This window comes from Cervus elaphus, chromosome 7 (assembly GCF_910594005.1).
Source record: "Cervus elaphus chromosome 7, mCerEla1.1, whole genome shotgun sequence".
Classification (NCBI taxonomy): Eukaryota; Metazoa; Chordata; class Mammalia; order Artiodactyla; family Cervidae; genus Cervus; species Cervus elaphus.
The window spans coordinates 11,921,953-12,063,088 of record NC_057821.1 but is presented as its reverse complement, the minus strand read 5'-3'; the positions used below and the strand labels follow the sequence as shown (position 1 = coordinate 12,063,088).

The 141,136-nt window shown below is 51.0% G+C and overlaps 2 protein-coding genes and 1 long non-coding RNA gene across 6 annotated transcripts; 2 read left to right on the top strand and 1 right to left on the bottom strand.

The window, feature by feature from the left end:
• Window positions 1-176: 176 nt before the first annotated feature.
• On the top strand, window positions 177-20,431 carry PPIL1 (peptidylprolyl isomerase like 1). 2 transcript variants are annotated; one of them, XM_043907326.1, is made up of 4 exons: window positions 177-478; window positions 3,590-3,744; window positions 18,432-18,500; window positions 19,259-20,431. In XM_043907326.1, exons 1-4 carry the CDS (start codon window positions 423-425, stop codon window positions 19,477-19,479), a joined length of 501 nt encoding a protein of 166 aa, XP_043763261.1. In that variant the 5' UTR covers window positions 177-422; the 3' UTR covers window positions 19,480-20,431. The 2 variants fall into 2 exon arrangements, with proteins under 2 accessions (XP_043763261.1, XP_043763259.1); XM_043907324.1 differs by lacking the exon at window positions 3,590-3,744 and having other exon boundaries at window positions 178-478.
• A 14,655-nt stretch (window positions 20,432-35,086) lies between these two features.
• CPNE5 (copine 5) lies at window positions 35,087-138,818 on the top strand. Of its 3 annotated transcripts, none has more exons than XM_043907318.1 (22): window positions 35,208-35,584; window positions 50,823-50,863; window positions 52,621-52,667; window positions 79,391-79,494; window positions 80,930-80,969; window positions 81,626-81,702; window positions 83,452-83,511; window positions 85,562-85,612; window positions 85,893-85,956; window positions 99,965-100,068; window positions 104,682-104,786; window positions 114,626-114,667; window positions 117,393-117,468; window positions 122,435-122,488; window positions 126,458-126,519; window positions 131,394-131,440; window positions 133,437-133,618; window positions 134,165-134,292; window positions 134,539-134,641; window positions 135,394-135,451; window positions 135,864-135,937; window positions 136,265-137,141. In XM_043907318.1, the coding sequence occupies exons 1-22, from the start codon at window positions 35,490-35,492 to the stop codon at window positions 136,466-136,468; spliced, it is 1,818 nt and encodes a 605-aa protein (XP_043763253.1). In that variant the 5' UTR covers window positions 35,208-35,489; the 3' UTR covers window positions 136,469-137,141. The 3 variants fall into 3 exon arrangements, with proteins under 3 accessions (XP_043763254.1, XP_043763253.1, XP_043763252.1); XM_043907317.1 differs by lacking the exon at window positions 136,265-137,141 and adding an exon at window positions 137,150-138,818 and having other exon boundaries at window positions 35,284-35,584; XM_043907319.1 differs by lacking the exons at window positions 85,562-85,612; window positions 136,265-137,141 and adding an exon at window positions 137,150-138,818 and having other exon boundaries at window positions 35,087-35,584.
• Window positions 108,450-122,532, bottom strand: LOC122697009. The gene is made up of 3 exons (XR_006341980.1): window positions 122,395-122,532; window positions 121,479-121,809; window positions 108,450-108,656 (listed from the first exon to the last, which is right to left on the bottom strand). It is a non-coding gene; the product is annotated as an uncharacterized LOC122697009 (long non-coding RNA).
• Window positions 138,819-141,136: the final 2,318 nt, after the last annotated feature.

Genomic DNA, 141,136 nt, shown 5'->3' with positions numbered 1-141,136 from the left:
CTCAGCACTATTGTGGGACTAAGAGTCTTCCAAACGGAAGGTCAGGCTTTCACTCCAATAGAAGTGCAGATTTGCTGGTCGCTCACGCCTCCCCATGTCTAAACGAACCAATCAGAGCGTCTATAGAATGGCGCGGTCTCTCTCTTTCTCTCTCTCTCCACTTGGAGATCACCTCCGATGGAGCTTGGCACTTTTCTTCGTCCTAGCAGACAGCTTGCTTTAGCTTCACGCTCTAGATTCTCGGCCTTGGAGGTGGGGGTGAGGGCCGGGGGTCTTTCCTCCGCCTTGTCTCAAATCGCCCCGATTTTGGCATCTCTGGAGTTGAACCGCGGGAACCGGAAGTGTCTTGCAGCAGCCGCGGGGCCCCGGCGAATCGACGCCGGAAGTAGCGATCGCCTCGGGAGTTTTCAGCCAGCCTCGCCATGGCGGCGATTCCTCCAGACTCTTGGCAGCCGCCCAACGTGTACCTGGAGACCAGGTGAGGGTCCGGCCTCCGGGGCTGGGCTGGTGGAGGCCACGTGGAGTTTCAGGCTTAGCCGCGGGGCTGGGTTCCGGGCTTGCGCCTTCGGAAGGCCAACCTCCTCGTAGAGGGGCGGTCGCGAGGGCCGCCTTGGGGCTGAGTGGGGACCGCCACTGCCCGCGTCCGTGCTCCTCACCCACTTGCGCTGTTAGCGACAGCGACCCGAGTGCCCTCCTCCTACCCATCCGTTCATTCATCCTTTCGTTCAGCCAGCGCGCATTCAGTCTACAGACCGGGGACGTGGGATCGGAGGGTCAGAGGTGGATGAAATACAACCTTGCCTTTAGTATAGTGAAGGAGACAGACATGTAAATATTAAGGGTTGTAAGTAGCTCAGATATTTACACAGATTTTTAGGAGAACACGGGAAGAAGCGCATTCATTCCCTCCTGTCAAGGAGTGATAGTATTGAGCACCAAACAGCTAGTGCCATATCCCCTATGTGTAGCGTCACATTTAGTTTAATCCTCTTAGCAACTCAGATCATGTAGGTACTGTTCCACCTTCTCTCCAGTTTTAGCAGAGGAAATGTCAAAATTTACAGAGTACATTGTTTGATTAAAGTCTTGTAGCTAGTAAGTAGGGGAATCTCATTTGGAGCCTGGTCTGTCTGCCTACCTAGCTAGGTTCTTTAGCCCCATTCATTCCATTGCCTCTTTGGAAAAAGTTAAAAGTGATGTTTCCGAAGTAGGACAAATAACCTTAAGTAATTTCTTACTGCTCCAGCAATATAAAATTGAAATTTTGTGGTCTCACCTTCAAAGGTGATTTTTTTCACCAGGTCTTTGCCTACCTCTCTGCTTACAATCTGTCATTTGCACATCAATAGCCAAAGTCCAGCCATTGTCTTTCCGTCTTCCTCTTGCTCCTGCTGCTTTCCTTCAGAGCACAGTTCTCTCAGATGCTGCTTTTACCCCCTGGCCATCTTCCCCATCTTCTTGCAAGGGAAAATTCTACTTTTTCTGGTCAACTTGAAAGTATGTAATTTCTCAACTACCTGTTTTGTTTTTTTTTCTAATTACAAAATAAATGAAAATTTAAATTCAAGCAGTTGTAGAAGTGTATACAGTAAGAAGTGACAGCCACTCCTGTCTGTAAACACACCACTGATAGTTTGAAAAGACCCTGATGCTGGGAAAGATTGAGGGCAGGAGAAAAAGGGGACGACAGAGGATGAGATGGTTGGATGGCATCACCGACTCTGTGGACATGAGTTTGGGTAAACTCCAGGAGTTGATGATGGACAGGGAGGCCTGGCATGCTGCAGACCACGGGGTTGCAGAGTCGGACACGACTGAGTGACTGAACTGAACCGATGTTGGATGATCTGCAGATCTGTTTCTCTGTACATAAAGACATTTCTTTTATGTTCTTTATTTAAACAGTAATAAGATTGTATGATCATACTGTATGTTTTTTTCTGTAATTTGCGTGTAATACATGCAGCCTTCTGTATGGATATTTCATATTTTAGTCATTCCCTCTATGAAGGACATTTAAATTGCTTCTCATTTTTTTTTTGTTAGGACAATTACTAGAATAAACATCCTTGCACCTATGATATCCTCAAGCACTTTTGTAAGTTTTCACAGAGAGTAGAAACTTTAGAAGTTGAAATTGCTGTCAAAAGGTATGCTCATTCCAGATTTGTATAGGTTATTTTCTGATCGCCATTCCAAAAAGTTATTCCCTGTATTTTAAAAGTATCCACCAGAATGTTCCTCTGTAAGAGGAAAAGCACTTAGAATTGTGTCTTACACAGCGTAACTGTTAATCTGTGTTAAATGTTAGGGGTGTAAAGGATGAATTGCCACTAGGAAGGCTTTTAGAAAGCTACGTTCTAGCACATACCACATTTATTTATAGAGTCCTTACACTGTGCTTCACACTGGGTATTCAGGCTATACAAAGTTGACTCAGTTCTTAAATTCTTGGAGCTTAAAGTCTAAGTGAGTGATGACATGGAGGTAGATGAATAATTAAGATAAGAAGGCACCTATTTTAAATCTTATTTGTTCATTTTTCTTAGCCGCATTTCAGGGGGGAAAGCGCTCATCACATTGTTGTTGCTTAGTCATGTCTGAGTCTTTGCAATCCCATGGACTGCAGCATGCCAGGCCTCCCTGTCCTTCACTGTCTCTCGGAGTTTGCTCAGGTTTGGGGCAAGGTTTGAAGTAATCAGGTTTTGCCTTTGTTGCACCCTTCCTCAATACACACAAATTGTACTTTTTTTTCCCATTAATTTTTTTCCAAATTTATATGGCTCAAAAATCACTGAAAGCCTTTCTGTCTCTCATTTACGCAGTTTCCACCCCATCCCCAGAAACTTGGGCTGTGTGCTATGCTTAGTCGCTCAGTTGTGTCTGACTCTGTGTGACCCCGTGGACTATAGCCTACCAAGCCGCTCTGTCCATGGGGATTCTCCAGGCAAGAGTACTGGAGTGGGTTGTTGTGCCCTCCTCCAGGGCAACTTCCCAACCCAGGAATCGAACCCAGGTCTCCCGCATTACAAGCGGATTCTTTACCATCTGAGCCAAGGGAAGCCCATGAATACTGGAGTGGGCCGCCTATCCCTTCTCCAGGGGCTCTTCCCCACCCTGGAATGGAACTGGGGTCTCCTGCATTGCAGGTGGATTATTTACCAGCTAAGCTGCCAGGGAAGCCCCCAGAAACTTATATATATGTAAATAAATGTGAATTCCCAATATTTTAATAGCCAACTTAAAGTTATAAACTAGGTGTAAGATTTTTCTCCCTAATTTAGGGGTTGGTTATATTAGTGTCCAATGATCAGTGATTTGTTGTATATAAGGCATTAGGATTTTTAGTTGTCCATGGTTGCTTTGCTTGAAAGAAGAACCAGAAGCCCCAGCATGTTTTCCTCAAAGGAGGTGTCTGTGTTTATGTTATTTGCATTGTGTTGTTTCCTTCGCTGAGCATGCAATCTGACCTTTATCATCATTTCGCGACTCAATAAGCTTGCAAATGAAGAGTTGTGGAGTGGTCCTGTAATGCTCCTGTGTGCTGTGACCTTGTTCTTGACTGGAGTTCTGTCCTCCCCCCCTGCAGCATGGGGATCATCGTACTGGAGCTGTACTGGAAGCATGCTCCAAAGACCTGTAAGAACTTCGCTGAATTGGCTCGTCGAGGTTACTACAATGGCACCAAATTCCACAGAATCATCAAAGACTTTATGATCCAGGGAGGTGACCCAACAGGGACAGGTACAGTTAAGTCAGTGATGGTTTCTGAAGCCTCATCCTGTTTATAACTGGGTATATGGCAGCCAGAGCTCTCTTCCAGGTATCAGGGCCTGGGTTAGTTGATTCTGGCGACCACTCCTGCCCTTGCTACCACACACCCTTCCCCAAACACACGCATATGACCAGAAACCAGTCTTGACTCTTGAGCTTTACAGAGTTTCTCATAACTTCTGTGTATTGCTTACTAAGAGCAAATAATATCTGCCTGAATTGTAGTAAGTAGTTCGTGTGGTAAAGAATCTGCCTGCAATGCAGGAGACCCCAGTTCCATTCCTGGGTCGGGAAGATCCCCTGGAGAAGGGATAGGCTACCCACTCCAGTATTCTTGCTTGAAGAATCCCCATGGACAGAAGGGCCTGGCAGGCTGCAGTCCATGGGGTTGCAAAGAGTCGGACCACGACTGAGTGACTAAGCACACGGTCTCGATAATCAGAAGAAAGATATTTGCAGAGTTTTGAGGAAAAGAAAATAGTGGATTCTTTGATTCACTCATTTAACAAATATTGAGCACCTGCCTTGTGTCAGATGTTTTTCTGAGTTCTAGGGGCATGGCTCCGAATAAAGGAAAATAACCCTCCTGCTCCCTGTAAAGCAGGAAAAAGATTCAGTGATGGGATTTTAGTGGAAAAGTCAGGGAAGTCCTGTCTGAGAAGATGTGGTTGGAGCAGGGATCTGAAGGAAGTGAAGGAATGAACCTTGTTACTGAGAGAAGAACATTTTCCCTTGGAGGGAAGAGTAGGCCCAGAGGCTATGAGGTGGGAGCCCCAGTAGGAGATCAAATAGGACCTTATAGGGCACAGTCATAGAGACTTCGGGTTTTATTCTGAATAAGATGGGAGCCATTAGAAGGTTTTGAGCAAAAGAGTGACATCATCTGATTTATTCTTTAAAAAGATCACTGAATTCTGTTTGGAGAATAGAGATGGGGCAAGAGAGCGAGCTGGGGACCAGTTAGAAAGCTGTTGTTGTCAGCCAGTCTGGACACGGTTGGGACTGCGGTGATGGTAGAGATGGTGGTGAGAAGTGACTGGATTCAGGTTATGTTTTGATAGAAATAGAGCCAGTGGAATTTGCTGAGGTTGGAAATGGGGAGGGGCAGTTGGGTGAGAGAAAGAGATGGTTAGGGATGACTTCAAGGTTCTTGACTCGAATTTAGTAAAATGAGAAGGCTGAGAGAGCAGCATGTTTGGATGCAGACCAAGAATTTGGTTTGGATTTTGGACACTATATTTGAAAGACTTGTCAGATCTTCAGTAGGATAAGTAATGGGATATGAGCGTAGAGTTCATGGTAAGGTCTAGGATGGAGGTATGAATTGGGAGTTATCATCATTTAGGTGGAATTTATTACTGAAATTGGTAGATGCCAACATTTATAACTTTCAAGGGCGCTTGCCTCTCAGTCTGCATTTTTCTCTCTGCTGATTCCTACTCCTGCTCTTTTCCCTTTAAGTAAGCTTGGGTCTCTGTGGCAACTTTTTTTCCATCTTTTTCTTCTTTGTCATTCTCAATTGTTCTTTGTTTATCCTTTATGACTAAGAGGCATTTTATTTTTTTGATATACTTGGACACATTTCAAAATACAGGATATAGAGGAAAGTAGAAAAAAAGAACCAAAAAATCAGTCATAAGAGGGAATTTCCTGCTGGTTACAGTGGTTTGGACTCTGTGCTTCCATTGCAGGGGCTTGGATTTGATCCCTGGTTGGGGAGCTAAGATCCTGCAAGCCGCACAATGTGGTCAAAACAAGAAAAATCACTCATAAGGATACCTCCTAAGGATTCCTAACCACCGTTAGCTATTTCCCCCAGTATCCCACCTCTCAGAAATAATGAACATTAACTTTTGGTGACCATTATTCTAGACATCTTGCGTTTCAGATACCTAGTTAAAAGGATGGATCACCAGCTAGATGGAAATAATTTCAAGAGAATTAGGCTATGTCATGAATACTGTTGTTTTTTAAAGAAAAAGTATTGTATTTAATTTTGTATCTATTTAACAGAAAAATTGACTTCCTGCTCTGAAAGATGAGGCAATTATACTTAAATTTCTACCCATTCCTATTGTTTAGGAAAACCTTAGTTTTGTCTACCTCCTGTGTTGGGAAAAATTCAGTTCTACCGTCCTGGGCTTCTCCTTTACTTTTATGTGCTCACACAGAACACTTTACTTCTTACACTTCTGGTCACCAAATATATGGAGTTTTTCTCCGCACATCAAGCAATTTCTTGGACACCAGCTGTGTTTGATTAATTTGCTAGAGCAGGACACAGAACTCGGGGAAACATAAGTGCTTACTTACCAGTTTATTAAAGGATATGACAAAGAATAGAGACGAACAGAGATGCTTCAGGTGAGATCTGGAAGGGTGCTGGAGATTGGAGTTTCTGTCCCTGTGGAGTTGGGGTGCATCACCCTCCCAATGTGTATGTATTCGTCTTCTTTGAAGCTCTCTAAAGCCTGTACTACTGGGATTTTATGGAGGCTTCCTCATGTGGGCATAGTCAATTATTAGCTCCATTTCTAGGCTTTCTCCTCTCCTTCCCTCTCTGGAGAAGGGGGTGGGGCAGGCACTGAAAATTCTAACTTCTAATTATGACTTGGTCTTTCTGGCGACCAGCCCCCATCCAGGAGCCCCCCAGAGTCACCTCATTGAAACACAGGATGGTCCTCATGCTCTTATCACTTAGGAATTTATAAAGGTTTCGAGAGTCATCTATTAGGGACAGGGTCAAAGACCAAATATTAGAACAAGAAGTACTCTTAGTGTTCTTATCACTTGGGAAATTACAAGGGTTTTAGAAGCTCTGTGCCAGGAACCAGGGGCAGGTATCTATTTATATTTTTTTCTATTGTCTCACACCTGTCTTCCCTCCTTTGCTCCCAATTTTTTGTTAGTTTTGTTTTTCCTTATCAGAGTTTAGAGCATTTTCTTTACTGCACTCATGAGTCCCTCAGTTACAGAGTGGGTTTACATTTTCAGAGGATTCAGCGCTCACCACTAGGCTTCTTTATTCGTAAGTACTAGAAGGCAGAAATGGTTTTTATTGCAAGGGCTGGAGGGTGTTATATTTTTTAACTCAATCGTGCTTGAGAATTTCTTCCAGTTAAAAAAAGACCATGACTGTATACTTGGACCAGACAAATTCCCTCAGATCTTTTCAGACAATCCTACTCCATTGCCTTCTGGTTTTGAATGTGGCTGTGGAAAATACTGAGGCCAGATTTGCTCCTTCCTTCAATACAGGGGGAAAAATTTTTTTGTATTCCTGAATATTTTCTCTTTTATACTTACTGGACTTTCTATTTCAGGGAACTAGTTATTCTTTGTTTCATCACCTTTACCTTCCATGTCTGTCGCATTTCTTCTGAGTAAGTGAGATGATGTTTTTCTATTTTTTCCTGCATCCGCTGAAATAATCTCAGACCTTTACTCTCTGCCTTATTCAATTTTGAGTCATGTCTATTCTGTTCTTTACTGCTCTGACATGTTTATTAGTGCTGTCTTCGTGTCATTTGACTCTCAAACTTTCCTCAACTCTGCCATCTTTTCACATTATCCTGTTGATTTATATTATCTTGTCTTTGAGCTCTTGTTTTGTTGAATTTTTCTTATTGAAGCATCTGTAGCTGAGACAGCCATGGAGAAGCCCTTCTTGGATTGTATTTTCTCCCTTCTTTTTCTCCTTCCATTTGTTGTGTATGTTTGCACAGTCTCCGTGCCATTTCTTGTCATCTTATCCATGCTTAGTGTGGGAACCTGCATAGAGCTTACCTTTTATTTGCTTGCAGGGTAAGTAGATTCTCTTTGTCACTGTCCCCACCTCTGTGGGACCAGTTACCTTTCCCATCCCAAATACTCTGTTGCCAACTTCTGCTCTGCCTTCCCAGACTCCATGCTAGCGGTGTCCTTCTGCCCCCCGGGGTCCTGGGCAGCCCTTGAGTGTAGCTGGAGCAGAGGAAGAAGCCTCATGCCATTTATCGTTCTCAGCTGTGTTTCCATAACAGGAGATAAATTAGCAAGAGAATAGCATACAAATTCATTTCATATAAGTTGTGCGTGATGTTTCCTTTATAAGGAAATGGAGACCTGAAAAGGTCTGAGCGTTTCTATGCTAGGGTTGGTAGAGTGGAAAGTTGTGGGAAGATGTGATCGGACAAAAGTGGGTATGAGTATGGGCTCAGTGTAGTAAACTAGGGGAGACTTAGCAAGGTTTGTTCATTCAGATTTCTCTTGATGTCCTTCTTTCTCGAAGGTAGGAATGTTCTTTCCCCTGGGTGTACGAAGGTGTCTCTCACTTGAGGGTCTTTATGCCCACTTCAGGGGAAGGTCAGAAAGTCCTTCCTTCACCTGCTGTTTCTCAGATTGCTTCCACTTGAAATATTCAGTAAGGAACCTTATTTTGGAGTAGTGTATCCTCGTCCCCCATCGTGGCCCTGTGTTCCTCCTGCCCACTAAGGTGGCCATTGCTGGTAGCCTGACCGCCACCACTGAATGCCTGTGGTGTGTGGGCTTCTGCCTTCAAGAGCTTCTCCTTAACTTCTTTAGGGCTGTTCACCTACTCCCCTTGTTGGCTTCATAAAATTGGAGGGTATGTGTAATAATTCTCTGGGTGACGTGCCTCCTTTCCTGATTTCTACTTTTAGGGAATGCAGGAAAAAGAATCTCTTAATTCTTTCCTTGACTGACTTTTCAGAATCTTTGGAATAAGATTGTCTCTCTTGTCCAATTTGGTTTTTGCTGATGAATTTTTGACTTTGAAAGAGATTGAATTTGGGGGGTTTGCTTCATCAGTTATTGGAGGGGGCAGAGTCTAATTCTGCTTCACGCCACTTTCTTAGTCTGAAAATGTCCTGTCAACACTTTGATGTACTTCTTTCCTGTCTTCCTCCTCTCCCTTGTTATGAGATAAAATCTTAATTTATAACACCAGTAGAACTGAGAGTGTCCTTGATTAATGTACAAGAATTGGAAGTGACTCAGACGTGAGTGCTCATATCAGAGCTTCCCAATATTTCTATAATTGGTTCTCAATCCTTCATAATGTCACATTTCCCTGATGTAATTTTAATGAAATTGAATCACTCAAAAGATTTCCAAATAATTGCATCCAACCTCAGGTATAGTGAGTGGTTGAGCTAAGCCTGCTGGCAGGCCTATGATGGAAGGCAAGCAGGAATTGGGCCCTCCTGGGTCCCGAGTATGGACTGCTCGCTGATTAGGTAACACGAGATATGCTGCCTGTGGCATCCTGTATCATTTCCATCCCCAGACGTCCCTCAGTCTGGCTTCTCTGTAACTATACTTTCCATGATCTTTCTGATACACCTTTGCCAGATGTTTTCTCAGTTCAGTTATCTTTGACCTCCTATTCATTTTAAACCATTTTTCTTCTTTTAAATTCCCCTTATTGTAATAATGCTATGTTGAAAGAGTCCTTAGCCCTCTGAATGTCTTCTATGGCTTTTCTACTAACTTCCCTCTCTCCCCTCCCTATGTGGCCTGGCATCCTATCAAGCTTTCCTTTCACCCTTCCTGCTCTGCACTTAGCCTCATGGAGCTCACTGGCTGCCGTGATTGCATTGATTTAACTACATGCTGATTATGCTGTGCATTGCCCTCACTCTGATTTCATCTCACCTCTTAGTAGCTCCAGGAACACCTGACATGTAAAGTGCTCAACAGCAAGCTCCTTGTTAATTTTATTCACTTGATGAATGTTTGCTAAGAGTCTGCAGGGTATCCTGTACTATTCCAAGGCCTGTGAGGAGTATTTAAGCATTAGAAGCCAAGGCATTTTTCTCTTCCTTGCAGAGCTTCCTGCCCTGCCAGGAAGACAAGGTACTCATTATAAGAAACAACTAGAAAGTAATAATATGGGGGCTTCCCTCATAGCTCAGTTGGTAAAGAATCTGCCTGCAATGCGGGAACCCCGCATTCAGAACCCCGGTTCAAATCCTGGGTTGGGAAGATCCGCTGGAGAAGAGATAGGCTACCCACTCCAGTATTCTTGGGCTTCTCTTGTGGCTCAGCTGGTAAAGAATCCACCTGCAATGCGGGAGACCTGGGTTCGATCCCTGAGTTAGGAAGATCCCCTGAAGAAGGGAACGGCTATCCACTCCATTATTCTGGCCTGGAGAATGCCATGGACTGTATAGTCCAAGGGATCGCAAAGAGTCAGACACAACTGAGTGACTCACTTTCAGAAAGTAATGGTACAATAAATATGCACATTCCTGGTTATACGCTTTCTGTTATCTATAGAACCTAGGTTGGAATAATTCATAATAAGAGAAAAGTACAGTGGAAGTGGGACTGGAATGGGATGGAAGCATATTTTGAGATGAGCCTTAAAGGAAATGTAGAATTATAACTTGAGAGGACAGGGAAGGGCATTTTAGATTTCGGAATGAATGCAAAGAGGAGGCACAAGGAACAGAGGCCTTTAGGATGCAAGGGAGAGCCACCACCCCAGGCGTCGTGTTTCACACTGGACTGGCAGTGACGTAACCCAGCTGCCTCTCCACACCCAGGACAGATGCAGGAAATGTGATTTCTAAGGCCCCTGAACTGCATGTTTAAGGGACAGTAAGGGAGGACCACTTAGGGACAGACCGCAGAGTAGTAGGAGATAGAGTGGGGGTTTAGAATCTCCAGTTCATGGAGATTCACAGACAGAAGTTCAGATTTGGTCTAGCATCATTCGGGGACCATTTGGGATTCTTTGTAAGGAAAATATGTGAGGACATTGAATCCACCCATGGTACATGGCAAGGTAATGTAGTGTTGGGGTGAACTACCAGTGTAGAGCCTGGTGGGCTTGGGGTTGAATCTTAGCTTCACATGAACACTTCTTAAATGTAGACAAGTTAGGTAACCTTGCTGAGCTTCTTATCTGTAAATGGGGAGTGTGGTTATATGTACCGCAGGTTATTAAGAGTAGTAAATGAGCAGATGTTTGTAAAATGGTTAGCACAGACTTGATACAAAATACGAGTGCAGAAAAATACGGGTTTTATTTTTCATTTTGGTTATTAATTCATTTAACAAATGTCTGTTGGATTCCAGGCATTATTTTAAGACCTGGGGATACAATAATGACTAAGAAAGCCCTTGTGAAACTCATTCTAGTGGGAGAGAGTGAACAAATAAGTACATAATATGGGTGACAAATGATACAGAAAAAACGATGGAAAAGGGGATAGAGCAGGGATTCTCAATCTTGGCATTACTGACATGTTGGGCAGGACAGTTCTTTGTTGTAGGAGTGTCCTGTGCCTTGCAGGATGTTTAGCTGCTTCCTTGACCTCTACCCCCAGATGCCAGTAGAATCCCTCAATGTGATAACCAAAAATATCTCCACCTATTGTTCAGTGTCCCCAGGGGGCAGAGTCTCGCCTGGTTGACAACCACTGGGATGTGGAGAGAGGTGGTATTGTGGATAGTATGATTAAGGAAGACCTCTGGTAAGTTATTTGAGCGGAGCTCTGGATGAAGAAAAGTAGTAAGCCATGAGACTGTCAGGGCCAAGGACAATCCAGAGGGAACAGCAATCAGAGGTCTCAGGGCAGAGTGTGCTCCGTGAGAAACAGCAGAGGCCAGTGTGGCTGGAGCAGGTGAGTGAGCGGGGAGAGTGGCAGGGGGTCATGGAAAGTGTTGTAAGTTGTCGTGAAGAGTTTGGATTTTGTCCTAAGTGTGAAGAAATGTCACTGGAGGATTTTGAGCAGAGGTCTGCCATGATAAGACTTGTTTTAAAGGATCCCCCTGACTTCCACATGGAGAATAGACTAGCAAGGAAAGCTGGAGGCAAGGCCAGAAGCAGGGAGACCAGGTAGAAGGTTTATAGTTGTCAAAGCTAAAGCTTGTAGTTTAGACTATGGTGATAGTGGTTCCATTGGTGCTGGTCCTCTGGGAAGCGCATGCCTAGATAGAGTTAGGAATTCAAGAGATTTAATGGGGTAACACCTGTGAAAGATAAAGGGGTGAGGGAGCAAGGATTGGAAAGAGAAGTCTTCACGTAACAATGCAGGTCTAACATCTGTGATAGAAGAGAAGGAAGCAGCGAAGGGGCCAGCAGAGGAAAATGAAGAGCTGCAGTAAAGGTGTGATTTCAGGAAACGTGACATCAGCTATGAGACGCTGCTCGTAGATCAGGCAGGGCGAAGCCTGAGGACTGGCTGTTGGATTTAATGACAAAGTAGTAGGACCGATGACCTTGACAAGAGCCGTTTCAGCAGAGTGGTGAGGTCAAACATGTGGATGGAGATCATTCAAGAGGCCGGAGAAGAAGTGGGATGGAGTTTTTCTGGGAATTGATGCAGAGATGTAGGGGGAAGCTTAGAGACAGTGTTTGTTATTGGTGCTGTTTTTCCAAAATGGGAAATAGTAATACCATGTTTTTATGCTGATAGGAATGATGTACTGATAGGAATGATGTGCTAGAAAGAAAGTTGATATAGGAGAGTGGAAAATTGTAGTTGCAAAGTTTTTTAAAGGTGAATGGGCTTGATTAGTATGGTGGTAGGACAGTCAATTGAACAGTTTGAGTGTATTAATAATGGAAGAGGGAAAGTAAATGGGTAGAGATGTAGGAAGGAAAGAGGACATGGTGAAGACATGTGAAAGTTCTCATCTTTTTCTCAGTGAAATAAGAAGCAAAGTTACCCACAAAGAGCAAGGAGCAGTGGGGGAGTGGTGGAGGTTTGAAGGCAAACTAGAATAACCTAGGGCTGACTCCCAAGGTGGATCATGACCTACAGTCACCTCTCACAGAAAATGTTCAGATTATCTCAAAGAGGGCTCATCATCACTGATACCGCTGTGCGTGCTTCATGTTATATATCACATGGTTTCTTGTATTATCTCATTTAATCCTTGTAACAGTCCTGTGAAATGTAAGTACTACTACTATTCCTATTTTACAGATAAGGAAACTGAGGCTTAGAGAGGGTAAGTGTCTTGCTTAAGGTTGCACAATTAGTACGTGGTGACGTGGGAACCAAAATCCAGATCTCTTTGACCACAAAGGCAAGTGAGCATGAGAGGATTCTTAACTGTAAAGCTTCTTGGAGAACTGTAGTGTCATTTGCTGTGTTAGATCTGGTATCTGGCATCTGCCCTGGTAATCCACTAGCAGCCTCACTAGTTAGTTTCCCCTTCCTACTGTTAACTAACAAAGTGGTTGTATCAGTTTCAGATCCTTTTGGCTGCAAGTAACAGAAAACCACGGAGGCTTTGTTTTTTTAATGTGACAAAATGTCTGGAGTTAAGCAATTGTAGGCATCGGTTTCTCTGCCCAGTTGTCAGGGATCTAGGCTTGCTGTGTCTTTCCACTCCACCATTCTTAGTGCTTCGGCCTTTGATATCAAACTTGTCTTATGGTTGCAAGATGGCTGCTGTTGCTGCTGACATCACCTCTGCTTTCCAAGGAGGAGATGAGAGACAGAGGAGTCTGTCTGCCCCTTTTTGTCAGGAAAGCTGTAGTTTTCCTAGAAGCTCTACTCACTGGCTTCTGTTTACATTAGTAAGTCAGAACTGGGTCATCTGGTCACCCCAGCTGCAAAAGGGACTGGTCAGTACCTGCCTTTTTTGTCTATGAGGTTGAGGCAGGCTGTGGAGAAGGGGTTGGAAATGCTCAGAAGACAGCTTCAGTATCTGTTAGAGGCTTTCTTGCTGGGAGAGAGGCTTTGATTGGATTGGTTAGTCACCTTCTCGTGTCAAATGCCTGAAGCAGAGCTTTCACACGGGCCTCCTAATGGATAAACTGGCTGACCTCTGGCTGCTTTAGGGCTGGATATTGATCCGTGATCCCATCAGCTGTGAGAGTGGTGGGGACAAGTAGCACCAGGTTTAGCGATCTCTGTGTGGGAGACCACTCTGCATGTCTCAGATGCCACCTCATTTCATCTTGAGAGGTTTCTGTAGGCGGTGAGCAGGAGCAGGAGGAAGAGACATCAGAGGACTCTTGGGACTAAGAAAGGATTTTTGTTTTGTTTGTTTTAAGAAACAGAAAGCACAGGTCATACGGAAACAATTTAAGGAATTTCAACTGCAAAAAAATTCTTTGTGCCAGAAGATCCCATAAAAAGAGTGAAAAAAGTAAATTGGAAAAAAATACTTGCAAAAGCATTAATTGACAAAGGATTAGTATCTAGAATAATCCTACTAATAAAATATATTTATATGTGTATGTATGTATATATAGACACACACACATTGTAAAATGTCAGACCACTCAGTTGGCTATTGACAGAGGAGGAAAGCTAAATAACCACCAAACATGAAATTATGCACGGCTCCAGGAGAACACAATTTAAAGCACAAGAGAGCTGACATCTCTAAAACTGACACGTTAGAAAGCCTGGCAAAAGGACCTCAGGCAGTGAGAGTGAGAGCGCTTGGTTGGGGATGCAGATGGGGGCCACATCTGACAGGATAGTTGGGGAAATGTAGTAATGGTGACACGCTCATAACCTGTGAGCCTGCACTTCCCCCCATGAGGTATAGTCCCTGAACACTCCTGTACTTGTGTTCGGGAAACAGTAGAAGAATGGTTATTGCAGCATAGTTTATGATAGCAAAAACATGGGCAAGATCCTAAATATCCATCGCCATGAGAAAAGATAAGATTGCAGTGTAATCAGACAATAGAATGAATACTGCGGAGAGCTACCTGGAACAAAATGGATAAATATCACTTACAGTGTGAGCCAAAAAAAGCTAATTGCAGAAGAATATATAGAGTATTGGAGAAGGAAATGGCAGCCCACTCCAGTATTCTTGCCCGGAGAATCCCATGGACAGAGGAGCTTGGTGGGCTACAGTCCATGGGGTCGCACAGAGTCGGACATGACTGAGCGACTTAAGCATAGTACATATAGCGTATAGTACCATTTATATAAACTTAAAAGCATGCAAACAACAAGGATTGTTTAGGGATGCATACAATATGTAGTAGAAAAGAAAATGCACAGAAATGTCAAATTCCTGGTCAGAATAGTGGTTACCTGAGAGGAAAATGAGCTCCATCACAGCCCTTGTTAGCCCTTGGGGGAATGGTGGAGTTGAGGGAGGGAAATGGGGTGGGGGTGGGGGATGTGTGCTTGGGGCCTTTGACTGGATTTGAAACCGTCTGGTGTGATTTCAGGAGGCTTCAAAGAGTTCCCAGTACCACAGTTCTTTACGTCTCAGCACGGAAAGAATTCAGTGAGAGGCAAAGAGATATAGATAAGTGATTTATTAGAATAGGATGCTTGTGCGGTTTACAAGTGGGCAGGCGAGGGGTTGCCATGTGCTGAGAACTGGGCTACAGTTTTATAATCAAAGGAAAAGCGGGGAGCAGGGGAAGAACTTTTTTTGTCTTTTCTGACTAGACATTATGTTTCCATCATCAGTTCCTCCTCCAGGTTGCGTAGGGAAGTTTTTCATCCCTATATGGTCAAGTTAGGTCCACAAATTATTGTTTTTTATGTGTGCAGAGAGCATGTCCTGGGGATCATTAATTTACCGAGCTCCCTGGGCAAGATGTGGGGCTAATGCCACCACTGTTTTATTGTTTGGGGGCAGGTCTCATGCTTCCCTTGCTAAGCAAGCCTGCTGTTTATCATTAACTCACGGGGGTCTCCCACGTTTTTTTCTACTTACAGTCCCCCTAGTGGGGTTAAGTATTTAATCACCTACTTTGTCCCTTTACTCTGTCCCTGTCAGACTGGCCATATTTTCTTTCTTTTTATTTATTTGGCTACACCAGGTCTTAGTTGCGGCATGCAAGCTCTCAACTGCAAATTCTCAAATGTGGGGATCTAGTTCCCTGAACAGGGATTTGAACTTGTGCCTCCTGCCTTGGGAGTGAGGCGTCTAGCCGCTGGACCAACAGGGGAGTCCCTGCACGCTTTCATTCCTTGAGAGGAGGGTACACAGTTGTTCGTCATATTATTCTTTGTATTATTTTATGTCTGGAATATTAAATACTTTGAGTAAATGTTTGAAAGAGAGGACTGAAGAGTGAAGAACTTTGAGCATAGAGTGTGGAAAACGGGCCTGTGCTTGTACCAGAGGAGGCACACAGTGCATTTTGACCGCTGCTGCTGCCGCTGCCAAGTCGCTTCAGTTGTGTCCGATTCTGTGCGACCCCATAGATGGCAGCCCACCAGGCTGCCCTGTTCCTGGGATTCTCCAGGCAAGAACACTGAAGTGGATTCTCCAATGCGTGAAAGTGAAGTCGCTCAGTCGTGTCTGACTCTTCGTGACCCCATGGACTGCAGCCCACCAGGCTCCTCCGTCCATGGGATCTTCCAGGCAAGAGTACTGGAGTGGGGTGCCGTTGCCTTCTCCAATTTTGACCGCAGAGCTTCCTAATTGTTGACTTTGTATGTGATCATTGACCTGTTGCCCGCTCTGCACCAGAGAACTTTTTTTTTTTCCCCCAGAGAAGTCTTTAATCACTCCAGTCCTCCTACCATCTCTCCCCTATTCCACATGCCCAAAGGAATGCTTTGATTGGAATTATTTGTCTTTCTGACATTTTGCTGCAAACCCTACTGAACTGAATTAAGTTATGAAAAGATAACATTATGAGTAAACTGTCTTCATGGCCTGAAGTACTTGTGGTTGGTCAAACTATGCCTAGTGAGTAAAAAGGAGTCTCCAGACCCTTTCTTCTCATCTCCTGATTGCTTAAAACTCCAGGCTTCTTCCACGAGGCTCTGGCAGTCCTTGACTTGCAGAGATCATACTTCCGAGCTGCTGAACTTCACCCTCAGTTTGCTTATTCAAGCCCTGGGGGTAGGGCTTGACCTGGATTTGTCCCCATAGCCCTCTTTCTCCTCTTTCATCTTCAGCCCTAGCTCTGCAGCTGACCCCCCTACCTCCACCCCAGGCTTAAGCAGAAACCTTGACCCTGTAGTCAGAGGGAATGTATTGGTTATATAAGTGCTGTTTGGCGGTATACTGGCAAGTTGGAATTTTTGGAATGAATTTTTACGTAGTTTGGTAGTTCAGTAATTTTCCAAAAGCTTAGGTAGCCTGGGCCAGGTGGGAGGTTTCCCCAACTTGTTAGGATTCACCCCCATGCCTCTTTACAGGAGAACAGTGCTTCCTTCCTGAACCGGGGGCTGTGACAGGCTCCCTGTGGTGGAGCATCCTAAAAGATAAAGCAAAGGATTTTTTTTTACCATGGAAACATCTTAGCAGGGCCCAGGCCCTCTGGGGGTGGACATGGTGCTCTAACATGCTACTTTCACAGCAGGCTGTAAAAGAAAGTGAGCTCCCTGTCTCTGACCAGTTTCCTGGCTGCCAGGCAAGCAGAATAAGCTGGTAAAATCCACTGTTCACTTTGTTTCAGGCTGTTTTGTCTTGACTGGCCAACTTGAAAGTGAAAGTGAAAGTCACTCAGTCATGTAAGACTTTTTGTGACCCCAGCACTGTGTACAGTCTATGGGATTCCCCAGGCAAGAATACTGGAGTGGGTAGCCTTTCCCTTCTCCAGATCTTCCCAATCCAGGGATTGAACCCAGGTCTCCCACATTGCAGGTGGATTATTTACCAGCTGAGCTACAAGGGAAGCCTGAGAGTATTGGAGTGGGTAGCCTATCGCTTCTCCAGCAGATCTTCCCAACCCAGGAATTGGACCAGGTTTCCTGCATTGCAGGTGGATTCTTTACCAGCTAAGCTATCAAGAAAGCCCTGAGAAGCCAAAATAATTCAACAAGGCATATGGTTGACTAAATAATTGATTAAGAGAGTTATCTCCTATTAGGACATTTTTTCCTATGGTAAATTCTTATTTAACATATCATTTTTTTCTAACAATAAACCTGGGTGCCCAGCATAGCAAGAGTATGGACTCTTGTGGACATATCAATAATATAAATAATGTGGTGGTGTGGTTACCAGCAAATCGTTCCCAGTGCCATGTTTCTTCATATTCTTCTTACAGTATGTGGCCTGTCCTTCTAATGAATTCTTACTGTAATATTATTATTTTCTGCCACATTGCCACTTAGCACTGTCCCTTTTTCTCCTTAAGCTAGTTATCTTTGACTTAAATGATTTTTTTTCCCCCTCATCTAGGTTAAGGATAGTGAATAGGTTTCAATTCTTATGCCATCTCTGAGCCATTGAAAACGACTGTCTAGAGTTGTGGGTGGGTACAGATTCAGAGGCCAATCTGAACTCTGCAGGGAAGAATGCTGATTGATTAGCACAGGGTTAGGGCTTGGACCACTCCTGTCTGAAGTACTCATAAAAGTGTAAAAAATTAAGAAAGCTCTTAACACGTCAAATCATGATTGGTGGTTATTGTAGATTGTTAGATTCAGGAGAATTTGCTATTCCTTTGATAATGATCTATGTTTTCTGCGTTTTGACAGTGAACATGTATTACTTTAATAAGCAGGAAAAAAAAAAAAAACAGTGTTATTTTGAAGAGAAACGTCCTACCTAAATGAAATTGGTGATTTGAATGTGCTGCGTCAGTGCTTGATTCTGCTGCTGGGCTGTGTAGTTGCAGTGTACTTAGCGGGCAGCTGGGTGTGCTCACTGATTTTCCTTTCCTGTACTCCAGTCTTTTTGGCCCTGGACCATAGTTCTTGTTGTGTGGTAGAACGTGGGACTGACTGACTGGTTTCCCATCTTCTAACTGGCAGGTCGAGGTGGTGCTTCTATCTATGGCAAGCAGTTTGAAGATGAACTTCATCCAGACTTGAAATTCACAGGTAAGTATATGATCTGGCTGGACCGGGTAGGAAGAGGTAGTGGGTTTTAAAAGCTCACTCTTTTGGCAGCGATTCAGGGTGACTGCCTGACACCGTGGCGTGGTGCCATGTAGCTGCCCAGCTGCAGCGCCCAAAGAGCTCTGGCTGATTAGGGAAAGCGGCACCTCTCGGAGTCCTGAGCGTTTCAGAGTGCTGGTCTGAATGATCTCAATTCTCACTGCTTGTTGAATGTTGCAAGAAAGCAAAAGCTTCTGCAAAGAAGCAGGAGACCTTCCTGGATTTTTGAGGGGAATTGAGAACCTGGTCCAGCAGTTGGCAGGGATCATGATGGATATAAGCTGAGGAATAGGTGAAGACAGGGCTTCCCTGGGGTCTCAGAGGGTAAAGTGTCTGCCTGCAATGCGGGAGACCTGGGTTTGATCCTCGGGTCAGGAAGAGCCCCTGGAGAAGGAAGTGGCAACTGACTCTAGTACTCTTGCCTGAAAAATTCCATGGATGGAGGAGTCTGGTAGGCAACAGTCCAGGGGATTGCGAAGAGTCACACATGACTGAGCAGCTTTACTTCAGGTGAAGACGAGGAAGATCTATGGGGTAGTCCAGCTGTCCGCCTCTGTGCGGGAGCAGAGAGCCTGCCCTGGAGGCAAGGTTGTCCGGTCGGGTGCTTGGTGTGGCTTCTTGCTATCCCTCGGCTGGTGTAGCAGGTCCAGGCTGGAGTGTCAGGGTTACTCACACTCTTTCCTCTTCCTTTTTGCCACCAGGGGCTGGAATTCTCGCGATGGCCAATGCAGGGCCTGACACCAACGGCAGCCAGTTCTTTGTGACCCTGGCTCCCACCCAGTGGCTTGATGGCAAACACACCATTTTTGGCCGTGTGTGTCAGGGTATAGGCATGGTGAATCGAGTTGGAATGGTGGAAACAAACTCCCAGGACCGCCCCGTGGACGATGTGAAGATCATTAAGGCATACCCTTCCGGGTAGACTTGCTGCCCTCTCGGGCACATCCAGGTCTTCTGAGATGGCCCCAACAAACCAGTTTGCAGATGACTTAGAATGACACATGACTCTAAACTTCATTTTGGCCTTGCAGATCTGAGGCACTGAGGAGGCCTGGGGTCTTGGGTGAGTTAGAGATGGAAGTGTATTTTAGTCAGATGCTTCTTTTTCTTCCCCAGTGCCCGTGTTGACTGAACATTTGCAGAAATGCTCTTACATGATCTTCTCACTGCACGTGACCCAGACTGCTCCTTCCTGTGTGTGTCTGCTTTATGTACTTCAGAGTGAAATCAACTCTGTCATTTCGCAGTGCCTAACCAACCTCTTGTGGAAATTTATATTCCGGCCTACATTGCAGTCTTTAGTGGCTGACAGCCATAGAATTCAAAACCAAGTAGTGTCTATCAGCCTTCTTAACTGTGTGCGCCCCCTATTTCAGTCCCTTGCGTTTGTTCTTCCAGGGATTGTATGCATCTCTGTATATATTTTTCCTCTCAGAACATCAACACTGCTGTTTCTGACACTTAGACATCCCACGCAAAGCCACATTGAATTTTTGCCAAATGAAAAACGCATCCAACAATCAAGTTTCTAAGAAGGTGTCAAGTGGGGAATGATAATGTGTAATAATCGAGAAATGAATTTATTAAAAAGAAGCAGAAGCATTGACCATTTTTTCTCCAGGAAGGAGTAGAAATCTAGTGAGCATAAAGGCAGACTGTGAGTTCTCCTTAAAAAAGCAGTATTCTCATAAAGGAGAAGCACCACTTAAGTTTTTTTAAACTAAGACTTAAGAGAAATTAGGTAAGAGAGTTTATATATATTTTTTTAATCTTTCTAAATTTTTTTAAGGAGGGAGTGGTAAGGGAAAGGAAGTTAATACCTATGGAATGCATAGAAACTTCCAAAATAAAATGCCATTGATGGTTGAAATCACTGTTGTAGTCTGATCTTAAATATTTTATGAGGTTCTAACAGCCATTGGGACATCTGAATCATCTCAAGTAGTACTTACTGTAGGACTGATCTTTAGGTTTTCATATCATTTTAGGATTTGGGATCTCTAGTAGATTTCTCCCATCCAAGAGTAGGTTTGACTTTTAAAAGGTAGTACCAGAGAAAGAAGTTAAGTGCTGTTGACCAGCGTTTCTGAGTGAGGGGGACGCCCCTGTGGATTAACCAAGTGGATGTGCTGAGATACCCGAACTGTTACGTGAACTTGCAGGAGATATACCCGCATGTTATCATGAACCCAGGGGCAATGTGTGTTGTGGTATTTGCTTTCTTAAATGGATAGCTCCTTGACTGAAAGAGGATTACAGCTTAAATGTTCCTCCTTATCACTCTCTAATTTTGGAAATGATGATTTACTTTATGGAATGGCCGAACAAGGTTCTGTTCCCCAAGCTTTCCCCATGTGCATCGTTGCCTTTTATCTCAACAAGAAAGCAAAACCCAACAACAAACTATATAAATGACTCTGTAACCTCCCAGAGGTGGTTTTAGGGCACAGAGTTCTATTGTGGGAAAGTAGAAATACATTTCTTTCAGCTTGGACTGGGTGGACATAATTGGATCCTCCTCTGGGAGCAAGGAATAAGATACTCAATCACTCACCTTCCAGAATTATAATCCTGAAAATCCCTGTTTTCACCCAGGTCATGGGAGTGGTGGAAATGTATTACGGCTACTTTGAGAAGTAAACAAGATTGTGATTACACTTGGTAAGAGAGCCACACAGGCACAGTTCCTTGTTTCTGGATAAGCATACCACACGTGTGCCATGGTGATCATACATGCAAGCACATGCCAGTTTTCATAAAGGAGGTGACCTCAAAGAGTAAAACTTGAATTGAATCACAGTTTCTAGTGATTCTTCCAGGTAGCCAGAGATGTAGAAATTCCTGATTCTATGTAAAGGGAGCTTGTGTAAAAGGAATCCTGGTTGACCCTTTCGTCATAGGAATGTTCACATCCTCTCTGGAAAAGTACAGTTAGGACAAGTCTCATGGAAGTGGGATGTGCTGGGACACAGCTTATTTCAGTCACAGCTCAAAGAGATCAAGATGAGGGTAGGTTATGTGGAGAACACAGGATAAGTTTGTAACTTAGATGGGGATTAATGAAATAGATCATGTACCCAGACTGAAAAGTGCATGGCCCTCACGGGGAGTAGCCCAAGCTTCTCACACTTTGCCACACATAAGAAGCACTGGGGAGCCTGCTCTTAGAAAGCAGATCCAGATTCAGCATCTGGCCAGAGATTTCTGCATCTGTGGCCAGCTCCCAGGTGGTGGTGATTGCTGGTCCAGAGACTATACTTTGAGTAGTGAGAGTCTAATGCTCACATTTGCCCAACATGAAACTGGGGCAAGCCAGTGGTTCTTGAGAGCATGAGCAGTCAGGACATTAACCTTTTCTTCTGCCTCTTAGAAGATTAAGACAGTTGAAGGGATTCAAAGCACAGGCTGAGCTTTACCAACTCTTGGCTTTGGCTGCTAAGGTGGAGCTTTAAGAACCAGTGCCCTTCCACCTTACATTCCCATTTAGTGTACCATGGACATCAGGCTACGTGTGACCCTGAGATCCTGTGTGGGCACCAGCATGACCAAGATGGTATGATTTAGTAGACATCACAGAAAGGCAGGGATATGTCGTCATCGGTCATGACACTGAGGGTAAAGGGCTATGAAAGCAGACTGCCAGGCCTCAGAGCCCAGCTTCAGCACTTAGCAGCAGTATGATGAACTTGTTCCTTAGTCTCTCTGTGCCTCAGTTTCCTCAAAATGAGGGCAATGGGCCTTACCTCATAAGGCTGTTGTGAAGATCAAATGAGCTGGAGCAAGTATTTAGAACAGGGACGGGCCTTTAGGAAACAGCTGTCCTTCGCACCGGTGGTCCTCGGAACCACTGCACACCTCTCCTGCCTCTTCACCCCAACATTTCAGCAGCCTGAAGTTGCACATCGCTTCCTCCCACCAGGCTAAACTCCGAGAGCAAAAGCCCTTGTCTTATTCCTCTCTGGGAGCCCCCTCAGCACCTTATGCAATTCTTTGAGAGGTTATTACTGAATAAATCAAATTAAAAATTGTTCTCTGTCAGGAAAAGATTGAGATCCATTTGCAGAAATAGCTTTACCAACCCAAGCTTTAGCTGGTACAGCAGCAAAGCCTTTCCACTAAGCCCTGTGGAAGTCCTCAGCTTGATTTATTTTTGGATTGCGTCTCCAGAATATGTCAAAATAGCTTTCCCTGCACACGGGAAACGATTCCTACCCCCAGATCCTCGAGCCAATCCGAGCTGTCACTGTGGCCCTTCTGGCACTACAATTCTTGCAACGTGTGGAGGAGGAGACATTGGGAAGCACATTTGTGTAAGTGGCAGGGTTTACTGCCTACAAAGCACTTCATGGCCTTAGAGCCCTGTTCCTATAGAGTAGATTACTATTCATGTCGCTACCAGGACAGGAGATTGTCCAGCAACATTTAAAATTTTTTTAACAGATAAAAGAGGGGAGGGGAAAAAAGAAGCAAAATGTGTAGGGGAAGAAAACAGGGTCTCACGCTAAGGCTGGCTCGGTCTGATTTTGAAAAATGGGCCCTTATTTGTTCAAGTAAGTAATTCATGATTCCTAACTGCATCCCTAGAACCACAGAGAGCCAGTTTATGGACAATGAGCTGTAAGGCTTTTGTGTGACCATTGGACAAATCACTTTACCTCTGAGACTTGTTTTCTCATTCATCAGGTGAAGATCAGAATGAGGCCCCTATTAACCCTAAGTTTCTAAATCTAGGTCATTCTGAGAAGATTCCTTCCACTGCCAACTTTCCATTGAGCATGCTGTTTTGGAAATTTGCCACTAGAGGCCAGTGTGAATACAATTTAGCCTTACAGTCTCTTTAGAAGGCAGAAGCCTACCAATGGCTTTCAGGATTGATTCTAAGCCAGGCCAGCCACCCCATCGATGTGGAAAACCAGCGACTGCTGGGACTGCATAGAACCAGAACTGAGATGTCAGCCTGGCACTAACAGGCCTGGGAAGGCTCTCTCTCCTGTCTACAGGACTAGATGGAGGAGAAGTCCACCATGCATAGGAATGGGGAATGAACCCCGGTGGCCAGGGCCTGGTTCTGTGATACGCCTCATGGTAAAGAGCCAGGTCCTTCCTAGCCACTTAATATCCCTCAGCAAGTAGCTTTAGAGCCCTCTTTTAGGCCCAGCAATAGCAAATGTTTTCATAGAGGCAACCAGAAGTAACCTTAGAAGAAAAGGAGAGGTTATTGTTGCCCTTTCTCTGTTCCATGGTCTGTGGAAGCTGCTTATGTGTATTTTTCTCTTAATCCCCAAAACCAGCCTCTGAGGTTGGCATTGAGGATGCCCATTTGCAGATGAGCCAACTGAGGACCAAAGACAAGTAGAAACCTTGGACAGAATGAACGGATATACAGAATAATGGACCCAGGGTGGCATGGTTAGTGAAGGGCAGGGCTAGGTCTTGAATCTGAGAACTTCTGATGCGAAGTTTAGCCCTTTTATCTCTACGTTTGACCCAGAGGAGGAAGATGAGGTGCAGAAAAAAAGAACGATCTAGGTGCAGGGCACGGGTGAGGACCCGAATCTCCTGCCTTGCAGGCTGTCCTGTCCAGCTGCTCCATCCTAGAGCATCCTCAGGTCAAGTTGGCCGGGAAGCCCCAGCCTTAGCCATCTTCTCGAAGGCCCTTCCGAGCAGAGCCTGCCGCAGTCCTGCCGAGGTTCAGCAGGAGGAGGCGAGGGAGGGAGGGAAGGAGCACAAATGACCCTAATCAGTGTGTTTATTGGATCATAACTGTATTAGCCTCACCACTCAGCTAATCTCATAGAAATCACTTTCCTCTCTGTGAGGATCTGGCCACAGCTCCATTAAAAGCTGCTGGCCCGAGTACCTGCGAGGGAACTCGCATACAGCAGAGGCAGTGGGAAGGAGGGAGAAGCAGTATTTCTCCTTCCTCCTTAGGCTGATGGGGAAAATGGCCATTTCACAAGCCACTGTGTAAGGAAAGCCCCCGAAGAAAAGGAAATCCAAGACTCACAGTTGTCCTTTTGGCAATACTCAGCTCTAAGAGAAAACGTTCCCCCTTGTGCCTCCCCTTCTCAGAAGCACTTGTGGTAGTTGTGTAAGACAGAAGACTGTAAGGAACTCACGTTTGGGGAACGTGCCACCTGCTTTACACGTATTACTCCACTTAATCCTCTTCAAAGGCCTGTGAACAAGACATCATGATGTCCGCTTCAGAGATGAAGGCTCCGTGTTGCTTGACTGGGTCTTGGCAGGGCTGAGCTTCGGGCTTTGGGTCTGCTGTCTCCCTTCGTCATACCCGAAACTCCCCCAGGAATGGTTTCCTTACCATTCTGTGCCCCCGTCTTCTCTCCAGTTCAGACGACATGGAAGCTGGTCATTTCAAGCCAGATTGTTGCGTGACCTTGGCAAGCATCTTCCATCTGTAGGATGAGAGAGCCAGACTTGGTTTCTCACCATGCCGTGGCCTAAACTTGGGCAGTTTTATGATGGTATTTCCTTCCAGCACATCCTCAGCTAATTGGAATCTCATACAGTTTGGAGGGGATGGGCGGAATGGGTATTATTATCCCCAATTTTTTAAGCTGGGAGAACCCGAGAAGCAGAGATACGATGAGGGGTTCAAGGTCATGACGTGAATGATCGGAGTGGAGACAACCCTGCGTGCCCCCTTGCCCCCAGGCAGGCGGCCAGGCGGGCCCTGAGAGGCCGTCAGCAGCCGCTTCCAAAGCCTGACGCCTGAGCCTCAGCCTGGTTCCTGATAGGCTTATCGGAGAACAGGGGACACATACTTCCCGTAATCAGGGCAAATTTTCTTAGCCAGGGGTGGAGGAGGAGGCAAGATGCGAAGTGTGTCTGACGAGCAGGGCCCAGAGTTAATAGAACTCGGGGAGGGGAAATCGCAGCAGGCAGCTGGAGACGCAAGCAGGCGTGCTCCCCGGGGCAGGGCCGCTGGGACTTCAGCTTCTACACAAAGCCAAGCTGGTGGCATTTCGTGCATGTTTCCTTTTTCTTCTGCAGCCAGGCAGGCAGATACAAGCAGTTTGGCATGAAAATGAATTTAGAGCTTTTTAAAAAAAAAAAGTTTCACCCTTGGTGGCTTTTCAGACTGCCCCAGTGCAGGTCCAGCCAGGGAACGTGCTGAAAGAGCAGCAGGGTAGGGAAAAATCCGAGGGTGGGGGTGGAATGACAGCCCCCCTCCCTACCCATCCCCCTGAGGCCCATGCAGACCCTCTAGCAACCACGCCAGGGGGAGAAATGGGAGGGGGGTTGGGGAATAGACTCAATCAAGGCTTTCAATCCAGCTGTTTTATCCCGCCCTTGGCCCTTCAAGTGTGTTGGTGGGAGGCTGGGACTTCAGAAAGTGACATAGGCTGCTTTTAGGCTTCTGAAGATTCAAATGCGAGGATTCATTCTCCATTTCCCAAGATGCGCAAATAAGAGGAAATGGCTGAGATCAAATGAAGAGAGAATTCAGGAGGCCCAAGAGCAGACTGGCTGACTCAGAAAGTAATATGTTCAAGTGTAATTAAATCCAGCAAAAAAGAAGAGAGGGAGGCCGAGGCTGGGAAAGGCCAGGCTAGGGAGGACCAAGATCCAAGGACCAAGGCCTTCAGGGTACACCCCCTGTTAAGTGGAGAAGAGAGAAAAATCTACCTAAGAGAAATGTTTTGGAGGTTCAAAGGAAGGAGAAACTTGGTGACCTTGGGTGAATCCAGGCTGGCTTCCTGGAAGTGATGATACCTGACAGATGGGTAGAATATGGGCCTGGTAGAGAGGAAATGGCAGAAAGAAAGGCCAGGGCCAACCACGTGGCTGGTTCTGGTTGGGTGTAAAAAGCTGATGGTAGGGGTAGGAGATGGAAGTTTACCTTGGCCCTTATCACAGAAGGCCCAGAAATGGCACAATTGCATTTATAAAGTCAAGGGGACCCATCCTTTCTTGAAGGAACTAAGGTAAGAGAAGAAAAGATCTAGGAGTTCATTCTAATCTGAACTCCTGTTAGTTTTTACCTCCAGTTGCTACTTGTTGGCAAAACAACCTTGGCCAATTTCTTTCCCTCTCTAGGACTCAGACTCCAAATCTGTAAAATCAAAGTGAGTTGCATTATCTTTCAAGTCCTTTGTAGCACTGAGGTTTCCAATACCACAATGAAGAGCTAAGTACTGGGTTATATGTTGGAGGGGAGGATCGAGGAGGGCAGATAGTGACGTGCCGTGATGTCTGTGCTGAACAGGGTGAAAAGTAAAAGGGACAAGGCTCTGAGCACAGATCACATCGCGCCAGACTAGGCCCCACGGCCACACAGGGGGCCACGTCACAGACACCGAGACTCCTCGACAAGCCCCGAGTGAAGGCTGGAAGGAGTCGGCCTGGTGTCAGGCGAAGACGGGGCTGGGTTTGCATCCTGTCGTCGGCCACTTGTCATGTGAACTTGGGCAAGTTAAGACCCATATTCTATAGATTCCTAGAACGTAACTCAAAAACAAGTGCTCCAGCTCTACTGGACAGAGCTTCTGAGGAGACTGGATCTCCCTCCTATCTCTCTGCCTGGTAGTGAACTAGCCCGGCTCGTGGCACAGAGTTTATCAAATGGGACAATAGTGTCGTAGAGTTACTGTGAGGATTCAGTGTGTGATGGGTGTTAAATTCATATTGCTGTGCTTATTACATGGCAGGTTCTTGGTTCTCTGTGCTAGTGGTCACGGAGCCCAGAGAGTCTCAGTCTGATAGTTGTCAGTGCAACAACTGAATTCATAATAGATGCTCGATAAATGCGGGATGGGTGAAGGCTAGGTGTGAGATGTATGTGGTGGTAGCCCTGTTTGGGACTGCTCAGTAGAAGCCAAGGGTCCTCATTGAAGGAGTCAGTGTTTCAGAGGGGAGAGATGAACTTACGAACTTTTCATATAGTCATATTGAGGAGCGGAAAGATGGGCCCCAGGGTGAGCAGCTGGGGTTCGTTCCCTGTGGACAGAAACTCCACAACAGCAGGAGCGAGAGAGGAGGCTAGGTCCTGCCCCGGGAAAGGATAAGAGACCACGTATTTCCATTCTCGAAATCAAGGAGACCTTCCTGACTATAAAGCTCGTTGGAGGTCAAAAGGGGAGTGATATCAGCTACCCATAGGCCTCTTCATTGGAATCCATCTTGACTAAGACATGCCCACGTGCACATGGGAAGTTTCTGAGATTTACCAAATATGGACTCAGAACCAGGCAAATCAAAATGATCGGTCAAAGGAAACCAGAAGAAATGCCCCATGGAAGTGATTCAAACTACCACGAGGTCACGACACTGTCTGAGCCTGCCCACGTGTCTATCCACATAGACTCTTTTCCTCCTAATAAACGCTTTACTTGTTTCACTACTTTCTGTCTCCAGGTGGAAATTCCTTCCTGCACAGCTGATGGGCCAAAGCCTTGCCATTGGCCACTGGTCAAACAGCTAGGATATAGCCTCTCACTGCTGCTACCCAACCCCCATCTCTGGCTGGGAACCAAAACCCTACTTCAAGCCGCTGCAGGCCAAGTCCAGCTGAGATCAGTATGATCAACTAAGCACCTGTTATGTGCTAGGCACTATTTAGGAGCTGGGACTGTAACCACAAACAAGGCAAGGTTCTTGCCGGTATAAAACCTGTATTTTAGTGGGGAAAACAGAGAAGGATACCGCTCTGAGGAAAAATAAAGGAAGATCGGGGGCAAAGAGAAACAAGGCACTGTGTTAGGTATAATGGCCAGGAAACCCCCCTGCAGACGGGGCATTTGGGCAGAGACCTGAGGGCCCCAGGGCCAAGTGTGCTAGGTTGGGGACTTCCCTGGTGGCCTAGTGACTAAGACTCCGAGCTCTCAATGCAGGGGGCCTAGGTTCAATCCCTGGTCAGGGTACTAGGTCCCACATGCTGCAACTGAGACCCAGGGCAGTCAAACATAATTTTTTTTCTTTTTAAAGTATTCTAGGCTGAGTGAACAGCAGTATAAAGGCCTTGAGACAGGAGCCTGCAGGTCAATAAGGAGGCCAGTATGGCTGGAGTGAAGACTGTGATGGGGAAAGAAAGATGAGCTGAAGTCAGAGAGATCACAGGCCTTTTGGTCCACAGCCCACAGCCCACCAAGTCTTCTTACCGCAGAGGGAGATGGAGCCCAGGGCAGGGCCTCAAATAGGAGTGACACAGCCTGACTCTGGTGTCAAGTGGATCCCCTGCTGCTGTGAAGATTCTAGTAGCTAGACGGGGAGGCCTCCCTCACTTAGAAAAGCAGGAGGGGCTGGAAGGAAGAGTACAAGAGACACCCAGGGGTGGGGGTGGGGGCACAGCTGGGATCCGAGGGGCTAGGAAAGGCAGCTGAGCCAGCAGCAGGAGCGCCCTGGGGCTTCCCATTGCCCAGATGACTGAGCTAGTGGTGTGAGGAGAGGCAGAAAGGAGGGGCGGGGTGGGGCTCTTGGTTGGGATGGTGGGGCAGCTCCAGGAGAAATGGGGGCTGGAGGTGCAGAAAGCTCCGTGGCCAGCTTGCGCCCCTGCCTTCAGCCCCACAGAACAGGGCTGCTCCCAGACCTTCTCAGGCAGGTCCGCCTTGCACTTGGGCGTCTGACCTCACTGTTTCTACTGGAGTGTCTTATTGAGGGAAGAGGCGGGTGACCTTGATTCCTTTAGTCCTTTAGACCCAAGTCCTTGAATCCTTCTCTAAACGTTTTAGTGAAAGAAGGGGTTTAGTCTAGATGATCTCCAATCAAGCCCCTTCTAGCATTTCTAGGAATGGATGGAATCAGACACTGCATCTCCCTTACCTCTACTGCCAAGGTGGTTTCAAGTTCCCGCCAAGCCCTCTGTCTTTCCCTGTCTCTCCGGGACTCCCATGCACCATGGTGCAGGGTCTTCACTTCCCAAGGGCACCCAGCCAAGGGAATAAGCAGAGGCTCAAATCCAGTCCACACTCTGTTCCACGAGCCATGTGCCCTGGCTGGCTCAGGACGGCATTTACTCAAAGGCCTTTGTCCAGCTTGTTCTAAGATGCAGTATGGACAGCCCTCACTCCCTGTCCCATGCATGTGCCTTCTTCTGCTCCTTTGTGTTCTTTTCCTCTTATCATCCCCAGCCTTGTACAGGGCGGATCTGAGGGCAGTGTTTACATGATGGGGTGTGGGGGGGTGGGAGGCAGACGGGCAGCAGCTGCCTTCTCTGCGAGCCCTGCCTCCTAAGCCCCATGGTGCTTTTCCTCTCCTTATCAATGCTGCGGGTTGCCTCTCGAAATTGCTCTGCCGTCATTAACACTGCAGATTAGGTCAGATGAGAGAGTGTTTGCAGTCTTGGATGGCAAAGGCAAAACGCTGATGCTGATTATTCCACATCTTCTGGGCATGGCCCATTCCGTGCTCACAGTCTGTAATCAGAAGGACAAGGGCTGGTTACGTGGTGGGGTGGGCAGAGTGGTGGTTGGCTCTAATCCGGCTGCCAGGCCCAGACAGCAAGACTGCAGCCCCTTCTGTCCTGCCGCCTGGCTTCTCTGAACTCCACAGGTGACTTCATTTACTTGCCACCACTATCATAGCCCTCAAAGGAGAAATGACCTCTCCAGTGGCAACGCCCAGAGGCTGCTTTTGAACCATCTGCAATTCATTTGTGCAAGGACTGTGAGCATTTTGCCCCAGGCCTGATCAGCGAGTTTTGTATTCTGGGGTCACTGGTTAACCATGGAGCTAAGGGGTGTCTTTCAGACTCCCCCTCCTCCAGGGTACCCTCCTGAAAAGCCTCAGTGCCCAGAGGAGGCCAAGGCCCATGGCCTTGCATCATGGCCCCTCACCTCCTGGCCTCACATTCTATCTCTGCCACCTTCATCCTGCACTCCAGGGTCTCCAAACACAGTTCTCTGGCCCTTAATCTTGCTGGTCCCCTGCCAGAAGCACCTGCTCAGTCTTGTCCTGCAGGCAGAAGTTCATCTTCTGTAGCAGCTGCCTTCCTGTCTGTACCCTCACCTTTACCATTTCAGCGCGCTCCAGCCCCACCTCCTGCTGTCTCTGCCTGCCGCTTTCTCTGGCTTCTGGAACCTGCACTGCCACTCTCTGCTGGTCAGGTTAGACATGCCAGGAAATGAGCACTCTCCAGAGGCCACACTCAGCCACTGAGCCTGTGACTGATGAAAGCTGGTGTGTCCACACACCCACCCCTGCTCCCTCACCCCTCTGGTGGGCTGAGTGTGAGGTGTGTGCTGCGTGGTCTCCCAGAGCGCCTCAGTGGGAGTGAGCCTAGTTGCCCGCAGGGATAACCGGTTTGATAAACCACCCTTATTGGCTGCCTGCCCCGCCTCACCTCCACACTCCCCACATGGCATTTCCTTCATCTCCCAAATAAACTACTCACATTTAAAGCTTTCTCTCAGGGTCAGCTTTTAAGGGAAGCAAACAGACATCATCTTCAATGTCCATCTCAGTATCACCTCCTTTTTGCAATTTCTTCTGAGCCTCCCTTGCACCCACTCCTGGGGAAGAACTAGTGGCCACTCTTCTTTGTGGCCCTGGCCCTTTATGTCTACCTCATCAGCACTGCTTTTGCTGCACCGTGATTTATTTTCTGCATGTCTTGGGGTCCCCACTGGCCTGGGAACTCTCTGGGGACAAATACTATGTCCTTTTCATCACCTTTTTATTCTCTGAGACTGAGATGGCGCCTGGCACAAAGAAGTTGCCCAATATAATTTTTCCCCCAAAGAGCCACGATGGAAATGCAATAACTAAGAGAGAGTAAAAGAAAAATAAACACCATATATTAATGCATATATGTGGAATCTGGAAAAATGGTACAGATGAAACTATTTGCGGGGCAGGAACAGAGACATAGATGCAGAGAACAGGCATGTGGACACAGTGGGGGACGGGAGGGTGGGATGAACTGGGAGATTGGGATTGACATACACAGACTATTGTGTATAAAACAGATCGCTAGTGGGAAGCTGTTGTATAGCAGAGAGCTCAGCTCAGCGCTCTGTGATGACCTAGAGGGATGGGATAGGGGAGGTGGGGTGGGAGGGAGGTCCAAGAAGGAGGGGATATATGTACACATAAAAATGATTCATTTCGATGTACAGCAGAAACTAGGGCTCCCCGGGTGGCTAAGTGGTAAAGAATCTGCCTCCGATGCAGAAGACACGGAAGACACGGGTTCGATCCCTGGGTCAGGAAGATCCCCTGGAGGAGGGCATGGCAACCCACTCCAGTATTCCTGCCTGGAGAATCCCATGGACAGAGGAGCCTGGAGGGCTACATTCCATAGGGTCGCAGAGTCGGACACGACTGAGCACGCATGAACACACAGCAGAAAGTAACACAACAGTGTAAAGCAATTATATTCCAATTTTTTAAAAGTATTTTAAAAAGAAATAAATCAGTGAATAAAACAGAAAAAAAAAAAAAAGGGAATGGAGAGAAACAAATTCCAGAATCTTTCTAGAACGAGACACAGGGGCTGCTATGCCCAATGCCGTAACATTACAAGGTTACATGGTAGAACTTCAGTCTCACCATTCACCTGCTCAACAAGCTGCAATGACATCCACTGTTGTCCTCCTCAACTGGACCTAATCTCCTGGATGGCTGTTTTGTTTTTGTTTTTTTTTCATTTATTTTTATTAGTTGGAGGCTAATTACTTCACAATATTGTAGTGAGTTTTTGCCATACATTGACATGGATCAGCCATGGAGTTACATGTGCTCCCCATCCTGATCCCCCCTCCCACCTCCCTCCCCACCCCATCCCTCTGGGTCTTCCCAGTGCACCAGCCCTGAGCACTTGTCTCATGCATCCAACCTGGGCTGGTGATCTGTTTCACCCTTGGTAGTATACTTGTTTCAATGTTATTCTCTCAGAACATCCCACCCTCGCCTTCTCCCACAGAGTCCAAAAGTCTGTTCTGTACATCTGTGTCTCTTTTTCTGTTTTGCATATAGGGTTATCATTACCATCTTTTTAAATTCCATATATATGCATTAGTATACTGTATTGGCCTTTATCTTTCTGGCTTACTTCACTCTGTATAATGGGCTCCAGTTTCATCCATCTCATTAGAATTGATTCAAATGAATCCTTTTTAATGGCTGAGTAATATTCCATTGTGTATATGTACCATAGCTTCCTTATCTATTTGTCTGCTGATGGGCATCTAGATTACTTCCATGTCCTGGCTATTATAAACACTGCTGCGATGAACATTTGGATGGCTGTTTTTTTTAAATATATTTATTTATTTATTTGGCTGCACTGGGTCTTAGTTGCAGCATGAGAACTCTTTAGTTGCGGCATGTGGGATCTAGCTCCCTGACCAAGGATTGAACCCCAGGTCCCTTACATTGGGAGCATGGAATCTTAGCTGCTAAAGCACCAGGGAATTCCTATGGATGGTTTTTAAGACCCTTCAGCACCTGGCTCCATCCTAAGAGACAATCAAGACCTCTGCTCAGAGTCAGGCTTTGGTCTCAACGGCCAGGCTTCAAATTCTCACTCTGCCAGTTCCCAGCTGGGTGATTGTAGGAAAGTTACTTAACTCCCCTGAAATAATATCTCACACCTATACTTATTTTGAGAATTTATAATCATGCACAGTCCTTGTAAGTATATTAAAACCATTGAATTGTATACTTTAAAATGGTGAAATTTTATAGTACACAAATAGTATTAAAAAAAATTAATCATGGTGTCTGGCCCAGGGTAGGCTCTTTGAAAACAAAATGGTGGTTATTATTGTTACCAAGGAAGTTTTCCAAGGGAACCCAGCACCTGGTCAGACACAGAGTGGGTACTCTGTAAACACTGGTAGAACCAATGGATAACATATTTCACAAGTATGTTTGGAGCATGTCTAGGACAGCTATGTGGGGGAAAGCAGGGAGTGGAGGACACAGAGATTGCAAGCCCAGTTCTGCATCTCTTGGTAAAGGAGGCCCAACTTATTCTTGGTGGAGACAGGGTCTTAAGCCCAAACCAGAGAAAGGGACCTTTCCATCCCGCAGCAACCCACCACCCTGGGCATCTCCTCTTTGTTCTTGCTGTCGGGTCCCAGGTCACAGAACCTAGCCCAGCTGATTCTGAGCCATGGGTAAACGGAAAACACTTAACCCAGGCTGACGAATGTGTTCTTATATTTATCTTTGACTCTGGCTGTATCCGAGGTTCTGGGAATTGACTTCAAACAGAATCTCCGAGCGTGGGTTAAGGCCCAGCTGCCAAAGCCAGGCCCGGAGGGCGCGGCTTTCCCAGAGCCGGTCTCAGGCTTCTCATCCCCCGCAGGACCCTTCCCCGGCGGAGAGGCGCGTCCGCTCCAAATGCCGGGGCCATGGGGAAGAGGAGGTTCTAGCTCAGTAAAGCTGAGATTCAGGCTGAGGAGGGGCCGCGGGAGATTTCCTAGGGAAGAGTCTCTCTGAGAAGCCTTGGAGAGACGCCACAGCGCTGCAAACCCAGGCCCACCCAGGAGGGCTAAACCGGGGCAGAGTGGAGCCGCAAGGGGCCAGGCTGGGAGCGGGGCCTCCAGAGAGAGGTCTCAACTCTCTCCTCGCTCCCCTGACTGCGATCAGAGCCAGGCACACAGCAGGCGCCTACTTGGTGCAGGTTGCAGAGAAGCCCTGGGAGCTCGGGCCGCCCTCTGCCTGCTTGGAGGAAGCTTCTAGACCCGGGGGCTGGCTAAGCCGTGTGGTCACGACGGGCCGGGGGTGGGGAGGGCGCTGTCGCGTGGCTTAGGCGGCCGACTCCGCGTGGCCAGGCCCGGCCGGGGGCAGAGGCGGATGGGGGAGCGCCCGGGTACCCACGCTGCCTAGGCCTAGGGACCCTCACTGAGGCGGCCCCTCCGGGCACTGGGGTCGGCCCCACACGCTTCCCCAGGGCGTAAAATCTGTTTCTGGACCGAGACCCGCTCCCTCCCCCGCGTTGGGGCGCACCCTCAGCAGAGACCCCCCCAAACCTCTGGGGGAGATGCTGTCTCTGGGCACAGGTCCCTCCCCACCCCCCGCTCCGCAGAGACCCTTCCCAAACAGATGTTCCTAGGTTCAGACACCCCTCTGGCTCCCCGGATACCGAGACCCTCCGGGAGGTGGGGAGTGGAGCGCGGGCGCAGACGAAGACGCGCACGGCCGAGACAATCTCTAGCCGTCACCCCCCAGGCTCCCAGCATCTGGAACCGCGTCCCCACGCCCGCCACACGCACACACACACACACAGATTCACACGCTCGCACACACACTCGCGCGCAGACCCCGCCCGCGGCCCCGCCCCGGCCCCTGCGGGCGCCCCCTCCGGCGCTCGCGGACCCCGCAAGCGGCCCGCCCCGGGTGGCGGGAGGCGGCGGCTTCGGGCAGATTTGATTTTCCCGCAGCCCGGGCGCCCCGGAGCCAGAGCCCGAGCCGAGGAGGTGGCGCTCGGAGCCGCGTCCCCAGCCTCGCCGCCGCCCGCGCGGAGACCCAGCGAGTGGCGCCGCAGCCCGGGAGCTCCGGGCTCGCTCCGCGCTGCCTGAGTCCCGCCGCCCCCGCAGCCCGAGCTCCACTCGACCCCCCACACCCCCTCTCCCTCTCCTGCACCCCTTCTGCCCCCACCCCGAGCTCCCCGCCCCTTTCCCGGTGCTCTCTCCACCACTCCGCGCGTCCCTCCCGGCGCCCTCGCCTCGCGCCCCTCCGCCTCTCTCCGCTGCGCCCCAGCTCCCTGAGCGCTTTGCCCCTCAACACTGGGTCCCCAGCCTCCTCGCGGCGTCACCCGCACCCCCTCCTCTCTCCTCGGCCCCCGCTCCCTCCGCCCCCTTCCCTCTCTCACTTCCCACGCCCCCTCTTCGCTCTCCTCTCCCCTCCCTTTGCCGCCCAGCCCCGGCTCCGTAGTTGGGGGGAGAGCCCAGGGTTTCCGTTGCTCCGGAGGAGGCGTGAATCGCGCAGGGATTGACTAATTTGGGGTGGGGGGCGCGGTGGGCTATGGAACAGCCCGAGGACATGGCGTCGCTGAGCGAGTTCGACTCCTTGGCGGGCAGCATCCCGGCCACCAAGGTGGAGATCACCGTGTCCTGCAGGTGAGCCGCCCACTGTCCGGGTCCCCCTGCCCCGCCCCTGGACCGGAGCCCCGTCTACCTCCTTGCGCCCCCTTCCAGAGCGTGCTCGTCTCCTGGACGCCCCTCTGCCTGTCGGGCGAGAGCCCCTGCCCAGCCACGGGTGGCGAAGGCGGAATGGGAAGCCAGGCTCGGGGTCTTATCCGGGAAAGTTTGCACTCCGGGCTGATGTTGCGAGGAGATGAGAAGACACGGGGGTAGGGATCCGGGAGCCCGAGGGGGGAGAGGGAGGTAGTGAACGAACACAGCAGGGTCTTCACGCCGTCTATTTCTGATCGTCCCCTCCCCAAGTGGGGAAGAGAGGATTTGCCTCATCCCTCCCAGGCGTGCCCAGCCGCTGCCTTCTGCGCCCTCCTTCCCTGTCTTCTCCCCTCTCCTTTCTCCCAACACCCCCACCCTCTCCTCCCTCCCTTCCCCCCCCCCCCCACCCCGCCCCCCGCTTCTAGACCCCAGGATCCTAAAGCCTTTCTTCACCTCCAACAGCAAAACCGACTCTTGGGAAAGGATCAGATTGGCTCACTCATGCTGAGCTGTGGATGACTGATAACAACTCGAAGTGGCACCATTAAAAAAACAATAACTGGGGTACAAAATCTTAAGCCAAAGGACTAGGACACTGAGTGTGGAAGTTTAGAGTCCAGCAGGGGAGGGAGAGGAGAGTTTTTGTGGGCTCCCACCCCTAAATCCTCAGCCAGGTCACACAGGCTTTGGGAGTCACCTGGGGCGGGGGCCATCGGAGCTGGGTCTCCCCCAGGTTCTTCCATTTGAGAGGAAGGCTGCCCCAAGCAGTGAGGGCACAGGTGGGCTAGGGGGGATGTCTCCCCTAGTGCAGTCACCCTGAGACTGGCCTAGGGTGACTGCCTTGCGGGGGCTGTGAGGAGCACTGTGGTCGGTGCAGACCCCACCTCTGCAGGAGATGCCATTCCCCTGCCCAGAGTGACCAACAGCATCTTTGGGGTCCCGGGTGTGCACTTGTCCCAAATTGCCTGCCCCATCCTCTTCCAGGCCTCTCTTTGGTCGGATGTTTCACCCATTTTTGTGGCACCCCCCCAACCCTGTATTCCCAAGTTGTGGCCCTGGGGAGGTGTGTGTAGATGAACCAGAGGAGCTGGACTGGGGTGTGAAAGAGGAAGGATTCGGGGAGCGGGAATGGGGGTTAGGGGAGTAGGAGTGAGAGCTGATGCGGTCGAACATTGCTGTCCCCTAGTGTTAAGGCCCTTCTGGGGGCTCCTGTGATAACTCGCACCTTTCTGCCCCATGGTCCCACACAGTTTTGTCAGAATCATCTCCCAAGACCATTTGCATCTTGTCATTACTCTGCTGGAGACTCCTGATGGCCTGTTACTTGGGTCTCAGCTCCTCAGCCGTCCGCAGCTGCCCCAGCCCACCCTCGCCTCCCCTGTGGGCACATGGCCTGACACTCCTTCCCAGCCCAGCCTTCAATCATGCCTTTGTCAGAGCTGTCTCAGGGTCCTTTTCACCCCAGAACCTCTGAACGGCACCTTCTCCATCAGATCTCACCCGGTTTTCATCTCTGCCAGTTTATGTCTCCGCCCCCCCATCCTGAAAAGCGTGGCCTCATGCTCCCCACTTCCAGCCGTCCTTCTCACCCATGGGACACCCAACCCAAATCACTGCCTCAGGCGTCCACTGAGTTCTGAGCACTCAGCCTGGGCCAGGGGGTCTCTCACATACTGAGCCTAAAACCTCTGAAGACATCTCGGGTGTATAGACTTCATTCCTCTTCCCCTAAAGTAACTGTTTTTTTTTTTTTCTTTCTTTCTCTCTCTTTTTTCTTTGTGGAAGTGGGAGTCCCCACTCTGACTCTGATTCATGAACCCTCTCCTTCCAGGGCAGGGAGAGGAGGCAGAGGGCAGAGGGCACCGTGGCTTTGGATGAGACACCTTAAGATGGAATCTGCTCCACCACCTGGGGCAAACTTTTAGCCTCGATTTCTCCCATTTGTCAAGTGCAAACCACCTGCAGCCCTAGGAGGTCCCATATTCTTTGAGAAACCTTACTTGCCAAGGTAGCTCACATGCTTGGAAGCATGGCTGGCACGTAGCAGATCCTCAATAAATCCTGTTGGAGGAATTAACTTACAGGAGTAGAGGATCATGAAGGTCCAGCATGCTGCTTTCCATTTGCTTCACATACAGTAGGTGCTCATTAAATAGCTACAATGATTACTGTAAGGCAGTAGCACTTGGCCCCTCCTGTTTACTCTCTGAAAGTCGAGGTATCCAAAGACTCAAACCTTTGGCCTAGGTGGTACCCAGGGATGCAGTTGAGTTCCTGGGGGATGTGGTTCTGGGATCAACCCTGATGCTTATTCCTTTTCATGGGATATCAGGCTGGGGAGGGCATGACCCAGGCCCTGCTCTGCCACCCTCCCCGAAGCCAGAGGGTGGGGAAAATGGGGTTCTGGTAGGAAGGGGTGAAGGGAGGAATCACCCGGAACAGAGAGCAGGCAAGAGCACAATGTGGGTGGGCTTGAAATCATCAATCCATCTCTTTGCCTCAACCAAGTCCAACTATCCAGTCTCTAGAACAGACTGAGAGAGGGAGAGAGAAGAAAGGAAAAGGAGGAGGAGGGGGAGGAGGGAGAGCTGCACCGAATGGCTTTCTCCAGCATATTCTATACCCCATGGCCACCAATTACTGGAAGTCCTGGCCTCTCCCGTTGCATTCCATGGTCAGCGTTGACTGAGCCCTGGGGGAGGAGGTTATGGGATGCCCCTGCCCTGAGCATCTAGGTGACAGCTGCTGTGGGCAGGGAATAATAGGGCAGGCAAAGGTGTTGATGGACTGAGTTCCAGAGGGCTTCAGAGCAGGCATCTCAGGATGAGGGGGCCAGCGTTTCAACGGAACTGGAAACTGTCCTGGGAGCTAGTTCCCTTCCCTCTCTGCTTCTTAGGAAGGCCCCTGCCACCCCTGCAGCCCTCGGAGGTCTCTGCTGTTGCCTGAGGGAGGAACTGACCCTGCACCATGCCTATGCTAGGACACTGCTAGCTGAGCCGCGCTGCTTGGCACGGGGACACGTGTAAGCCCCAGCCCAGGACCACAGTGGATGCCCACCCAAGCCTCTGCTGCAGGCAGATGACACTGTGGGGTGGACGTGTTTCGGCCTCTGATTCTTCGTGTTGGTATTTCCTGGGCTGATCTATAGTCTGTGTATGTGTGTTTTTGTTAGTCACTCAGTCTTGTCCAACTGTTTGTGACCCCATGGACTGTAGCCCACCAGGCCCCTCTGTCCGTGGAATTCTCCAGGCAAGAATACTGGAGTGGGTTGCCATTCTCTTCTCCAGGGCATCTTTCCTACCCAGGGATTGAACCCAGTTCTGCATTGCAGGCAGGTTCTTTACTGTCTACTCCCAAATAACTGTTTTGACTGATTTTGGAAATGTTGTTGTTTAGTTGTTCATTCACGTCGACCCTTTGTGACCCCATGGACTGCAGCGTGGTCCCAGGCTTCCCTGTCCATCACCATCTCTCGGAGCTTGCTCAAACTCATGTCCACAAAGTCAGTGATGCCATCCAACCATTTCATCCTCTGTCACTCCCTTCTCCTCCTTTGGTAAACTCAGGGTCAAAGATTTTAAAGCCTCTTTTTATCTGGCTTAGTGCTTAAGACCATGAGTCTGTGGGGTCTGTCTGCCTGGGTTCAATCCCTGTGACCCTGGGTAAAGTACTTAATTTGGGCCATGGTTTCCTCATCTGTAAAGGAAGTGTAATAATCCTTATCACAGTAGAAGGATTCAATGGATTAATCCAGGAATAGTAATTTATGTGCCTGTTATTTGACACCTGAAAATAAATAAAAATCTGTCTCTATAGCTGGTTTGTGTGGGTCTTGGAGATCTGATCCATCTAGGAAGTTCTGTTTCCCCCACTCCCAGCTTTATTGACATATATTTGACAAACGGTGTGCATTTAGAGACTCTGAGGAGTTGTTTTGGGAATAATGGTTTGTGAAACCGGATTCCAGCAGACATCGTAGAAAGTGTGAGCCCCGAGCTTCTCCCTCCTCTGATGGTCTGTTTCAGACCTTCCCTGACTTTTGTAGTCTCCCTGCAGACCCAATCAAAACTTACCTGTCAAAAACAACATAAAAAGCTCATTTCTCCAGTGCCCTGTTCCCAAGGCCCCCACTATTTCTCTATGCCTCGTCTGATGCAGGGATCCAGACCAGCGTGTTGGTTAGAAAGGGCAATTTGCATTTTTTATGTAACAGAAACCTGTGCACTTCCCCGGGGTCTTGCTGGCAGAAGCAATGCACAGTTCTACATGGCGGGGTTCCTGACACCAGCAGGAGAGGCAAAGAGGGGACAGCCTAGAGGCGGCTGGTGGCTTAGCCCTGCTGGGGTTGCCCAAGCAGCTGCCCACGCCCCTGCAGCAGACGTGGGGCTGGTGGGCAGCTGTTGCCTCTGCCCCAGAGACGTTGTTTTCTGCTGTCTGTTCAGGTTGGCATTTTGCTGCCCTAGGGCTAGAGAGGCAGCCTAGCTCCAGAGCGGTGCCCTCAGCCTCTCAGAAAGGGTGTAAATGGGCTCAGAACGCTGTCTTCTGACAGGCAGGGTGAGGGTGGTTTGGGGGAAGGAGGGGGCCTGGGGGCAGTGTGGGAGCTGTCAGAGCCAGTGCTGGGGAAGAGATGTAACCAGCCACTGAATATGTCAAGATACCATTTAGAGGAGCCAGGGGAATAATAACGGTGGGATTTATTGAGTGCTTACTACATGCTAGGCACTTAACATCTGTATTAAGCTGAACCACATGCAGTTGCCTAGACTCAACTGTTTTTAACCTACCCAAATAGCAATTTGGTCCAAACTCAGATGATTTTTATTAGTTTTCAATTGCTGCGTAACAAATCACCACAATCCTAGGGCTTAAAACAACGGCCGTTTATTATCTTACCGTTTCTGTAGGGTCAGCAGCTCAGATACAGCACAGCTGGCTTCTCTGCTCTGGGTCTCTCCAGGCTGAAATCGAGGTGTGTGCAGGGGCTATGATCTCATCTGAGACTTGGGGTCCAAGCCAAGCTCTTTTAAGTTGTTGGCAGAGTTTAATTCCTTGCAGCTATAAGATGAAAGTCCTGTGTACATTTTGGTTATCGGACTGGGGCTCTTAGCTCCTACAGGCCACACTCGGATCCTAGCCATGTGGGCCTCTCATAGCATGGCAGCCTGCTTCTTCAAAACCAGTGGGATAAATCTCTCCAGAGTCTGTGACTTAACGTAAAGTAACAGGAGTGAGCATCCTATCATATTCCCACTCACACTCAAGGGGAAGGGATTGTGCAGGCTTTTATAGCAGGCGTGGGAATCTTGGGGACCCTCTTGAATTTCTACCTACCACAATGACTGCATCTTTTTTAACCTTACAACCATCCTGTGAACTGGATAATCGTATTTTCCCTTTTCGCTGATTAGGAGATCAGGGCTCAGGTTCAGGAACCAGCCCAAGGCTGTGCGGTTAGTGTGTTTTAGAAAAAGGGATCCAAATCCAGTTTCCTCAGACTTCAAAACCTTGAGAGCTTCTTCACGTTGAGGATTAGGGTGTCCAATGATGAGGATTGCAATAGGGCCCGGGTTCCAACCATGGCAGATGCAACCAAGAAGTAGGTACTCTATCTCCAGAGATGAAAGAGGCGTTCTTGCTCAGTGATGCCTTTGATTCTAAGAGGCAAATCCAGAGGAATCTCTAGGGAGCAGAGGCCAAAGAGAGTCACAGAATGGCAGCTGGCTTTCCACGGCATCCAGACTATAAAGTAGCAACTTATCATCTGTCCTCTCCCAGCCCCCTGTTCTCTCTGCTCAGACTTAAGGCCATCGCTAGAGATGACCTACCACTGGGGAGAGAGAGTGGAGAGGAGGTGAGGGGAATAGGTGGAACAAGCTTTGGGGCACAGAGGAATCAGGTTTAGTTAGAAATGCTTTGGCTATAAGTAACAGGAATTCTGATAGTGGATCAAACCCAAAATACCTTTATTTTTCTCAAATCACAAGGAATCTGTAAGAAGGTCTTCTCAGTTCTGATTTGTCTGCTCACTTTGCCTAAGCACCCAACTGCCCTTCTGTCTTGTCGTCATCCAAAAGGTGGACCTTGTTGTTATGGAATAATTGCCTCTGTTCTAGGCATCACAACAGCATCCAAAGACAGGAAGCAAGACATAGGGCCAAAGACCTCTCTTTGAAAAGTTCTTTTTTAATCTAGAAAGCACAATTCTTCTCAAAAATGTCTCAGCAGACTTTCCCTTCTATCTCAGTGGCCAGAGCCAGGTTTCATGTCCACCCCTAGACCAGTATATTAGTCAGTTTGGGCTGGCGTAACAAAATACCATAGACTGGGTGGCTTAAACAAGAGAAATTTGTTTCTCACAGTTTTCAAGGATAGAAGTCCAAGATCAGGTTGTCACATTCTGGTGAGGACTCTCTTCCTGGCTTCAGATGGCCACCTTCTCATTGTTCTCACATGGCAGAAAGAGAAAGTGAGAGCTAGAGCAGGCTCTTCTTTTTTTTTTTTTTTTTTTTTTTTTTTTTTTTTTTTTTTTTTTTTTTTTTTTTCTTTTTTTTTTTTCTTTTTCTTTTTTTTCTTTTTTTTTCTTTTTTTTTTTTTTTTTCCCGTGTGTAGCCTAGGAAGCAGGCCTTCAGCACGAACCTGAAAGTGAGAGCTAGAGCAAGCTCTTCTTATAAGGGCACTATTCCCATCATGAAGGACCCACCCTCCTGACCTCAAATGACACTAATTACCTCCTAAGACCTGTCTCCAAATACCAGCACAATGAGGGGTGGTGTTTCAGTGTATATCTTTCTGGGGTTACACAATCAGTCAACAGCAACAAGGGACAGGAGCCTACCTTCTCTGACTTCAGGGCAGCCGCATCAGATACCTGAACTGGTGTGGATTCTGTTAGGAAGGAAGTGAGGAATATTTGTAGATTGGACAGCCGTGGCCTCTGCAACAAGGAGGAGGCTTTCCAAGTGACCCATAGGTTCCCTGAGATCCCTGAGGCTAAAAGGGGCCTAGAGTTTGGGGTCCTCAGATTTTCCTGCGTTTAGTAGACAGCCAGTGTTAAGTGACTGGGGACTGATTTTCCAAGCATAGCTTGGCTGGACTCTTGACAACGTCTTTTTCTGCCAGTTTCCTGGTCAAGACAAAAAGACTTTAGGGTGATTCCAAAATATTGCAAGGTGCCTCTGTCCCCTAATATCTCCTCTGTCTCCCCACAGTCCCCTCTGCTGGCCTTGCATAGTGCCTGAAGCTCCCAATAGGAGAAATTTTAAGACTTGATGAATGGGATAGGAGGGGGCATAAGGAAGTACTGCCTACATTTCTATTGTAAGCTACTGGCTTCACAACTTCACAGGACAGGTATGTGACTGCATGCACTGATGAGGAAACTGAGGTTAAGTAAGTAGCTTGTTCAGGGTCACAGAATTACCATGTGGCAGTGTGGAGATTCTAGTTTGAATGGATCTGAGGCAGAGCTCAGGCTCTTTTCCTCAGTCACGCAGCTTAGGAGGGACAATTATTACAATAATTAATAATAACAAAAATGCAAATAGCTCCAGGAAGGAGAGCTCTCTAAGCCATGTGAAAATTGCTTTTTAGACCTTGGCGAGGTTGCTTGGCACAGAGACAGTGCACGGGCGTGTGGAACAGGATCTGAAAGGGGAGATGGGCGAGTGCCAGGGGCTGGGTGCCAAGGTCCCTCTCCTCCCCAGCTCCCTCCTTGCCTTTCCTGAGATTACTTCTGCCTGTTAGGACAGGGAGCAGAGCAGGGAGAGATGGAAAGCCCTCCACTTCTCTTCAGCTGTTCCTTTGCGAGCAGCCCTGATGAAGCTAGGGGACGGGAAATCGGGGAGTGAGGCTGTGAGGGTCACTGCTGGCTGGGGTGGGGATTTGGGAGACCCTGGGTTTTGGTAACACAGGCACCCCCGCCTCCCCATAGCACCTCTGAAGGGGCTCCAGCTTCAGAGTTCAATCTCAGTGCTCCAGCTAAGCTGGGGGACACTGGCACACCCCAGCCCCAGCTATCTTCCCTATAAAAGGAGACAATGTCTGCCTCCCTGCATTGCTACGTAGAGTGAATAGGGTGTCACAGGTTAAGTACCCAACAAAGGATTTGATGCAGATTATATCCATGACTGGGCTTCCCTGGTAGCTCAACTGGTAAAGAATCTGCCTGCAATGCAGGAGACCCCGGTTTGGTACCTGGATCGGAAAGATCCCCTGGAGAAGGGATAGGCTACCCACTCCAGTATTCTTGGTCTTTCCTGGTGGCTCAGATGGGAAAGAAGCTGCCTGCAATGCGGGCGACTTGGGTTCGATCTGTGGGTTGGGAAGGCCCCCTGGAGGAGGGCATGGCCACGCCAGTATTCTTGTCTGGAGAATCCCCATGGACAGAGGAGCCTAGTGGGCTACAGTTCATGGGGTCGCAGAGTCAGATACAACTGAGAGACTAAGCACACACACATATCCATGGGTAATGTGGCCCTCTCGCACCGGCTGCCTACTGGGGGTTGACCAGATGTTTGGTGTTGAATTGTTCAATAGAGAAATAGGGTGCTTCTAGCAGGCCCCTCCAGCTCTGGGGTCTCTCCAGCCTCTTTAGGATTCCTGTTTCTCCCTGATAGTAACTCACTTGCCCCAGTCTGCTCTCCTCCATGAAGGAGATGGGCAGTGATGGGCTGAGGACATGCAGGTGCTCACGGTCCTGATCAAGCCCAGCATTTAGGGAACAGAGAGGGGAGAACACAGGGAATCCCTACAAGACACCTTATCCTCCATAGGGCTTTTGTGAGCACTTATTGTATGCCTGCGTATTAAACAGCACAGACATCACTTTGCCCACAAAGGTCCATGTGGTCAAAGGATCCAGTAGTCATGTATGGATATAAGAGTTGGACCATAAAGAAGGCTGAACACAGAAGAATTGGTGCTTTCAAATTGTGGTGTTGGAGAAGACTCTTGAGAGTCCCTTGGACTGCAAGGAGATCCAACCAGTCCATCCTAAAGGAAATCAGTCCTGGGTGTTCATTGGAAGGACTGATGCTGAAGCTGAAGCTCCAATGCTTCAGCCACTTGATGCAAAGAGCCGACTCATTGGAAAACACCCTGATGCTGGGAAAGATTGAGGGCATGAGGAGAAGGGGATGACAGAGGACAAGATGGTTGGATGGACATGAGTTTGAGCAAACTCCGGGAGATGGTGAAGATCAGGGGAGCCTGTTGTGCTGCTGTCCATTGGGGTTGTGAAGAGTCAGACATGACTGAACAACAATAACATTGTATGCCAGGCACTGAACTGCAAATTACTGTGTGCCGGACACTGTCCTGTGTTGCATATATGAACTCTATTAATTCTCAGAAAACTCGTAGGAGAGACGGACTTGATTTCTCCCACTTTACAGATGGGGATACAGAGGCACAGGCAGACTAAGTGAGGTCCTAGATAACACAGAAAGAGCTGGGTTCTGGACCCAGGATTGAAGATGCAAGTTATGTGCTCATCACCACCAGCTTTTTGCCAGAGATTGCAGGGATGCTTAGGGAGGCTGTTGGAAAGAAGCTAAACCATATTTCCCTGGCCTTTTGAACCGCATTAACCTCTTTGGGAATGTGATGAAAACTCTCCAAAAGAAGGATGTGTCCATACAGATCAATATGCCACATTTTGCTAATAGTTTAAAGGGATTCGTGGACCTCAATTAGGGACCTACAGTCAAGAAAAGCTGAGATACATCCTCTTGGAGTGTTTCCTTCTATTCTGTATCAAGAGTTATTGCTAGTAAATCCATGGAGCATGTATGGGCTTTGTCTGCATGCATGCCTAGTCGCTCAGTTGTGTCTGACTCTTTGTGACCCTATGGACTATAGCCTGCCAGGCTCCCCTGTCCATGGGGATTCTCCAAGCAAGAATACTGGAGTGGGTTACCATTTCCTCCTCCAGTAGAGCTTCCTGATCCAGGGATCAAACCTACATCTCCTGGGTCTCTTGCATTGGCAGGCCGATTCTTTACCACTGAGGCACCTGGGAAGCCCGTAGTAGACTTTGCTTAAAGACTGAAGATGTGATAATCAGTTCACCCAGCAATTTAGCTCAGAGGAAATGTGACCACCCCCTCAGACTGGGGCTCCCTGAGGGCAGGACTGTGTCTCCCCTCAGACTGGGGCTCCCTGAGGCGGGGCCGTGTCTCCCCTCAGACTGGGGCTCCCTGAGGCGGGGCTGTGTCTCCCCTCAGACTGGGGCTCCCTGGGGGCTGGTCTGTGTCTCCCCTCAGACTGGGGCTCCCTGAGGGAGGGCCATGTCTCCCTCAGACTGGGGCTCCCTGAGGGAGGGCCGTGTCTCCTCTCAGACTGGGGCTCCCTGAGGATCTGGCTCTGTATCCTCTCAGATCTGATCTGCCTGAGGCTGTGCTTCCTCTCAAATTCAGGCTGGTTGAGGCAAGACTGTTTCCCCTCCGATGGGGCTTCCTGAGGGCAGGGCTGTGTCCCCCTCTCAGATTGTAGCTTCCTGGCGGCATTACTGTTTTTCCTCAGACTGAGACTCCCTGTGTCTCTTCCTCTTTCTGACTAGAGAGCCTCACCTTCTGTTCTGACTCTTTTAAGCCCCTCCTCGGGAAGGTGTCCCCCTCAGGCTCCATCCTTTAGTACTTGGTGGGAATTCTCATTTTGGCTTTTCCAGTGTTTTCTGTCTTTGCTTGGGTCTTCTCCCCTCACTGCCCAGTGCATGGTCATTCTTCCTGCAACTGTTTCAGAAATTATTCTGAGGGGAGAGCAGTGAGGAAAAGAGCGTTGGCCTCGACTCCTTGACCTTGATTTAAGGAACAAAAGAAGCCAAGCTTTAGGTTACAGCTTGGACAGCTGAAGTATTTTATGCTTTTGGGGAAAAAACACGTATTTTGCCTGTTGGAAAGAAAGTCTCTGTGAGTTCTCCAATGACTGGAGAAAAGCACTTGTGGTCTGGTGTCTTTGTGTTCTTGCAGTTTGAGCCCTGCTTCATGGTAGAAGATCTGGGTTTTTTAGCCCATGGCTTCTTGCTTCCCCTGCGCCTGTGGGCAAGTCAGTCACCATGTCTGAGCCTTGGGCTCTCAGCGCATCAGCCCCATGGGAAACCGGGAGTGTATGTGATGGGATGGGCTTCCTTGGACTTCTGAGTGTAGAAGTGGCTTGTGTCGCTCCTCCTGCCCCTCCTTCGTCATCAAGTGAACCTGAGCACGCACCAGGAGAGTGACCGCTGTGCTCAGCACCAGGCCGACGATGACTCAACTGTCTGATGAGCCTCACCATGTCCCAGGGCATCACAGCAGTCTTAAAGGCAGAGCTATTTATAACTCCATTTTACAGATGGGGAAACAGAGGCACAAGGAAGGCAAGTGACTTGTTCAGAGGGGGGATGTGAACCCAGCTCGTGTGACTGCAGCCCACACACTTAACCCTCAGACTCTGCAGCTAAGTGGAAGTACAGGGGCCGGCCCTGAGCGTGACCCTGTGGGGAAACAAGAGCCTCGCTCACCCGTCTGGCCATTCCTTTTGGTTTTCCTTCACCCACCCGACTTGCCAGGGCCCTACTCTGAGTCCAGTGCTGGGTTGGCCTGGAGCAGAGCTGGAGTCCCTGCCCATGTGAGAGACAGTGTGTGTGTGTGCCAAGGGACTTCAGTCGTGACCAACTCTCAGCAGCCCTTCGGAGCGTGGGAGACAGAGGCACCCTGATTTTGCAGTCCAGGGTGTGCCGAGTATGGTCATGGGTCCTACAAGCCAGAGAATATAGCACAGTACAGGCCAGAGAACGTTCCGAGGAAATAGTTGTCGGTCAGTGTCTGTCCAGGGAAGGCAGAGTTTAGAACGAATAGGAATGCTTCTGGAAGGAGGGTGAGGATAATCTCAACAGAACAGAGGGAAGCAGGTGTGCATTATCCTCAGGACCATGGCCAGGATGACCCTGAGTCTCAGTGAGAGTCCAAGGTCACTGGGCAGGGAGCCACCGAAGCTAGGTGGCTGGCTTCTATTTCTTAGTCCAACCGGGTGCACTCACCAGGAGAATCCCCATCGCCCAGGCACGCCCCATCTGCTTCTTTTGGAAGATAAAACTCCATATCTGTGTCTCTTTCTCTCACTTTCTCTTTCTTTCATGTGCGCTCGCTCACACACACACACACACACACACACACACACACACACACGCCCATATCTAGGCTGGAATCCAGAGTTTCACTCTCTCTCTCACCTAGACATGACTGAACCTGAGTTCCAGAACTAAACTTGAAAGATACCTAGAAGTCAGTTGCCTTCTCTCTGAGTCTCACATTCCTGATTTATAAAGGAATTAGAAAAGGTGACCTCTGAGGTCCCTTCTAGCTTGGACATTCGAGGACTTTATGTAATTACAGAACTTCATTATAGAATTCAAAGATAAACCTCAGCACTTGCTTGAGAAGAGAAGTCCCCCTACTCCCCCAACCCCCAATCTTCTTTATGACTTTCCAGCTTCTCACCGTGCCTCAGTTCCACCGCTGCAGAGTCATCTTTGGACTTTAGGCATTTTGTATAATTCCAGACCAACACTCCTGCTCTGAATCTAGCACAGGGAGGAGGGGAGGGTCCACCTGGGAACAGACCAGCCCACCTCAGTGTGTGTGGATGAGCACACATATATATAGGTGGTGTCTTACCTGTGGCTCCTGCTGCCTGCTTTTCAGAGCCGCCTGTATGTGTCGTTTCAGCTGATGCTCACTGCAGAGGGCTGGGAAGTTTATCAGATGGTTTCCAAAGTGACTGCTGCTGGGAGCAGGTTTGGTAGAGGGGCAGTGGGGGCCAATAGAGGGGTTCTCTGCCTTTGGGGTCCCGGAGGGCTAGCAGGGTAGCTACCTTTGGGGAGAGGCCCCTGAGTGAGGAGACTGGAGCAGAGGATGGGAATCTGTCGGGAACCAGAGCTGGAATGATGGGCCAGCACAGTCTGGGCCTCCCTGGAAGCAGAGCATGCTGTGTACTGTCACAGGAGGCTGCTGTGTCTGTCTGTCTGTCTGTCTGTAGGTTGGTCTTGGGGTCCCACCTCAGAGTTGGGGGTGGGGCTGGCTGTGGGTCAAGGTGTCCAGACAAGCTGTCTCTGCTGATGGCTTCAGTGTTGGTGACTTGGGGGAAGGTCTCCTTCTAGACCTCTCTGGCTCTACCACTGCTGGCCATGCCCTGTCCCTCCCTGGGTCTCAGTCTCCCCCTCCTCAGGGAGAAGATAATCCTGAAGGTTTATCTGTTATCTGATCACAGATAACAGATAAACTGATAATCACAGATAACAGATAAACTGATAACAGATAATCCGGCTCTGATACTGGGAGTTGGCTGGCAGGAAGCCACATAGCCCAGTGTCTGGTTTCTCCTCTCTGGGGAAAGGGTACGAGGGGCCTGTTGTGGGGAGTGGGGCATGGGAGTGGAGAAGGGGGATGACAAGACCCCCGGGGACATCTGAGAGGGAGGTGGGACATGGATGAGGTGGTTGGCACGGGCAAAGCGTGACTCTAGGGCAGTGTAGGAAGGAGTCAGTAGCACCAACAGGCGGGCGGCAGCAGGGGTGGGGGGCGGCTCGCAGGACGCCCCTTCAACAATGAAGCCCTTGCCGGAGTCAACAAGCGTCTTCAAGGAGCAAGTCTCCTGGCAGGCCCCTCTGGGGGGCTGTGTGGGACACAGAGCGATCTGCGGGGAGTGGTGGGGAGTGAGGAAACTGGGCATTGATGCCCCAACTCCTGCCCATCATTGGCTGAAGGCTGCCCCAGGGAGTGTCAACTCCCTGGTTATTTGCAACCCTGTCCACCTGGGAGAGCCCTTGGAAGAGAAGCAGGAGGAAACTGTGGATGTGGACGGGGACTCTGAGGGTTGAGGAGGGAGGGAAGGCCGAGCATCGGCAACCTTCAAAGCTGGTACTCTCTGCTGTACAGATGAGGAAACCGGCCCAGAGAGGTGGAGTCACTTCCCAGCCGGAGACCAGGTTTCCGTCGGGCCATGTTGTTTCCTACACAAGGACAGCAGCAGGTCACTGTGCAGTGAGGGACGCGGACGTGCAGGCTTGCCCAATTGCCCCTGTTAGATGGGATCCTGCCTCCCAGGCACTGACCTTGCAGGACCCCCAGAGGACTGGGAGCTAATATTTGCCCAGTACTGAGCGCAGTGCCTGGGGCTCAGTGAGTGGGAGCTGTGATCGCACAGAGGCAGGGTGGGAGGGGGATCCACACCTGTCTCTCTGCCCCCAAACACTGTGTCCATCTTTTTTTTTTCATTTATTTTTATTAGTTGGAGGCTAATTACTTTACAATATTGTAGTGGCTTTTGCTATACATTGACATGAATCAGCCATGGATTTACATGTGTTCCCCATCCTGAATCCCCCTCCCGCCTCCCTCCCCATCCCATCCCTCTGGGTCATCCCATTGCACCAGCCCTGAGCACTTGTCTCATGCATCCAACCAGGACTGGCAATCTGTTTCACACTTGATAATATACATGTTTCAATGCTACATCATCTTTTTTTGTTGTTGGCCATGCCACGTTGCTGGCAGGAGCTTCGTTCCCCAACCAGGGACTGAACCCTGGCAATGAGAGCACCACGGAATTCCCTGTTGTGTCCACCATCTTACTGCATGACTTCAAGTCTGATTGTTAGGGCCATGTGTGCGCTCTGGCCTTGATCACCGAAGGACCCTGTTCAAATGAGTCTGCATCTCCTGGGAGGTGTCATTAATTAATCCTTAGGCACAGGGGAGATGATCGAGTCAACTGGCTCTAAGTAGAGCCCTGGGAGAATGGAACAGTGAATGGAGAAGTTTTGATGGCTTGATCTCGTTTTATTTTTTCAGAGACAGAAAAGTGGTAAAAGGAGAATTTCTAGAAGAGAATTTTTAGAACATTGGGCAAGTTGGGATTTGGCCCAAGAGCAAGGGGCTGTGCAAGCTAGGGTACCGGGGTCCACAGGAGTGCGTGGGGGTGGGGGTGAGAGGTAGGGAGCAGCAAGCACCCTAGGAAGGCTGAGCTGAGCAACCTCGTGGGCCCACTCAGCTCTAATGAGCCCTACTAAACCATGCAGGGGCGGCCTCCTGCTTCCTGTTTGCCTGAAGCCAAGCCCAAGGCTGCCTCTGGGTCTCAGTAACAGCCTGAATTCCCTGAGATCCCGAGGCTGTGCTAACTTCTGCTCTCTCTCCCCCTCTTTCAGGAACCTTTTGGACAAAGACATGTTCTCCAAGTCTGACCCACGTAAGTCCTGCTCTGACAGTAGTAACAGTAAAAACAATAACAACTGCATTATGTTTGGCTTATTTTGTCCTTTTCCATGATATTTTATTATAAGATAGTGAATATACTTCCCTGTGCCCTACAGTAAGATCTTGTTATTCATCTCTTTTATATATAGTAGTAATCCCAAACTCCTGATTTATCCCTCCCCTGACTTACCTTCCCCTTTGGTAACCATAAATTTGTTTTCTGTGTCTGTAAGTCTATTTCTGTTTTGTAAATAAATTCATGTGTATAATTTTTTAGATTCCATGTATAAATATTATCATATGATATATGTCTTTCTCGGTTTGGCTTGCTTCTCTCAGTAGGACCATCTCTGTGTTGCTGCAAACTTTCATTCTTTTTTATGGCTGAGTCATAGTCCATTGAATATATGTACCACATCTTCTGTACCCATTCCCCTGTCCATGGACATTTAGGTTGTATCCATGTCTTGGCTATTGTAAATAGTGCTATAGTACATGTACTGGGGTGCATGTATCTTTTCAAATTAGAGTTTTCTCCAGATATATTCCCAAGAATGGGATTGCAGGATCTTACATCAACTCTGTTTTTAGTTTTTTAAGAAACCTCCATACAGTTTTCCATGGCGGCTGCACCAATTTACATTCCTACCAACAGTGTGGGAAGGTTCCCTTTTCTCCACATCTTCTCCAGCACTTGGTACTTGTAGACTTCTTTGTGATGTCCATTCTGACTGGTGTGAGGTGACACCCTCACTGTAGTTTTGATTTGCATTTCTCCGATAATAAGCAATGTTGAGCATCTTTCCCATTGGCCATCTGTATGTCTTCCGTGGAGAAATGTCTATCTAGACCTTCTGCTCAGTTTTTGATTGGGTTGCTTGTTTGTTTTGTCATTGAGCTGCATGAGCTGCCTGTATATTTTGGAAATTAAGCCCTGTTGGGTCACACTGTTTGCAAGTATTTTCTCCCAGTCCATAGGTTGCCTTTTTGTTTTGTTTATGGCTTCCTTTGTGAACAATGGCATTAAGGCTACTACAGTGGCCGACTCGGGAGCCAGGACTGAGTGCTTACTGTGTATGAGGCACTGTTCCCATACATCAAGGCTGTCTGATGTTTCATCGACACCGTCTGCAGAAAGAGAACTGGTGGGGCGGGAGGGTGTGAAGCCTCAACACAACCAAGCGGGTGGGGAGGACTCAGGGTGTCTGGGGCCAGAAGGTCTCAGTCCCAGGGAAACCTGTGCATTTAAGAGCCCCAAATGTCTGTGGCCTAGGGGCATGAGCACTGGTTTTGGAGCCCAGGGTTCTAGCTCTAAGCAATGCCGCTCAAGTATATGACCTCAGACAGGTCATTGGCCTCCTCTGATCCTCAGTTTCCCCATCAGGAAAGTGGGGCTGATGGTAACAATAGGCCTCATGAGGCCGCCTTGAGCTCTAAAGGGACAGACAAGTCTCAGATGCTCCCTCCTGCCACATCTCTGCTGCTCAGTCCTCCTTCAGGCCCACCTGTCCACCTGCCTCACACTTCACACTTGCTCTGGCCTAGACTCAAGTGGCCCTGACCCTCCTCCCAGACCCCCATATTCTAGGCCCTCTACTCCAAGCTGACCTCGCCCCCAGCCAGACCCAACAAGGCTAACCAAGACGGAGTGTCCTGAGATGCTTGACCCCCCAGAGCCCTCCCCGCCTGGGGCGCACATCTTCCTCTTGGCCTGGAGCGTTAACCCTCTTTTCTCTCCTCTCCTCACAGTATGCGTCATGTATACTCAAGGGATGGAGAACAAGCAGTGGCGGGAGGTAGGTACAGCCCCTCTCCCACCCTGGAAACGCCAGCCTGTCCCTGATGGTCTGTCTGTCTGTTCATCTAACTCTGGAGTCCTCCCACCTGATGACTGATTACCAACTCCAGCGTCTCAGCTCCCGAGGATAGTAAGGCATGCAGAGTCTTATCCCTGCTGATGCAAGCAGAGACTGAAGGGGGTGAGAAAGTTCCTGTCCTCAGGGAGCCCCGGTCTGAGCAGGGAGACAAGGAGTCCTGGCCCACCAGGGTCGTGGCCTGAGGCGTGGGTACGGTATCTAGCACCATGTGGCTGCCACAATGGCTTTCCTGTGGTTTTTGACTAATGTGATTGAGCGTGGCTTTAGTTAGGTGACTCCCCTCTGCTTTGAATCAACTCCCAACTCCTTAGTCTGGCTTCCAAGCTCTGCCATAACCCAGGATGACCACGTTTCCAGCCTTGTTTCAATTACATTGTCCCACCAGAGTCCATATGTCTTCTGTCCCTGGTGACAGGGGATCTAAGGAGAGGGCAGACTTGAAGGACTTACTGTCAAGAGTCACAGAGACTTTTAGTGGGTGGGGGCTAGATACCTTTAGTCTATTCCTCACCCAAAAGCCAGAGGAATCCTATTAAAACCCAAGACAAACCCTGTCCCTCTTCCAGTTGGAGCCCTCCAGCAGCTCTTGCAAAATCGCAGTCTCTGTGGTGGCCCACCAAGCCCCATGGAGTCTGACTTCCTTGAGTTGTCTGACCCATCCCCTGCTGCCCATCCCCTCCATCACTCCACTCCAGCCCCGCCTGCCTCCTCCTGCCTCAGGGTCTTTGCACTTGCTGTTCCCTCTCTCGGGATGCTCTTTTCCCAAATGTTCATGTGGCCCCTTCACAATTCCCTTAAATCTTGACTCAGACATCACCCCATCAAGGCCTTCCCTTGTCTACCCACTCTAACATTTCAACCTCTCTAGCACATATGCCCTTTCCTGCTTAATTTTGCCTCCCTGCCACTCTCCTCCCCGCCCAACACCCCACAGCATGTGTGATCTCAGTTCCCCGAACAGGGATCAAACCCACACCTCCTGCATTGGAAGCTCAGGGTCTTAACTTCTGGACCCCCAGAGAAGTCCTGCCTCCCTATCACTTTTCACTCTAAACCATAAAATCAGTGAAAGTAAAAGTGAAGTTACTCAGTTGTGTCCAACTCTTTGTGACCTCATCACGGACTGCAGCCTACCAGGCTCCTCTGTCCATGGGATTTTCCAGGCAAGAATACTGGAGTGGGCTGCCATTTCCTTCTCCAGGAGATCTTCCCGACCCAGGGATCGAACCCGGGTCTCCCGCATTGTAGGCAGACGCTTTACCATCTGAGCCACCTCTAGTAGGTGTTAACAAATGGTTATTGGATGAGTGACTGGATTAGGAAAAAGAGGCGGGTAACAGAGGCCAGCAAGGATGTGGCAGCTTTTGTCCCATTCCTAACTCTGCTTCCTTCTTCCCTCGCACCTTCCATGCCAGCTGGTTTTCAAGTGCAGAGAATAAAAGGAGGGATGGGGTCAAGAGAAGGGTCCTGGTAGCCCCTGGCTCCTGTCTGAACAAAGAAGGGGCAGACCTCCTTACTCTTGGAGAAGAGGATCTGGCCAAACAAAGATGATGTGAAAGTCTGGGAGGTGAAGAATGTTGTTTTCTGCCATGGTTGAGGAGGTGGGGGTGAATTTATCTGGAGGTAGTTTTCCGTGGTCTTTGTATTGTGCGCTCTGAGCTCGCTCCTGCTGATCAGAACAGGATCCAGGATGGCGTGAGAGGGAGTTTGACCTTGGCAGCCCCACCTGTGCCCTTCACGCGACAGGGAGGGAGGAGGCCCGGAGCTCTGAATAGACTTGGCTTGGGGTCTCCACTGAGAGAGGCAGGCGCTCTATCTAACGGGATAGAGGCAGCTTCAAAGAGCAGAGGGACACAGGTCTGGCCCCCGGGGCCTGCCGAGAGGGGAGGAAGGGAATGGTGCACGAGAAGAAAAAGTCAAAAAGCCAAGAGCCTGCAGGGGTAGGGATCCCCGGTGACTTGGTGAGAATGAGGGACCGCCAGGCCCGTAAAGCTTCAGTAATTCAGACTCTTAGTCATGAACCTTTGGTAGAAGTCCTGAACTCTGGAGGAAGTCATGAACCGCTTCCTCGTTGGTGGACTGGCCAGAACATCACCTGTCCTCCTCCCTGCTCCTCCTTCCTTCAGATTTGGCAGAAGCAAGTGGCTGAAGCAGGTAAATTTTATCCATAAAATGTATGGGCAATATTTCCCCAGGAACTGGGCTATTGTTGACTTTTTTGCCCTCTCCAAGACTCTAAACCAGTTAAAGTCTAAAGCAGATTGCAGGGGAAATGTTTAGCCTAAATGAACTCATTACTTTTGAGGCATTTTGGCAGAGCTTCACAGAGAGCAGGAGTGTCCTAACATCTCGGTGATTCATTCAAGAAAGTCCGGAAGGGCCTCTTCAGAAGGGCGCTGCTCCGTGAACCCTTAATTACACTCTGTAATGAGGCTTGTCTCATTTGGGTCAGGGTCCCCAGTTGTCCACGTTGCATCTTTTTTTTATTTTTGGCCATGCTTGGGGCATGCAGGATAGTAATTCCCCAGCCAGGGACTGAACCCATGCACTGGAAGCATGGAGTCTTAACCATTGGACCGACAGGATTGAACCGATAGGGAAGTGCCCACATTGCATCTTGTTATCACACACACCACAGGGTGAAACAGAGGAAAGGAGACAGGCCTTGGAGTCAGATACACCTGTGCATTCACTCCTGGCTCCAGCCCTTTCTGGAACAAATTTCTTAGCCTCTGTGTTTCCACACATGGAGATATTATGGAGATAACACCAAGCTCACAGGCCTGTGATGAGGGAAGGGCAAAGTGGATATAACGTGCCTGCTCTGTAGTCTTCATTCGGTAAATATTATTCTACAGCATCGGCCAGATTGTTGGGCCTTACTGGTCCATCTTCAGTCAATATTTACAATAGGAAGCATCCATGAGGTGCTGAGGGAAAGAGGGAGACAGGCCAAAAGAAGAGTTTCACCGAAAACACAGATGGAACAGGGAGTTTTCAGCCTGGAAGGGGAGATCCCCGTGCGTGAATAATGCGGAAGGAGGATGTGATGCGAGGTATTGATGAGAACAGAACGGGAGCTCAGAGGAGAGAACGTTACAGCCAGGCTGTCATTCGGGTTTTTGATGGAATTGGAACCTGAACACGTCACCTGTCTAAGGGGTGCTTGACGGGGAGCAGAGGAGACTGTGGGTTGGAAGGAACTTTGGGACTCAGCGGGTTCACCCTCCTCGTCCTGTAGCGGACGGGGACTGGCCTCGGCTGTTGGAATCGGGGTGCTCCACCCCAGCGCAGCGGGAGCGTCCACTTGGGGGAGCTGAGTCAAGCTGGGTTTCAGTGAAGCCGGGAGACATGGTGCTTGCAAGGGCCCAACAACAAAGATGGAGGTGAAAGCACAGGCTTGGAGGGGACAGGAGTAAGCAGGCCAGTCTAGGTGTTGGGTAGTTGAGACATATGATAAAAGGCTATTTATAAAGGAGTGTGCGGGGCTCAAGGAAACCAAGGAGGGCTGGTGAATCCCAGAGGCTGGCAACAGTGGGACCTCTCCAGACCTGAGGCGGTAAGGGGAGGGTGGGGGTGGTTCCTGGAACCCCAGGGGAGCTTCTCTGCAGGGGCAGGGCCCTCAGTGGAGGTGCGAGGTCAGCCCGGCCACCCTTGCTCTCCCCACCTTCTGCCCTCCTGCCTTCACCTCCCTTTGGTGGAACCTCCTGGGAGACTTGGGGCTGCTGATCCAGTCCAGATAGGTTGGCCTCCCAGGCACAGAGCAGGGTGGGGAAGGGCTGGAAGTGCATCCAGAGGAACAGACAGACTGTCCGGACAGACAGCGAGCGAAGAGGGTGTTGGGGGTAAGATACAGGAAGAGACAGCTGAAGGGAGCTCATGACCCTCAGGCTGAGGACTGCTGTGCTCATAGGGTCAGAATGTCAGAGAGGAGGCTGATCCTGTTTATAAGATCCACCAGGCCCATGTCCAGCCTTCAGGGGCGATGGTGGCAGAGCTCTGTTGCATGGGCTACCCTGGGACACAGGCTTCAAGCCACTTCTAGAGAAGGGACGTTTCCCTCAAACACATCAAAGGCCCTACTGCTTTGCCTGATTCTTTGTGTGACCTGCAGAGGAAAATATCGGGAATAGAGAGGTTAAAGAATAATCCAGACCCACCTCTATGGAACGGCCCCTGCTATGGAAGACTGCTTTCCCTGGTAAACACAAACCCATTCCCATGGCTCCACATTTCAGTGCAAAATGTCCCTGCGTGAGCTTGGATCTTGGCCGAGAGATACTCGTCCCATGGCTGGAGGGTGTCAAGTGCGGGCACAGCAGTTTCTCCAGGCAGGGTCCAGACCTCCCTGTTTGCATAAGGCTGCAGAAGGATGAAAGCTGCTCTCACAGCCCCTGGCTGTTGAGTTCCAGCTGATTTTAACTGTTTGGGTCATTTTAATGCCTTCTGAGAAAGCTCCATCTTCCCAGCACCTAAATCTGTCACTGCACTTTATGAAAATTGACTCAAGATGTAATTTTAGCCCAGGAAATTGAGCACTATTTACATCAAGGCTTGCTGGGGCCTTCTGCATGTCCCAGGAGGGGCAGGATGGCCAGGCAGGAGGAGTCCCAGAAACGCTCTCAGGAAGAGGGGGCTGTGCGCAGGTCCGCATTTGAAAAGTGTAGGGGTGATCCCTGCCCCTCCCTTGCCAGGTGGCTGCCCAGGTTGGGGCCCCTGGGAAAGGAGGAGATGGGTATCATGGAATCTGAGGGTGTCCCCCGATGACTGACCCGCACCACCTGCAGGGCATGCGGCCCCAGCCACCACACCCACGCAGCCCTGCCTCAGCGCTCAGTCTATTTTTGAGCAACCTCAGCCTGTGAAACATCTTAACGCCAGCTGGGAATGACAGTTCATCTCTGAATGTTCAGGATGATCTACTTCAGAGAATCTTGACATGAGCCTCCACATAACTTTGACTCAACCTGCTGTGTGCTGGGGGATGGATGCTGGGGACACAGAAAGGGAACCAGACACTGTCTACGGCCAGAGCTCCCTTTCAATTCAGGGAGGTAACAAAAGCCACAATAACAGGCGTAGTAGCGCTAATAGCAAACACGTAGCTAACAGAGAGGGACCCTGGCACTGATCTAAGCATTTACCGTAGTAACTCATTTAATCCCCACCACAACCCCATGATAGAGGTAGCTGCAGCATCATTGTTATTATTATTATTGGCCCCATTTAACAGAGGAGGAAACTGAAGCACAGAGAGATTAATGTGAAAGGAGTTTCTGAACATGACGTCAGAACTATAATAGAATTATATATAAAGGGCAAAATTCCACTCGTTCCTAATTCCATACTCGTTGTGCAAAATACGTTGGTTTTCCTCTTCCACGTGTTCTTTCAGTGTTTGAGAACAGCTCACAGGGCCCTGTTGGTCAGCTCTGGGGCAGACTTAGAATGTGACCCTTTCTCTCAAAGTTGTTCTTTATGTCTCTTGTCCCTTTGCCAATCTGGGCACACTTTCTGGAACACATGTCTGTTTGTCAGTGTTCTTTCCAAAGTGTGTGTCCTGCCCTGTTCCCTTCTCCAGCTCAGAGCACCGTGGGTGGGCTCTCTCCTCACCGGGTCTTGGACTAGACGATCATGCATTCTGTGGGTCTGTGTCCAAGGTTTACATGTCTGTCGACATTGTCTAGAATTCCACTGGCCTCTTTGACAGATGTCTTTGACTTATTTCATATTGAGTTTTGGGGCTCCTGTATCTTTCTCACATGGGCTGCTATCCGAACAGAATTCCTCTAGCTCAGATTTGGCAAATGTGTTTTTGAATCTAGATGTGAGGTTTTACAGTTATCTCTGTTATGTGTCATTTGGCAGATCCAATCTGTTGTTATGGTCTTTGACGATCACGTTGAATTATGGTTGTGCGTTCAGCATCTTGGTTCTGCCTTCTGGTCGTGCATCAGCTGCAGTCATTTGCCCATGTAAGTGACAGGGGTTGAGTGAAACGGAGTGCTGTGCCCCTCTGCTCGAGACCATTTCCCAGATTGATCTGGTCCCTGATCTGGTCATGATCAGGACATCATGAATAACAGTCAAATGGCTTGTCAGATGACACCCTGAACTTGATGTCCAAAACCCTACATTCCCACCCCAACTCTGAGATTTGCTATGTGACCTGGGTGAGGTATTTGTCTTCTCTGTGTCTCATCTTACTCATGTGTAGAATGGGATTAGGAGATCTTCTTGGGAGGACTAAGATAATGTTTGTGAAAATGGTAGAATATAATTGCCCAGCTTGGGCACCTGGCCCTTCATAGTGGGAACGGCCATACTTGGAGACCATGGGAAACAAACCATCGTGCCCCCCAGCACCTAGAACTCACGAGTGACAGCCAACATTCTGTAATATGCAAGCTTCCTGGGAAACTCAAGTCCCCACCTCAGAGGCTGTGGGACCTCACTGGCTCCAAGGAATGAGGGTTTCCTGGGGGAGGGGGCTTCCCAACCCTGCAAGTGAGGGTCCCTCATCAGGAGGGGCTCTTTGAGGGAAGGCCAGACACCGGAATATCATCCCTGTGTTACGTGCAGAGCACTGCAGCGTGGCGTACCAGCCACCAGGATGGGGACCGCTGGTGGCATAGGAGCTCGGCTCCCAGCCTCGAGGGTGCCTTTGTCCCCTGCTGGTGTTTAGCCGGGGTGTCTTTTCAGCCTGCCCCTGAAACCCTGCCCCTCTGTATGCCTCATCTCCCCTTCCAGACCCTAATCATCCTCCCCGGCTCTGGCCCCAAAGGTCACCCCCAGGTTCATCCCCAAAATCTCCTTTTTTTCTCCTCCTGAACAGAATAGGCTTTCTCCTGGCCTCCAAAGGCTCTCTGAATCACAACTCAGGAATTCACCCATTTCCCAAGTTCCTGAGACAAGACATCAACCTCTTAGCCTGGGGTTAGAGCCTCTTCCACTTGGACTCCCCTAAAAATGGCCATGAGATAGGAGCTACCATGGATTCAGCCCTTGCTGTGTGCTCTGCTGGCTCATCCCTAACACTGCAGCCACCGAGAGGAGATGTGATTGGCCCAGATCACAGAGAGGAACTGAGGCGGGGCAAGGGGAAGCAACATGTGCACCGCCATGCACTTCATCGGTGTTGGGCTGGGACTCAGTCTGTTATGAAGCCGCCTAACTTTGGTTGGCTGTCCACAGCTGCCGGGCCTTTGGGGGAGATACCTGTCCCCATTGTCAGGGCTGGGTTAGGTACATCTCTGTTTCTGCTCAGCCTTGACGCTGGGCCTATGTAACCATGAAATCAGGACCCAGGCTGATTCTCCACGTGCACCGTGTGTTAGATTGAACCGTGCATGCATGCTAAGTCACTTCAGTCACGTCCAACTCTCTGCTACACTATGGTCTGTAGCCCGCTCCTCTGTCCAAGGAATTTCCCAAGTAAGAATACTGGAGTTGGTTGCCACGTCCTCCTCCAGGGGATCTTCCTGATCCAGGGATCCAACCTGTGACTCTTAATGTCTCCTGCATTGGCAGGTGAGTTCTTTTACCACTAGTGCCACCTGGGAAGCCCAGATTGAATCATTGAATCATAGATTTGCAATTTGAAAATATTGGCAGTTTCACATGGTCTGACAGTTAAGGTTAGGCTCTAACCTAATATTAGAACACACCTAGTCACACACCAGTCCTTACAAGCTCAGAGAAGTCCCAGGGCCTGCATCTAACCTGAGAGGCTTCTCGAGGCAGGCCGAGGGGATGCTCTAGGGTTGGTGATGATCAGGCCATGGCAGCCTCCGTCTGTGGGAGAACCTGGGGTATCCCAGGCCCACTCCCAAGGCATGAGGTCACACTGGTCTCTGCCGAGTTTTGCTCCCTGCTCGTTCAAGCACTTAAATGCTTGTACAGGCCTTCTAACCATCCAATTGTCTCTCTACACCTTCCCGTTGGCTGTGAAAAATCATTGCTAACACTCCTCTGTAAATATGGCTCTCCAGTGTCCAGGAGATAGTGTATTAAAGGTGAGACCTCCTAATAAGGGTCTTTCCAATGTAACTCTCACTTGCAGGATAGATGAAACTCATTAAAAAATAATTTAAAATCATGTGATATAGACAATAGAAAAAACCCTATGCTGTTTGACTGCAAGCTTTTCCCTCCTACCTCGGGGCCTGGTACACACTTTCTTAGGGAAGAAACTGTCCTTTCCTCTGACCCTCTCTCTGAAGCCAGCATTCAGAGCCCCCAGTCTGGTGTACTGCCCACTGTCACTCTGTTCCTCCAGAGGTAATTTTCCACCATGCCCTTGCCTTTATCCAACTCTGATCCACCTTCAGCTCTCTCTGAGCTCCCTAGACACCCTTATCCTAGCAGCCAAGATTGCTCCCTGATAACTGATGATTTAAGCTACTCAAAGAATCAATCGAGATGTACAGAAAGTCTGTGTAACAACAGGCCTCCTTTACTGGGTGCCTGCCGTGTACCCCGCATCTCAGACTCATCATCTCTAATCCTTGTAACAACTTTGCAGGCAGGTACAGAGTATGCGCAGACCATGTACTGGGGGTGGGGTCCTGGGCAGTTCTAGGAGCCAGACAAACCTGGGTTTGTTTCAGGACCCTGATGCTTAGAGCTCTGTGGACTGAACCAGACACTAATCCTCTCTGAACTTCAGATTGCTGCTGCTGCTAAGTCACGTCAGTCGTGTCCAACCCTGTGCGACCCCATAGATGGCAGCCCACCAGGCTCCCGTCCCTGGGATTCTCCAGGCAAGAACACTAGAGTGGCTTGCAATTTCCTTCTCCAGTGCATGAAAGTGAAAAGTGAAAGTGAAGTCGCTCAGCCGTGTCCCACTCTTTGAGACCCCATGGACTGTAGCCTACCATGCTTCTCCATCCATGGGATTTCCCAAGCAAGAGTACTGGAGTGGGTTGCCATTGCCTTCTCCGAACCTCAGATTACTCACATGTAAAAGGGCAACTAGCAATACTCACCTGCTCGATTGTCTAAGGATTTGAGATAACACAGGGTAAGTTGGGGGCTTCTTTGGTAGCTCAGCTGATAAAGAATCCACCTGCAATGCAGGAGACCCCAGTTTGATTCCTGGGTCGGGAAGGTCCCCTGAAGAAGGGATAGGCTACCCCCTCCAGTATTCTTGCCTGGAGAATCCCCGTGGACAGAGGAGCCTGGCGGGCTGCAGTCCATGGGGTCACAAAGAGTCAGACATAGCTGACTAAGCCCCACACAGTACAGCAGAGGGTAAGTGGAGAAGCCAAGTGGGCACCTGGTAAAAGATAGCTCTTGATCATAGATCACTGATGGGCTCTGGGTGCCGGGCAATGTACCAGGCAGTTTATATACGTTCTCTGAGGTGATCCTTTCTAAAGAGAGCAGTGTGGAAGCCAAGAGAAGGGAAGTCACTCACATAAGATACTATGGTAACCTCCAGGGTGCAGAGGGTAGCAGGGAGGTCCCTGCTCTCAGAGGCCTTAGAGGAAGCTCTGTCCCTGGTGTGCCGGATGATTGCAGGGGAAAGGACAGAAGCAGGAAGACAGTTTGCAGTGTTGTGGAACTCCTGGAATGAGAGGGGGTGGAGAACTGACATGTCCACAAAAAGATTGAAAAGCCTCCTTTTATTGATCTTGATGAGGGCGTTGGATCAGATCCTCTCGAGGCCCCAGGTTTCAGACTACAACTAGTCCAAGAGTCTCCCAAGGAGTTTAGACAGGAATTCTCAGCACTTCACAGCAGGGAGAGACCCAGGGGGGCTTCCAGGGAGAGAGGACACCATACCTGGGACTCAAAGGATGGTGGGAGAAAGAAAGGGCATTCCAGGAATGGGGTCTGACAAAAGCAAAGCCTGGGGCTGTGAATTGCCTGCATGCATTGACATGATGGCTGTGACTCAGTCTGACTGAGGCCCAGGGTGTGCTGGAAAGAGGTTAGCAATCAGCTCAAGAGGAAAGGAGCTTGGGACGGAAGGGTGGCGCCTGCTGGGAGTCCTCTTGGGAGTCTGTGGTCTTAAATGTAATCACAGTTTCCAAAGTGAGCAGTCAGGGAACAGGCATTTATGGAGCACCTCCTATATCCCACACACTAGTCCAGGCACGTAGTGGAGGGCAAGACAGGCAGAGTCCCTGCACTGGAGAGGATTAGAATGGTCAGCAAAGAAATTGATTTCAGATACTGATTGATAAGTGCTGTGAAAAAGGTAAGACAGTGTAATGAGATAGAGAGTGACTGGAAGAAGGAAGCTGCTTTAGTTAGAGGGGTGTCAGGCAAGGCCCTGCTGAGTTGAGCATTGAGTGGTACCATGCCTAAGTCTGGGGGTGGGAGGTTCCAGACAGAGGGAACAACACGTGCAGAGGCCCTAAGGTGGGAACAGTCTCTCTCTACTCAAAGGACAAAAGAAAGCCGGTACCGTTTGAGTGGCGTGAACAATAAAGGCAATGGGCCATATGGTCACAGAGCTTGAATGGGCAGCTTCTGTAGGGCTTTGTAGGCCATGTAGGAGTTCGGACACTGCTCTTAGTGCAGTGGGAAGCTATTTGAGGGTTTTGAGCAGGAGAGTGATGTTGCCTGGTTTGTGTTTCAGAAGGACAGCTGTGTCCCTGGTGTGCAGGATGATTGCAGGGGAAAGGACAGAAGCAGGAAGACGGTTTGCAGTGTTGTGGAACTGCTGGGATGAGAGGGGGTGGGCACCAGCAGCAGGGATTAGGTTGATTCATGGCCAAGAGTTTAAAAGTGAAATGAAATGACGCTCCACCCACTAGGCTGTGAGCCCAGTTTGGGATCCCTGCTGACCAACACAGGACCTGGCCCTCATCCTAAAATGTAGACCTTTATCAAAAGATGGAAAGTGACAATGGACCATTATTATTGCTAAAGCCCAGAGCAAGAGACAAGCCTTTCAAGGAGATGGACTACCAGGCCAGCATGGGGTTGGTTTTCCAGACTCTCCCCTTTTTGCAGTCTGCCTCTGCAAAGAAAGATTGCTCTTGGGAACTTCCCTGGTTGGTCCAGTGGTTAGGACTCCACACTCCCAATACAGGGGGCCTGGGTTCCATCCCTGGTCAGGGAACTAGATCCCACCTGCCACAGCTGAGACCCGGTGCAGCCAAATAAGTAAATAAATAAAGGTCACTCCTGAGCCGTGGGATCCTTGGGCAGTCTTTGGTGGTTTTTGTTCTTGAATTTCCAGCTGAATTTTGAGGGCCTTGACCCCCTGCCATCAGGAGCAGGCAGTCCAGGACCTAGGCCTTGCATCCGGGAGGGACCAGGTGGATCCACAGATACCTGCTCTCAGTCTTAGGTGCCTGCTCCCAGTCTTAGGCTTTAGAACCTGCTTTATTACCGTGTCCCTTGAAATCCTGACTTTTCCACTTCTCCTAACCTCTCTGAGCCTTAGTTTTTTTCATCAGCAAAATGGGACTCTGGGACCCCGATGCCTGCTCATTTGGCTGTGATGGGACGAAATGACAGAATCACTCAGCTCAGTGCCTTGTTGTGCTCAATGCTTTAGTTTTTGAATGAATCCATTTTATTTTTGACTGCACTGGATCTTCGTGTTGTGTGGGGGCTTTCTCTGGTTGCAGAGAACAGGGGCTACTCTTCATTGCAGTGCTCGGGCTTCTCATTGCAGTGGCTTCTTTTGTTGCAGAGCACCTCCTCTAGGCGTCTGGGCTTCAGTAGTGCGGCGCACGGGCTTAGTTGCTCCGTGGCTTGTGGGATCTTCCCAAACCCGTGATTGAACCCGTGTCCTCTGCATTGGCAGGTGGATTCTTATCCACTGTACCACCAGGGAAGTCCCATGCTCAACACTTTAAGTATGATGATGATGATGATGAACCACAGTCAGGCTAAGCTGTGGGGTGGCTCTGTCCCCGGTCCTGCTGATCCTCAACAGGAGGATGACTGACATTCCTACTGCCTTGTGCAGTCCCCACATCACCACACCCCGTTATCCCCCGTGGCCCTCACCACATCCCTGATGAGGAAGCCGAGGCATGCAGGGGGCCCCTGCTTCGCCCAGAGACTGCTAGAAATTGGCAGCGCTGGGGCGTGCTCTGGTCTTCTGAGCCCGAGGCCCTGCTCCTCTCATCTGCCCAGGCCACCAACTTTCAAAACGGGCTTTTCTAGCTCTAGGCTTTGATGCGGCGCCTCCGGGGCCGACTATGAAATTTGTGAGTGGCTCCTGCTGCCCCTTCCCCCGTTCAGCCAGAGGTGTTTGTTAGTTCTGTGTTACACATTAGACAGGAGCCTAAGCTTCCATTTAGAGAAAGGAGTCAGCCTTTCTAGTAAACCCCGAGGATCTAGGCCAGGTCCCTTGGTAGCTGAGAAATCTATTTACTCTTTGGCGTTAGCGTCCAGGCACACTTTACAGCGCTGCAGCTGAGCTGCTGAGAGCGTGGGCTCTGAAGTCAAGGTAACCGGGTCCAAATCGAGGCCACCACCTTCCCAGCGGGGGCTCTTAGGCCACTGCTTAGGCTTATAAGCCTGCTGTGGGGATTAAAGGAGTTGATTCATATAAAGTGCCTAGCACGTAGAAAATGCTCAATACTGGCTCTTCCTATAAGAAGCCGTAAGTGAGACACCACTGATGATATCATTTCACTGACGGCGGATCAGGAAAGAACCACTGCTGCAGTCATTGCAGGGGTCTTGATGTCATTTGATAGGAACCATAGACATTTTGGGGTGTGCTAAGAAACAGGTGTTGTTATGGCAGGCTTTCTCAGGCTCCCCCACTCCCCCCAAAGTGCTATAGCCAGACCCAAGACCCAGCAGCGGCCCAGGAGGACCCGGAGGACAAGCCAGCAGAGGGTGTTTCACCAGCAGCTTGGCAGCCAGGCTTATTGGTGAAAGGGCCATTCCGCCAGGAGCTGGGACAACTTAACAGATTATCTGGAACAATGACTAATTAGGAACTAAGCTTTTTGGCAGGATGTCTTTTATTATAAAGTTTGGTAAAATTTCACAGGCCACTGCCGGTGTCTGGGGCCAGAACGGGGAACCTTCTTCGTTCAGGCCTGATCACCAGGAAGGCCGTTGGAGCCCCAGGTCCCCTGTCTCTGCCCTTGACCTTTCTCACCTAGAGGCCTTGCCAAAGCAGGAAGTGGCCTGGGAGGCCATAGAAGTCACGGTTGGCTCTGGGTGACTTTAGGTAAGACTCTTGCTCTCTCTGGGCCTGGTTCTCCTCACTCTCCGAGGTGGAGGTGGCCACAGAATCTTGGGCCCCTCCCATGAGAGAACCTGAGAGAAATTTCCAGGCCCGAGATGGTGGCAGACCTGGCTGGGGGCCAGGTTCTGTGTGCCCCATCCCTCAGCCCGTGCCCTCCTTCCTGATGCCCAGACCTCCGGCCATTCTCCCCAGCCCTGGGTGCCCACCCAGTCCCGTGTTTGCAGTGCCAAGCAGGTTCCCTTGGCCCATTTCTGTTTGAATCAGATGGCTTTCTGGCCTCTAATTTTAATCCCGGTGAACATGATTCATGAGGGTCCAGGGGTTGGGCCCTGCAGTGAAACTTTTAGAATCCCCCATTAAGGAGACATCAGTCATGTGTGAGAATTATAGGGGGACTCCAGCTGGTGGGTGGGCAGCTTGGTGGTAGAGAGCGGTCTGTCAGCTCCCACCTCCCTCTGTCCTGGCCAGCATAGCCACTGGGGGCCTCACAGCTGAGGGGAGGTCTCCGAAGCTTCATCCAGCTGTAATTTGTTAAAAGGCAAGAGCTGTGTAAATTCGGGGTCATTAGGTTGTTCGGGCTTGCAGACCCACCCACTCATTCCTGAGGCAAGGGCTGGTGGTGAGTGAACACTGCAGGACCCAGTGCCTCGGTCACCCCTGGGGGCCCTGGCCCTCTCTTCCGACCTCCTGGAGCTCAATTTCTTCATCTGTAAAATGGGGATGATAATAAAGTCACCTCCCTGGGGGTCGGTGGGGGTGTGAAATGAGATCGTGGATGTCTGGAAGTCTTTTGAAGATGAGAAGCCATGATGAAAAGATTTGATGGAAGGAAGAGACCTGAGGTGGGGGGTGGACAGGGGGTGTCCACAGGCTTCCGGGACACAAGGGCACTGCTCAGAGCCAGAGCTCCACCTGGCCTGGGCTCCTGTCACCGCCCTTTTCCTAATCAGCTGTGTGACCTCCATCAGAGCACCCCATGCCCCCTCCCCTGCCTCTCTTCTCGTTGGTGGAGAGGATTTGGCTCCTTCTGGCCCTAAAATCTTCAGTTCTAAGTCAACTTGTTGTGCATGCCATGTGCTCAGTCTTGCCTGATTCTTTGCAACCCCATGGACTGTAGCCTACCAGGCTCCTCTGTCCATGGAATTTTCCAGGCAAGAATACTGGAGTAGGTTGCCATTTTCTCTTCCAGGGGACCTTCCCCACCCAGGGATCAAACCTGCGTCTCCTGCATTGCAGGCAGATTCTTCACCTGCTAAGCCATCGGTTCAAGCTGTTAATCAGTGAATGTTTACAGAAATCACAGGAAGGACCAGGACTATGGTGTGTGTGTGTGTGTGTGTGTGTGTGTGTGTGTGTGTGTGAGTGTAGGGGTTAGAGGTAGGGTTGGAGTTGAGCAGAGGAATAGCTCGGGGGCATTCACCTGTACTACTCAGCCCCACAAGAAGAGTTAACCAGATGGAAGGGACAGTAAGCACTGAAGATGTTCAGAGGTTGAGTGCATACTAAGTCGCTTCAGTCGTGTTCAACTCTTTGTGACTCTAGACTGTAGCCCACCAGGCTCCTCTGTCCATGGGGTTATCCAGGCAAGGATATTGGAGTGGGTTGCCATGCCCTCCTCCAGGAGATCTTCCCGACCCGGGGATTGAACCTGCATCTCTTATATCTCCTGCGTTGGCAGGCAGGTTCTTTACCACTAGCGCCACCTGGGAAGCCAGTTCAGTGGTTGGGCTGGAGCAAAGACTGGATAGGACATAGTCCTAGCCTTATTCACAGGCTATTAACCTCTTATTGGTGAGTGACTGGACCAACTCCTAATTGACTAGGAGCCAGACTGACTGGGTTTGAATCCTCTTCCTTCCAGACATTTACTGTGTGACCTTGGGCAAGTCTCTCAGTCTCTATGAACCTTATCTTATGTGTAAAATGAAGGTGATAATAGTACTGCCTCATACAGTTATTATGAACATTCATTACAGGCGGATCCTTTACCCCTGAGCCACCGAGGAAGCCCAGTATTATGAACATTAGATGAGTTAATATGTGGAAAACACTTAGCACCTGGCACCTGGTAGGGCTTGGTGACAATTGATATCAGTATTGAAACCAACTGGGCAGCAGGTACTCCAGGCAGCCTTTCATGCACATTTCCTTCTAGCCTTGCCCTGGAGAAGGAAGGAGGCTCTGTTTTATCGATGGGGAAGTGTGCTCTCTGAGGGGTTACCCAGGTGGTCTCACATAGATAATAAGTAACAGAACCCTGGCCAGTGTGGGGGTCCTGGGCTACTGGCTTGGCTACCCCTCTACACGCCCTGGCTGTAGTCTCCAGAGCCCGCTCCCCCGCCGCCACCCAACCAGGGTCATCTGCATGGAGCTGACTGACAAATTGGGAGACATCCTTGAGCTGCTTCGGAGAAGGCAATGGCACCCCACTCCAGTACTCTTGCCTGGAAAATCCCATGGACGGAGGAGCCTGTTAGGCTCCATGGAGTCGCTAAGAGTCAGACAAGGCTGAGCGACTTCACTTTCACTTTTCACTTTCATGCATTGGAGAAGGGAATGGCAACCCACTCCAGTGTTCTTGCCTGGAGAATCCCAGGGACGGGGGAGCCTGGTGGGCTACTGTCTATGGGGTCGCACAGAGTCGGACACGACTGAAGCGACTTAGCAGCAGCAGCAGCAGCCTGAGCTGCTTACTGTCACTGCCCCAACAGAGACTTGTGAGGGAGAAGAAAGGGACCAGGTTTTAGAAATCTGGAAGCAACAGAGAGAGCCTCTCCCCAGGCTGGCTTATTTCTGCATCTCTAGTGTCTGAGCTGGGGATGAGCGGGCCAAGGACACCCCTCTCTCCCTCCACACCCACTAGCAGCGTCCTTGCCCAAGCCTCCTGCCTTCCCTTTTCTATCAGTGAGCAGAGTGGATTTTCTTTTCTTTTCTTTTTTTTTTTTAATATTTCTTTATTTTTGGCAGTCTTGGGTCTTAGCTGCAGCCAGAAGCTTCACTCTGGTTATTGGTCCTGCAACTTGCAGGATCTTAGTTCCTGACCAGGGATCAGACCCGAATCCCCTGCATTCCAGATTATTTACCACAGGACCACCAGGGAAGTTCCCAGACTGAATTTTCTTCTCTAGGCCTGGGTGGCTAAGCAAATTTTACACATCCTACTGCCTTTTTTTCTTATCGAGGCCTGGGGGGCATTGCTAGGTGTTGAGGGGAGCCCATTGGAAGGGCAGAGGCTGGATCTCAATGGAGCAGCTGGTTTGTAAGCGCAAAGGGCCAGCACCGCATTTTCCCCTCAGCCTCACCCTGTATGTAGATGTTTGGAGAGAAACCACATAGAACTGGGGCCTCCAGGGGACTCAAGCACAGAGGACCCCTTTAGATGGAGGACTGAAACCTCAGGTGTGGAGGGTGAGTAGGAAGTGTTAGTGGTTAGGGCCAGGAGCGTCTCAGAGACAGGGCTGAGTTCAGAGACTTGGGAGACATACCTGGGTGACTTGGCCACCAGGGTTTGGGATTTATAAAGAACCAGAGCGTGGACTCATACATTTACAGAGGAAGTTTTATGCCTCGGGCTCTCTTCTAAGTATGTCGTTGTTGTTCAGTCGCCCCGTTGTGTCTGACTCTTTGTGACCCCATGGACTGCAGCACGCCAGGCCTCTCTGTCCCTCACCATCTCCCCAAATTTGCCCAACTTCGTGTCCATTGCATCAGTGATGCCATCCAGCCATCTCATCCTCTGACGCCCTCTTCTCCTCCTGAAGTATATTACATACACTAAATCATTTAATAATGCTCCAACAACCCTATAATGTATGGATAAATGGTCATTTCCATTTTATGGAAGAGGAAATTGAGGCTCAGAGAGGTGAAGCTGTTGCAGGAGGTGGGACCCCTTTCAGGGCCTGAGAGTGGGCTTTTTTCTAACACTCAGAAATGAATTGTTCCAGAAAACACATGTGCTGACAAAGCAAAAGACTTTATTGGGAAGGGGCGCAACAGGTTAAGGGAACCCAGGAGAACTACTCTGCCACGGGTTCACAGTCTTAGGTTTTATGGAAAGTGAAAGTGAAAGTCGCTCAGTTGTGTCCAACTCTTTGTGACCCCTTGGACTGTACAGTCCGTGGAATTCTCCAGGCCAGAACACTGGAGTGGGTAGCCGTTCCCTTCTCCAGGGGATCTTCCTAACCCAGGGATCGAACCCAGGTCTCACACACTGCAGGCGGATTCTTTACCAGCTGAGCCCCCAGGGAAACCCAGGTTCTATGGCGATGGGATTAATTTCTGGGTTCTCTGACCAATCATCTTGCCGGGCCCATGTTTGGTCTGACTCAGGGTCCTTCCTGGTGATGCGCACATCTCTCAGCCAATATTCTGGGAGGATCCCAGCACAAAGGATTCTGGGAGGTTGGTAGGACATATTATAGGCTGGCATCTCCTCACTCTTTTTGGCCCCTCCCAAATTTTCCTGATTAGTTTTTCAGCTGCAGCTCCCTGTTCCTTATCAGGACCTCCTGTTGTGAGGCAGCTCATGCAAGTGGTTATCATTGTGCCTGACCAATGTGATCAGTTTTGGTCAATGGTTCCCTAACAAAGGAATTTGACCAAGTCACACAACCAGTGAGTAGCTGAGCCAGGATTTGAACCCAGGAAGTCTGGCCTCAGACTGCTTTATTAACTACTTTATTGTCTTCTGTGGGAAACCCTAAGATCTGTCTTCAAAGCTTGAATCAGTGGTTTTTAAAGCTTTCTGAAGACATGCTTCCCTTTGAGAAATTGATGAAAACCATGGGTTCTCTCCCCAGAAAATGAGGACATGTACAGACATTTGCATTTAATTTCAGGGCATCACAGCCCCCTCAGAGCTGGTTCTAATCTGGCAGTTGCCCTTCCCTGCTGGGCTTTCAGGCACCTGTGTGGATGGGGCCAGGATGTCTACTTTCTTCAAAGTAAAGGCTGTGATGGGAGCTTTGGTCCCTGAGAGTCCCCACGGAGTCTCACAGGTGGGATGGCATCCCATCTGGGATGGGCTGTGCTGGGATCCTGCATCCCAGAGAGCTGTCACAGACCTTGGGTATCTAGGCTGCATGGCAGGAATCACAGACTTTACTGGTGATGTTAATGTTAACGGTGTCTGAGAAGAATGGGGTGAAGGTGGGGACTGTTCTTGGTTTATGGTCCGTTAAAGTTGGAAATTGTATGAGTGTGTGAATGTGTTTGTGAGAGAGAAAATTTGTCACTCAGGGGCCCAGCAGGAAGGAGAATTCTAGTCAACTGGTTTAACTGAAGATATTTAATGGATTTCTTTCAAAGGTGTGGGTGAGGTTGAGGACACCCACAAGGGACGGTGCAGCACTCCGGGCCTGGCAAAGACAGGGAGCTGTTCCCACCCAGGCTTGAAGGGGCAGTGGGAGGAGACAGTGTTACTGTTAGGGGAAGCACACTGATTGAAACCGCCCACCCTGGCCAGGCACCGTGGTAACCATTTGCATGAGCTGTTTTAGGACAGGAGGTCCTGGTAAGGAACAGGGAACTAATAAGCTTCCACCAACCGGAAGAGTTCGGGAAAGGTCAAAAGGGGACACCACCTGTCTGATCACCTCCCAGAATCCTTCTCTCTGCATCCATCTTGGCTGAACAAGGCGTACACCACCAGGAAGGACTCTGAGTCAGAATGATTGGCTAAGGACAACCCAGAAACTAATCCCATCACCATAAAACCCGAGACTGCAAGCCAGTTCTGCAGAGCTGTTCTCCTGGGTCCCCTTACCCTCCTGCTCTCCACCCGGGTGCCCTTCCCAATAAAATCTCTTGCGTTGTCAGCTCATGTGTCTCCTCGGACAATTCATTTCCGAGCGTTAGACAAGAGCCCAGTTTGGGCCCCTGGAAGGGGTCCTCCTCCCTGCAACACCAGGACAGCATGGTGGTGCAGCTCCCCACCCGCCCCCAAAAATCTCCACTTCTCTGTGTCGCACAACCCTTGAGAACCACTTAATTTAGTCCTCAGAGAAGTTCCAAGTCTGCCTCCCCCCTTTGAGGGTCTCACTGGAATTTATGATATGTAATTAATGCTGCTTAATTGATTTTCTTGAGGCTTAGTCATAGGGGTTTTAGGACCCCTTGGGAGCATCTTTGGTAACATGTCAGGAGCTTTTCCCACTGGGTTTGGTTGCCAGGGACAAGAAGTAAGCTTTTCAGAGGGTGAATACCCTGAATTTCCAGGCTTATTTCTCATTTGTGCTTTTTCTTTCTTCCCTCTGGGAAGCTGTCCTTGTCGGTGGGGTCAAAGTCCCCTCATCACCCAACCATTCAGCCTCTTCCCCAGTTTCACACCCCAGCCTGCTCAGTCCTGCACTTGCCACCTACCCAACAATTCTCTAGGGTATTAGAGAATCACTTGTTAAAACAAAGATTTCGAGCTTCCCTGCAGCTTTGTTAGTCAGAGAATTCCTGTGGCCCCCAGTGTTTGGTGGTCTGTTCCCCAGACTATAAGCAATGTCAGGCCCCCTCCCATCCTTAGAGACCAGGTATGGACAAAGGGCTTCAGAATGGGCTTCAGAGGCACAGATCCTTCCTGGGAGCTAGAAGAAGGATGTTCTGGGAGCTGGCTGACTTGGCTGCGGATTCTGGGTGGTGAGGGGTTAACCTACTCACCCACCCCTCCCCCCCCATCCCCCCTCCCCAGCAGAGCCAGATCTCCTGCCTCTGCCTGCTTCCTTCCCACTGCTAGTTCCCTAGTACTTCATCTTTCCAAGTCCCTTAGGCTTGAAAGTGCTCTAATTCTATGTAGAATGAAATATAGCCAAATTGATTTTTTTTTAAACTATCAGTTCATCTGTATTCTGACCATCATGAATAGGAGTGTAAATTGGGTCTGACAGGGACCCAGAGGTTCCTTGGATTTTTTAAATCCAAGTTTTCACATTTTTTTCTTTGTTAGTAACCCAAGTAATGAAGGCTATAAAACATGTTTAGTAAGTGTCTGGGTTGAAGATTCCATACTCGATTTGTGACATGCATATGTTAATTACTCCCGGTCCTGGTAATTCATCACTGCCCAGCCAGGCTCGCTTGCCCCCTTTCCTGCTCTAGGAGATACTAGGTGCCCTTGGAGTCCTCCTCCCTGTCCTGTTTCCAGGGGAACTCCATTTTCTTCTCTGGCAGAGATCAATCTCTAGGGAATTCCCCTCTATTGAAGCCTCGAGTGCCGTTTTAAAAGCAGCGCTGTCATCTTCCCTAATGGGTGTTTTCCTTGGAGTCTCTGCCAGGAGTGGAAGGAGGAGGCAGGCTGCACAAAGGCATACTTGCTCTTTCTGGGCTGGGATTTTTATATAAAATCCTGCTGGAGAGTTTTTTTTTTTTTTAATGTGTTTGAGAGAGGAAGGCAGTATATTGAGGAGGAGGTAGGTCCCTTTCTTTTTTTTTTTTTTTTTTTTTATTCTTTCATTAGGTCCCTTTCTTAAAAGAGGATTCTCTGGAACCTGGGTGTTTTCCTGGAATAGTCTACATTCTAGAAAGCTATTAGGAGAAATTTTGTTTGCATCTGAAGACAAGAGGTATTAAAAATTAGCAAAGGCAGGAGAGGAAAATTCAGGAACTCTTTTGGAACCAGGTTATACATTATAAGATTGTTATGGAATTTGATGGGTGGGGCAGGAACCCAGTCTTAATTCAACTCAATGTCCTCCCCAGGGACTTGCACACAGGGAGACTTCTTTAAATGCTTATGAAGTAAACCTCATATTTACTTGGCTTTCATAATGCTTGAGGACTCTTGGCAGTTAGATGAAGGAAAAAACATAAGGAGCTTTGGAGCTAGACATAACTTAGATTTAGACCCAGCTCTGCCTAGCTCTGTGACCTTGGGCAAGTTACTTTACCTCTGATTTTCAGTTTGCTCACTTGCAAAATCCCTGGAGAAGGAAATGGCAGCCCACTCCCATGTTCTTGCCTGGAGAATCCCACGGACAGAGGAGACTGGTGGGCTATAGTCCATTGGGGTCACAAAGAGTCGGACATGACTGAGTGACTGAGCACACACTTGCAAAATGGGTAACAACTCACGGAGTTTTTGTGAGAATTGAAAGAGATGAGTTCAGTCACTCAGTCATGTCCGACTCTGCGAGCAAATGCGCTACAGCATGCCAGACTTCCCTGTTTTTCACCATCTCCGGGAGTTTGCTCAAACTCACGTCCATCGAGTCGGTGATGCCATCCAACCATCTCATCCTCTGTCGTCCCCTTTTCCTCCTGCCTTCAATCTTTCCCAGCATCAGGGTCTTTTCAAATGAGTCAGTTCTTCACATCAGGTGGCCAAAGTTTTGGAGTTTCAGCTTCAGCATCTGTTCTTCCAATGAATATTCAGAACTGATTTCCTTTAGGATTGACTGGTTTGATCTCCTTGCAGTCCAAGGGACTCTCAAGAGTCTTCTCCAACACCACAGTTCAAAAGCATCAATTCTTCGGTGCTCAGCTTTCTTTATAGTCCAACTCTCACATCCATACATGACTACTGGAAAAACCATAGCTTTGACTAGGCGGACCTTTGTTGGCAGAGTAGTGTCTCTGCTGTTTTATATGCTGTCTAGGTTGGTCATAGCTTTTCTTCCAAGGAGCAAGCGTCTTTTAATTTCATGGCTGCAGTTACCATCTGCAGAGATTTTGGAGCCCCCCAAAATAAAGTCTGTCACTGTTTCCATTGTTTCCCCATCTATTTGCCATGAAGTGATGGGACCAGATGCCATGATCTTAGTTTTCTGAATGTTGAGTTTTAAGCCAGCTTTTTCACTCTCCTCTTTCACTTTCATCAAGAGGCTTATTAGTTCTTCTTCGCTTCCTTCCATAAGGGTGGTGTCATCTGCATGTCTCAGGTTATTGATATTTCTCCTTGCAGTCTTGATTCAGCTTGTGCTTCATCCAGCCCAGCATTTCACATGATGTACTCTGCATAGAAGTTAAATAAGCAGGATGACAATATACAGCCTTGATGTACTTCTTTCCTGATTTGGAATTAGTCTGTTGTTCCATGTCCAGTTCTAACTGTTGCTTCTTGACCTGCATACAGATTTCTCAGGAGCCAGGTAAGGTAGTCGGGTATTCCTATCTTTTGAAGAGTTTTCCACAGTTTGTTTTGCTTCACACAGTCAAAGGCTTTGGTGTAGTCAATAAAGCAGAAGTAGATGTTTTTCTGGAACTCTCTTGCATTTTTGATGATCCAGCGGATGTTGGCAATTTGATCTCTGGTTCCTCTTTCTTTTCTAAATCCAGCTTAAACATCTGGAAGTTCACTGTTCATGTACTGTTTGCAGCCTGACTTGGAGAATTTTGAGCATTACTTTGCTTGCATGTGAGATGAGTGCAATTGTGAGGTAATTTGAACATTCTTTGGCATTGCGTTTCTTTGGGATTGGAATGAAAACTGACCTTTTCCGGTCCTGTGGCCATTGCTGAGTTTTCCAAATTTGCTGGCATATTGGGTGCAGCACTTTCACAGCATCATCTCTTAGGATTTGAAATACCTCAACTATAAAGATCCACTTAATCTACTGACTATTCAGTAAGGGGCTCAATAAATGTTAGTTTTCTTCCTTCCTCCTGCATGCATGCTAAGTTGCTTCAGTCCTGTCCCTATGGACTGTAGCCCTCCAGGCTCCTCTGTCCGTGGGATTCTCCAGACAAGAATACTGGAGTTGGTTTCCATGCCCTCCTCCAGGGATCTTCCGACCCAGGGACTGAAACTGCGTCTCTTATGTCTCCTGCATTGTCAGGCAGGTACTTTACCCCTAGTGCCACCTGGGAAGACCCTGTGTTCCTACTGAGAATCTGCGATTCTTAACACCATCTGCACCTTAGAATTATGTAGGGAACTTTTTAAAAATACAGTTGTTCAGACCCCACCCATTGAGATTTGGATTTAATTGGCCTGTGGTAGGGCTTGAGTATGGGTTTTGTTTTTGTTCTTTTTGACGCTGCCTCAAGCCTTGTGAGATTTTTATTTCCCCTGGCGGGGATCAAACCCTCACCGTTGGCAGTGAACGCGCAGAGCCCTAACCACTGGATGACCAGGGAATTCCGAGCATGGGTTATTTTGAAAATAATCTCTTGTTAAAGGATACATTTTTTAAAGATAAAATAATGATTCCCACAGAAATATACATTGAACACATAGCAAAATTTTGTTCAACTTATTCATTAATGAGGGAACCAGTAAGATGTTATAACTGGTTCAAATCCAACAACACGAACACATACACAATCACGAATGCTGAGATGAATTTACAAATAGATGCAAATCCACTGGGTAATAATCAAATAATCAATTGCATTCCACTGAGGGAAATTCATTTGCATTTCTGTGGATAAGAATCATTTGCATTACGTTATGCTCTCTGTAATTTACAGAGTTGTAAAAAAGCTCAGAGGGTAATGAAAGATGCAGACCTCTATGTAATCACATACCTGGACTGGTATGTGAAACAGGACACCCAGTGATCTGCTTTTTGGTACCTTTCGATGACTCCCATGCTTCCCCAGCCTGAGGAGCGCACCCTGCCTTAGACCTTTGCGTGTAATTCTGTGATGACTGTTCTCACGCTGTCTTGTAGTTATTATTTGTGTCTGAGCTGTCTCACCTATGACAGAGGAGTCTTGAAGTATAGGATTCATATTCTATTTATCTTTGTAGCCCAGGACCCACCGCACTGCCTGGCCTGCTTTATAAGTGCTTAAAAACAGTTGAATTCATAATTGAATTGAATTGGATAACTCGACGAAACAAGCAGAACAAGTAGTGTTTTTGTTTATTTATTTTTGGTTGCTCTGGGTCTTGTTTCCTGTGCTCAGGCTTTCTCTAACGGCAGCAAGCGGGCTTCTCATTATGGTGTCTTCTCTTATGGCTCGTGGGCAGGGTGTAGGCTCAGTAACCGTGGCTCACAGGTTTAGTTGCCTCACCCAGACCAAGAATCGAACCCATGTCCCCTGCGTTGGCAGACAGATTCTTTTTTATTTTATTTTAAACCTTTTACTGGGCTATAACCACTTAACAGTGCTGTGATAGTTTCAGGAAAATCGCGAAGCGACTCAGCCATACGTAGACACGTATGCATTCTCCCCCCAAACTCCCCTCCCATTCAGGTTGGGTAGGCTGATTTTCAACCACTGGGCCACCAGGGTAGTCCCAGAACAAGTCATGTTATTTTCCATCTCCTGATGAGGAAGCTGAGGCCTTGAAAGTCTCTGATCTTGTCACATAATCAGCTTGTGATAAAGTTGGAACTCAAACCCTGTCATCCATTCCCTCCTTCAATCTTACTTCATTCAACAACGAGTAGCTGCTCTGTACCAGTCACTGGGAGCAGTGGGCTTCTGCCGTCCTTGCTCTCGGAACCTTACATGTAGGGCAACACGCTTAGAGAACGTGAGCCAGAATGCCTGAAGTCAGCAATTATTAGCCTTGCGACTCTAGACAAATTACTTGGCTTTTCAGTGCTTTCATTTTCTCATCCATAAAATAGGGAAGTGAAGTGAAGTGAAGTCACTCAGTCGTGTCCCACTCTTTCCAACCCCATGGACTGTAGCCTACTAGGCTAGGAGCTACTAGGCTCCTCAGTCCATGGGATTTTCCAGGCAAGAGTACTGGAGTGGGTTGCCACATCCTTCTCCAAAAAAAATAGGGACGCCTACCATAAAAGGATTAATTAAGGGAATACAGTGCAAAGTGTTTACAGCAGCTGCTGGTGCTATAATCATCTGTGAAAGATGAGGAAAACTTGGATCCTTCCGTTGCTTGAGAAGCTCTATTGGGATGAAAACAGTAGATCATGGTTAGGGCATGTGGTGAGTGCAGTCATAGAGATATGAGGCAAACTATCGGAGTTAGAGAGCTGGACTTCTGGGGAGCTGAGTCCTTAAGCATTAGCATGGGAAACCACATGGGGTTTCCCACGTGGCTGAGTGGTAAAGAATCCACCTGCCAATGCTGGAGACATAGGAGACTCATCTTCCATCTCTGGGTTGGGAAGATCCCCTGGAGGAGGAAATGGCAACCCATTCCAGTGTTCTTGCCTGGAAAATTCCATGGACAGAGAAGCCTGGCAGGCTACAGTCCATGGGATCGCAAAGAATCAGACACAACTGAAAGACTAACACACTTTAGCCACTTAAACAATGGGGTCATGAATCTGGGTTCAGCTTTGTGGAATCCTTTGCCTCAAGGTCTCTCACAACGCCTTCGGTCAAGGCGTTGGCCAGGACCTCAGTTCCTTCAATGCTGGGCTGGGGCAGGATCCCCTTCTGAGTTCACTCAGTGGTTTTTGGCAGGATTCAGATTCTCAGGGGTGGTCCCTTGCCACATGGGCCTCCCCATAGGTCAGCTCACACTATGGCATCTGGCTTCATCACAGTGAGTGAGAGGGAGAGGGAAGGTGCCCCAGACAAAGCCAAAGTCTTTTTTTTTTCTGGCTGTGCTGTGTCTTTGTTGTGGTCCTTGTGGTGTGGGAGCTTCTCTGGTTGTGGATCACAGGCTTAGGTTCCCCCCAGTATGTGGGATCTTAGTTCCCCTACTAAGGATCGAACCTGTGTCCCCTGCATTGGAAGGCAGAATCCTAACCACTGGACCACCAGGGACGTCCCACCATAGTCATTTATAACATAACCTCAGAAGTGACTTGTGCTCTAGTCCAATCTTCATTAGAAGCTCGCCATCGGCTCCAGCCCACGTTCAAGGGGAGAGGATTACACAAGGGCATGAACAGCAGGAGAAGGGATCTTCAGAGATCCCACAGCCCCTGTCTCTGCCTTGCGTTTACCATTGGGGCATCAAATCAGTATGCCTAAATCGAAATCAGTCCGAGAAGGAAGGTAGTCATAGAGGTAGCGCGAGTTCAGTGGTGGCTCACAGAGGGTTGTCTGGTTGGAGGAATCAGGACGGTTTCCTGGAGGAGGCGGCATTAACAATGGACCTTGAAAGAGTGAAGGACTTGCCATTGGCCGAGAAGGGGAAGCCAGGTGGAGGACACAGCATAGGCAAAGGCAGGGAGGTGGGCAAGTGAGGGGCCTGCTCAGATGTCCAGATATCAAAACCATCTCACTTGGGAATTCCCTGGCCATCCAGCGGTTGGGACTCTGTGATTTCACTGCTAAAGATCCCAGTTTGATCCCTGATTGGGGAACTAAGATCCCACAAGCCAAAAAAAACCCACAAAAAAACAAAAAAAACACTACCTCACTTGAGTGGAACCTATGTAAAGAAAGGGAGAGTTAAAGGGATGGCAGTGGCAATTAGAACCAGAGGTAGATGGCTTCCGCTGTTAGATGAGGGAGCTCTCTCCTTGACTAGGGGATGGGGGGGTGCAGGGGCTGGACGAGGCATGGTTTCCATTACTACCGGGTTCAGGACTGAGGGGCTCCGAGTCCAGTGCTCCCCTGTCCCTCCAGCCAGGCTGCGAGACCCACGCCCCTTCTCCTCTTGCAGTTTGGACGCACCGAGGTCATCGACAACACACTCAATCCCGACTTTGTGCGCAAGTTCATCGTGGATTACTTCTTCGAGGAGAAGCAGAACCTCCGTTTTGACCTGTAAGTAGAAGATGGTGCTGAGGTTGGAGCTGGGGAGGGAACCACGGTGGGGAGGTGGGGCTCCAGGACCTGTTGTTGGGGCAGTGGTTTTCTCACTCGGGAAGGCAGGAGAGCTGTCACATCAGAGGAAGCCCAGGGTTGACCTGGGAGAAAAGGGACTCTTAGCTGAAGGCCAGCCCCACGCACATCAGGAGATGGAAGAGAGGTGGGGAGAGGGAACAAGGGCACCCCGCTTTGGTCTAGTGTGGAAGCGCACTGGGCAATTACCTGATTCTGGGGCGGGTGGTTGAAGAAGATCTTGGGGGCAACTCCAGTTCTACCCCCAGGGAGCCCAAGTCCCCAGTGAACTCTCCCTCTGTCAAAGCTGGTTCTGGGGGCGGTGTCCCCTCCAGTTTCCCCTCCTGCAGGGGTTACCTGGCTGACCGGATTCAAAGCATCTGTGTGTTCATCACAAGGATGCCTAGTGCCCCCCTCTCCTGAGGTTAAGGGTGACAGTGGGGTTTTAGTCTGGTGAGTAGGTGGAGGAGTGTTTTGTTGTTTTGTTCAGGATGTAGGGTGGTTAGGAAGGACTGTGCCCCCAGAGAATTGTGGATGAAGTGGGGAAAAGGGGTTGGCAAAGAGGGAGCAAAGGAAAAAAATGCAGTAAAAGGAGATGAACGTGGAGGGAGCAATAGGAGGACTTGAGGGCCAGGGCAGTCAATGCAACCCATTGCAGGGAAGTCAGCTTCCCAGATGACACTACTGGTAAAGACCCTGCCTGCCGATGCAGGAGACACAAGAGACACAGGTTCAATCCCTGGGTTCGGAAGATCCTATGGAAGAGGGCACGGCACCCCGTTCCAGTATTCTTGCCTGGAGAATCCCATGGACAGAGGAGGCCTGGCAGGCTACAGTCCATGGAGTTGCAAAGAGTCAGACACTACTGAGTGACTAACACATACACAACTTATATATGGGCTTCCCTGGTTGCTCAGTGGTAAAGAATCCACCTGCCAATGCAAGAGATGTGGGTTCGATCACTGGGTTGGGAAGATCCCCTGGAGAAGGAAATGCCAACCCACACCAGTATTCTTGCCTGGGAAATCCCACGGACAGAGGAACCTGGAGGACTGCAGTCCATGGGGTCGCAAAGAGTTGGACATGACTTATTGGATAAACAACAACAACACAACTTATATATAGTGAAGTGCCCAAATCCTAAGAACCCTACCCCATGATGCATTCTGATATCCATTTATCACCCAGATCAAAAGACACACGAGGTCTAGCACTTTAGAAGGCTCCCATTTGTATCTCTCTGCTATTACTCCCAGGAATGTCCACTGCATTAGTGCTTGGTTTGGGGAGAGCATGGGTTCTGGCTTAGCTCAAGAAGCCAGACAGTTCAGGGCAGGCTGCCCCAGCTGCCTTCACCGTCTCTCTGTGTTCCCTGCAGGTATGATGTTGACTCCAAGAGTCCTGATTTATCCAAACACGTGAGTTCTGCCAGTGCCTGCCCAGCAATTCTGAAAGTCTCCTAAATGCCAAACTCTGAGTTGGCCTTGGGTTTCACTATGACACAGAGTGTGTGTCTGACGCTATATCCTGTCAATTCTTTTTTTTTTTTTTTTTAACAAACCCTTGTGTCGAGGGCTGACTTTCAATAGATCGCAGCGAGGGAGCTGCTCTGCTACGTACGAAACCCCGACCCAGAAGCAGGTTGTCTACGAATGGTTTAGCACCAGGTTCCCCACGAACGTGCGGTGCGTGACGGGCGAGGGGGCGGCCGCTTTTCCGGCCGCGCCCCGTGTCCCGAGAGGAAGGGCTCTCCGCACCGGACCCCGGTCCCGACGCGCGGCGGGCGCGGCCCGCCGGCAGGGACGGCGGGGGACCGGCTATCCTAGGCCAACAGAGGCTCCCGCGGGGCTGCCGTATCGTTCCGCCTGGGCGGGATTCTGACTTAGAGGCGTTGAGTCATAACCCCACAGATGGTAGCTTCGCCCCATTGGCTCCTCAGCCAAGCACATACACCAAATGTCTGATATCCTGTCAATTCAGAGCCCCCATATATCCAGGGGTGGGGTGATGGGGGAAGTAGGATGACTGTGAGCCTAGTGGTTGACAGTGGTCTTTTTTGCACCTGGATGTGCAGGATTTCCTGGGCCAGGCCTTCTGCACCCTTGGAGAGATTGTGGGGTCCCCTGGGAGCCGCCTGGAGAAGTCCCTCACGTAAGTATACAGGGAAGTGGAGCCTGTCTGGGTTGCTTCCTCAGCGATGGTCCAACTTCCTGTTCATCCTTGCTGAGGGTTGGCTCAGGGGAGGGGCAAGCCATCAGCCAGTCATCATGGGCAGTCGGAAATACGGAGACTGAAAGAGCCTTGCCCTTGCAGGACTTTTAACCCAATTATCTTGGAGGGACCTCGGCTCACTTATTAGAGCCTCACATTCTTTAGAATGGCCCGAGACATCATCTAGTCCTCACCCACCCCCGACCCCATCATTATACAGGGGAAGAAACTGAAGCCCAGAGAGGGAAGTGATTTGCCCAAGGCCACATAGCTAGGAAGTAGAAGAGCTAGGATTTGAACCTAGGGATCTGCTTACATTGAGTAGTCTTCAGATTGTCCCAATGGCAAAGCCCTCCCCATCCCACCCTGCCCCTGCATCATAGGGTTTTCAGCGCTTTAGGGGGAAACTATTACACTGAACAGGCTCCGCCATGAGGAGTCCCAAGGCTTCTCACAGTGGAGCCTGGGGGTGGCTTCAGGGACCAGCCAGGTTGGCCAGGCAGTGGGGTGACCTCTCTTGTCCCTGTTCCTCGGGAAGCCCCAGGAGCAGGGACCAGGCAAGAGAGGCCTGCCAACTGGAACATGTGTCCAGGTCACAGGGCAGGGTGGGCAGAAAAGCTCCCCCCGCCCCCCTGCTTCTGCCAATTTCACACTGGACACTGTCCCCTCACCATGATCCATAACTGCAGAATGTGTTATTGGGGGGAGGGGACTGGTCTCTTTCCCAGGTCCTGTCTCTAACCCCCAATAACTGTGTGGAAACTTCAGAGCCCCCAGAAAGTCCTCCTTGTCCCCGAAATGGTCTCCTCCTCTGGCTTCACAGAATATAGTGATAAATAGCTATCATTTCTTGAGCCTAGGGAGTAATCCCATGTTTGAGGGCTCTGAAGCTTATAGAATTTGGGTCCCAGGAGTGAGTGTGTGTCTGCCCCTCTTAGCTCCCAACTGCCTGGGTCAAAAGCACATGAGTTATTTGGGTCTGTTTCCTGTGTTGCCCCCTGGCCCTCCAGGGGTGGGGGGCACACCTTCCGGCGGGGGAGGGGATGGAGAAAGACTTTGGATTGGGGAGGAGCCAGTGGGAGGAGCTTTAAAGGTCAAACAGGATCTAAAATGTGGAGATGCAGGGTGCTAGTGAAGGAGGGGACTTACTTCCCCCACTGAAGCTTTCCCATGTCCAAGTCTAGTTGCTCCTCTGGCTAGACCTATGAATGGCTTCCTTTCAAGGGGTGTCTGTTCTGGGCCAGACAGTGTTTCATCTCTGTGACCTCACGAGGTCAGTCTCCCCATTTCCCAGCCCGCACACCGAGCCTCAGAGAGGCTGCGTGGAGGTTCTCAAACTGAAGCAGGCATCAGCATCCCCTGGAGAGCGGATTTCGCACAGACCGCTGGGCTCCAACCCAGGTCCAGGTGATGGCGCGAGCATTTCCATGTCTGACGCAGCCCCAGGGGAGGTGATGCGGCTTGTCTGGGAACCACACTCTGAGAACCTCTGAGGTGAAGTTGCCCAGAGCGTCACCTTGTTAGGTTTGGGAAGAATACCTCTCCTTCCCCTGGCCTGTGGCTCTTGGACCTGTTCTGATGTTTGATCCAGAACAGAAACCGGTCTCCAAGAATCTTGATGATGCCAAGAGCGCTGGCCTCTCAGGACGGGGATACTCAGCTCACAGCGTGCTCTTTCTCTCTCCACAGAATAGGAGCGTTCAGCCTGAATTCCAGGACAGGCAAGCCCATGCCGGCTGTGTCCAACGGGTAGGCCACCAGACACCTCTGGCCCTGGAGTCCTCACATTCAGCCAGCTCTGCAGAAGGGGGCCTCAGGGTCCTGGTCCCGTCCCCGCTCCCACCACTGTGCCTTCTTCAGTCCTGCTCAGGGGCACGGACAGGGTCCTGGGTCCCTCCTGAAGGACCCAGACACTTGGGGCCACTCACTCTGCAGCTGGCCTTCCCCCCACCCAGGCTAGAGCTCCAGCATTCCCAGCCCCAGGGGTCAGAGGACTTCGGGGAGCAGGGTGGGGCTGAGAGGTAGGGGCTGTTTCTGGGCATCAGCAAGGACTGGGCCCTCTTCCTTCCTGTCCTCTCCCCAGGCCCGCTTTCTCCCCCTCCCATCTCTCAGCCTTCTCCTCCCTTGTCTTTACCTCCCCTCTTCTCCAGTGCTTCCACTGCTGGACATCAGCCTCCTCACAGAGTAGATTCTGCTAAACCCTCACTTTCCGCATTTGCTCACCAGCTGTGGTGGGCTAGCCACGTTGCCCCAGCCCCCACCCTGACCATCTGCTTTTGGCTGGCCTCCTGTAAATATGGCCACGAAGACCCTCCCACTCCTTCCCTTTCCTCTACTGGTTGGAGAGAGGGTCCACACCTGGGAGGGGGTAGGGGGACAAGGGTAGGGAGCATCTGCTCGGGGGACCCACCTGGAGGGGCCACTGGCCTTTGCTGAGGGCTCCTAGAAGTTGGGGTCTCCGTAGCTGGATTGTCCATCAGATTAGTGGGATGTAGGAAAGGGGCCTTCACGGGACCTAGGGATGCTCACAGCCCTGGAAGGGTATGGATGCTAATTTACAAGAAGAGTAGGGAAGCAGCAATTGGAGAGGGTGCAGGAGTCAGAGAGAGAAGCAGAAAGGGAGAGCAAGAGAGAGAAAGGCCAGGAAGGTGGGAGCTGACTGGGGCTGGAGAGCGTGGAAGGAGAGATCGGAAATAGATGAGGGCTAAGAGGCAAGGAGAGGAGCAGATGGAGAAACACTGGACAGAGGAGGCTGGTGTGAGCATTCTATCTCCCTGGTCAAACAGATCAATCTTTACCAGCAGGCAGGGCTGGATGGGGGTGGCGGGGCTTTGGGTTACTCAGCTGGCTGCCCAAGTCTCGGGGGGACAGGCTGGCCACCTGGCTGGAGCAGGGGCCACTCCAGCTGCAGCCCTGCTCTGGCCGCCGCATCTGGGGGGATCTGGGCTATCTCATCAGCCCCCTGCAGAGGGCCAGCTCCCCTGCCTCCCCTGCCTCCTCTGTTTGAGAATCTCTCCCTTCGAGAGCTGGCACTGAAGAGAGCTCCATCAGTGGTTCTCCGAAATGTGTTCCGCAGCCAGCATGTTGTGGCCCTGAGGCTGGCTCGAGTGTGGGCTGCGTTTCATCAGCTTTGCAGAGTTGTAAAAGGAGCCAGGCGGGGAGAGAAATGGTGCTCTTGAGGGCCTCCTCCGTGTCAGGCATGGTGTGTGTGCATATTATTTTGTAAAATGGATGCTACAGTCACACCCATTTTATGGGCTAGGAAACTGAGACTCAGAGAGGTGCAGTAATGAGCCCAAAGTCACACAGCTACTGGATAGCTGCCATTTTCTTCTCCCTCCCAGGGGCCCTGGCTGCCCTGGGACCTCCCCCCAGCTGGGGTTAGTCCTAAACATCGGAATGGGGTGGGCTGGTACCTGAGTGGGGTGGGGTCCCTCCTGACCAAAGGAAGAGATCATGGTAGAACCCCACCCTGGGAACTTGCTCCCCTAGAGAGGATTCTCTGGGGGAGGGGGGCCAACTTCACGTCCTGGCCGCCCACCTCCTAGAGGAGCCTCAGGGTTGGCCGAGATCTCTCTCCCCCAGAGAGACCCCAGCCAAGAAGTTGCAGGGGAGGGAGCCATGGGAGACGGCCTGGCAAGCTGCCACCCAGAGTACACCCGTCCCCCTGTTTCACTGCCTCTTACTGCTCTCCTTCCTCCAATGGATCAGAGTGGCTCAGAGCTGGGATGTGCCGGGACTCTGGGGATCAGCTGGGTGCAGGGTGGGGTGGCTAGCCCACGAGGTCTTTTGCCCACAGAAGTGGTCTCTGGATGGAAAGTTTGAGAACCACTGGTCTGGAAGCCTCCGGGTGAGTCTGGATGCTTTTCTAGGACTTTCAATGCAGACAGTACCCTTCTTGGTGGGCTCTTGGGGAGCAGGGGGTGGGGCAACTCCAGGCCTGGGGGCCTGGCCCAGGAAGCAGCGCCCTAGGTCACAGGAGACTCTGTCTTCTTAGGGGCTTCGGAGCAGATCTGCTGGATGGTGGTGGGGAGGTGAGGGGAGGATGAAGAGGGCTGATTCAGGGAGAGCTCAGGCTTGTGGCTCTGTCTTTGTCTGACTTTCCATTCTCTCATCTTCTCCTCTCTCAGCGGTGTCCCAGGGAAGAAATGTGGCACCATCATCCTGTCCGCTGAGGAGCTCAGCAACTGCAGGGTGAGTGGCAGAGGGACTGTAGGACAAGACCTGGGGATGGGGTGGGGATGGGGCGGTGACGGAGGGCAGGCTGGCCTCCCTGGGACCCTGGGACCACAGGGTGTCCTCGGAGGCACTGGGGGAGGGCGGGGCTCTTCAGTCTACCTTGGCTGTCACAGAAGTCCACGGCTTTGGAGCTGGAAGATGTCGCCCCTTTTCAGAGCTGAGCTGACTGAGTCACAGAGAGAGGAAAAAGCTCGCCCACGGTCAGCCGCTGAGCTGGGCTGGGAGCCCTGGTCCACTCCCCGTCACGGCCACGCTCGCTTGTCCTTGAGCCAAGACTGCCTTGGCACCAACACTGGCAGCGGAGAGGCCTTTTCAGTCTGGGAGGCTGGGCGCTTGGCATTTAGTTGTCATTTTTCACTTTTAGCTCTGGAGTAGGGTGATGCCCCTACATGGGGCTGAGGGGGTGAGAGCATGTGGTTGGTGTGTGTGCGTGTGTGTGTGTGTGTGTGTATGTTGGGAAGCCAGAGTCTGCAGTCCTACGCAGCCCTTGGTTTTGCTTCTTCTGTGGGACTGCAGAGAAGCAGGAGGTAGGGACAACTGGGGGTAGCTGGGGGTAGCCAGGATCTTTAATAACAAGGCTATAGTGTCCCAAACTCTGCATTCAGGGGCTTCCAGTTGGAGAATAAGGCACAGAATTGATATTCTTTGGGAAGTACAGCAATGACTAGATCAGCTCAAACACAGTTGCTCTATCTGCTTTCTGTTTGTCTGTTTACCTCGGTGGGTCTGGTGGACCTTGACCCCAGGACTAAACCTCCCCCACAGGTACACCCAGCAGAGGGCGGGGCGTGCAGTAGGTGATCACAGAGGCTGTTCAGTGAATCTGTAAATGAATGAACAAGAAGCCCAAACCAAATGTTTAGGGCATGTGGATATAACTGCTACACCTGTATATGCTGGCGATCTGGGCACTATTGGAGTCCCCACAAGGGAGAGAGTCAGTTCAGTCTCTCAGTTGTGTCCGACTCTTTGCGACCCCATGGACTGCAGCAGACCAGGGTTCCCTGTCCATCACCAACTCCTGGAGCCTGCTCAAACTCATGTCCATCGAGTCAGTGATGCCATCCAACCATCTCATCCTCCGTCATCCCCTTCTCCTCCTGCCTTCAATCTTGCCCAGCATCAGGGGCTTTTCCAATGAGTCAGTCCTTCGCATCAGGTGGCCAGAGTATTGGAGTTTCAGGGAGAGAACATAGCCGATATGTAGACTAGAGCTCTATTCAAGCTTCCTGAGCCTCAGTTTCTCCACCTGTATGCTGGGGCTGATAGACTTGCTGTGAAGATTAAAGGAGATTGTGATGGTGGCTGTGCCCAAGGGGCTCTCCTCCTAGTGGGTGTCTGGGGAAGACTGAACCTGAATTCCCTGAAGCCTAAATCCAGTTTGCCCTCAGGCTTCTAACTCAGTCGGTGGCTTCCTCCCTGGTTTATAATTAGACAAAGTAATACAAACGAAAGTGCTTTGGAAATTCTAAAGCTCTAGACGGTGCTGGGTGCTGCTATTGGTCTAGTTTTCCGGGATTGGTAAACAGTGTGTGTTTAGACTCTCCTCCTCCCCCACTCCGCCGTCCCCCCCCCCCCCCCCCCCCCCCCCCCCCGCATCCACGGATGGCAGCAGCTTCTTTGATTTAAGCAGTTTCAGAGCAAATGGGGGTGGGGGGCTCCCTCCCTTCCTCTTGAGATTGTCAGCTCCTTTTCTTTGGGGGCATCTTTGGCTGAGTTCTGTCTTTCCCTAGAATACTTGCAAGGAAAAAGAGACTAATTCCCAGCATCTGGCTGAATTAAAATAATTACATCTGATCGGCTTTGCTTCTGTCATCCCAGCATTCAGTAGGAGGATCAAAGGAAGAAGGTGGAGTCTGAGAGATGGTTTTTCACCAGAGCTGGGCTTCCTGCTCAAATGAATATATTCTCCTGGAGCAGACAAAACCTCCCTTCATCCATGGGGATGGTGTGGGCGGGCAGGGACCAGAGAAGGATTAGAGTTGACTCCAGAGGGTCACCAGCATGCTTTGATGGGTTATAGAAAAGCCCTTCTCATCGAGAATTTAAATACCAAGAAAGTTCCAACAATCAGAATTTGACCCCAGATATTATTTGGTGATACCTGATGTTGACAAGGCTGAGCTTAATCTCCTGAAGGGCCTCCGAATCACCAAAGAATTCATTATGGTCAGCAGTAAAACAGTGATTATTGCCTGTAATACTGACCAATATTTGCATAGTCCTCACAGTTGATTAAGACTCTCATGTTGACAGTCTATTTGATCATTCACCATGGGACTCAGGGGGCTTCCCTGATGGCTTAGACAGTAAAGAATCTGCCTGCAATGCAGGAGACAGGGGTTCTATCCCTGGGTCTGGACGATCCCCTGGAGAAGGGCATGGCAACCCACTTCAGTATTCTTGCCTGGAAAATCCCATGGACAAAGGAGCCTGGCAGGCTACAGTCCAAGGGATCACAACTGAACAACTAACACTTTCACCTTCGTGGGACTCAGGGCTGGGTAGGTGTGAGTGACCCAGTGTCCAGATGTAGAGAAGTTGGAGTGGCCTGCCTAAGATTGCAGGATTCTAACCCAAGCCTGGGGTCTGGGAGTGTTTCCCTCACCCAGTGAAGTTCTGAACCTTCATGGCACGTGGAACAGCTATGGGCTTTGTCAGGCCAGTAGCCTTTAGTAGGCCTGATGAGTGGCTGGACTTGTAGAGAGAGGCAGGAGGGTGTTGTGGGTGTGGGTGGTGACTAGCTCCTAGGCTTCCCCTTCCCAGACCCCTAGCTGCCCCTAGGCCTGCCAGGCAGCCAGACAGCCTCGCTCTGGAGCCAGGAGTCCCTGACCAGATGCGCATTCTCAAGGCCATCCAGTCAGGTCCCTGCACACACTGGCAAGAATGTGACTCACCTCTCACCAGTCAAGGAAGTCAAAGCTTCACCTGGTAGCTATCCCTCCCCATCCCCTTCTAGGTATCAGCAGCCTGGCAAATAGATGGGGAGACAATGGAAACAGTGACAGACTTTATTTTCTTGGGCTCCAAAATCACTGCGGATGGTGACTGCAGCCATGAAATTAAAAGACGCTTGCTCCTTGGAAGAAAAGCTATGACCAACCTAGACAGCATATTAAAAAGCAGAGACATTACTTTGCTGACAAAGGTCTGTATAGTCAAAGCTATGGTTTTTCCAGTAGTCAGGTATGGATGTGAGAGGTGGACCATAAAGAAGGCTGAACACCAAAGAATTAATAGTTTTGAGCTGTGGTGTTGGAAAAGACTCTTGAGAGTCCCCTGGACAGCAAGGAGACCAAACCAGTCAATCCTAAAGGAAATCAATCCTGAATATTCATTAGAAGGACTGATGCTGAAACTGAAGCTCCAATACTTTGGCCACATGATGCGAAGAGCTGACTCATTAGAAAAAACCGTGATGCTGGGAAAGATTGGGGGCAGGAGGAGAAGGGGACGACAGAGGATGAGATGGTTGGATGGCATCACCAACTCAATGGACATGAGTTTGAGCCAGCTCCGGGAGATGGTGAAGGACAGGGTAGACTGGTGTGCTGCAGTCCGTGGGGTCACAAAGAGGCGGACACGACAGTGACTGAAAAACAACAACGCCTGCTCATGTTTTCATTCATTTCATTTCATTAAATATGCTCAGTTCATGCCCTCCCAAAGTTTTCAATTTTGTATGAAAGACAGAAATTGCCAGCCAGCAATCACTGTACAGTAGGGTCATCACTCCTGTCAGACCCACTGCCTCTTTTTTATGACAAATATTTTACAGCACTCTTTACTATCCTGAAGGAAAATTCTTGGACATACCACATAATATGCCAAAATACATACAGGTGAGGCAATGAGCCCTTGCAACTACCTAGAGGAAGATCAGTCCAGACAAAGAATACCAAAGCTCTCGTAAAGGAAGGAGCAGGAAAACAATAGTGAGTGACATCAGAGACGCAAGGGTGTGGGTGAATGTGGGGGCCAGATGGTGTGGGACTTTGTGGATGGGGAGCTTAGCTTTGAACCCTGATAAAGTCAGAACTCTCATTGTTTTAAAGACAAACTTCAGAGAGAGCCCAGTGTCTCCATATGGGAGTCTTGGGAAGATTCCAGGAGAAGGAGGGAGAAAGATAGGAAGAAAGAGGTAAGGTGAAGTGGGGGAAGTGGTGAAGGTTTCCTGAGACCCAAAATATGCAGGTTGATCTTTGGGAAAGATTTTGTGTTTGTGTGTGTGTGTGTGTGTGTGTGTGGTCAGCACAGCTATGCGTCCTGCATGATGAATAATCAGCATTCAGATATCACCCTTTCATTTTTTATTTTTTTAAAGGAAGAGCGGGTACTTATTTATTTTTGGTTGCACTTGGTCTTCGTTGCTGTGCGTGGGCTTTCTCTTCTTGCAGGGGCTACTCTAGTTGCAGTGCGCCAGCTTCTCATTGCGGTGCTTCTCTTGTTGCAAAGTACAGGCTCTATGGCATGTGGGCTTTAGTTAGTAGTTAGGCATTCAGGCTCAGTAGTTGTGGGACACGGACTTCATTGCTCCATGGCCTGTGGGATCTTCCCGGACCAGGAATCAAACCCATGTCCTCTGCATTGGCAGGCAGATTCCTATCCACCGTACCACCAGGCAAGTCCCAGACATCACACTTTTAAAAAAGTTAGTTTGCAATATTTTGGTCTTAGAAATCATCTTTCTCGTTAACAACAAGAACAACAAGCAGAGTGAAAGAAAACAAAACAAAAACATTTTTCCTGATGCTGAAAAAATAACATGTTCCCGACTGTTGAAAATACAAAGACTAGATTCATCACCAAGAGATAATCACTGTTGACATTTTGAAGCCTTTCCTCCAAGGCTTTTTTTCTGTGTGTCCAAGTATATAGCTTTTTCTTATAATTAGTAGAATATGATATCCAGATTTATTTTCCCATGTCATTATTCTTAGAAGACATATTTAATAGCTATATATCAATTCTCTGTTGTATGGATGGGCCATAATTTATTAAATCTATTCTGTTAAAGGAAAACAATATAATTAATACCTTGAACATCCTCATAGCTGACTTGTTCCATTTTTCTTTGAACTTTAGTTGATGGAGTTTGGTTAGTATCCTAGACACACAGGCTCAATGAGTGGGAGGAAAAATGGTCAATCTGCAATTCTTCGCCTGTGAATGACCACATCAACAGATACACAACTGATTGGCTTGCTTGAGAAGCCAGTCATTAAGACAGCAGAGAAAAACCAGCTTGACCTCAATGTGGTTATTCAGTCGATGTTTAGAGACAGGCCCAGCCCCTAGACCAGCTTGAATACTCGCCATCTGCATGAGAATAAACTGTAGCCTCTGGAGTCTTCACCACCATCCCTAATGCCTACACCCAGGTCTCCTGCTTCTGCAGGCTTACCCAGGCAAGCAGGGGCTCTGGGGCTGGGCTCCTCTGTGAATGCAAGAGCCCTTCCAGAGGTCACTGGTCACAGAATCACACCCAACTCTGAGTCGTGTCCACCCCTGTGGGAGTGCTACGTCTCAGAGTTGTGGATAATGATTAATTTTCTTACCTATTTAAATTTAATTTTTAGTTTATACTGGGATATAGTTGATTTGCAATGTTGTGTTAGTTTCGGGTGTATATGTGTGTGTGTGCATGCTCAGTCACGTACAACTCTGCAACCCCATGGACTGTAGCCCGCCAGGCTCCTCTGTCCATGGAATTCTCCAGGCAAGAATACTGGAGTGGGTTGCCATCACAGCAATTCAGTGATACATTTACATATATTCATTCTTTTTTCAGATTCCTTTCCCTTAGAGGTTCTTTCTTTTCAGTGTCTTCATTTTTCTGAATAAAAAAGACAGTGCACTAATTCCAGGAAATTTGGGAAACATTGCAAATATTAAGGAGAAGACCATAAATGTCACTATGTTCCACATCTATTTAAAAGTGTTTCTTAGGGTACAGAATGTGAGCAGTAGGGCAAAGCGATTAAGAACCTGGGCTCTGGATCCAGACCAAATGTCATTGCTTACTAGCTCTGTGACCCTGGGCAAGTTGCTTGACCTTTCTGTGCCTCAGTTTCTTCATTTGTAAATGGCTTTATTTTATTTAAAATAGATTTTTGATATTTTAGGTATCATGGATTTTTTTTTGCATTGGTTTTGGTTTTTTTTTTTAATATTGCATTAAAATCTTTATTTTGATTACTGAGATTTTTGGAGTCGCTTAAATTTTGCACTGGCCTTATCCTGGCTCTCACCCTGGGAGCTGCCAGCAAGACTCAACCAGAGTAACCTTCCATTCTCCCCTCCTGGCTGTGGCTACCCTCTCCCAGCCTTCAGCCCACCCGCTGACCTCTGGCCTACAAGGCCCTCTCCTGGGTCAGGGAGGGCTACCATGTTAGAGTGGGCCAGCCCACCACCCCAGAGAGAAAGGCTGTTTGCGCTCTGGTCTCCCCAGCAGCCTGATTAACATGCGGAAAGATGCAAATTGAAGCAATCCTGCTGTTACAGAAGAACTTAATATGTTTTTTAAAAAGATGGGGTGAAAAGGCAGAAATTGCAGAAAATTATATATTGCCGGAGCTGTTTTACCATCCCTGCAGTTGATTCCAGAGATGCTTCTGGTTTGGGAAAGGCATTTTATGTGCTCAGGGAGCTCCCCCCCTCTCTGACTGAGAATGTCAAACCGCAGGATCTTTGACCCTTGGCCAGATTTTGCTGCTCCCTAATCCTGCTTGCCCAGTACATTTTATTGCCTCTTCTGGAGTCACATGTATATCAAGGGCTGATTCATTTATTAACCCTTATTTAAGAGGAATAGTCAAAGCATAGTAAATACGACTATTACCATAAACCATGTGAAAGCGTGAAAGTGTTAGCCGGTCGTGTCTGACTCTTTACAATTCCATGGACTGTAGGCCACCAGGCTCCTCTGTCCATGGATTCTCCAGGCAAGAATGCTGGAGTGGGTAGCCATTCCCTTCTCCAGGGGATCCTTCCAATCCAGGGGCTGAACCTGAGTCTCCGGCATTGGAGGCAGAGTCTTTACTGTCCGAGCTACCAGAGAAGCCCAACAACCCATATCCCACACCACGTTCAAAAGCAAGTCCCTCAGCAGCTCCAAGTTCCTTGTCTCAAGGGCTCCCCATGGGCTGCGCACCCCTTAGGGAGGAAGGGTGCCTTGGTTACAGCCTAGAAAGTTTCTGAAGTTCTGTCTTATGCCCATGGATTTGAATGGCCCCATACTGTTTATCATAATGGGCTTTTGGCAAATGTTACTGGGTCTAGACGGTGTTAGGGAGGACAGATCAAGTTGAACAACCAAATAAGCCTGTATCAACGCCTCACACATATTTGCTGTGGGGGTGTGGTAGGGAAACGAGGTATGGCTCACTGATGGATTTTTCCAGTTAGATGAATTTCAGAGCCAATCTTTTATCTTTTTTTTTTTAACTAGTTTGCACAGAGGAGACTTCTAAAATGGATTTCACACTTCTCTGACTTCTCAAACTGAGACTGCAGAACATAATTAAACTTATCTTGATGATTCGGGGTCATCATTTGGAATCTCAGTTATTAATCTTGAGAGCCAGACTGTCTGGTTTCAATCTGAGCTTCTCTTATTAAGCTTTGTGGCTTCAGGAAAGAGCATTAACCTCTCTGTGCCTCAGTTTCCTTAGCTTTAAAATGGCAATAACCATTGTATTTATCATAAACACTAGCTGGCAATTTCATGTGGTCAGCCTAGGAGTAAATGGCACTCAGAAAGTGTTGGCTTCAATTCTTTTATTTATTTAATTTTTTAAAATTTTATTTATTCATTTATTTTTGGCTGCGCATGGACTTGTCTCTAGTTGTGGCGAGCAGGGTCTGCTCGCTAGTTGTGGTGTGCAGGCCTCTCATTGCCGTGGCTTCTCTTGGAGCACGGGCTCTAGGGCGTGTGGGCTTCAGGAGTTGTGGTTCCCGGACTCTAGAGCACAGGCTCAATAGCTGTGGCACATAAGCTTAGTTACTCCGCAGTACGTGGGATCTTCCCGGATCAGGGATTGAACCTGTGTCTCCCACTTTGGCAGGGGGATTCTTCACCACTAGGGCAGCCCCTCAAATTTGAATTAGATGTAGTGGCTTTACAATGCTGTGTTATTTTCTGCTGTGGCTCTGATTCTTTCAGCTGTCCTATGCTAGGCTCTGTGGACTGGTACTTAACATATATTATCTCCCTTGGTCTTCCAAACAGTCTCAAGGAGAAGTCTCCATTTTTCCAGAGGAGAATACCAAGACTTAGGTGAAATTGCTTGCCCCACGCAGCTCAGCTGGCAAATGGCGGGGGTGGGGTGGGGGTCTAATCAGGTACTGTGGCTCCCTTGTGCTGTTTTCTCTGTCAGGCGCTGTGCTGGGACCATGGCCCTCCCAGTGGAGCCCTAAATGATCCTGGAAGTTGTGGTCTATTAAATTCTGCATTAATATTTTTCTGATATTTCTACTCCCCTTCCTGATCTTGCAGGGCCCCCCATGGGGTTTCCTAGGCAGGAAAAATAAAAGCCCGTTCCTCTGGCTTTTGTGGCATCTGTTTTGGTTGTTTTAAATATATGTATGCATTTTATTGGGCTTCCCTGGTGGCTCAGGCAGTAAAGAATCTACCAGCAATGCAGGAGACCTGAGTTCGAACTCGTGAGTCGGGAAGATCCCCTGGAGAAGGGAATGGCAACCCATTCCTGTGTTCTTGCATAGAGAATTCCATGGACAGTGGAACCTGGTGGGCTGCAGTCCATCAGGTTGCAAAGAGTCAGACACAACTGAGTAACTAAAACACACATATGCATTTTATAGTCAGCCAGTATAGATTGTCATGTGTAGCTCATCTGTGTTCATTCAGGTGAGGGTGTCACACAGGTGACCTCCAGCTGTGGGAGAGGTCACAGTGATAACCACCAAGCTATATGTCCTAGGGAGGCTGGAGGGACCCTGGATTCCCCAACTGTCCCCTGAGCACCAGCCTTCCCCAGATGCCACCCCATATGATCCCTGTGGCATTGGCACCAAAACCTAAGCTGTCCAGCTTTAAAGGACAGTGGTGGTCATCCTGTCCACCACATCGCCTTTTAGATGAAGAAACAGGAAGAGGGCTTGGAGAATTGCTGGGACTCCCTAGAACTCAGAGCTCTGTGTACCTTGGTGGGGCTCCTCCTCAGCAGAGTATGGTCCTCTCTGTTTTCTGATATTACTAATGGTTCCATCCAGGGGGAGGAGCCAGGACCCACTTGATGGGCATGTGATCTGTTCACTGGGGCTTCCCAGGTGGCGCTGTTGTAAAGAACCCACCTGCCAATGCAGAAGATGTAAGGGACATGGGTTCGATCCCGGGGTCGGGAAGATTCCCTGGAGGAGAACATGGCAATCTACTCCAATATTCTTGTCTGGAGAATCCCATGGACAGAGGAGCCTGGTGGGCTACAGTCCATAGGGTTGTAAAGAGTTGGACAGGACTGAAGTGACTTAGCATGCATGCATGATCTGTTCAGCCACACAAGACCTACTCTTGGCTTAATGCTCTGCTGTCACAGTCTTGAGATCTCTTAACACTCTTTGAAAAAAGGACCTCACCTTTTCCCTTGGCACTGGGTCCCACAAATTATACAGCCAGTGCACAGTGTGGGGGGGTGCGGGGAGCCCACCAGGTCCTATGCTGCTTCCTTTTCCTAGACCTTGGGATGGAGCTCCCCAGGAAAGCATTTAGATGCCCCCCGCGCCGCCCCCCCCCCCCCGCCATCTAGCATGAGATGCGATTGGAAATTTCTCCTGGGTAGAGCTAATAACTATTAGAAGTGAACTTCAGTTCAGTCACTCAGTTGTGCCTGACTCTTTGCGACCCCATGGACTGCAGCATGCCAGGCTTCTCTGTCCATCACCAACTCCCGGAGCTTGCTCAAACTCATGGCCATCGAGTTGTTGATGCTATCCAACCATCTCATCCTCTGTCCTCCCCTTCTCCTGCCCTCAATCTTTCCCAGCATCAGGGTCTTTTCAAATGAGTCAGTTCTTCACATCAGGTGGCCAAAGTATTGGAGTTTCAGCTTCAGCATCAGTCCTTCCAATGAATATTCAGGACTGATCTTCTTTAGGATGGATTGGTTTGATCTCCTTGCAGTCCAAGGGACTCTCAAGAGTCTTCTCCAACACCACAGTTCAAAAGCATCAATTCTTCAGTGCTCAGCTTTCTTTATAGTCTAGCTCCCACACCCATACATGACTACTGGAAAAATCATAGCTTTGACTAGACAGAACTTTGTCGGCAAAGTAATGTCTCAGCTTTTTAATATGCTGTCTAGGTTGGTCATAGCTTTTCTTCCAAGGGACAAGCATCTTTTAATTTCATGGCTGCAGTCACCATCTGCAGAGATTTTGGAGCCCCCCAAAATAAAGTCTGTCACTGTTTCCACTGTCTCCCCATCTATTTGCCATGAAGTGATGGGACCAGATGCCTCAATCTTAGTTTTCTGAATGTTGAGTATTAAGCCAGCTTTTTCACTCTCCTCTTTCACTTTCATCAAGAGGCTCTTTAGTTCTTCACTTTCTGCCATAAAGGTGGTGTATCTGAGGTTATTGATATTTCTCCTGGCAATCTTGATTCAGCTTGTGCTTCCTCCAGCCTGGCATTTCACATGATGTACTCTGCGTACAAGTTAAATAAGCAGGATGACAATACTTTCCCAATTTGGAACCAGTCTGTTGTTCCGTGTCCGGTTCTAACTATTGCTTCTTGACTTGCATACAGATTTCTCAGGAGGCAGGTCAGGTAGTCTGGTATTCCCATCTTTTGAAGAATTTTCCAGTTTGTTTTTAATCCACATAGTCAAAGGCTTTGGTATAGTCAATAAAGCAGAAGTAGATATTTTTCTGGAAGTCTCTTGCTTTTTTGATGATCCAAGGGATGTTGGCAATTTGATCTCTGGTTCCTCTGCCTTTTGCTTATTAGCATGTGAGATAAGTGCAATTGTGTGGTAGTTTGAACATTCCTTGGCATTGCCTTTCTTTGGGGTTGGAATGAAAATTGGCCTTTTCTAGTCCCGTGGCCACTACTGAGTTTTCCAAATTTGCTGGCATATTGAGTGCAGCACTTTCACAGCATCACCTTTTAGGATTAGGATTTAGCTCAACTGGAATTCCAACACCTCCACTAGCTTTGTTTGTAGAGATGCTTCCTAAGGCCCACTTGACTTCGCATTCCAGGATGTCTGGCTCTAGGTGAGTGATCACACCATCATGATTATCTGGGTCATGAAGATCTTTTTTGTATAGTTCTTCTGTGTATTCTTGCCACCTCTTCTTAATATCTTCTGCTTCTGTTAGGTCCATACCATTTCTGCCCTTTATTGTGCCCATCTTTGCTCCCTTAGAAGGCTAAAGATATTTCTGGGAGGGTATGAGGGACAGCCCTGAAGGCTAAGTGCCTTCATTACCACCACTGTGTCATCTTGAATGACCTTTAAAAGTCTCAGTTTCCTCATCTGTAAAATGGGGAGACTAGAGGAGTTACTTCATATATGTGTGTAAAGAGGGCTCAGCACAGCACCTGGCATCGAGTAAATGCTCAATAAGTCAGCCATTCTCTATTCCAGGTCTGAAGTCCTCATTTCTCAGGAGGCTCTCAGATTCCCAGAGCTTTAAGCCTTGGGAGCCCCCAGTCCTGTCCCCTTGTCCCTCTCAGGTGGTCAGTGTTGAGGGACATGATAAAAGCTACCATTACCTGGGCGCCTCTGGATGCTGTGCCTGGGCACTGCCCCTTCAGAGGGGCCTCCCTTCAGAGGACCCTTCAGCCCAGGCTAGCTAGAGCCCAGCCCTGCCCTGAGTCAAAAGAAATCAGTGATTCTAAAGATTAGGGAAGCAGGCCTCAGGAAGGGGCCCGCTCTGTGCTGGAAGAGGCATGACTCTGAAATCATGTTGCCTTCATACGTGTTGAATTTCTGCTCTGCCAGTTGCCAGCTGTTGATCTTGGGCAGGTTACCTAGCTTCTGCAACCTCCAGCATCCTTATTTGTAAAATGAGGATTATTATGAAAAGGATGATTCTGAGGGCTAAATATTCTAAGGCTGTAAAGCACTGAGCCAAGGGCTGGCCCACACAGATGGTAACTAATAGATGTTTGTGGAATGAATGAATGAAGGAATAAGCTAGTGGTTGGAACTCTGTTTGCTGTGGTCAGATGCCCTTGAGGGAAGGCTTGTGAGCTGGTAGAGGTAGGCGTGGGGCAGGGACAAGAGCCACACGCAGACAGGGGCAGGGAGAGAGAGGGGAGAAATATCCGATCATCATAACTCACACACACAGTACTCGCGTGCGCTGTATACTCCTCAGCATTGTCCTCAGTTAACTCATGTCGTCCTCCGGCAAGCCTAGGAGGTGGTCTTTCCTGCACCCCCATTTTACAGATGAGGAGACTGAGCCCAGGCAGCGTGAGTAACTTGAGCTAGATCACACAGCTAGTAAGGGATGGAGTGGAAGCAGGCAGCCTGGCTCCAGAGGCCGTGTTCTTAACCAACATAGCGTATCCACCGTCCCAAGCTTTTTTTCTTTTTTTACAAATGTATTTATTCATGACTGTGTTGGGTGTGGGTTGCTCTGGGCTTTCTCTAGTTGGGGAGAGTGGGGACTACTCTCTAGCTGCAGTGGGCAGGCTTCTCATTGCAGTGGCTTCTGCTGTTGTGGAGCATGGGCTCTAGGGTGCATGGGCTCAGTAGGTATGGCGCACAGGCTTAGTTACCCCATGGCATATGGGATCTTCCTGCACCAGGGATTGAACCCATGTCCCCTGCATTGGCAGGTGGATTCTTAACCACTGGACTACCAGGGAAGTCCCCCACCCCAAGCTTTGACCATGTCCTTTGAGCTGTGAGAGGTGGCATCTTCATCTCTGCCACCGCTCTAGTCCTCATTTGGCTGTGGGACTGATCTCCAGAGACCCTCTTCCCAACTGAGAAGAAACGGGCAACATGAGAGAGTGGGTATTTCCCGACAGGCCCGGCCCTTGAGCACAGCCCAGGCCCCAGGGACCATCACCAGAACCCTAAACTCTGGCCACTTGGCACCTGACTTGTTGGGATGCAGAGCTTTCGGGCTGAAGAGCCCACACAGGGATGGGCAAAGAGGAGGATTCAGGGGCATCTGTTGGCCACAGCGAGCGGAGGGGCCTGGAGCCGTGTGAGAGGAGGCGCCCAGGAGCCTCACGGGGCCTGGGTACCTGCCACGTGCTCTTGGGCTGAGGGTTGGGTTGGCCAGGGCCGTTAACTCATCAAGGAGTCAGAAACCCGGGGCTCTATTTGGTAAACTTGTGAGGGTCGCTCCCTGCTCTGAGCTGTAAGATGAGGGAGCTGGGGTCACGGTCTAGCTGTACCCGCCTCAGAATTAGGTGGGTCTTGTGTCCATCAGTGCATGTGGAAGGCATGCTTAAACTTGGGAACCACGCAATCCTGTGAGGTAATGAGGCGATGTGGACCGTGAGGGCTCTGGGGCTGGGTGGCCGAGCTCAGAGTGGCTCGGGTTAGTCATTCAGCTCTCTGTGAGCCACTCGGTACAACAGTGATGACACCACATGTGTGAGCCTTGACCGGGTGGGTGACGTGCCTGCAACGTGCTCTCCTTCAGCGCGCACCACAGCCCTCTGCGCTGTGCGCGGTAATCAGCCCATGTCACAGAGGGGAAACTGAGGCTCCGAGAGGTCACCTCCTCATCTGGTCACATAGCAGCGAAGTGGCGGAGCCAGGACTAACTGCGGCAGCCGGCTCCACGGCCCAGCTGCTCCACCAAACCTGCTGGCTAGGGCTGTCTGAAGACAAAATGGGACCCTCGAAAGTGTGAGCTCAGGGCCTGGCACCTTGTGCCAGGCAAATGCGAACTGCTGCTGTCCTTTCTAACTGGCTTGGTGCCTGGAATCCCCAGGCCTCACAGCCCTACTCTCCTTCCTCCCCACCAGGACGTCGCCACAATGCAATTCTGTGCCAACAAGCTGGACAAGAAGGATTTCTTTGGGAAGTCTGACCCCTTCTTGGTGTTCTACAGAAGCAACGAGGATGGAACGTGAGTTCTCCAGTAACACTTCACCCCCCACTTCCAGGGGCACGGGTTGGGTGGGGGTGCTGAACGGGGATGACTTGCTGGGCCGGCTGGCTTGGGCCATCTCCCCCTGGGGCTGCCCTGGGGCCCCTGCTCTGGGTAGACATCAAGGGGCCCCAGGAGCTCCAGGGGCTCCTGGCTGCACAGATGGGGCTGGTGGGGGACAGATGGCAAGCCCTCAGTGACATTCTGAGGGTCTTAGTGATGGCAAGTGCTAAGCATGTCAGAGATGGAGGCAAAAACAAGCGAGAACTCAGGGTCCCTCTGACAGTCCACTCCTTCTTCAACATCGATCAGTCCCCATCCCTAAACCTAGTCTTCACCCATCCACAGCCCTCTGACACCCCACGACACATGTCCCCCCACTTCTTCCTCCTCAGCATGGCAAATCTGCACCCATCTCCCCACCTGGCCCCACACTCTGCCACAGGCTTCATTCAAACCCCCTCCCATCTTTGAAACCAACTCCCCCCTCCCCAATCTCCTTCTCTCCTCTTCTTCATCTGGAAGCCACCCACAGTGTGATGGAAAGACACACGACTCGACTCGTTAGCCAATGTAGGTCACCGATGCACACAGAGGCACAGATTCTAGGTTGAGGGTCTGGGGACCTGAGTCCTCTCCACCAACCGGCTGTGTGACCCCAGGCAAGTGTGCCCCCTCTCTGGGCCTGTTTTCTCATCAGTGAAATGATCTGGTTGGACGAGGCGGTCTCCACGGTCTCTTTAAGCATCATAGCTCTGGGAGGCTGTGGCCACTTACGGCTGGGATTCTGCAGAATGAGGAAGCCATGGGGCCAGGGAGGTTAATTAGAGAAGCGCTGCTGGAGAGGGGAACTGGGGATCAGGTTTTGCAGGAGAGAAAGAAAATGGGTCCATGAGGGTTGGGGGTTGGGAGGGGAGGGAAGGCTCAGGGAAGAATAACAGTCTAGAGAAAATGTGTGTGCAGAACTAGTGTGCCCTGAGCAGAGGGCAGGGAGGCCTTGCTAAGGCCCCTAGAATCTGAAATTCTGGGTGGGTGGGTGTGTGTTGGGGGGCAGGGCAGCAGCAGAGAGGAGGTGTTTCGCTTCAAGGGAAAAACGGATTTTTAAACCTGAACGTACAAAACAAGGGAAATTTGGTACGATCATTTGCATAACAAAAGGATTCTTTGTCTCACCAGAGGACTCCTAGCAGAATTTCTTTAAATAATCCTTGTTGACTTTGACTTGACTTGAGGGAGGGAGGAACTGGTCGGAGTGATGTCCTGGGCGCCCATGGAAATGTCCACGCAGCTCCCCTCGGGTGGGGCCGCGCCAGGGCTCGTCTCAGAGGGGAGGGCCGGCTGGCCGGCAGCGGGGAGGTGCTCGGGCTGTGGAGCAGGCGAGGGGTGTGTTGCAGGGTGTCTGCCCGTGATTAATCCGGCAGCGCGGTGTGTAGGATGGATGGGGAGGGGGCGGGGGCTGGGAGAGACTCGTGACTGACACGGTGAGCAGGTGGGAGGTGCTGAGACCGGCGAGCTGCGCCGTGGAGACCGGCAGGGGCGGAGGCGGGAGGGGAGGATGGGGCGAGCGGCCGGTGCAAGGCCTGGCCTGGCAGAACTGGGGTGGGGGCTGCAGCCACACCCCCGCCCGGTAGAGGAACTGCGGGGAACCCAGAATGTTGAAAACAGCAGAGGAGTTGGCCCCTCAGATGGGGCCGGCGATGGGGGGTTATTTGAGGGCGGGTTCCGCTAGAAGCAGGGGCTGGGTCTCTCTGGGGGTGGGGGCAATCAAGGGCAGCTGGAGAAACTGATCCAGAGGGAGTGAAATGTCACGCCTGCCATCCCAGGAGGGAAAAGGGCAGGAAACATCCACGGAGCACCCCCTGTGCTCCCGGCCCTGTACATACCTTGTCTTCTTCAATCAGAATCACTACTCTGGGAGCAGGAATGTGATGACGGACAGCCAGGCTCGGCCAGTGGCTGCCAGTCATCAGCTGTGTAACTTTAGGCGAGTGTCTGAGCTGATGGAACTTTCTGGGATGGTGGAAATGTTCTGTATCTCACTGTCCCCTATGGTCGCCACCATGTATAGCTGCTGAGCCCCTTGAAAGGGACTAGAGCGGCTGAGAAACTGATTTTTTTTTTTAATTTCATTTCAGTTAATTTAATGTAAATAGCCACGTGTGGCTAGTGGCTGCCATTCTGGGCAGTGCTACCCTCTGCGGTTCAGTTTCTTGGCGATGGGGAAAATCCTAACACTTCCCTCCCAAGGAAGCCGTGAGGATTAAATGAGTTGATTCGGGTTATTAGAGCAGGGCCTGGCGGCATTCGTTACGGCTCTTTGGGGGGAGCTCAGTCACTTTCCTGGGGCTGCCCAGCTGGAGGCAGCCGCGCTGGGACCCCAGCTGGCATCTGTCTGAGGCTGTTAGTTCTCACCGCCCACCCCCGCACCCCACCTAGGGATCGTGTGTGTTGAAATGAATTGAACTGAGCTGGGAGATGACTTCGGGGACCATTTCCGCCCCAGGGCCTCGCCCCCCCACCCCCGCGGCAAGTACGTCGGGGGATCAGGGGCCTGTGGATTTAGCGATGGAAGGGGGGAGGTTGGGGGAGCCTAAAGAAAGTGGTTTCGGGCAGGAGTCTGAAGCGGAAAGCAGACCACACAGGGAGCAGGAAGAAAGACATATAGGGAGGGCGTGAGGCTTAAGAGCGTAGCCGACTTGCTCAGGCAGTTTGGCCGGCCTGGGCGGGGAGCTCGAGAAGACAGGGGTTCGGAAGAGGTGAGGAGGCCGAGAGGGTCCACAGTAGGTCTGGTGTCTGTTCAGGTGGGAAGTGAGGGTTTTTGCGGGGTGTGAACCTCCCCCGCCCCGCCCGGCGCTGCCAGTTGCTGCTCCAGCGTCTCCCTTCTGGCCACTCCCCTCATCCCGCCCGCACCCCAGCCAGGCTCCTCTTCCTGCCCGACCTGCTGCCCCAGCCGCGGGCAGAGGTGGCCCCTCCTCCCCGTCCCCATCCGTCTCATCACCAGCTCCGGGGTGTGGGGAGGTCTCCCACATGAACCTCACACTCCAGCGGGTGGGCGAGAAGGAACACAGAAGAGAAATGCTGAGCTGTGGTGACAGGAATGACATTTTGACTTGAAGGTTGCCAGAGAAGAAGTGGCACAGGGCTGTGTGCTTAAGGGCGGGGCCCAGGCACCTTCCCCGGTGACCTTTCCAAGCCAGGAGGTAGCTGGGGTGGGTGCTGGGGACTCTTAGGGGCACAGACCCCGCCCTAAGCTCCACTCAGGCTCCCGGCTGCCCCTCCACGGGGGCTTCCAGGGCAGAGCCCCCTCAGGCATGGAGTGGGGAGTGGGCCAGGCGCTGGATGGGCACCCAGCTGGGATGAAGCCAATTCTGCACTTTCAATTTGCAAAGCAAGCTCCTGGATTCAGACTAGAAGAACCGAGAGGGTCTTAGAGATCATCTCAGCCAGGGGCTTTAATTTCACTGGCTTGAAATGCCAGTGAAAGCTATGGAAACTCTCCTTTGAGAAATACATTTATTTGTTAGTTCATTCCAAAAAAATATTACATGAACACCTGACTAAGGGCCAGGTGCGCTTCTGAGAGCTAGAGTTATACCAGGGAACAAAGAAGACAAAGCCTTGACCTTATGGAGCTTACATTTTGGTTTCAGACTGTAAAAGAAATGAGAAAGACCCTGTCAAATGTCAAATGGTGACAGATGGGATGAAAATAGCATATAGAAAGGGACTGCTGCTGCTGCTGCTGAGTCCATCAGTCGTGTCCGACTCTGTGCGACCCCATAGACGGCAGCCCACCAGGCTCCCGTCCCTGGGACTCTCCAGGCAAGAATACTGGAGCGGGATGCCATTTCCTTCTCCAACGCATGAAAGTGAAAAGTGAAAGTGAAGTCACTCAGTCGTGTCCGACTCTTAGCGACCCCATAGACTGCAGCCTACCAGGCTCCTCCATCCATGGGATTTCCCAGGCAAGAGTACTGGAGTGGGGTGCCATTGCCTTCTCCATAGAAAGGGACTAGGAGCTGTCAAAATCAGGGGACCAGGGGGCTATAAATTTTAGATGATGGTGCTCTGGGCAGGTACTTATGTCACAGAGATGACATTTGAGCAAACACCTGAAGGAAGCAATCAGGTGAGTCAGGAACATGGGAATCTGGGTGAGAGTCGTCCAGGCAGGGGACAGCAAGCACGTGAACCTCAGACACCCAGTTCCACCGATGATTTCAAGGGTTCACAGGTTCCTAAAGCCCAACCCCAGATCCTTCCATGGGTTTCGGATAAAGAAAGTCTGATAGTGGCCAACTCCCTGGGATCACAGGTGAGGAAACAGAGGCCCAGAGGGGGACAGGCTTGTTCAAGGTCACCCAGAGAGCAGCAGGGGCCAGAACCACATCTCCTGACACTCCTGCCTGGTGCAGGAATCCTCTCTGCAGCGTTTTCAAGAGATGGCTGTCTAACTTCTGCTTGGATGCTGCTAGTGACGGGCAGCTCATCACCTCACGGAGCCATTCTTTCTACTGTGTGGCAACTGCCGAGATGAGCCCGCCAGCCCCTCTGGTGTCAGGACTGATGGCCTTCCTTCTCTCCTCTGCCAGGTTCACCATCTGCCACAAGACGGAGGTCATGAAGAACACCCTAAATCCAGTCTGGCAAACTTTCTCCATTCCCGTGAGAGCCCTCTGCAACGGGGACTATGATCGGTGAGATGAGAAAATGTCCCTCTCCCCAAGCCCAGGTGCGGGACGCACAGTCACGTGGATGAGGGCCAGCCCATTGGTAGGAGCAGACCTCCTGGAGCTGCATGCTGGTGGCCCTGCGCAGGGTGGGCCTGGGAGTCCCTCTGCCTCCCTGGGCAGTGTCTGCTTTTCATCTCTTCACAGCCCTTCCCTCCCCACGCCCAGCCTCTTTCCTCCCAATCTGAGTTCCCATTGGTGGAATCCCTCCCAGGCTGGGGCTGGGGGCTGGAAGGTACCAGGGATTTCTGGGAAGCCAGGGTGTTGGGGCACCGGGCCTGGAGCTCAGTGGCTGATCTTTTCACTGTGCCCCAGATGGCAGATCTAATTGCAGGCAGAGGTGGCCTGGTCCCCACCGGCCCCAACTCCTGGCTGAGGGTCTCTGGGGAGTCAGGATCCTAGGATAGACTCTGCCAGACAAGTTGCCATAAGTGGGGGTTAGAATGCAGTGCAAAGAGCTTGTGGGATTTTTTTTTTGATCCTTCAAAGCCTACTCATAATACACGTCCTCACTGTTTGAGTGCAGATTGCTGAGTGTGGATGCCAGATACCTACTTTCTAATCCTGGCTCTGTGATGAAAAGGTACTGTCAACCTGGGCAGACTCTGGCCTGTCTGAGCCTCAGTTTCCTCATCTGTAAATTGGGTGTTTAAACATCCACCTACCTTGTAGGGCTGCTATGAAGCTCACATGATACAAGCTATATAATAAGGCTCTGGTTTGGAGACCTGGGTTCAACTCCTGGGTCGGGAAGCTCCCCTGGAGAAGAAAATGGCAACCCACTCCAGTATTCTTGCCTGGAGAATCCCATGGACAGAGGAGCCTGGCAGGCTAGAGTTCATGGGATCGCAAGAGTCAGACGCGACTTAGTGCTGTCTTTCTTTCTTTCTTGCATAAAATGCTTCCCTGGTGGCTCAGCGGTAAAGTATCCACCTGCCAATGCAGGAGACACAGATTTGATCCCTGGGTCGGGAAGATTCCCTGGAGAAGGAAATGGCAACCCACTCCAGTATTCTTGCCTGGGAATTCTCAAAGACAGGGGAGCCTGGCAAGCTACAGTCTATGGGGTTGCAAGAGAGTCAGACATGACTTAGCGACTAACAACAATGCATAAAACACCATTCAGCATTTCATCCACAAATGTTTATTGACTCCCTGCCATGTGACAGGCACTGCGTTAGATGCTGGGAAGTCAGCAGGAAAACAGAACACACAGTCTTCACCCTTCACCCAACCTCTCGGAGTTTACATGCTAGTGGGGGAGGCAGACATTAATCCAATAATCACACAAAGAAACGTATAATTACAAATTGTAGTAAGTGCAGCGGGTGGGGGAGAGGGGTTTGTGGGATGGAGCTGTAACATGGAATTGGTCCGTGTTTAGTCACAAGAACCCAGCCTGGTTCCCTGGTGATTGCTAGAGCTGGTGGGCGAGCTGGTAGGGGCTCCTTGGTCAGGACTGCCCAGGTGGCCCTGAGGGAGCTGGGCCTCTTCTGGCCCCTCCGACAGGAACACTTGGCTGTCAGAACAGACACGTCAGGGCACCCCGACTGGTGGCATTGGTGTGGGTTCCCCAGTATTCTGTTCCCAGTGGCTACTGACAGGGTATGTGCGGTGGGTGAGGGGACAGGAGTGAGCAGATGGTTGGCCTCCAGGTGCCCCTGTCTCCCTCCCTCTAAGGCTGCTGATCCAGGAGATGCAGCAGCTGCTTTTTCCTGCCTCTCGGCTGGGACAAAACCGCCACAATTTATTCCGCAGGTGGTCATGGAGCACCTACTGTGTGCTGGGCAGCTGTGTGGCATTCAAAGGAACGTAGCCACGTTTCCGGCTTCCCAGGTGGCTCAGTGGTAGAGAATCCTCCTGCCAAGCAGAAGAGGCAGGTTTGATCCCTGGGTCAGGGAGATTCCTGGAGAAGGAACTGGCAGCACACTCCAGTATTCTTGCCTGGGAACTCCCATGGACAGAGGAGCCTGGCGGGCTACAGTCCGTAGGGTTGCAAAAGAGTCAGGCATGACTTAGCGACTAACAGCAGCAGCCACATGTCCGTTTTCAGGGGGATGATAGCCTGGCCACAAGGAGCACACATGTGCACACATGTATTTTATTTTAGTAGTATTATTTTGGCCGCCCTGCATGACATGTAGGATCTTAGTTCCCTGACCAGGGATCGAACCTACACCCTCTGCAGTGGAATCATGGAGTCTTAACACCTGGACCGCCTGGGAAGCCCCTTGCACACATGTATTTGAAATAGCTAAATAGCTGTGCAAGATGAGGCTGTAAACAAAAAGAGGTATTTCAGCAAACAAACTCCTGTGTCTGGCCAAGTCCTGGGCCTTCTAGGGTGGTGGGGAATTGGGGGGGTTGAAGCGATAGGGTCTTTTAAAGGAGGCTCAGGGGAGGTTGGAAGGTTGAGGAGGGGTCAGTTCCTGGGGATCAGGGCTGTAGGAAAAATGGTTGGGATAGAGAGGAAAGGAGGGGGATGTTCAAGGTTGGGGATGGAAGGATGTGGCAGCTCAAGTCTCAGGGGTATAGAAGGAATTGGGATTTCTGAGCCCACTGCCTAGAGGCTTTGGGGGGGTCCAGCTGACCCCCCCACAGCCCTGCATCCCGAGAAAGGACTCCTAGGGGCCTCCAGCCTTGTCAGGGTCAGCCAGGAGGACAGCCTGGCTTAGAGGCCTGGGTTCACTCTTCAGTCATGGGAGGAGGTGAGGGGTGATGGGGAGGTGCAGGTCACGAGGAAAGTCCAGGTGGGCTCCCATCCCCCCATCCCATGCTGAGTCCTGGACTGGCTCCCCCTGCCCCCGAGATGGCCACGCAGCTTGGGCCCTCCTCCAAAGCCAGGAACAGACTGACTGTGGTGTGACTGACGGGGGTGTGAATGTCATCCTGGCCTGCTGAGCCCTAGGGACACCTACATACCCAACAGCCACTCAGGAGCTGCTAGAATTTAGGAGGCCCCACTGGGCAGGAGAGGGTGGGCCTTGTGCCGGAAAGCAAGGCCCCTTTCCACGCCTTCCAGGCCACCCCTTCCAGCCTCACGGGACACATCAGCTTTAATCCAGGAGCCCTGTCTTCTAAGCCAGTCAGATACTGGGCACCTTCTTGGGTGCCATGGATACCCTGAGCTATCAGATCCAAGCCTCCTTCTGAGGTTGCTCCCAGGCCAGGGTGGGAGACAGACAGGTCATAATCATAGCAGCAAAGGCTCCTATAACACTTTCGAGGTAATTGATATATGTGAACTAATTTAATCCTCCCAACAGTTAGTAACCTCTTCTGAAAAAGGTACAAATACCACCCACATCTCACTGGTAAGGAGACTGAGGCCCAGCGAGGTTAAGTAACTCACCCAGGGTCTTACTGCCAGTCAGTGGTCTTACTGCCAGTTAGGGGTCATACCAGGAGCTGGACCCCAGCAGGCTGACTCTAGAATCTGTGTCCTTTTTTTTTTTTCTCTTTTTACTGATTTTATTTTATTTTTTTAAATTATAGAACTTTTATTTTACTTTTTCCACTTCTGCCAAAGGACTTTTTTTTTCCCATTTATTTTTATTAGTTGGAGGCTAATTACTTTACAATATTGTAGTGGTTTTTGCCATACATTGGCATGAATCAGCCACTGATTTACATGTGTTCCCCATCCTGAACCCCCCTCTCACCTCCCTCCCCAAGAATCTGTGTTCTTAAACTCCAGCGCTCTGCTGACAAATGGTCAAGACATGGGCGAGTGTGGTGGGATTGGAGAACAGCTCTCGGAGAGATTTGCCTGCAGGCTGAGGCAGTTCTGCTTTGAGTCTGGAGGTCGAAGGAAGACTCCAAAGGCCTGACATCTACCTGGATGTGGGAGTGAAAGAGACAAAGAGGTTATCAGGGTTTGGAGCTTGGAGGATGAGGGATGGTACCACTGATGGAAATGGGAAGTGTGACAGGGAGCCAGGGTATGTGGCTGTGGGACAGGGACAGTGGGGTTCTACTCAGGGCAGAGGAGAACAGGATCTGGGGGTCCCCAGGAAGGGGCTGGTAGAGGTGCCCAAGGCCCCAGGGGAAAGGCACAGGTCAGGAACAGGAGAAAGAAGAGGGGATGTCAGAGAGAAAAGAGGGGTCCAGAGGCGGGCAGTCATAGCCACGGGAGAGATGAGAAGAGGGTTCAAACAGAAGTATCATCTGCTCTTGTAAAAAAGAGGGTCTGGGGTGAGAACAAGGGATGTGCTGAGAAAGGGTAGTTTTCTTGGGATGATGGGGGTGGAAGCCAGTTAATCTTTTTAAGATTTACTGAGTCTTTAGGACACGGGCCAAATTGTGTCCTAATTGGTTGAAATACAGTATCTTATTTTATGAGTTTAAATTTCACAATAACTGTAGAAGGTGGTACTACTGAGGTGCCCATTTCACAGATGGGGTAATGGAGGACCACAGATTCTGTAACTTTCCTGGGCAAGGAGAAGGTCGTTTCTCTTCTCCAGAAGTCACCTCTGGTCTGACCCTGTGATTTGGGGTTCCCCTAGTTTGGGGTCCCTCCAACTTTAATGTATTTCCAGTCCACATAAGGCCAAACCCAAGCACCCCGGCTGAGCAGAACTGGAGTCTGAGGAAATAGCATCCAGATCAGAACGAATCTAGCCCCCCAGTAGGGGGATGAAGGCTCTTTTCCTGCCTTCTGCAGTCCCCCTGCTCTGTCCTTGAATATTCCGTGACTTGAGGATTTGTCTCTGCGCGACCAAATTCCTCTAGGTTGGGCTGCTCTCACTCACACCCTCATGGTGAATGAGTAGCTTTTAAAAGAGTGATCAGGGTGCTGGGTTTTCACCTGGAGAGAGGAGAGGATTCCCAGGAGCCAGAGAAACTCTGGCCCCCTGGACTGAACGAGTTGAGCCCCACTGCACACCTGGGAGGGGCCGGGCGCAGTACGATGGCCTCAGTTAGGAGTGTCTGATCCCAGCTCACACGGGTGCCCCTGCACCCAGACAGAGGAGGCAGAGTGGTTGCCCACTGCCCCCGCTCTCACGTCTCCCTGCCTGCCTGGGCCCGAGAGGCTCGATGCTTCTCTTCCTCTCCAGAGTACCTCAGAGTAATGGACTGGCTCAGTTAGTTTAGGGTGAACCCCGCAGGGCCTGTCTGCCCTGGGAACTTGTAAGCGTCAGGGAAGTGTACCTTCTCCTGCCTGGGAGAGGCAGAGGTTCTTTAGGGGCAGATCCACAGCTCGGCTCGGAGGAGGCTACAGACAGAGGTGCTTGGTGTGCTGGGAGGGAAGCCGGGCGTCTCTGCCAGTGTCCCCCATCCTTGCAGGCCTGCTGAGGCTCGCACACACCGCGCTCTGTCATCCCTGCCTCACACATTCAGAGACCCATGGGACACCAGCTCCCAGCCCCGAGGCCTGGTGTCACTACTGACCAGCTCTGGGGAAAGCCACTCCCTTTGGAATTTTTTAAAAAACATTTATTTATCTGGGTGCACTGGTTTTAGTTGTGGCTTACAGGATCTTCGATCTTCATTGCAGCAGGCTGGATCTTTCGTTGCAGCCTGTGGGATCTAGTTCCTTGACCAGGGATTGAACCCAGGCCCTCTGCATTTGAGCACAGTCTTAGCCACTGAACCACCAGGGAAGTCTCTCCCTTTGGGATTTTGTGGAAGGAGGGTCTTGTTACTCTTGCCTACTTCACGAGGTTTTAGGACATCTTAGTCAGTCAACAGGTATTTAATAAGATGTATATTACCTAACCGGAGAAGGCAATGGCACCCCACTCCAGTACTCTTGCCTGGAAAATCCCATGGACGGAGGAGCCTGGTGGGCTGCAGTCCGTGGGGTTGCTAAGAGTCGGACATGACTGAGCGGCTTCACCTTCACTTTTCACTTGCATGCACTGGAGAAGGAAATGGCAACCCACTCCAGTGTTCTTGCCTGGAGAATCCCAGGGACGGGGCAGCCTGGTGGGCTGCCATCTATGGGTCGCACAGAGTCGGACACGACTGAAGTGACTTAGCAGCAGCAGCAGCAGCATATTACCTAACGGGCGTTCCTGGTGGCTCAGCAGTAAAGAATGCACGTACAGTTTGGGAGCTGCAGGAGACATGGGTTCGATCCTTGGGTCAGGAAGATCCCCTGGAGGAGGGTATAGCATCCCACTCCAGTATTCCTGCCTGGAAAATCCCATGGACAGAAGAAACTGGCGAGCTACAGACCGCAGGGTAGCAAAGAGTCGGACACGACTGAAGCGACTTCACACATATGCACGCATATTACCTAATAGATACCAGGCACTGTTCTGGAGGCCGAAGATACAGCAGTGTACAAAAGGAACAAAAACCCATGGCCTTGTGGAGCTGACATTTATATGCTGAATGAGGATTGTTTGGGAGACGGGAGTTTAGAAAAAAGGCTTGAACGTTTTAGATGGAACAAACATGTGTCCAGTGCCAACTGTGTGAACAATGTGGTTGCCTTCTGATGGCAATCGTAAAGTGGGTGTGATTATCCCATTTCACAGAGGAGGAGTCTCCAGGGCTTCCCCAGTGGCTCAGCAGTAAAGAACCTGCCTGCGACACAGGAGATGCAGGAGACACGGGTTCGATCCCTGATTCGGGAAGATCCCCTGGAGGAGGGCATGGCAAACCATTCCAGTATTCTTGCCTGGAGAATCCCAGGGACAGAGGAGCCTGGCAGGCTAGTCTAGTGGGTCACACAGAGTCGGACACGACTACAGCAACTGAGCAAGTGTGCAAAACAGTCTCTGAGGGTGAAGCCAGTTGCCCAGGGCCACACAGCTAAGCGCCTGGAAAAGCTGGGCTTGCCACCCAGGGCTGCCTGCTCCGGAGACCACTGTCTCCCCTTTCTGCCTCACTGCCTCCCAGGTGAGGTGCTCTGTGTTCTGAGCCTTTTTATGCCAAACAGATGTTCATTGTTTGATGTCATTTCATTGTCCCACACCCTGGAGCCCCTTCTCCTGGGTGATGACCCCAGAAGTCACAACCTGACATGAGCCCTGGCTGGGCCAGTGCTCAGGGATTGGGAGCCAAGACGTGCAACCTAGGAGTGGCACACAGGGTGACCTGGGGCTGCCCAGCCAGGGCTGGACGGTGACAGAGCTGTTAGTAAGTAGTCAAAGCTGTGTCTGGCTTCTGCCACTGCCTCCCCCATCTCTGGGCACCTCCTTCTTCCCCGGTTCTGGAGGTTGCAGCATCCAGGCTCCTGTGACATCACCCCCACCATCACCCCTCGCAGCCATCCCTGGATCCTTGATTGCTCAGGAATCTCACCCTCAGTGGTCTCAACCTCAGCTGCAACTTCCCATTCCCTGAGGAGCTTTTAACAATTCCCTGCACAGGCTGCACCCCCGGGCCAATTGATTCTGAATCTCTGGGGTGAGGCCTCACCATCAGGATTGCTAAAGCTCCCCCATGGGATCCGATGTGTAACCAAGTTTGAAAAACAGTCATTTCATCTAGAGAGGTTAGAGGCTCTGGCAGCACATTAGAATCAGCCAAGGGACTTGTAAAAACTACCCGTGCCGGAGTCCTTTCCGTACCAATTGAACATGCCTTCTGGCGATGGGATTTTTAAAAAACCTCCCCGGTGATTTTTTTGGATCTCTAAGGCTGTGGCTATGGGTAGGGTCCTTCCACAGCCTCTGAGCATGGGGCTGTCCCTGATCTGGTCACCTGAGGGATTAGTGTTGGTGATCCAAGGGGAGGGACTCCTTGCTGAGGTCCCTGCAGAGCTGGAGGGGGAGGCTCTGGGGAAGGACTGGAAGACATTGGGGAGCAGAGTCCTGGCTCAGACCCTCACCAGCTGTGTGACCCTGGACAAGTCACTGGGTGTCCTTAGGGCTCAGTTTCCCCAACTGAAAACCAGTGGCTGGAGGTCATGTCTCCAGAAAATGCATTACAGTAGCACTTGTGGAGACTTTCAACCTAGATTCCTGGGCCCTGCCCAGAACTGCCAAGAATTGGACCTGGGGGTGGGGGGTGGTCTGTGTGTCTGAAAAGCTCCCTGGTGATCTGCCAGGTAGCCAGACTAGGATGCTGCCAAGGTCACTTTCAGCCTCGTCATTCTAGGAATCAGAAGTTGCAGAGCCCAGGTACCCAGGCTCAGGTGCCCCTCATTTAAGTAAACTCCATGTGAAAAACTATCCCAAGTGTGGCCTGAATGCTAAAGTGGAGAGAAGGAGGCATTTTTAGAGACCCAATGCACGTCAGGCGCCTTTACCAACCTGTCCCCACAGCTGTGCTGTGTGGCCCTTAGTTGTTGCTTAGTTGCTAAGTCCTGCCTGACTCTTGCTTGACTGTGGCCCGCCAGGCTCCTCCATCCATGGGATTTCCCAGGCAAGAATACTGGAGTGTGTTGCCATTTCCTTCTCCAGGGGATCTTCCTCACCCAGGACTCAAACATGCATCTCCTGCTTGGCAGGCGGATTCTTTACCGCTGAGCCACTGGAGAAGCCCCAGGGCCCCTTACTGTTCCTCCTTCAAAATGATTTCGTGGCTCGGTGAGGTTAAGTGACATCTCCAGGTCCCACTGCTCAGGGCCCAGCATCCCAGTCCACACCCCAGCCACTTTCCACTCCTTCCAGACCACCAGCCCATCTTCAGAGGACTAGAGGTTCTTTTTTCTTCCCATAATAATTCACCTCAGAGAGATGTAGTGTTTTGTTTTTCACAGGAATTCAAAGGATTTCTCTAATTGGTGGGCTTCTGTGCCCGCGCCATTTCACATTTTGGTAACAAAAAATCCAGTTGCTGCCCAACCTCTGGGGCACCCCTCCATTTCCAGAACTGTTTCTATGCCAATGCGGGAGAATCCACACCCACCCCCAGGCCCCAAGGAGGCTCATCTGAAGGCAGACAGCGCCTCCTTCTGGGAGCTCCGGAACCCCAAGGCCAACTCCCTGCAGCCCTGAGGAGCTGGGCTGTGGCCACGGGCGGAATGATGAGATATTCATAGAACACCAGCCCAGGCAGCTGCCTCTGCCTGCCCTATTTAGAACTGAAGGCTGGAGACCCCGGTGCCCCCCATACCTCTCCCACCTCCCCAGACCCTGACCCCGCAGAGGGACCCAGTGTCTGCCCCGTCCCTGGGCATTCCTGGAGGACGGCTGGCACCAAGGGTTAACCTGCAACCCTCCACCACCCTCCTCCGCCTCTGGTCTGCTAGCCTGCTGCCATGGAAACGGGCTAAAAATAAAATGGGCTCCCAAAGCCCAGCATGGAGCTCAGGAGTCAAAACAAACTAATTAAAGCAGCCAGGCTAAAATGTGAAGATAATTACGCCCTCACTCGGGAGCCAGTCTGGCATGGAAAAGCTTGGAGGGCCATCCCCAAGTCAGGGCCCCTGAGCCCACCCATGATGGGCTGCGGGGGTCGGGGGGTTCCCCACCACTCAGACTCCTCGGACCCCAGCATCCCACCACACAGTCTTGTGACTCCGCCCCAGGAGAGCCCACCCTGCTTAGGTCTTGGGTCTAGGGAACACCACACTCCCGCTACGACAGTCCCACCCCAATAGACTCAGAGTAGGGCTTCATGCTGGGACCTGTGCCTCCTTTGGGGTGGCAAGGGGAAGGTGGAGTCTGAGAACTAGAGTCTGAGATGGCTTCTCTCCATCTGGCCTGAAATTCAGGGAAGTCTCTATGCAGTTTTGGGGCTGCAGAATTGCTCCTTTGTCTCCTGGGTCTCTCCACCACGGGCCCTGGGAGCCTGCTGGGTGTTCCTATATCCTCTTTTGGCCTAAGAGCAGGAGAAGGGCCCCATCCTCAGGCCACACAGGTGCTGGGTGAAGTCCATTCCACCACGGGCTCTTTGCCTTACAGGACCATCAAGGTGGAGGTGTACGACTGGGATCGAGACGGCAGGTAAGCTGCAGAAGGACAGCAGGTGAGCTGGGAGGGGGCCGCCCCTGGGAGGAGGGCGGGTCTTGCTCTCGAGGAGAGAGCTCTGCCCAGGCCCCCCACACATGGCAGCTCTGGGGTGAGGGGCCTGGGTTTTCCTCATCCCTGCCCAGCTCCGCTGAGGCACCAGAAGGCCAGTGTCCTATAGGACGTGGCGCAAGGGGAGTAAGAGGCCTCTTTTCCTCAAATAGTTGTCTAGTGGCCAGCCCAGTGTCTAAAGTCTCCCCCACACTTGGGAGAATTTAGGATTTTCTGAAATGTGCATGTTCTAAGGTACAGACAGATGTTAGTGACCTCCTGAGCGTTGGTGATCATGTGCTCTGTGTGAGGCTAAGCATTGTGGGGTGATCTAAGTGCAGAAGACAAGCTGGCCCTCAGAGACTTCCTGAAATCCAGCAGGGAGGCCCTTGACTCCTCAGAAGAGCTGTTTGCAGGGAGCAGGGCCTGAGGGAGCAGGATTTGGGGGAGGTAAGCTTTGACGCAGACGAATGGGCCCAGGAGCCAGAAGGCAGAGTCCGAGGAGAACTGAGTCCAGCACTGGGAAGGGCCAGGGTCTTCCTCTTCTGTGCATCTAAGTGCCCCCAAGGAGCCGGTATTCCTGGGAATCCATAGACAGGACCAGAATAGGCCTCTCACAACTTTAGTAGAACCCTTACCCACTCTTGCCAGTTGAACCAGATCCAAGCATGCCATCCCTCCTGACTTTTGTGAGCCCTGCCTCCTGTGGTGCTACAGGGGCTGAGCAGAGGGGCTTTAAGCCCTGCAGTCTCCACTGGTGCCTCTAAGTCTGAGACGTGGACAGGGAATGCCGTGGAGAGAGGTGCACACGCAGCTCTAAATCAGGCCCCAGCTTCTTCCAAGGAGCTCACCTTTCCAACATCTTCTGATAGAGAAGCTCCAGCACCAACACTACCTCTGCCAACTCACCCTGGCCCCTCCTCTCTCCACTTTAACCACATCACAGGCAAGTGGGCCTCATCAGGCTTCCACCCAGCACTCACCTCATCATCTTACCCTGGGGTTCCCCATGCTTCACCTTTGCCAGGGAAGCTGGAAGTGGCTTGAAAAAGCTGGCTTAAAATGCAAGACTCAAAAAACTAAGATCATGGCATCCAGTCCCATCACTTCATGGCAAACAGATGGGGAAAAGTGGAAACAGTGACAGATTTCATTTTTCTTGGGCTCCAAAATCACTGCAGATGGTGACTGCAGCCATGAAATTAAAAGACACTTGCTCCTTGGAAGAAAAGCTATGACAAACCTAGACAGTGTACTCAAGAGCAGAGACATCACTTTGCCGACAAAGGTCCATATAGTCAAAGCAATGGTTTTTCCAGTAGTCATGTGCAGATGTGAGAATTGGACCATAAAGAAGGCTGAGTGCCGAGAAATTAATGCTTGCAAAGTGTGGTGCTGAAGAAGACTCCTGAGAGTCCCTTGGACTGCAAGGAGATCAAACCAGTCCATCCTAAAGGAAGTCAACCCTGAATATTCATTGGAAGGACTGATGCTGAAGCTGAAGCTCCAATACTTTGGCCACCTGATGTGAAGAGCCAAGTCATTGAAAAGACCCTGATTCTGGGACGGATTGAGGGCAGGAGGAGAAGGGGGTGGCAGGGGATGAGATGGTTGGATGGCATCACCGACTCAATGGACATGAGTTTGAGGAAATTCCGGGAGATAGTGAAGCCCAGGGAGACCTGGCTTGCTGCGGTCCACGGGGTCGCAAAGAGTCAGAGATGATGGAGAGGCTGAACAACAGTTGGAGGTGGCCACCAGATGCCATTGGGTCCCACCATTGAGGAGCTCAAAATCTGAAGGCTGAAAGCTGTAAATATGTAGAAAAAACACAGTGTGGACTCAAGGTATCACACTCCAGCAGGTGCTTCCACCCAGCATGTTCACCACTGCCCGGCTATGGGACAGTGATGGTGAAAGGCAGCCACCCACAGGAGGGAGGGGAGTTCCGCTTTGTACAAGGTTCTGCTGCACTTCACATCAACACACACTTGTGGGGCAGAGATGCAGAAGATGTAAACACTGCAGAAAACACTTCAAGCTGCCTGGACTGACCTAGCGCTAAATGTCTTTTCAAAACATGTTATTGGAAAAATGTCAAGTGCACAGAAAAGTCAAGAGAAGAGTTTAATGAACACTTTAAGCCTATCATCTGACTCTGACAAGTGTTCCACGTGGCTTTATCTGTGTTTTGCTGATGTAGTTTAAGTTATAGACATCATGGCACTTTTACCTCTAGATATCTCATTGGGAATGTCTGAAAAATAAGGGCATTTTTCTACCTAACTACACATGTCATTATAGCACCAGACACATTGAACAATAATTCTTGAATATGATCTAATATTCATTTCATATTCAAATGTCCCCAGTTGTCTCCAGAATACCTTCTATTGCTCGTTTGTTCAAGTAGGAATTCAAGTATGAGAAGTAGGTCCCATTCTCTAGGACCCAGCTATTTGCTGGGTTACAACTGAGTTTTGGGCCCCATGGGTGACACCCGGCTCTTCCCAGGGCCCCACCGTCTCTGCTGGCGTGGAGCCCTGGAGCAGAGGCATGGGGCAGAGCTGGAGCCCGGGGTAGGGACGTGAGGGGTGGCGGGATGGGTGTGAGCAGCCGTGCACATCCTGGGCCTCGTGTCTGCATTCTCAGCAGCACCCTTCCCTTGCAGCCATGACTTCATTGGGGAGTTCACCACCAGCTACCGGGAGCTGGCCCGCGGGCAGAGCCAGTTCAACATCTATGAGGTGAGGTGGGCTTTGCTCTGACGATACGTAGCTCCCACAGTCTCTGAGGCCCACAGGGAGCCCTGGCTGGGGTCTTTGCCTCTTCTCCTGTGAGGTGGGTGTTATTGTCCTATTTCATAGTTCAAGAGACTGAATCTCCGAGAAGTGAGGGGACTTGACCCAAGTCCAGAAAGTGGCAGAAGAGGCCAACGATCTAAGTTTATCTGACTCCAGATCATTGAGTTATATTCCACACCCTCAGCCCCAAAGTGGAGAAGGCAATGGCTCCCCACTCCAGTACTCTTGCCTGGAAAATCCCATGGACAGAGGAGCCTGGTAGGCTGCAGTCCATGGGGTCGCTAAGAGTACTGAGCGACTTCGCTTTCACTTTTCCCTTTCATGTGCTGGAGAAGGAAATGGCAACCCACTCCAGTGTTCTTGCCTGGAGAATCCCAGGGACGGGGGAGCCTGGTGGGCTGCCGTCTGTGGGGTTGCACAGAGTCGGACACGACTGAAGTGACTTAGCAGCGGCAGCAGCAGCCCGGAAGAGAGCTCTTCCAACCAGGCAAGGGGATAGAAGTGCAGGTGGGGCAGGAGGTAGGGCACGGTATCAGCAGGTTCCTGGCTCCAGACCCGAGGTCCTGAGTCCTCCCTTTCATCAGAGCAGTTGCAGGGCCTGCAGAGTGTCTTCCCTGTCCTAGAAGGAAAGAGAGGGACAGGAGCCAGGGCGCCTCCGTCTAGACTAGGGAACCTCAGACAAGACGCCCAGTCTCTTGGCAGATAAGAGCGTCTGCCTTCAGGACAGTCTCTACACTGAGCCTCTGCCTGTGTGTGCTCTTCTGTTGGGATATGCTCCCAACCTCACAGATCCAGTTCAGGCCCTGCTCCTCTGGTGACCTGTTTGCTGGCACAGAAGTGAGGCGACTCCATGGACGGCATAGTTCTTGCCAGACCCACTGAACTGCAGATGCTTGTAACCCTAGTTTACGGCCCAGGGTTCCTATCCCGGCTCTACCATGTATAAGCTGGGTGACCCTGGTTGAGTTCCTGCCCCCCTCTGCCATGCACACTGAGAATTAAATTACTAGAACCACGCCTGCCCCTGGTGCGCATTACGTCAGTGCTATCTCCTAGTATCATCTGTCGAGCGCCTGGGTGCCAGGAGATTTACATTTCACAACCGTCCTACGAGCTGGCCCTGTCCTCATATCACTCAGCAAGTGAAGTCGCAGAGCTGGCTTTGACTCCCATCCCCGACTCTGAGTCCCTCCTTGCGTTACTCCCTCAACCTGTATCTCTGTCCCGAGTGGACAGGTCTTGTGTTCCAGCTGGACCGAAGCGCCCCAAGGGCAGACTCAGTGATAGCCCTTTCTGTTGCCCTATTCACGTTGGCCTGGGTCTTCCTAGGCACACAGTAGGTGCTTATTATACACCCACACTGAATTCAACAAGGCTATTTGTGAGAATGGAACGTGGATGAATTGCTTTGTGAGAGCTCTGACACTCGCAGTTAATTGCTTTGTTTTCTGCAAGGACAAAGGATGGAGCTGTCTCTCTTCTCTCGCCCACACAGTGGGCTCTGTCTTTCTCTGGACTCTCTCTTTTTTAAATTTATTTATTTTTGGCCCTGCTGGGTCTTTGTTGCTGTGTGGGCTTTTATCTAGCTGTGGCGAGCGGGGGCTCCTCTCTAGTTGTGGCGCACTGGCTTCTCAGCACGTGGGCTCTAGAGCGCAGTTGTGACGCAGGAGTTTAATTGCTCTGCAGCATGTGGGGTCTTCCTGGATCAGGGATCGAACCCGTGTCTCCTGCACTGGCAGCCAGATTCTTTACCCCTGAGCCACCAGGGAAGCCCTCCTCCAAACTCTTATTTAGTCATTTTTTTGGCCATACCACATGGCACGTGGGATCTCAGTTTCCCAACCAGGGATTAAACCCCACCCCCTGCATTGGAAGTACAGAATCAACCACTGGACCACCAGGGAAGTCCCTAGAGTCTTCTAAGAAAATTTTTAGGGAAGGGTAGGGGAGGGGTCAGATCTCTTGGAGTCTGACCTTCTAAGGGTGCTTGACAGGCCCAGATGAGGCCATGATCTCTCAGGCTTAAAGCAGGAAAGGTTAGATCGACTTGTTTTCTCTGTCGTTGAGCCCTGCTCCCTTGCGAACAATGAGAGAAACTGCAGCACTGGCAAACCAAAGTGCTGTCTGCACATGTTGGAAGCGCCGTCAGGTAGAAAAGGAATTAGATTCTGGCTGCTGAGGGGCAGGCCTGGCACTGTGGAGGGTATCTGTGGGAGGCTGGTTTGGGCTCAGGAAGGCCTTTCTAGTGTCTGAAGTGCCTGAAGAGAGGATAGGCTTCTGCCAGGAAAGACCCTCATCTCAGGCCCTGGCGTCAGCCTGGGTGTCTGCCGCACGTGCCCAGCTGTCTCTGGCTGCTCCTCAGACTCAGCCTCCTAAACTGAATACGCTGGCCAGAGTCCCTGCTGTTATGCCCGATGTCCGAATCCCCGAGCGGGGAGAGAGAGAAGGCTTCCAAGACAATGCAACTCGCAAAAAGGGAAGTTTATTACTGTCTCGAGCCAGGGCCTTCTGACACAAACATCACAGTGGTGCAGGGTCAGAAAAGCGCCGAGCTCAAGCTTGGTACACAAATTTATAAGATATGCAAAAGCGGTTAGTAGCTGGCTTAAGCGGATTGGTTACATGTTTGCAAAGTAATTCTATCGGTACAGACTTTCGCGGGCTTTTCAGCTCTCCCTTTGTTCTTACTGGGCGCATATTGATTGGCTGGCTCCAGGTTACCTGATGGGGGTAGGGAATCTTACCATTTCGGGGGAAGCTAAAACTTAGGTCCAGGCCGCCCGTCATGGTATTAACCCTGGCAGCCTCACACCTGCCACCCTCCTCTCCTCGGGCCAGCCGGTTCCCCGACCTGTGCCATCATCACAGGGACCACGGCCCTTGGGGAGGCATCCCTGATGCCTCCCGCCCCGCATCCCACACCCAGTCCACGATTGAATCCTGCTTCTCCTGCCACCTGAATATTCTGAGGTTTGTCCCCTTCCTTCCCGTCCACCCCCACCGTCACCATCTCCCCTGTGGGGGGTGGGGGGCTTTGCGCCAGCCCCCTCTTGGCCTTTCCGCTTCGACTCAGTAACCCAAAGGTGCCTACAAAATGGTAATTGACCACGTTGCTGCCCTGCTTACTACCTGGCTATTTACTTCACCCGCTGTCTCAGCCTGGTTCACCCAGGGGAGCGGGGGAACCCTCCATCCCAACTGATGTCCGACAGGGCCCTTTACCTGCAAGGTAAGGCCGAGCTCCTTCACCCGAGCATCATGCCCCTGTGACTTGCAGACTCTGTGCAGCTGAGCGGGGGGCGTATATGAGCGGCCATATACATCACGGCTCTAGGAGCCCCCAGGGTCTGGCCTGCTCCCTGTCCCTCTGCCCACCCTCGCTTTCTGCCCCATTATGCCACCCAAGGCTCTCTGCACCTCCATAGTGGCTCAGGCCCTGCGGCTCCATTTGTGCTGGTGCCTCAGCTGGGGCTCCCTTTGATCTTCTTCACCTGGTTGGGTCTTTACCGGGCCTCAGAGACGGCCTGTGATGCTCCTCCCGCAGGAAGGCCCTACCTGCACACCCACCAAGTCTGAAGAGGGTGCTCCTGTTCCCTCCTCCCCCACTGAAAACAGGCCTGTTACCTGTTTATCATACTAAGTGCGTGTGTGTGTGCTAAGCTGCTTCAGTCGTGTCTGACTCTGTGACCCCATGGACGGGTAGCTCACCAGGCTCTTCTGTCCATGGGATTCTCCAGGCAAGAATACTGGAGTAGGCTGCCATTTCCTGCTCCAGGGGAATCTTCCTGACCCAGGGATTGAACCCACATCTCTTAGGTCTTCTGCATTGACAGGCAGGTTCTTTACACTGGCGCCACCTGGGAACACCTTATCATACTTCCTACCTCCCCGCACCCTCCCCGGCCTCCCCAAGACCATGACATCCTCAGGGGTGGGGGCGATGTCTCACTCACCTTTGTATCCAGAGCCTGCATAGCTCCTGGTCCTGGGAGCCACTCAGTGCCCCCTTTGCACAGGAGGGTAGACCCCATACCAGCCCTGGGGACCCTGGAGACGCTGGGGATGTGAGGAGAGGGAGAGGAGAAGGCTTCGAGCTCCAGCCCAGGAGTGGGGAGGTTGCTGGCCCCTAGAGGGTGCTGGTCCCCTTCATGCCGTTTGGGTGCAGCCGCTTAGGGCTGGAGAGGCTGGTACACGGGGAGGCAGGGAGGGGCTGTGCATGCCCAGTGGTGCTGGAAACCCCAGAACAAACAGGATGTTTTCTCACTGCCCACTTCACAGGAAGATCTGAGAACAAAACAGTGCTTTAATATTAAAACAGTTATAATTAGAGAGTGCAAATGTGGAATACAGGCTAATTTAAAGATAACAGAGATGACTTCAAAGACATGTGCTTGTGGCCAGGTCTTTTGGCAACGCCCAGACCCCCAGGAGTCCATGTTCATTCCCCTCTGGTGGGAGAGCTGCTCTGGAGTAGACATTTGAGATGCAGTAAATTCTAGAAGCACCACAGCCTCATGGGACAGACTGGGAGACCCAGGCATAGTGTAGTCTTGGGGCTGCGACGTGCCCCCGTCTCAGCAGCCTGCCTGGTGACTGTTGTCCTCCGAATACGTCAGGCAGCACCAGATCCTCCGCGTGGCCTCCAGGCCTGGGGCGGTTCTGAGGTTGTTCTGGGTTTCTCCCCAGAGACTTCTCTCCCCGGTTTCCACCTGCTCGGCTGGCCAGACCTCCCACCTGAAGGTCCCACCTGTGCCTAAACTCCAGCTCTTTCTTCCTTCTGTGTCTCCCTAGTCACCCTTGACTTCCTCCTTCTCTTCTGCCCCAGGGCCACACCCAGCCCCCCGACTGCTCAGAAACGCTCCTTCTTACCTGGTAACTGGGTTTGGTTTTGTTTTGTTTTTCTCGGCAGGTGGTAAACCCAAAAAAGAAAATGAAGAAAAAGAAATATGTGAATTCGGGCACAGTGAGTAGCCACCCCCTCTCTGATGCGGATGTAGACTTCCTGAGCCCCGAGCTAGGTCTGGTGGCCAGAGTCACGTGTGTCTGTTTGCTTTACTGCAGGGCGTGGGAACCAGACCTGGGGGCTGGGGGTGGGGAGGGGTGGGGCTGACGGAGCAATGGGGGTTGGGGGGACGGGTGCTGTGATACAGGATGAAAAATCCCAGACAGAAACTCCTGTGGGGGGCTCTTCCTGCAGGAAGGAAAAGGACTTGAACTTATTGGGCTCTTACTCTGGGAAATTCCCTGTTGGGGTGCTTTTCACAGGTTGTTTCCTTAAGAGGCAGGCATTATCATCCCCTCGTCACAAGAGCGGAAACCAAGGCCGCAGGCAGGGAAGTGACTCAGCCAAGGTCACAGAGCTGGAAGGTGGTAGGCATGGCAGTGAGCACAACAATTAAATCTGCAGCCTGCAGCTGCTGTGGACACTGCCCCTCCTTAACCGAGACCACCCTGGGATCACACTGGCCCAGTGGCTTCTGGGGGCTGATCTTCAGAACATTCCTGCATTTCTTCAACAAATATTTACTGTGTGTTCCCACGTGCCAGCCACTGATTGGGGCATGAGGGAATAAGACTGATGCAAACCCCTGCCCCCCTGGTGCTTATTGTCTAGTTGGGGGATGGGGGACAGAAAACAAATGCACCCACAAGTACCTGTGTGTGTCAGGTGGTTGGGAGTGCTGTGGGAAAAAGTATAGTGAAGTGTGGAATCTAGAAAAATGGTGTAGATGATCTTATTTGCAAAGCAGAAATAGAGACACAGACGTAGAAAACAAACGGATACCAAGGGGGAAGGGGTGGGTGGGATGAATTGGAAGATTGGGGTTCACATATAAAATACATACACTGTTGACACTATGCATAAAATAGATAACTGATGAGAACCAACTATATAACACAGGTCAGTGTTCGATGGTAACCTAAATGGGAAGGAAGCTGAAAAAGAGGGGATAGGTGTAAACATACAGCTGGTTCACTTTGTTCTACAGGAAAAACTAACACAACATTGTAAAACAACCATGCTCCAATAAAAATTAATTTAAAAAGTATAGTGAGATAAATCAGTAGAGAATGCAAGGGCCAAAACTTGCTATTTTATATAAAATAGTCAAGGAAAGTTCCTCTGAGAAGATTTAAGCAGAGATTTTAAGCAAGGGGAAGGAGTTAAGGATATCAAGGAAAAAGAGTTCTAGTTGTAGGGATTAGCATGTGCAAAGGCCCTGAGGTAGAGTCCACCAATGCATTTATAGAGCAAATCAATGTCTTAGCAGTGCAAACATACCCAAGTCTGTACCCTTCATTTGTTCCTCCCGCTCTAGAGGGCCACTGCCTCATCAGCGAATACAGCCAAATACAGCCATTTGAGTCAGACCAACGGCAACTCCAGACCAGACGAGGTCACAGACAGGGGCCCCCAGGATTCCTCCAAGGAACCTTATTTTCTCCATCTGTAAAATGGGTCTAATACATCATCCCTACCTTGTTGAAGTCACAGGGTGGCTGTGGCAGACATGGGAGATGCAGGACTATAAATTGGACTCTGCTGACCACCGCTTCTCTGATTATAACTGCTTCACGTGCAGGCTTGGAGTAATATTTCCTTTGTCCAAAGTTGCAGGGTTTCTCAGTGGGAATGTTGTCAGCATTTGGGGCAGAATAATTCTTTGTCTTACAAGACATCCCTGTATGTGGTGGGATGCTTAGCCTCCCTGGCCTGAGCTCATAGCTAGCAGTAGAACCCCAGTCATTGTGAGACCCCAGAGCTCTCCCTCATGTTCCCAAATGCCCCTTGAGAGGGCAGCACCTTCCCCAGCTAAGAAATATTAGATGTACAGCTTAAAAAAAAAAGATATGAAACCCACTGATCTCATCCAGCTTTCTTGCTTTAGCGACAAAGAAACAGACCAAAAGAGGGGACATGATTTGTCTCAGGTCACACAGTGAGTTAGGGAAGGGGCAGGACTAGGCCCAGGTCTCCTGGCTTACCTTTGATCCAGCATTTCCCAATCTTTACCATTAAAAAAAAAAAAATCACTCAGGGTTCAGGATCCCTATTAATATACAGATGCCCAGGCCAGTTCCCTAGGGTTCCATTTTAGGAAACCCAGGCTGGGAGCCCAGGAATCTATATTTAGTGCTTCTCATACCTTACTTGCTATGTGCAGGATTTCCTGGAGATCTTGCTGAAATGCCAAGAGTCTGCATTTCTACCCAGCATCAGTGGGATGCTGATGCTGATGCTGCTGTTCTGAGTACCAAGTCCCTGGGTCAATCCACATGACCTGCCAGGCTCAGCAATTAACTGCTTCATCCCAGGGCCTGAAGTGGAACTCAACCCTGACTGCATGTTAAACTCAAGTGAGGAGCTAAAAATAAACCAGGGCCGTATCCCTACTCCAGAAACCCTGATGATATTGGTTTGGGGTCTTCAGTCCAGCCGCAAGATGTTTTAAAAACTCCCCCTGGAGTCTAATGATCATAGAGGAGAGGCCACTGCCACAGTCCACTCCTAGAGACTGGGGGGGCTTTGTCCATCCACAGCGAATGGGGGTCTCCAAGGCCCCACTCAGTACTCACGGACTCTCTGTTATTTGGGCTAATGGCTCATCGTCTTGGTCAAGGGGAAGCTCTACCTGGTCTCTCCACCGAGCTGATAAAGATGACTGAATCTGTACCAGTAGGGGGTGCTACAAATCCTAGAGTGGAATTCTCTGACACTGGTAAACTGCACCCCCCCCCCACCCCGCCCCATTCTTGCCTCATTTAATTGACTTTGCCAAGATTGAAGGCAGGAGAAGGGGACGACAGAGGATGAGATGGTTGGATGGCATTACCAACTCGACGGACGTGAGTTTGAGCAAGCTCTGGGAGTTGTTGATGGACAGGGAAGCCTGGTGTGCTGCAGTCCATGGGGTTGCAAAGAATCAGACACGACCGAGCGATTGAACTGAACTGAACTGCCAAGCTTTCATTTGTCTCCACGATCCTAAATCATTATCATAACCCACTGCCAGGTAGTTGCCTGTCTTGGGAAAGCTGATGCCAAAGCTGCCGGGGGCATAGGCCAAGCAGCATCTGCTCAGGCAAGGGGGCCTCAGGTGCTCAGTCACCTCCAGGAAAGGGACAGGCTGCTTAGGAGGGGCTTGGGTCTGAGAGGGTAGAGATCAGGCGATGCGAGAGGGATGAGGTGGGACAAGTAAGGTTTAAAACAAGTGCAAACCAAAGAAGCGTATTTCGAGATTAATGCATGTGTGTGTGTGCTCAGTCCTGTCCAACTCTGTGACCTCATGGACTGTAGCCCACCAGGCTCTTCTGTCCATGGAATTTTCCAAACAAGAACACTGGAGTGGGTTGCCATTGCCTACTCCAGGGGATCTTCCCGACCCAGGGATCAAACCCTGGTCTCTTACATTGGCAGGCGGATTCTTTACCACTGAGCCAACAGGGAAGCCCTTCAGGATGAATAGGTAGTGGATTCATATGGAAGCATGAAGCTTGTCGGCACTGACAGATCTTAGGCCTGTGTCAGGAGGACCCCCCTCTCCCTCCGCACCCGTGTCTACTTACAGAAAACTCAGTTCCTTGGCTTGATCCCCTGTTCTCCAGTGACAGAGACAGGGCCCCTCCAGGATGCAGTTTGGCATCAAGCTCAAGAGCACAGGGTCTGGGGCCAGACAGATCTGAGTTCCCATCTTACTTGGTCACATCCTGGCAGTGTCCTTGGACATACTGCTTCACTTCTTTGAGCCTCAGTTTCCTGGGCTGGAGAATGGAGATACTAGTAGTACTTTGTAGAGTTGTCGTGGGCACTGTTTGCAATGATGTGGGCAAACCTGGCACACGCTGGGGGCTCCATCACCATCAGCAAAGCTCCCCGCACCCCCTCCCCGCTCAGTGCTCCCCGCTGACCAAGCCTCTTTTTGTTTTAAAGGTCACGCTGCTTTCCTTTGCTGTGGAGTCAGAGTGCACGTTTCTCGACTACATCAAAGGAGGGTGAGAAGAGATGCAGTCTGGTTTCTTTGGCCTCGGCGGGAGGGAAGGGGCCCCCACACACGGACCTGAGCCGAGCTGACCCCACCTGGCCTCTCTGAGGCCCTGGCCAGAGCCTGGGATGCTGGGCTCTGAGCAGACCTCCCGTGTCTGGGCGCAGACGACTCCCCCAGAGCCCTGCAGGGCCCTGAAGTGGCTGCAGAGGGTGCTCCTGAGCACGGAGGCCCGCCTGGGTCGTGGGAGGTCTATGTGCTGAGAGGGGACCTGCAGGGGGTAGGGACTCCGTGAGCCTCCCTGACAAAGAGAACTAAGGGCTTAGGGAGGTGGAAAAGCCCTGATCTAGGCGTCAGGAGGCCCAGGCCCTAGGCCCCTCTTTGCTGTGAACTGGCTGGGTTACTTTGGGCACATCACTTTCACTCCCTGGGCATCCATCTCCCCCGCTAGCACGGAGTGGTTGGAATTAAGTGAATTCTAAGGTTCCTTCCCGCTCTGAGCTTCTGATACCTATGGTCTGTCTGGGAGGCGGTGATTAACCTGCCCACTGTCATTGGGGACCTACCAGGGACAGGAGAAACTGGGACAGAGGCCAGGGGATGGTCCGACACAAGTTTAAGGAACAGAGAGAACCAGAGGGGTTGGCCTCCGGCCAAGGCAAGCAGAGAAACCTGGAGACTCCAGCCAAACAGCTCATGAGGAGGGAGCCTGACGGTGCAGTGAGGTCCTGGCCCAGCATGCTCCCTGCCAGGACAGGTGCCAGGGCAGGGGTGTGGGTAGCCGAGAGCCCACAGGTGCAGGCAGGTGAGTGACTACACCTGTCTGGAAAGAGACAGGTGGGGCCGTTGCCAAAGGTTCATCCCAGCCAAGCAGGCGCTCGGCTGCCTGGTTCTCAGGGCAGAGGGAGGAGTCAGGCCCTGGGAAGCCACACTTACTCTCCCATGACGTGCCTCCCTGATGCCTTGAGCCTGCAGCCCACAGGCTTGCAGCTCTCCTTGTCCCCACTGAGCACACGCCCTTCCCGCAGCCCCCCAGAGGCCTCCCTGTCCCTCCCCCACGTCAGCTCCAGCCCCTGCCCTTGCTCCTTCCCCCATCCAAACTGCTCTGCACTCTATCCTATTAAAAAACCACCCCCGATATCCCATGGTAATTTTCAAGCAACCCTCATCCTGTTTATCCTTCCCATTTGCATGCATGCACGCTAAGTCACTTCAGTCGTCCCCGACTCTCTGCGACCCTATGGACTGTAGCCCGCCAGGCTCCTCTGTCCGTGGGCATCGTGCCCCCAGTTTGCAGGACACAGGGGGCTAGGGAAGATGATAATCTCCATTTTACACAAGATGTCCGAGGCCACACTGCCTAAGTCAGCGGCAGGGCTCATCCCGTCACCACACACTGCGTTTCTTCCATAGTAATGAATCCGCCGAGCTTCCCCCTTGTAGCTCAGTTGGTAAAGAATCTGCTTGCAATGCAGGAGACCTGGGTTCAATTCTTGGGTTGGGAAGATCCCCTGGAAAAGGAAATGGCAATCCACTCCAGTATCCTTCCCATGGACAATCCCATGGACAGAGGAGCCTGGCAGACTACAGTCCATGGAGTCGCAAAGAGTCAGGCACGACTGAGCGACTAAACCACCACCACCAGTGAATCCGCCTCATAGCTACCAGGTGGGATGTGAGAGAGATGGATGAGTCCAAGGGCTGGGTGCTGTGAGGTCTCGTCGTCTTGCTGAGAGGGCGCTCACAGAGGCAAGCCCTGGCCCTCCTCCTCTCCTCTCTTCACACTCTGGAGAGCCTGGGTGAGGAAGCAGGCTCTAGGGAGCGAGAGGCCGGCGCGCGTGTCCAGGCAGGCAGCTGATGGAGGCATTTGTCCAGGGATTCTCTCCTCCCTCACCCATGTGGACCAGGAGGAAGGCTCTGGGTGCCTTTGTCCCCATGTCGGAGTCAGAGATGGAGCTGGTTGCTAAGCAGCCTGTTCTTGCCCTTAGGCAGGAGAGGCAAGCCTGCAGGGAGTCACTTTTTGACAAAAGTACCTGCTTTTCAGTCCCTTCCTTCCCTGAGCCATTTCAGAACCCAGAGCAGGCAAGACCACTTAAGGAGTGAAAAGGCCCACCTCTCCCCTCACCCCCCTCCTTTTTTTAAAATGGGGACCATTTTATAAAGTCTTTATTGAATTTGTTACAACATTCAGTTCAGTTCAGTCGCTCAGTCATGTCTGAGTCTTTGCGACCCCATGGACTGCAGCACGCCAGGCTTCCCTGTCCATCATCAACTCCCAGAGCTTACTCAAACTCATGTCCATCAAGTCAGTGATGCCATCCAACCATCTCGTCCTCGGTTGTCCCCTTCTCCTCCTGCCTTCAGTCTTTCCCAGCATCAGGGTCTTTTCCAATGAGTCAGTACTTCGCATGAGGTGGCCAAAGTTTTGGAGTTTCAGCATCAGCATCAGTCTTTCCAATGAACACCCAGGACTGATTCCTTTAGGATGGAGTGGTTGGATCTCCTTGCAGTCTAAGGGACTCTCAAGAGTTACGACAATGCTTGTCTTATATTTTGTTTTTTTGGCCACGAGGCATGTGGGATCTTAGCATCCCAACCAGGCTTTGAACTCTCACCCCCTGCATTGGAAGGTGCAGTCTTAACCACTGGACCACCAGGGAAGTCCCTCCTCTCATCCCTTATTTGGAAGAACCAGGCTGACAGGGTCCCTCAGCTGTAGTCCTGCAGGCCAGAACCACCTCTCGCCACCTTGCGGCTCCTTCTCCCTCAGAGCTTGGAGTCTACTGAATGCTCTGGCCGAGGGCAGCAGACAAGGGGGAAGGCATGTGGGGAGGACTGTCTCTGGCCAGCAGACCCTGGGTGGGGTCTCCTGCTCACCATGTCCTTCCCCCTTCCCGGAGATGGAAGGGTCCCTGAGCAGCAGCTCAGCTGATCAAGCGGAGCGGGAGCCGTGGTTTCTGATGGGGACTGCCTGCTCAGTGCAGGCGAGGTGAGCTCTGCATGCATGCTAAGTCACTTCAGCCATGTGGACTCTGTGTGACCCCATGGACTGTAGCCCGCCAGGCTCCTCTGGCCATGGGATTCTCCAAGCAAGAATACTGGAGTGGGCTGCCATGCCCTCCTCCAGGGGGTCTTCCTGACCCAGTGAGCACCCGGGTCTCTTCTGTCTCCTGCATTGGTAGGCGGATTCTTTACCTTAGCGCCACCTGGGAAGCCCAAGGTGAACCTCACCGTATATCATCCACGGTCACAACTCAGAATAGAGTTTTCCCGGGTGTGATCCTAGAGCCCCCTCCTCAGAATCGCTGCTTGAAGGCAGGGGATGTGTGTTGATTCTGGGGCCCCATCTCAGACCAGCTCCCTTCCTGGGAGGAGGCCCCGGGACAGTCTTTGTAAACAAGCTCCCCTGGTGACGCTCCACTCACTGCGTGAGAATCACAAGACTAGACTTTATCAGGGATTCGTGTCTTGTCAGCTTTGTTTTGTCAGCATCTGGCACGGAACCTAGAACAGCCAAACCCTCAGAAAGTTTTAACCCTGAATATGAATCCTCAAAACCTAATTTTTTTTTATTATGGAAAAATTCCAAACACAGGCAAAAGTGGGGAGACGGTGTGATGAGCCCCCAAGTAACCTCCATCCAGATTCAACAGTTACCAACTCACAGCCGCTCTTGTACCACACACTCACCGTTCCACCCGATTATTTTGAAGCAAATCCAGACATCATGTCTCATCCCCTAATTACTTCGGGATGTGTCTCTAAAATAGAAAAGGACTCTCTCTTTGTAAAATATAACCACAATACCAAAATCACACCTAAAAACCGAGTCGTTCCTTAATGCCAACTGTCTAGTCAGTATTCAAATTTCTCCAGTTGTCTTATAATGTTTTTGAATTGGCTTATCTGAATGCAAAATCAAGGCAAGGTCCATATATTACGATTGGTTGCTATGTCTCATAATTATCTTTTGTGTTTTGGTCACGCCGCTCCTTGTGGGATCTTCATTCCCCGACCAGGGATTAAACTGGGGTGCCCTCAGCAGAGAAGGTGCCCAGTTCTAACCACTGGACCACCAGGGAATTCCTCATTATCTATCTTTTCGTCTAGTGGTTTCCCCAAGTGCCTGAAGGGCTTGCTAAAACAAATTCCTGCGCCCTACCAAGGGATTCTGGTTTAGTAGGTCCACTGGGGGCCTGAGACTCCTCACAGATTCCCATGTGATCCTGATGCTGCTGGCCCAGGGGGGATCTTCCAGTAAAGCTCCTACAGAATTTCCCACAGGCTCCCCCTGTACCCCCACAGTGTCACTTAACATATTCCTCTGTCCCCCGTGTTTCCTGTAAACCACTGGTAGATAGTTCTGGAAGCTCAGCTGGACTCCAGTTCCATTTTTTTGGCAAGACAGCTTCATGGGTGGTATTTTGTTCTTCCCTAAGGAGATGCACAATGCCTATTTATCTTTTTTTTTTTTTTTTGCCAGGTTAAACAGTAAGGCTAAATCAGCTTTAACCCTGAATCTGACTCCAAATCTGAGCCAGAAATACAGGGAAACCCTACTTCACTGGCCTCCAGTGGGCCCAGGGGCAGGGTTTGGAGAGGAAATACGTAATCGTAGCCATGTGCCCAGCAGAACGTAAACATGTTTGGAGAGCTGTCCCTCTGCCTCACTCTTCTGATGCTCACAGCAGTCCTTTGGGGGAGGGTGGGGCTGACGCTACTCTTCCAGTTTTCCTGGAGGAGGCAAATGCTTCACCCAGGCTGCATACATGGCCTGCAGTAGGGCTGGGGCGGAAGCCGGGTTCCTCTCTCCGGTCCAGTATGCTTGACCCTCCCCACAGCCCCGCCTTTGGCCAGCTAACTCCCCTGTTGTCCTCCTTCTAGGACCCAGATCAACTTCACGGTGGCCATTGATTTCACAGCCTCCAATGGTGAGTAGGGGACATGGGCCGAGGGGCTGGATGAGGTCTGGGGGCCCGGAAAGGGGAGGGCTTTTCAGGACTGTGGTAGCTGTCCCTCGCTGGACGCCAGGTCTTCCATACTCTCTGGCCTTATCCTCCCAAAGAGGAAGAACTTGGGCCTGGAGAACCAAAGATACAGCCAGGGTGGCAAAGGTATTCCCTGATTGGATCGTGGTCACTCACAAAGCCGGGCTCTGGGCCTACATACCCTGAGCCACAGCCTTGCTCTTGAGGACACCCAGTCTCCCTGGGGGAATAGGAGAACGATGCTGTGGGGAGCCCTGGAGCAGAGGTGTATCCTCACAGGATCAAACTGCGCAGCCCCTGTGCAGTCCAGGGCTTCCCAGGTGGCACCAGTGATAAAGAACCCACTTGTCAATGCAGGAGATGTAAGAGACTCAGGTTTGATTCCTGGGTTGAGAAGATTCCCTGGAGGAGGGCATGGCAACCCCCTCCAAGTATTCTTGCCTGGAGAATCCCACGGACAGAGGAGCCTGGCAGGCTACAGTCCATGGGGTCGCAAAGCATCGGACGAGACTGAAGCGACCAGACACGAGCAGGCGCACCGTGGGCAGAGAGGCGGAGGCGGGACTGAGCCTGCGGTCCGCAGGGAGGCGGGGACAGCCGGGAGCGCCAGTCCTCACCTTCGCTCGGGCTGCCCCAGCTTCCTTCCTTCTCTGGCCTTCTCCAGGGTGACCAGGTGGCTGGGAGCGATCAGTGCCTAACTTGACACTGTTAGAGCCATCCTTCCTTGGATTCTGGACCCGCATTAAGCCCTGCTCAATCAGAAGTTCCTCAGGTCTGGCAGTCCGCAGGCGTGTCAGAAACCTCTCTCTGCAGGCCCTATCATGGCAGAGTGCTGAGATGTCAGAGCTAGGGGGCGGCCAGAGGGTGCGGTGCTTAGTATTCATAGCAATGAGGAGAGTTACAGCAACATCTGTTTAATCCTCACAGTGGTCCAGTGAGGTGGGGACTATTATCAGTACAGTATAGTGTTAGTCGATCAGCTGTGTCTGACTCTTTGCAATCCCATGGACCGTAGCTCGCCAGGCTCCTCTGTCCATGGGATTCTCCGAGCAAGATTACTATAGTGGGTTGCCACTCCCTTCTCCAGGGGATCTTCTCGACCTAGGGATTGAACCCAGGTCACCTGCATTCCAGGCAGATTCTTTACCATCTGAGCCACCAGGGAAGCCCGGGGACTATTATTACCCCCATTCTACTGCTGGGGAGACTGAGGCCGAGTGGTTAAGCATTCGTATCCAAGATCACACAGCAGGAAGTAGAAAGAGGATTAATACTTGGCAGCCTGTGCTGTACTACTCTCCTTAATAAACAAGTAACTAAAATATGGGCCATATTAGTGGCGACAAGGGCTATGGAGAACAAAGCCGGGAAGAGGGGTGGGGCCTGTAGCTTTCAGCAGGCCCCAGGGAAGACCACAGCAGACAGGAAGCGGGAGGGAACAAGACGTGCGCACATCTGTGGAAGTGTCCCAGAGCGGAGGGAACAGCCTTTGCCAAGGCCCTGGCATAGTAGGGCCTCCCGGGATGGTAGGAGATGCGGAGAGGCGTCACTGGAGGCCAGCTCCAGTGGGGCTATGTGGGCCCTTGAAAGGACTTCAGGTTCAGCTCTGGGTGAAATGGGAACATCGGGGCATTTTGAGCAGAGTAGAGGTGTGATTAGGTGAGTTTTGACGTAGATTCAGCCTGGCGGGTGTGCTGAGTGTGGACACAGGGCAGAGACATGGAGAACAGGCTGCTGCAGTCCTACAGGCAAGAGGCTAGATACACAGAGGAGGGACTCGGGCTACATTCGGAGAGTTTCGCAGCCATGGTTTGCTCGAGGATTGAATGCTCAGTAAGGGAAGGAAAGGGGTGCCCTTGGACACCCCCTTCTGCATTTCGAGCCCGGTGACTTGGCGTGTCCGGGCCATCGAGTGTCCCCGCTTGTCCCCACTTCGCAGGGAACCCCTCACAGTCAACATCGCTGCACTACATGAGCCCCTACCAGCTGAACGCCTACGCGCTGGCGCTGACCGCCGTCGGGGAGATCATCCAGCACTACGACAGCGACAAGATGTTCCCCGCCCTCGGCTTCGGGGCCAAGCTGCCCCCGGACGGCAGGGTGTCCCACGAGTTCCCGCTGGTAGGAGACCCCGGGAGAAAGGGCTGTGGCCTGGGGTGGGGGGGCCTTGCCCATCCTGCCCGCCTGGAGACTTGAGCTGCGGGCTTTGTGGGGGCAGGCTGCCTGCTGGGGCTTGGAACGGGGACTTGTATCGGAGCTCGGATCAGAAACCCACTCCCCACCTCGGTCACAAGCATCTCCCTTGTGAAGCCACCCACAGTGGGCTCTGCCCTCCTTTTCCCAACAACACCCTGGTGGAGGTGGAATGGGGTCGTGGCTGAACTATTCCCCAAGATCTCAGAGATGAGGATAAAAAGGGTGTGCATTGGGTTTGAACAACTGCAGGTAATTCTAGGATGGGAGGATGTGTCTGAGCAGATACAGGGAGTAGGACAAGGAGCCGGTCTGGACACTGCTCACCCGGAGCTCATACTGCCCTTCATGGTGGGCCTGGGGGCTCTCTCCCCAGCCCCCACCCCTGAGTCCCCACCAGAGAGAAGTCTAGGAGGGCCCAGGCCTGCAGGCCTCCTCCATCCTGGCTCAGCCCCCCGCCCCCTGTGCTCCCAGAACGGCAACCAGGAGAACCCCTCGTGTTGTGGCATCGATGGCATCCTGGAGGCCTATCACCACAGCCTGCGCACGGTGCAGCTCTACGGCCCCACCAACTTCGCCCCCGTGGTCACGCACGTGGCCAGGTGAGCCCGGGTCACTGGACAGCCCTCCCTGCCGCTTGCAAGGGGCTTCCTTCCATCCCCGCGCTCTCAGGAAGGTGGGAGGGCGCGCGCGTCTCTTCCCACGGATTTACTTTTGGGGGCGTCCTGACCCTAAAAGGGCCCCCCTCCCACCGAAGAGCTGTCCCACCAGTGTTCAGGGTCCTTTTGGGGGGGACGGCACGCCCAGAGTCCCAGCAGACAGACCGCTTCCCCCCCGCCCTGCCCCAGGAACGCGGCCGCAGTGCAGGACGGCTCCCAGTACTCGGTGCTGCTCATCATCACAGATGGGGTCATCTCGGACATGGCACAGACCAAGGAAGCGATCGTCAACGTGAGCAGGGGGTGGGGACAGAGGCTGGGGAAACCTGGGGGTACACCTCCCTGCCCCCTTTAGGGAGACCTGTGGGGCATGCCCTCTCTGGGACCACTCCTGGTTTGTCGCTGTAGAGCCTGGACGGCCAACAGCAGAGTTTGGGGGGGTGGAGGGGGTTCTGGCTGATGAAGGATCTGACTGGCAAACTCTGCACCCACCTCTTCATCACACTGGGTGGTCCGCTCCCGCCAGACTCCTATGGCTCTCTCGTTAACCCACCTCTGGGGCTGCTGCCCCAGACCCCAGCCCGGCTTGGCCAGGTAGAAAGCCTGGGAACATGGAACCCTGCACGGGGTGGTCTCCCTGCACAGGGGCTCCGGCCACAGCTGGCCCTCCCTCCGGGCCCACGTAAAAGCTGTCCCACATGATGGAGGTCCAGAGGCAGAGGAGAGGACGGGGTGTCTGGCAGAAGCAGACCTGTGACCCGCCTCCCTCTGCTTCCCTCCTTCTCCCGCGTCCTCTCTGGTGTCCCCATTCCTTTGGTGGGTGTTCTCTTCCCCACCTCCTCCCTCTTTTTTCTATGCTTCTCTCTGTGTGTCTCCATCCTTCTCTTCTCCTTTTCTTCCCTAACCTCCTCCCTTTCTGCTGTTGGCCCACCCCTTCCCACCCGTCCCCATGATCTCCCCTTCCTTTTAACTGGCCTATCGGCTGGGCCCCTGCCCCTCCCACCCCCCTCCACCTCCTGTGTTGTCTCCCACGTTGCCTCCCAGGCCGCCAAACTCCCCATGTCCATCATCATCATCGGCGTGGGCCAGGCAGAGTTCGATGGTGAGTCCCCACCGCCCCCCACGTGTTTCCCCAGAGGCTTCAGGCCCCTGGGAGTGACCCCTCCCAAAGGAGGGAGGACTCACCCCGGTCTGTGCGCGAGACTGACTGTCTGGGTGAGCAGGCAGGGTGTGAGTGCATTTGTTTGCACAGGGAGGGGTGTGTCAAGGTGCGTACCCCACGCCCACACCCCAAGGCTGTGGGGAGGAGGCCCCGAGTCACTCCTCCAGCCTCCACCCTGGGAGTCTGCGGGGGGCAGGGGAGGGGTGCCGGGGACTGGGCTCCTCCTGTCTCCCGGCTTCAGCTTGCTCATCTCTGACGCGGGGGGCCTGGGCCGGCGGCCTCTGTCCTGCCACGCTCAGGTGCCCTCCAGTTAGCTCCCCCACCCCTTGTCTCTACCCGCTCCCCCCAACAGCCATGGTGGAGCTAGATGGCGATGATGTGCGGATCTCCTCGCGGGGAAAGCTGGCCGAGCGGGACATTGTCCAGGTGAAGCCCAGACCTTGGCTTTCCCCACAGAAAACACAAGAGCCCCCCTAGCCAGGCTGACCTCACTCCCCCTTCTGGGGGCTTCTCTGGAAAGGGGCCCTGGAGGGAGGCATTGGTAGTCCTAGAATGGCTTGGCCATCATAGAAGGAGATAGGAGTCAGTTGTGGGGCTGGACGCCCCCCACCACCATGTCTGAGACTCACCCCTAGTCTGGTGTTACCCCAACTGGAACGCTCACGCCCAGCCCTCCCTGAACCACCAGGCCTGCAGCGCCTCCTGTAGAACACAGAGGCCTAGTTTCTCGCACCTTCTGTTGCTTTCTGCCAGGCTGCCTTGCTAAGTGAGATGGCAAACCCCGTGAAGGTGGAGGCGGTGTCTAAAGGGTTGCTGCAGCCCTTTTCAAGAATGAGTGTTGCCTGGTTCACTGAATCAGCGCCAACCTCTCCGTGGATAATGGCAAATGTAACAGCAGACAGGTCTTTGTCCTCGGGGAATCCCTGTCCAGTCAAGCCTCAGAATGCGCCTCAGTAAGCACACACCCCTCTGTGACTCTGCTGCAGACTGAGTCCCTGGTGCTTAGGAGATTCAGAATAAAAAAATCCCAGACGGTCTCCATACTGCACCTGCCCCATTAAAAAAATTCAGACAGGGGAGGGGTCATTCCAGATGTGGAGACCAACGTTGGGGGGCTAGAAACTGAAGAAGGGCAGTCTGGGAGGTGTGTGCAAAGGCCTGGAGGCAGGAGTGAGCCTGAGGCTTGGGAGTGGCGGTGGGGTGGGGGATGGGGGGCAGACGTCTCCCGGGAGGCAGTCATAGGAGTGGAACTGTAGGTGTTGGGCCAGAAAGGGAACCCAAAGAGACAGAAAGGGTTCTACTGCAGAGGCGGGAGGAGACCCGCAGGGTCCATTTCCCAGAAACCAGGGGTGTCTGCTAAGTGCCTCAGCTTGGTGCTGAGACTTAATCAGAGATTAAGGAATCTTGTTTAGTGGCCTATCCTGGCATGAACAGGTGTTCAAGAAGGTATTTGTTGAGTGAATGAAAGAATAATGACCATGATACAGCCCTTTAGAGAATCACTATGCTGAAGGTTTGAGTCAAGCTGGGCAGAGGCTGGGGAGGAGTGGGACAGGAGCCCAGGCCTGGAGATTTGGGGGATGGGGGCTGGTGTCCAGAGGGAGACCCGGCCTCACCCTGCCTCCCCCTGCTGGACAGTTCGTGCCCTTCAGGGACTACGTGGATCGCACGGGCAACCACGTGCTGAGCATGGCGCGCCTGGCCCGCGACGTGCTGGCCGAGATCCCCGACCAGCTGGTGTCCTACATGAAGGCACAGGGCATCCGCCCGCGCTCCCCGCCCACGGCCACGGCTCGCTCTCCCCCGCAGTCGCCGGCCCGCACACCCCCAGCTTCCCCGCTGCACACGCACATCTGAGCGCGTGGTCTGCTCAGATGGCTGGGGCTTAGGCCAGTAGAAAGGTGGGCGGGGCGCCCAGACCCTGCTGCGGTCCACCCCGCCCAGCCTGTGGAACACGTGTGCCTGGGAGGGGGGCGGGGCGGGGCTTCTGGAGACTCCTCCCACACTGCCCCACACCCCGAAGTCTGGAGGTACAGGTGATGGAGGTGGGGATCTGGGCCCCTCCTTCTCTTCTTTCACCAACGCCTGGTTCTGGACCAGCCAGGAAGATGTTAATCAGGACCATCGGGGTCCCCCTCAGCCCACCTGGGTAATCTTCCTCTGCTCCTTTATCACCCTGAGCCTGGTCTGAGCCTCCCACCACCAGGTCCCCTGCTCCTGTGGTGTCTACCCCTATACCAGCCCCCTGACCCCCACCTCAGTATCTATCCTGTCCCTGTTTCCAGTGAACCCCATGAGGCTGCTGGGCTTTAAGCAATGCCCGAACATGTGACCCCCTCCCTGGGACCCTTGCATGCAGTGGGAGTACTACAGACCCATGAAGGAGATGCTGTGGTAGTGGATGGAGGCCGCCTGGTAGGCGAGGAATGGAAGCTTATCAGGCATGGAGTCCTTTCTGGTGCCTCTCCAGCCCAGTATGACGCTGGTTCTAGACAGAAATCCACAGACCTCTCCTGGTCTGGGCCCATAGGCACCTTCGCAGTTGGCTTCTGGCCTCAGACATCCCCTTCTCTCCCCAGAGGCTGCCCAAGGTCCTTGGGGTGCAATCCTCTACCGCCCACCTGGAGGCTTGGGCAAGAAGCAGCCTGGCTCCAGCACTCTGACACTGCCCCTCTATCCCATGGGGATGGGGGATCCCTGGATTCAACCCTGCCTCCAGCCCCTGCTGACTGCAGGAACCCAAGCAAGGCCTTTCTATCTTCTGGGTCTCAGTTTCCACATCTGTAAGGCAAGAGGGTTGACCAGATGGCCCTGGGTTTACCTTTAGCTCTGATGGCCTGAGAGTTCACAGTCATCCCATGTCCAGCTTCCCCCATCCCACTCCTCACTAATGCTGCCCTTTAAGGCCGTCTTGGCTCTAGGGTCACCTGTTCCACCCCATCACCCCAAATCCACCCTAGTCCCTCAGCCTTGGGCTCCTGGCCTCTGAGCCAGAGCCCTTGCCCCTGTTGTGGGAAAGGTGAGGAAAATGATCTCATGCCTGGGCAACCCCCAGCTGCCCAGCCTTTACCCACCTGGGGAACAGGTCATGCATGCCAGTCCCTCCTGCTGCATGGGGCTCCTCTGCCCACTGAACCTCCCATGCCTGGTGGAGACCAGGCCACACCGCGTCTGTTGCAGATCCTGCTTCCCTTCCCATCATGCATGATGGTGGTGTTTCTATGCTGTCTGGTCCTGTGCCCGTCTCTGAGACAGTCTCTGTGTGGAATTTGCCTTAAACTGAAGTAAATTTGATTCTTTTACTAAAGTTCTTTGTTTTCCTTTGTCTTATGAAAAATAGCGCAGATGTTGCTGTGTGAGGGTCCAGGTTCTCCTCGCTCCCTTTTTTCCCCTCTTTTGTTCAACAAAAATTTTCTGAACAACTACTGCGTGCCAGTGCTAGGCACGGAGGATGCAGCAGTGAACGAAACACGGGGGCCCTGTCTCCATGCTGAGCTCACAGCAGACACACAACAGGACAGGGGAAGCACAATAAACACATAAACAAAAGGTAAATAACCTTTTCCAGTGGTGATAAGTGTCACAAAGGAAAATAAGAGATTAAGAGGATAGAGTGACATGGTGACATTTTAGATGAGGTGGTCGGGGAGGGGGCCTCTCTGAGGAGATGACGGTTAGATGAACCCTAAGGAAATGAGAGAGAGAAGCATGCTGTTATCTGAGGCAAGAAGGCTTCAAGGAGCAGGAGCAGCAAATACAAAGGCCCTGGGGTGTGTTTCAAGGACAGTAGGAAGCCAGTGGGTTGAACCTGCGGTGAGGAGGAGAGAGTAGGGGTTTCCTTGGTGCTCCAGTGGTTAAGACTCCACACTTCCACTGCAGGGGGCACAGGTTCAATCTCTGGTCAGGGAACTAAGCTCCTGCATGCCACAGGGGGCAGCCAAAAACAAGGAGGGGAGAGTGCAGGAGATGGGGTTGGGGGTGAAGAATCTGGAATGTGCAGGGCCTTGTAGGTCACAGTAAGGTCTTCAGTGTTACTCTGAGTCAATCAGGGAGCCACTAAGGGGTGAGAGAGGTGAGCAACATGATCAGATTATTCTGTGACTTTATTGCATTTGCTCACTCATCTCTCAGCAAGTGTTGAGTGAGCATTAGTGCCAGGCCCTGCTCAGGTTTGGAGACCTTGCTCACACACAGTCGCACCCTACACAGGCCTCTAACCCCCGCTCTGGAGAAATAAGCAGTAAATACTACGGCCCTAGGTTATCAATACGAAACCAGTGGGAAGGGCCAGGATCTGTGAGTACCAAAGTGGGACTCTTGGGGCAGCCTAGACCACTGGTCCCCAACCTTTTGGGCCCCAGGGACCGGTTTCCTGGAAGACAGTTTTTCCACAGGGTTGTGGGGATGGTTTTGGGATAATTCGAGCACATTACGTTCATTATGCTGCCGCTGATCTGACAGGAGGCCAAGCTCAAGGGCTAATGAGAGCGATGGGGAGCGGCTGTAAATACAGATGAAGCTTTGTTGGCTCACCCACTGCTAACCTCCAGCTGTGTAGCCCTGTTCCTAACAGGCCACGGATTAGTACCAGTCAGTGGCCCGGGGGTTAGGGACCCCCGGCCTAGACAACTCACAGATCATGTGTCCAGGATGAGTTACTGCTCTTGTGTGACAGGGCTGCCTCTCCTCCCTTGTGGGACTGTCATATGGCCAGAATAACATGCAGATGTGCACATATGAAGCATGTGACATGCACAGGACTGTTGCGCTCATGTGCAATAAACACCACCTTCCTCCTCATGGCTCTTCACATATAAACTCCTGTGGCCATGAGGGCCCAGGATCACAGGGAAAAGGGATCTCTCCCTTCTCTGGGCGAGTTTGCTCTCGGATTAGCCCTCCAGGCAGCCATTCCCAACCTGCACATCACAAGACACTGGTACTAATTACACCAAAGTTTGGGACTTACTTGCTTCTGACGATTTTATATTAAATAGAGCTGATTCACTGCTATCCTTATAATTAGATGCCCCTCTGATTTGCATTCCGATCCGCTTTGAGTGGGAACCGGGTGGGGTCACAGCTCTAGAAGAAGGAAGTTCCCATAACCAGTGGCCTAATTTCCCTCACCTTGGGCACCCGTGGGAAAGGGTTGGGAGGGGAAGACCGCCTGGCAGGGGAATTGAGGCTCAGAGCCGCCGCCCCAGGGCGCCGAGAGCATCTTCATTGTACTCAACACAGTAGCTTCTCTCCTGGGTTCTTTCCCAATGATGCGTTCCACGGAACACTGGTTCCCTGGCAAGGGTTTTGGGAAGCTGCTGGCTCCAAGCCCCTCTCAGAGAGTCCCAGGGGCCATCAGAGTGTTCAAGGCTCTGATTAGTCCTATGGCAAAGAGACTATATTTCCTACACTTTTTGACCATGGTGCGTGTGCATGTGTGTGTGTGTGTGTTTAGCTATAACACCGTCACCAAGCAGAACATGCTGTCTTGGGAATTTCAGTAGAGACACATCTCCCTGGTTCCCAGGCCAACACAAAAGCCTGAGGCTTTTCCCGAGGAGGCCTGAAGGAGGGCATGGAGTTGGGGAACTTCTCAGAGGGGATGGGGTAACAGAGATGAAGCTA

What these genes read in the sequence shown, in the direction of transcription:
- PPIL1 (XM_043907324.1), top strand. Translation starts at nt 178, where the DNA reads ATGGAGCTTGGCACTTTTCTTCGTCCTAGCAGACAGCTTGCTTTAGCT. An exon ending in AACGTGTACCTGGAGACCAG is followed by an intron (nt 479 to 18,431) that starts GTGAGGGTCCGG and finishes TCTAACTGGCAG; the next exon opens with GTCGAGGTGGTGCTTCTATC. An exon ending in TCCAGACTTGAAATTCACAG is followed by an intron (nt 18,501 to 19,258) that starts GTAAGTATATGA and finishes TTTTGCCACCAG; the next exon opens with GGGCTGGAATTCTCGCGATG.
- CPNE5 (XM_043907317.1), top strand. Translation starts at nt 35,490, where the DNA reads ATGGAACAGCCCGAGGACATGGCGTCGCTGAGCGAGTTCGACTCCTTG. An exon ending in AGAAGCAACGAGGATGGAAC is followed by an intron (nt 100,069 to 104,681) that starts GTGAGTTCTCCA and finishes CTCCTCTGCCAG; the next exon opens with GTTCACCATCTGCCACAAGA. An exon ending in CTCGACTACATCAAAGGAGG is followed by an intron (nt 126,520 to 131,393) that starts GTGAGAAGAGAT and finishes TCCTCCTTCTAG; the next exon opens with GACCCAGATCAACTTCACGG.